Source organism: Vigna angularis, chromosome 11 (assembly GCF_016808095.1).
Source record: "Vigna angularis cultivar LongXiaoDou No.4 chromosome 11, ASM1680809v1, whole genome shotgun sequence".
Lineage (NCBI taxonomy): Eukaryota > Viridiplantae > Streptophyta > Magnoliopsida > Fabales > Fabaceae > Vigna > Vigna angularis.
Window position 1 is genome coordinate 27,039,837 of NC_068980.1, and position 102,140 is coordinate 27,141,976.

General features: G+C 35.4%; 6 protein-coding genes, 2 long non-coding RNA genes and 1 other non-coding gene across 11 annotated transcripts; 5 read left to right on the forward strand and 4 right to left on the reverse strand.

Moving 5' to 3' along the window:
* Positions 1 to 5,856: 5,856 nt before the first annotated feature.
* Positions 5,857 to 9,475, reverse strand: LOC108333748 (G-type lectin S-receptor-like serine/threonine-protein kinase At4g27290). The gene is made up of 7 exons (XM_017569222.1): positions 8,224 to 9,475; positions 7,704 to 7,814; positions 7,342 to 7,490; positions 7,051 to 7,261; positions 6,720 to 6,957; positions 6,482 to 6,635; positions 5,857 to 6,165 (listed from the first exon to the last, which is right to left on the reverse strand). The coding sequence occupies exons 1-7, from the start codon at positions 9,473 to 9,475 to the stop codon at positions 5,857 to 5,859; spliced, it is 2,424 nt and encodes an 807-aa protein (XP_017424711.1).
* A 22,076-nt stretch (positions 9,476 to 31,551) lies between these two features.
* Positions 31,552 to 35,119, forward strand: LOC108333540 (G-type lectin S-receptor-like serine/threonine-protein kinase At4g27290). Its single transcript, XM_017569004.2, has 6 exons — positions 31,552 to 32,832; positions 33,226 to 33,473; positions 33,554 to 33,764; positions 33,855 to 34,092; positions 34,171 to 34,324; positions 34,637 to 35,119. Exons 1-6 carry the CDS (start codon positions 31,566 to 31,568, stop codon positions 34,943 to 34,945), a joined length of 2,427 nt encoding a protein of 808 aa, XP_017424493.1. The 5' UTR covers positions 31,552 to 31,565; the 3' UTR covers positions 34,946 to 35,119.
* Positions 35,120 to 45,986: 10,867 nt separating this feature from the next.
* Positions 45,987 to 50,524, forward strand: LOC108333368 (putative disease resistance protein RGA4). Its single transcript, XM_017568791.2, has 3 exons — positions 45,987 to 46,148; positions 46,379 to 46,579; positions 46,670 to 50,524. The coding sequence occupies exon 3, from the start codon at positions 46,734 to 46,736 to the stop codon at positions 50,238 to 50,240; it is 3,507 nt and encodes a 1,168-aa protein (XP_017424280.1). The 5' UTR covers positions 45,987 to 46,148; positions 46,379 to 46,579; positions 46,670 to 46,733; the 3' UTR covers positions 50,241 to 50,524.
* Positions 50,525 to 51,542: 1,018 nt separating this feature from the next.
* LOC108333102 (nascent polypeptide-associated complex subunit beta) lies at positions 51,543 to 54,120 on the forward strand. Of its 2 annotated transcripts, none has more exons than XM_017568438.2 (6): positions 51,543 to 51,729; positions 52,594 to 52,661; positions 52,874 to 53,022; positions 53,141 to 53,197; positions 53,581 to 53,619; positions 53,718 to 54,120. In XM_017568438.2, the coding sequence occupies exons 2-6, from the start codon at positions 52,594 to 52,596 to the stop codon at positions 53,885 to 53,887; spliced, it is 483 nt and encodes a 160-aa protein (XP_017423927.2). In that variant the 5' UTR covers positions 51,543 to 51,729; the 3' UTR covers positions 53,888 to 54,120. The 2 variants fall into 2 exon arrangements, with proteins under 2 accessions (XP_017423927.2, XP_017423926.2); XM_017568437.2 differs by having other exon boundaries at positions 51,547 to 51,703.
* A 2,874-nt stretch (positions 54,121 to 56,994) lies between these two features.
* On the reverse strand, positions 56,995 to 60,253 carry LOC108334354 (nucleolar protein 56). The gene is made up of 8 exons (XM_017570145.2): positions 59,953 to 60,253; positions 59,498 to 59,712; positions 59,250 to 59,407; positions 58,969 to 59,156; positions 58,272 to 58,524; positions 57,913 to 58,061; positions 57,695 to 57,829; positions 56,995 to 57,507 (listed from the first exon to the last, which is right to left on the reverse strand). Exons 1-8 carry the CDS (start codon positions 60,155 to 60,157, stop codon positions 57,152 to 57,154), a joined length of 1,659 nt encoding a protein of 552 aa, XP_017425634.1. The 5' UTR covers positions 60,158 to 60,253; the 3' UTR covers positions 56,995 to 57,151.
* Positions 60,254 to 64,405: 4,152 nt separating this feature from the next.
* Positions 64,406 to 64,477, reverse strand: TRNAM-CAU (transfer RNA methionine (anticodon CAU)). Its single transcript has one exon. It is a non-coding gene; the product is annotated as a tRNA-Met (tRNA).
* Positions 64,478 to 64,527: 50 nt separating this feature from the next.
* LOC128194730 (uncharacterized) lies at positions 64,528 to 67,749 on the forward strand. The gene is made up of 2 exons (XR_008246071.1): positions 64,528 to 64,959; positions 66,045 to 67,749. It is a non-coding gene; the product is annotated as an uncharacterized LOC128194730 (long non-coding RNA).
* A 963-nt stretch (positions 67,750 to 68,712) lies between these two features.
* LOC108332526 (uncharacterized) lies at positions 68,713 to 75,312 on the reverse strand. Of its 2 annotated transcripts, none has more exons than XR_001832509.2 (4): positions 75,047 to 75,312; positions 74,519 to 74,633; positions 74,347 to 74,426; positions 68,713 to 69,037 (listed from the first exon to the last, which is right to left on the reverse strand). It is a non-coding gene; the product is annotated as an uncharacterized LOC108332526 (long non-coding RNA). The 2 variants fall into 2 exon arrangements; XR_001832511.2 differs by having other exon boundaries at positions 75,095 to 75,310.
* A 37-nt stretch (positions 75,313 to 75,349) lies between these two features.
* LOC108333779 (uncharacterized) lies at positions 75,350 to 78,349 on the forward strand. The gene is made up of 2 exons (XM_017569252.2): positions 75,350 to 77,768; positions 77,856 to 78,349. The coding sequence occupies exon 1, from the start codon at positions 76,384 to 76,386 to the stop codon at positions 77,161 to 77,163; it is 780 nt and encodes a 259-aa protein (XP_017424741.2). The 5' UTR covers positions 75,350 to 76,383; the 3' UTR covers positions 77,164 to 77,768; positions 77,856 to 78,349.
* Positions 78,350 to 102,140: the final 23,791 nt, after the last annotated feature.

The following is a 102,140-nucleotide window of genomic DNA, read 5'->3' on the forward strand; positions in this document are numbered from 1 at the left end:
CCATTGTACGTACTACAAGAGGTTTGAGGATAATGATTTCATCATTTTGCTATTGTACGTGGATGATATGTTGGTGGTAGGCTCCAACAAAGTTCGAGTCCAAGAATTGAAGGCACAATTGGCTAGGGAATTTGATATGAAGGACTTGGGACCTGCAAACAAGATTTTAGGGATGCAAATTCACCGAGACAGAAAAACCAGGAAGATTTGGCTTTCACAAAAGAATTATTTTCGAAAGGTCTTGCGGCGCTTCAACATGCAAGATTGCAAGCCAACTTCTACCCCACTTCCTGTTAATTATAAATTATCCTCAAGTATTTGTCCTAGCAATGAAGCAAAGAGGATGGAAATGTCTCGAGTTCCGTATGCATCAGCAGTGGGAAGCCTAATGTATGCCATGATTTGTACAAGACCAGACATTGCACATGCAGTGGGAGCGGGTAGTAGATTTATGGCAAATCCTGGTGAAGAGCATTGGAATGCTGTTAAGAGGGTCCTTAGATACATCAAAGGAACCTCAGATGTTGCGTTATGTTTTGGAGGATCAGAATTTATTGTCAGAGGTTATGTCGACTCAGATTATGCAGGTGATCTTGATAAAAGAAAATCTACTACAGGCTATGTGTTTAAACTTGCAGGAAGGGTGGTAAGCTGGTTATCTAAACTACAAACTGTTGTAGCTCTATCCACCACAAAAGCTGAATACATGGCAGCTACTCAAGCATGCAAAGAAGCAATCTGGATTCAAAGGTTATTGGAAGAACTCGGGCACAAGCAAAACAAAATTACTGTATATTGTGACAGTCAGAGTGCTTTGCACATTGCAAGAAATCCGGCCTTTCATTCCAGGACAAAGCATATAGGGGTTCAATATCATTTTGTCCGAGAAGTAGTAGAGAAAGGAGATGTAGATTTGGAAAAGATCTGTACCAAAGATAACCTAGCAGATGTTATGACAAAGCCGGTCAATACTGACAAGTTTGTATGGAGTAGATCCTCTTATGGTCTATCAGCAACGTAGCATGAAACTGACAAGGAAGACAAAGTATTGTGAAGACATGATTGATTCAATCAAATCTTCAAGTGGGAGAATTGTTAGAAGTTTGTCTTAGAAGTCCCACATCTAAAGTGGACAAAGACTTCCCTCCCTCATTTGCATATAAATAGAGGTGTAAGGGAAGGTGTAAGATACACCAAATTACTTGTATCCTCCTTGCTCTAAAGAGAAGGTGTTGTAATCTCTTCTATCTAGTAAATATTTTTCTTGACCTTGCCCTTAGTCTTGTGTTAGTTATAAATTTTCTCATCTTTATTTTAGTTGTGTGTGCTTGTGCTGTATGACTGATACCCAACAATTAGAACAGGTGTGTCGCAACCGGAATCGCGACGGGACGACGATCCGAAAAAATATAAATAATGTTACAAAGTTTTGAAAAAAGAGATTTGGAGTCGCCACCATAGTTTATTCTGGAAAACTACGGAAAAACCATAAAATGATAAGGCAATGGTCTACGAACATGAGATTCGAAGTTCGGGAGTCGGTTACGTGTAGGGAAGGTATTAGCACCCTACAACGCCTGCCTGAAGGCAGTACCTTTAATTAAACGTGCAAAGTCAATGTGGTTTTTAAAATGATTATTATTCCCCGAAAATAAAATTACAAGACAATGCAAAGAAAAAAAATATTTTTTATTTTTTAGGAAGCCCGACAAGGATTGACCTTGTTCCTACGTATTCTCATGTGAGAAATCAGGGGTACGTAGTTCTTTTAAAAAAAACTGCTTGAGAAAATTGTTTGAGAGATTTGTTTTGAAATTGTTTGAAAATTTGTTTAATTGATTATGGATAAATTTGGATTTTTGGGAGAGTGAGCCTGACAAGGTCTGGCCTTGCTCCTACGTATCTCCACTTTTGATGGAGAATCAAGGATCACGTAGTTCTGGCTAGCAATATTGATTGTTGTTTGAAAATGTGGATGTTTTTAGTTTTCGAAGATTTTTATATTTTTTGGTATTTTTTGATGTAATATTTAGATTTTTTTTGCGTAATGAGCACTAGGCTGATGCGTACGATCGCACGAGCACTCGCACGGCTTTTTCTTTGTTTTTTATTGTTTTGCGTAATGAGTACTAGGCTGATGCGTACGATCGCACGAGCATTCATACGACTTTTTTTTTATTTTTTATTGTTTTGCGTAATGAGTACTAGGCTGATGCGTATGATCGCACGAGCACTCATACGGCTTTTTTTTATTTTTTATTGTTTTGCGTAATGAGTACTAGGCTGATGCGTACGATCGCACGAGCACTCATACGGCTTTTTTTTGTTTTTTTTTATATTTTGGGTAACGAGTACTAGGCTGATGCGTACGATCGCACGAGTACTCATACCGATATTTATTATTACATGTTTTTTAAAGTTTTATATTTTTTTATTTTTTTATTAAGAAAGAGAGGTGAGTTGAAATATCTATGACGTAAAAATATCAAAAAGCATAGGATAAAATTGTGGTAGAAAATAGGATAAATTTATAAACTAAAAAATGATCAAAATGAATATAAGTAGAATGAAAAGAAAATGTGTACCTTGTTAAAGATTTGAAAGATGAAGTAAGACTTTGCTTGTAATAAGTTGTGAAAAGAGGTAGATTGATGGTGAAGAAGATGAATTTGTAGTAGAAATGTGGTATGAGATTTTATATGTATAGAGAGATAGTAAAATGTGAGAGAAAAATGAAGTAGAGTTTTAGGATGAAGAGGTTTGGTGTGTGAGAGAAAGAAGATGGATATTATGTAACTTTTTTTTTTTGTGTGAAGTGAAGAGAATGTAGGTATTTATAGAGTTAAGGATGAAGAAAGTTGATGAATAAAAATAATATAATAAGTTGTTGGAAAATTTAGATGAAATAAAATATAATAAAAAAAGATGAATAGAAAAAGTTAATGTGGAAAATAAGTGAAAGAAATAATATAAAAAGTTTGTGGAAAAATTAGGTGAAATAAAATATAGTGAATAGTAAAAGTTAATGTGGAAAATAAGTGAAAGAAATAATATAAAAAGTTGGTGGAGAAATTAGGTATGGAAATTAAGTGAAAGAAATAATATAAAAAGGTGGTGGAGAAATTAGGTATGGAAATTAAGTGAAAGAAATAATATAAAAAGTTGGTGGAGAAAGTAGGTAAAATAAAATATAGTGAATAGTAAAAGTTAATGTGGAAAATAAGTGAAAGAAATAATATAAAAAGTTGGTGGAGAAATTAGGTATGGAAATTAAGTGAAAGAAATAATATAAAAAGGTGGTGGAGAAATTAGGTATGAAAATTAAGTGAAAGAAATAATATAAAAAGTTGGTGGAGAAAGTAGGTAAAATAAAATATAGTGAATAGTAAAAGTTAATGTGGAAAATAAGTGAAAGAAATAATATAAAAAGTGGGTGGAAAAATAAGGTGGAGAAAAATGGATAATAAAAAATGTTGATGGAGAAGATATAATTAAAAAATGTAAGTGGAATAATTAGAAAAGTTGATATATAAAATTAATATGGAAATGATGTGGAAAAAGTAAATGAAAAAGGTAGATGATGTGGAGGGTGAGGTGGATGGTGATGTGGAGAATGGGGTGTGATAAGAAAAGATGGGTGGTGAGGAAGTAAAAAAAGTGATATTATTTTGGGCCATTGGATTAAGTGTTTAAAAGAAAATTTAGGGGTGCAAAAAGTAAAATAAATAGTTTTTTCATTTTGGTTTATTTTTGATTATTTTTTTTGATTATTTTTTTTTTGTGATAAATTATATTTATCCGGACGAAATTGGGTGTTGACAAGGTGGGAAGCTCATATTATGTTTCTGTCGGAAAGTTTCAAGAAGTTCTTGTAGAGTTGGATCGGGAACACCAAGCGCGCGTTGCCGCAGAAAAGAAAATGTCAAAATTGCAGGTGTTGTTGAACAAATTGAAGACACTGGATCACGAGGATATAAAATGAGTTTGATTGCTTGCAAGATGATACCGTTCGTGAGAAGAATGAGACTGTGAAGGAGATGAAAGAAACAACGGAGGAGCGCGACATGTTGAGATCAGAAATAGGAATTCAAGCTATATACTCATCATCGAAATGGAGAAGATCTCGACGACGAAAGGAAAATATGAAGATTAAGAGTTTGTTCTTTTGAGTGGATTTGAGGGAGTGGATTTGAGAGAATTTGAAGATAATTTTTTTTTTCGTTTATTTGAGTGAATTTGAAGGTAAATGAGAGTGGATTTGGAAATAAAATTTGTGAAAATTAATATAGAATTGTATTGACGTGACAAATTAAAAAAAATTATTTCCAAATTCACTTTCATTTACCTCCAAATTCACTCAAATAAATGATAAAAAAATTTATCTTCAAGTCCCCTCAAATCCACTCAAAAGAACAAGCCCTAAGAGATGAATCCAGTTAGTAAGAAGTCGACCAAGATCAAGAAGTGGATTATGGTTACTTTAAAGACAGTCGAAGCAAAGGAGATGGTCATGAAGAAAGTAAAGATTCTGACTCTTAATGAAAAGAGAAAGTTCGATGGGGGATGATACATATTGAAAAGTTGGGATGTAAGGATGAAGGGCAAGAAGATCCATTTAAAGTTTATGGGGATGTTTTGTTAAGTAAACTTTAAATAGGTCCATGCAAATTGAATGGAGACAAACCACCGAAAGTTGCCACAAAGTAGTGTGTTTGAAAGTGAAAATAAGTGCACCACAAAACCAACTAGTAAGGAGAAGTTTGTACCCACTTATATATTATAAATTGGTCTTATCTATAGTCTATGCCTCATGCCGAGGTATAAAAATAACAGGTAGAACATCATGCCCAACAAACAACAAATATCACTAAGATAGACTTTAATCATGACTTTAATACCATGTTAAGAAGTGAACTTTAAGTCTAAGTCAACCACACAAAACTAGCTAGTAAGGTGGGGATTGCACCCACTTATATATTATAAATTGGCCTTATTTCTAGTCGATGTGGGACTTCCAACACATACCGTAAAGTGGAGAAAAATTATAGAGTGAGTGAGAAAAGAAGAAGGAAGCCACGGTTGTGAGAGTGTGAGCACGGTATAAAATAGGGGTTGTGTGTTTTACAGTGTTGTGAGGTTTAGAGCTTGAGTATTGTGTTTGTATACTCTGCATTTTCCAGAAAAATTGTTTGTTTTTCAACAAAGAATATTTTCAGATACTACATTCTTCACATGCTTCTTTTGTATACCAGTAAATAAGAAAAATGTCAAATTGTTAATGCATTATTTAAGCTTACAGACAGTTCATCTATATATTGCAAAGTGAATATATTTTGTCCGATTTCATCTATATCTGGCTGGCTCTCTCCAATTAGTCTTTCTCCCACAAATATGAAAAATGTCACACGTTTCAAGTAAGTGCCACTCTGTTTTAGAGAATGTAAGGAGAAAGAGAAAATGCTTTAGAGAATGATATGGAAAGAGAAAATGTTGCTTCGAGACAGATTTTGAACCTTTACAATTTCGTATTGGTGACATTAAGGGATGGATTTTGCAAGCAGACACTGTATTCTACATCTAGAATATTGGCACGCAAGGGCTGGTCTCCTTGTGGTGTACTTTCCTCAAGGTCACAGTTAACGGGAAAGTAATATTTAATGGCCCATTCCATTCAATGAAAATACACAGAATTACAGTGCAGATATCTGTGTATGTTGTATATTTTACAACAGAGTAATAAGTTTTGCGCTTTAAAATTTAACTAAAAAAATTTAAAAACAAATGTAACATATAGTTAAGTTTCAGCATATTTGAACAGTATTTAATTTATGTGTATATCATTACTTGAAAAATGTTCTATCGGGACTCTAAGGATGAAATTGAAACTTCATTTACTGAACACTTTTCATATTGCTTTGAAGATTCAGTGTCAGCTATATTATCTTTTCCTATATAGAAGCCAGGTTCGCTTGGTTTTGGTAACAACTTCTCACCATTTAACATCAAAACAACAGATGACATATTAGGCCTATTTTCTGGATTCTGTTGTACACACAACAGACCCACATGAATGCACCGCAGTATTTCTAAACATAAGTCTCCACCATCATCTAATATCTCATCCATTAACTCCAGTGGCCTTTCTTCATTCCATAATCTCCACGCCTGAAAAGACAAATAGGAATATCAAGAGTGAGTTCATTCCCTACTCAAAATTTCTATTCAAACATATGGGAGTTTCAATGGATGATAAAACTTAAAAAGCAAACTTTCATGTTTCTATGATGCGTTCAAAACCTTTTACATGATTATTTGGGAGGGTATGAGTGTTGGTGTGGAGTTTACTTTCAACTATAGTTCAATTACATTGAGTATATGCACGAATTAGTTTTCATTTTAAGTTTCATAATTCTTCAGGTTTGACTTGGACAAATAAATTATATAAGGAAGCTATGGTATCAAGAAACCACTTCAAGCATACATGGCCAAGAAGGTTGAGAAGATGATGATGAGGGTCATGAAATCCACGATTCTTCCTTCCACTAATTATCTCAATAACAATTACACCAAAACTGAAAACATCAGATTTGGTTGAGAAAGAACCATGCACTGCATATTCTGGAGGCATATAGCCACTGCAAAACAGTATCAAAGTAAGAAAGGTGGTTGTGTAGCAGGATAGGCATATAGCTTTGTAAAATAAAAATTAAGTTTCTTACTACGTTCCCATCACTCTGTTTGTATTTGCTTCAGCTTGATCTACTCCAAATATTCTTGCTAATCCAAAATCTGAAACCTTTGGAGTCATATTGTCATCAAGAAGAATATTACTTGTTTTGATGTCTCTATGTATTATTCTAAGTCTAGAATCTTGATGAAGATACATAAGACCTCGAGCAATTCCCTCGATAATTTTCAACCGCTTAGCCCAATCTAGTAATTTACCTCGCATTGTATCTGGCAACATTCATTTTGTAAGTTAGCAAGGAAATAACACGAAGGCAAGAGAAAAATCAAAGCAAAAAATTTGATGGGAGTGAAAGAAGAAACCAAAAATAAAGTAATCCAAGCTTCTGTTGGGCATGAATTCATAGATCAACAACTTCTCATCTTGTTGAACAGAACAACCAAGAAGTTTTACAAGATTACGGTGTTGAAGTGTTGCCATCAACTTTACTTCATTTTTGAACTCCTCAGTTCCCTGTCTCGAAGTTTTTGAAAGTCTCTTGACTGCAATCTCTTGTCCGTCTATCAACGTTCCCTAGTAATGATTTTGAAAATTTTGGTACTTGACAATCAGTACGAATAACTTGGTAACCAAGAAAAAATTTGACCACCTACCTTGTGTACTGTTCCAAAACCACCTTCTCCTAACTTGTTTGTGTTAGAAAAATGATTTGTGGCAATATAAATGGTTGAAAAATCAAACATTGTCGGCAAGCTGTTGTTTTCCTTCTCCATCATGTGCTTCCAGGGAATAGCTTTTTTCACTACTTCCAATGTAATAGGGGAGACATGAATTAACATTATATTTGTGCTTATAATGTAAACCAGATAAATAGACATTAGGTCAACCAGAAAACAAACTTGAGAACCGAAAAATAATCTTTCATTTCAATGTTATTCTTCTTTCATTGAAATGTAAAATACTTCATAAATTATAAATTCTTCACGTGGCTTGGGTTGCTTCATCCCTTTCATACGCTTTGAAGTCGCCCACACAAGAATTGTTAGTCCAACTATGAATGTAACAAGTCCTACCACAATCCCTGCAAGTCTCTTCGGATATAGGTACCTCTTATGCCTTCTTTGATCTGAGGAATGAAATTAGTGTCAATACACAAGTAGTTCTAAGCTTACAATTCGGGGAAAAATAAAAAAGGAGAAAGGCATGTTATACAGAACAACTTCAACTTTGAAGCTGATTTGTAACCGCTAGTTCCAACTTTTGACAGATGACTATTGGCCGTATATGTTTGTTGATGATAAGCAGAATCTAGTATTATTATAATTTCATTCTGTTAGTTGTCTAATAGAATTTATAAATATGATGGAATGCAATGGAGGAAAGGTTTTAAATGCAATGGAATAGAATGCATTCTTTGGTGGAACCAAGTAGTATTCCATTTCATTCCTGTTTTTTCTATTAATTCCAACTTATTATAACTTATATTTCCTCTAAATCTGATAAAAAGGCATAAGAGGGAATTGGAATGAAATTACCACGTTCAGAGAATGACAGTCGTATATGAATTTCTTGCCCTCGATCAGTGTGAGTTCTCATGTCCACAATGTCATGAAACCAAAGCAAACAACCACTCCCACCATCTCTAATATCTGAATTTGTATACGCAGTACAAGAGCAATTTCTCAAACACAATGTCTCACATTCCTGAAGGCTCAAGCTCCTGTCAAACCAGGAAGAAGACGTTTCTGGAAGCTTTATTCCTGTGTACTCCTTAAACCAATCTCCATTATCACAACTTAACTTTGTTCTTCTGACACAACCACCAGACCAATCATGAGAATCCCATTTTGCTTGAAACTTTGGTGTGAAACCTTCCAAGCATTCACATATTGAATCATTGCAGATAGAGTTGACACCACAAGTTGCAAAATATTCACACTGACCTAGTGGATGACTGTTTACAATATCCCAACTTTGTCTTTGGTTTGACCATAGAGAACGCTCTGTACCCCCTCTTGGATTGAGCTTGAGCCTTGTTATACTATGTTCTGAACTGTTTAACGTTTCATATCCATAAGAAACACCTTTGTTAGTGAACTCAAAAGAGAAATTCAAGAAGCTGTGGATTCTATCCCAAGAAACACCACTGAAAAGATAGCCATTCCAAGGCCCCATGCTGTACAAAATTGTACTTCCGTTTGTAGTAACTAGTTGAGGAAAGCCCGTCGTATCTATCTTATAAAAAAAATCATCTTCAGACGGATCGTCATACCCCCTCCAAGAAGTGAGATACTTATATGAACCATTAACAAAATCGCTTTCCAGTTTCATTCCTGGAAGGAAAGTGTCTCCAGGATAATCAAAGCTTTGCCACAAGAAGTTGTCTGAGCTCTCTCCATCTTTGACAACAAGGTTTCCTGATTCTAAAAGCAGCAGGACTGGTTTCACTGCAACTTTTGATGAGTTGGAGGACCACACTCTTCCTCCGGAGCCATCAAGAATGACAAGATCTCCTTGATGAGTAAGTTTCAGAACTGCTGTTGAGTTTTGTGCTGGGACATTCCTGTTGGCAACCCACACAATAGTCCTAGGTGATATGCTCCTGTACCATATACCAAAATATTGTCTTTTTTCAAAGTCAAAAAATCCTGCTTCAAAGGTTCCTGCAGAAGAAACAAGTGTCTTATTATATTGTAGGGACTGATTTGGGGTGATAGTAGAGGAAGTGGGCTTGAAACAAAAGAAAGTAGTGTAAATGATTAGCATGAGAATTTGTTGGCTCTCCATTTTGTTTCAGTATGTTTGTTATGGTTACTGCTACCATCATTCTCGTAATCAAATATTCTATATTACATTCAAACTGGTTAGTCAGTCCTACCATTTTTTCCATTTCAAAATTTCCTTTTGAAAGTGATTCTAAATGCATTGCCAGGTTAACATTTTCCACTCAGTTTGGTGTATTGCGTACGTTAACTCACTAAGGTCTTGATCAAAAAAATAGAAGTTTTGGCACTAACGTCAAAGTTTTTTACTCCTATTTCATATCTATGTGAGTTAACTATAGTTGACTTGCACATTTTTCCTGCAACTTCCCCACGTTAAGAATATTTATTTAATATTTTTTTTTATTTAAATTAGTTTTTAGGAAATATTCCAATTTTAAAAATATCTTTCAGTTTTAGAAATTAGTTATTATTTTAGATTTAGAAAATCAAGATTAAGATCGTGTAAATATTTGATATTTGATATTTTATTCTATACTCTATATATAGGCTATATGAATAAAATAAAATATCAAGTTCCTCCATACAACATATCTCTTGTATCTCTCATATATATCCCCATCTCTCATACTTTTATAAGACCGAAAAATTCTCAATATTGGTAGAATGAAAGGAAATTTCTTACCATTATTCCACTTTTGATGGTGAAAGTTATGATATATCGACGGTAAGAATGTAAATTTATCTAGAGAAACTATATTTATGAGAAATCGTGGAAGAAGATGATATTTCCTTACCTGAAATCACACTGCGAATAAAATCAAAATGCACAATAAAAAAAGACGAGAAAAAAAAAGGCAAAGTCATGCTTGTTTGCAGGTGTTTTACAAATGATCCTTACCAGGATCATGACCTTAAAGTCATCCAAAGAAATTTAAGATTACTTGAAAGAAGAATATGCTTGAAACGAGAAGATTCAAGGCATGAAAATTTTTAACTCTGGAGATTCAAAGGATGAAATAGTACGAGACAATTAAGGAATAATCAAACAAATTGTTGAGTATTGTTAACAAGATAAAATATTTAGGAAAAGAGTTTCTACATTCCAAACTCGTTAAAAAAGTTCCAGTGATGGTATTAGAGAGATATGAAATATTTATTGCTTCATTAGAAAACTCAAAATAGATCTATCCACAATTATTACTTTGAGCAAATAAGATTAATGAAAGAAGATCGTGCGGATTAAAGTCATGTGGATAACGTGGTAGAGGATTCCGAAAAGCGAAGAAACGGTTAGAAGAAATACATGTTAGCCCAAGAAGAACGTGTATTTGGAAGATTAAGTTTGATAATGGAGGCATAGTGTGGTATGAACCTGCGTCCTGAATTCTCTTTTTCTTTGTTAATTCTTCCAATTCCTCTATTCATTTTGGGTTAGATTCAGGTTGAATCGTAAGCTTGTCATGAGTGAATTGCTTTAATCACAACTGCCAAGATTATTGCACATTGCTATCCATTACTTGTTTTGTTTGTTGTTTCTGATAAAAAGAACAAATTCCTAGTATTTGGACTCAGTGCAGTGCCATGATTTTATCAGCTTTTGAAATAAAATTCGTTTGTTTCAATGTTTTACTTCATACTAAAGATAATCCTTTCATAGTCAAGAACAAAGGAAAAAATACAAGACACATGTTTTAAGATTCAAGAAAAAAAAATACAAAAAGTATCACATATGGTGTGACAAATTATGCAAAGAATTAACATATAGCTTGAACAATCTCTCTTTATGATTATTGGAAAAAATTAAAATATTTTTTTTAAATATTCTCTTAGATCTTTTTCACTTTAACAATGATGAGACTTTTTTCTTAACCAACATGTTTTTAATTGAAAACAATAAATATCATTATGAACATGTGAAGTTACGATTTTATATTAATCATAACTTCACATTTATTAACATGTGAAGATAAGTAATCAAGATTTTGATGAAAGAGAGATTCTGATGTGAGAAAGGAGAGATCCATCGATAAACTCAAGCTTTCTTTAAGCTCGTTATAGTTGTGGCTTCTTGGTATTTTAAGTGCAACTTACACAATTTTATACCTTGATAACAGACTAACTATTAGGATCGAACAGTACCTTCTGCAAGTATTATCCGAACCGTTTGAAAAAAACGGTTACAAGAAGATTTGGAATAGAAAATAACTTTTAAAGTCTTAAAAGATGATTTTTTGAATATTGTACATTAACAGAGAGAAAAAGAAAAAGGATATGAGACAAGGAAACATGCTTATATAATTATTAATGAAGAAAACAAAAAAGAAGAAATGTTCTATTCTTTGCAGCAACAATTGTTTTTAATGCAGTAGCCACCACCAGGATAGGGAACACTCAAGCAAAATTTGTTGCAGGCATTGTTGTCTGGGCAATGCCCTTCATCGTTCGAGCAAATCAACAAATCTCCATCGCTTTTTCCATTCTTCTCAATTTCCCTAGCTGATGAACACACAACCAAACCAATACATATCATTCCCAACAAAACTATGTTCATCTTTAAACTCATTCTCATATTGTCTTTTCTTCTTTTCTTCTCTTCCTCTCAAAACAAAGAAGAAATGATAGACTTCTTACCACCACCCTTTCACCCTATTTAAACACCACATAGCCAATTCACATTTTTCCATTTCGCTCTTTTAATAAATCTACTTACTGCTAATTTTATTATAATCAATTCTATTTAATGCTAACATTAGTACAGAAGACAACAGTTATTTTTATTTATTCATACTGATTCCACAATCGAGCTATATACCAATTAGGCAAAAATGAATAAATTTTTTGTCTTGATTGAAAACCAAAGAAAAAAAAGATAGTTTTTGTCTCGATTTCTTTCAAACCAAGACAGTAGATGGTTTTCTGGTTAGACTTTATACTTCGGTTGCCTTTGTAATAAATTATTTTCTTTTTCTTTCTTTTTATTTTACTTTATTTTTGTGGTATATTCTTTTTATTTAATTAAATATAAAAATTATGATTTAATCTATAATATTTTTTTGTCCACACTATTTTCTTGTAGTGAATCAGCAATTTTGAAATTTGGATAATAATTAACACTATCACAAAATTAGATATAAAAAATTAATAAATTATAGTAATATTACTATCTATAATTTCTTTTAAATGAATTATTAGAATTAGTATAAATTGTAAAACACATCATGACTAAGAAAACAATGAAGGACTCCATTGATTACTAAAGGAAAATTTTATAATTTTAAAAAAAGGAAAAACTTTTTCTCAAATTTTTGTTAATGTAAAAAAGAGTTTAATGCAATTATTAATTATGGAGTACTTCAAGAATATCATAAATCTATGATATTAATTCGATTCCTTTTAATCAATATCTAGTTAATCCACATAAGTTGAACTATATATTTTACTCTCAATTACCTACACTGGTGGACAAATCTACTAAACCTAAGGTGTGACAAATTATCCAAAGAATTAACCTATAGCTTGAACAATCGTCCTTGATGATTCTTGGAAAAAATTGAAATGATTTTTTTTAAATATTCTCTTAAATTTTTTTTTCACATGTTAACAATGATGAGACTATTTTTTCAAATCAACATATCTTAAATAAAATAAAAGTTATTTATTTTATGGCATTAGTTACAATATCCATAACTTCACATTTATTAATAATATGTGAAGATAAATAATCAAGCTGACGCATCAATTTAATCAAAGATAAATCATACTACATAGCTAAGCGATCATAATTAATGAAAAATATTAATTTCTTTTAATAACAATTAATGAAAATATTAATTTTTTTTAATAACAATTAATTAAAAACAATTAATGAAAAATGATTAAGGAATAATAGTAATGATTTCTTATTAATTTAATGTAAATATTTTTTTTCATATCACAATAGTGTATTTTTTTATAACTATCTAAAAATCCAGAAAATGATATTCTAGAAGTGGTAGTAGTAGTTCAAAAGTAAATGGTTTTAATATAAATAGTTTTATAGTGAACTAGTTGCATTATTTTAAAACACATTATCTCTCTATAAACCATTTTTCTAGAGTTCTCTTACTTTTGTGTAAGGGTTCTTGCTCTCTAATTGTCTGTTTGAACATTAGAGACGAGTTGAGTGATCATCACAGCGAGATCTTCAAATCTAACTGATTAGTTTCTTAAATAGAGTAAGTTGGTTTTCTACTTATTTCTTTGGTTAGTTTTGGTTTTCTTGCATGCTAGCTCTCTTTATGTTTGCATGTAAAGTTTAAGTCTTCTATAAGACTCTTTGTTGATCAATGATGCTAATGATGTACTTTGATCATGTTTATGTGGTCAGATAGGAATTCTTGTATGTTGGAGCTGTTTTAGACTTTCTAGAGCGGTTTGGTCATTTGTCAGCTAAGGGAAGCTAACTAATACTTTTAATTTAAATGATATTTATAATCTATGTTAGATACATGAAATGTTATGAAATTTGGTGGTTAGATCACTACAAGAAATGTCTTATTTACCGAAGGACTAATACCGAAGGTCTCTTGGGCCGCTGATAAAGATGAATTACCGAAGGATTTACCGAAGGTCAATGAAGATGGTTATTACGGATGGCCTATGCCCGTCGATAATGGGCAACTAATTTACCGAAGGTGTTTGGCCATCGGTATAGGCATGGACATATTGAAATCAGGAATTGGGATTTCCCTCTTCCATTTTCCCAAAATCCGTATTCGCGAAAGCAACCTGCCCTCCATTTCTGAGTTCACTGCTCCACCCTCTCCCCTCTCCCCCACTGTAATCTCTGTCTCCTTCTCTCGTTTAGAGTTTGAAAGCACCATTGGCATTGTTTCCCACTCGTCTATTACGGTTCCGCCATCGCCATTGGACGTTCTCGAGCTTCTCTCCATTCTCCAAAAGTGTGTGGGATTGAAGGACGGAGGCATTGACGTGACGGCTTCCATTGTGGACGGTGCTTCTCTTAAGGTTTGTTCACGACGGTCCTTTAGCGGCGTGAGGAGGTGTTGTCGCTGCGTCAGGGATGGTGTCGTGACGTGAAGAGGTTGGGGGAAGAAAGTGTTACTGATCTGGGGTTTCGTTTGGTTTGATTTGATTTCAGCGGTTACCTGTTCAAGCTTCTGCTTATCGGCGACTCTTCCATCGGGAAATCATGCTTGCTTCTCTAATTCGCTGTCGGTCTCTCATCACTTCACCATATTTCCCCTTCTCTTTCGCTTTCTCTCATCTTTTCATTTCCTTTCCTTGCAGGATGACTCGTATGTGGACAACTACATAAGTACCATTGGAGTTGATTTCGTAATCATCACTTCTCTTCTTTTATTTTCTGACTCTTTCTCTTTGTCTTTCTATTTATGTCCCGACACTTTTTCTTCTCTTTGTCCAGAAAATCAGAACTGTCGACCTACAAGGAAAAACCATCAAGCTCCAGATTGTGAGTTTTCTTTTCTTATGCTCTATTTTTAGATTTTGATGATAACTATTTATCACGCCTTTTACTATCTATTATCTATTTTGATTATCTTGTGTTGCACCCATTGTAATGTTACAATTTTGGCCTAATTTCTGTATATATGCCTGTTACCCAATGTAGGGTATTGAGAATCAACACATAACACCATCTCTCACATTTATCTTTCTTATCTTCATCCTTGCACATAAACATTTTTGGTACAGCTCATCATCACCGTTGGTTGTAACCTTGTTCAATCACCCTCTACTCTTTAGTTGCCCTATACCAAGCTTCAATTGTTTTATTATGTTTTTTCTGTTTAGTTGGTGCATACTGTGGAATCTGTAGTTAAACACTAACAATTTAATTGGGCTTTACTTCATGGTTCCTTTTTGCATTTTAGCTGTCTTTCACTACCTATGAATATGTTTTCCTATATGTAGATTTTCCAACTTACTGTGTAATATAACCATGCTTTAGTCTAATTTTGAACACAATATAGCAATACTACCACTTCTAAGGACAAAACATAGATGTTGTAGTATAGATGATTTGATGTTGTTCTTCAGTTAAATTTGAAGTTTTCTAGTAACTTGTGCTTTAGAAGTTCATATAAAGGTTGATGCATGTTACTGAGATGAATGTTCTATTTTAATTGAAGAATATAAACAGAAACATTTCTAATATCGCACTTTTCAGTCCCTTAAAATAAGAAAATTTTTGTCTCCAAAAATGTAATATTTTAATATTATAGTCGAAGAAAAAATGGCACATGTATTCACCCAAAAATAAATTAGACTGAGATTAATAAGTTGGGTGATTTAAGTAATATTCTTTAATGTATGTTTGAGAATTGAAGTGGCACAAAATAGTTGAGTTTAGGTATTCATCTGATATTTTAGAGACTTATTTTGACTCTTTTATTTTATTTTAGAGCATGTTTGAATAGTATGTTTAGATTAATTCATGTGTCTTGTAACTGTGATGAAATTCACTCCAATGGGAAAGTTGCCAAAAGACATGTTTAATATAATTTTTTCAATCCTAAAATTGATATTTTTGATATATACGAATTGTATTATTTGAGTGTCATTTTGAGGCTTAGTTTGATTTCTCTCGATTCCATTGATCCGATCGTATACCTCGTATGCAAATAGGTAGTTTCCTCCTCCATTTTTTTTAATCAATACAAATAACGCTAAGTCAGTTTATCCTCCAAAACTATACCTTTTTAAGCAACTAGCTTTTTGCAACACTATCGGGGAAGATGATTTTTGAAATTAATGTGATAACGTTTAACTTCAAAATTTTGACTTGTTATAATCATACAACTCATTTTGTTTGTTTGGGTTGTTGATGTAGATTTGACTGTGACTGGAAAAAGATTGAAGCATTTCTTGGATCAAAGTTAATTTTCCAGGTAATTATAAATGTAAAATTTGTGAAGAGGTCATTGATGGGAGTAGAAAGAGGAATACTACAATAGTTGAAAGGATAATGATGACGTTGATTGGTTTGTGTATTGCAAATTTCCATGAATGTTGTGCTGATAGTTTTACAATGTTTTGATGAACTTTTCATAATTGATCGATGGTGTATATAAGTTATTATGCAGATAAATTATGTGACTGGATTAGTATTATTATGCTCATGCATGACTTTGTGGTATATATTGATTTGAATTATATAATTGAATAAATTTGGATCCGTTGGAGCTGCATTTTTTGTTAATAATTGGTTTTTAAAGTTAAAGATAGGAATTTAATGTGTGTTGTGGTAACCTCTTTAGAGGTGGTTACTTGTAAGAAGTCTCCAAACAGAAAAAACTACTTCATTGTAGTTTAAATTGACTACCTAAGACGTAAAACTAACAACTAAACTAGTAAAACAAAGGTAAAAACTAACCTAAATTCCAAAAACAGTCCTATTTGTTGGATCAAGTAGCTTCATTTCAACTATTGACTACTTGAAACCTAAAAGGTGTACGAAATAGGTGAATTTTTTAGTGTTAGCCCACTTCTGGTAATTGACATTGGAGTTTTCAGTATTGTCAAACCAACCTAAATAGTGATTACCGAAGGCTTCTGCCTCTCGGTAATTACCGAAGAGCAGAAGTCCTCGGTAAATGTTAACGACAAGTGATTTACCAAGGGTTTTTTGGTCGTCGATAAGCCGTCTGTAATTACATTGTATCGACGGTTTTTGGATATTTTCGAGGGCTTTTGGCCTTCGGTAATGGCCTTCTTTTTTGTAGTGGATGGATGAATTTTTGTTATGAATTGTTGGTTGAGTGTTAATGGCCTTAGATGATTTGTGGTGATTAGGAATGATTGTTTAATTGATTTGAATTATGCTAAAATGTTGTTGTGATATGCTATAAGTACTTGGATTATTGGGTTTAAAAGTTTTAGTTTAATATCAGAAAATTACGAGGGATTTGCTTGTCAAATTAAAGGTGTTTACTGATCTGAATTGATGAGATTAAGGAAAGGATTTAGTGGTTTAGCTGTTGGGTATATGTATGGTAAAGGGTTATGATTTTAGGTGAAAAGGGGGGTTTTGACAAGCAAAATTCTAAGGAAGTTGGTTCTTGAGTTAGTTAGGAGTTAGAAATTTTAGTTAGGGTCATTTAAGACTTAGCTAGCTTCTTATCAGATTGAAATAAAATCCGTAAGCATACTAAATTGGTTGTGATGAGTGTGAGATTGATATAATGGATTGAGTCATTACCATTTGAGCAAATTGATATCCAAACCAAGGTTTAAACATGTTTTCCAAATAATTTCAAGTATTAAGATACCAATTTGGTCATTAGGAATTGATTCAATACACAAATATCAAGAATCAAAGTTGTTAGCTTTATGGTATGGCGAAGTCAGAGAGCAACTGGACTCTAGAACGCTAAGTGGCCAGTTTAGACAGTGAACACTGTGAAGATAATGAGCTCTATGTGTTCTTAGCGTTGAGGGAAAACTCTGATATGTTACAAATTAGCATAACTACCAAAATAAAATTATATATGTTAGAAATAATCGATTTAGTCTGATATTCTTTCACATTTGATTTTTAAAATATTAAACATTATTTAGACATTTTAATGTTGTGACATTTGTTTTCAAAGTTTTAAATCTGTATCATGTTATCTAGTAAACCTACCGTCCAAAAGTAGAAATAAATGAATATTCTATTAACAAATGTTAATAAATTTTAAAACCTAAGATAATTTAATTTTTTTAAAATTTTAATACGTCTTTTAAAAGTAAATTCATAATAAAATTTTGAATTTTAAAAGGAATAATATTTCGAATAGATTAATTGATCTAATGATATTACATCATTGAAGACAACTTGTTAATTTGTATAAAATAAGAGGAATATTAATCATAAAACTACAATTAATTAAATATTATCAAATCACTTTTTTTTATCACAGTTAAAAAAAATTGAAGTTCGGTTTATTATAATTATAATTGTTATGTAGTAAGGATATTTATGTAATAACATAAATATCTTAGATATTTTAGACAGTTAAAATATCAGTCAAAGCCACTAACCACACTTTTAGGTAAGGTGGTTATTTTTATTCTTTATAAATACAATGACAGGACCCAAGTCCAGGTACGTTCTCTTTATGCTCTAGAGATCCTGAATAATACTTCAGAGCAGTATCCAATTACTCTCTTTTGAGCTTCAGCTCCATAACTCATATCTGACTTGAACGTCGGAGTATCTTTGCAGGTACCTCCCCCTCCTTTGGTGAATACGAAGGACAACAGTTGAAGAAATGCAAGCATCCCAGACATCCAGGAGCAACAGAGACACAGGAAAATGTACACCGAAACATTTTGGCGCCCACCGTGGGGCCGAGTGCCAACCCAAAGAAGCCACGAGAGGAGCCTCGGCCTTGACGAATCCCTTCTTCAGATAAAGCTACTGCCGCATCACTGCCAGGAATCTCCTCCGCGAGCCATCGACGCCACCACGAGCACCTCTACGAAAACGCTGATCCTACGACAGGGGTGGAGACCACCGAACTGATACATCTCAACAGAAACAACCCACACCAGCACCTCCATTGACGCCACTCCTCAGATCCCAAAGCGCGCAATCAAACCAAACCCAGATCACGAGTTTCACAAGCTCGTTCATCATCTTCTTCGGAGACCTTCATTCATATCTGCAAAGAGGAAACGGTGCAAATCAGAACTCATTCATTTCCGCCTTCACCACGGAAAGATCATCCTTGCTCCCTCACCCTTTAATCATCAGCTATTTTTCCATAACTACTTTGAAATCCCAAATCTGTGAACCCCTCACGCGGGTCTCGTAACAGAAGCCACCAAACTCATCTTCCATCAGCAATCATGCACCTATGCCGTCATCACCATCTCCATGCCTTCATCTTCTTCCTCACCAAACAACACCCACGTCCAACAAGCCGGGCGTTCGTCCTCGCCTTTCCGATGGAGCGCTCGACAATGCCTGTGAACGTGCGTTCAGCCTCGCCCATGGGATTCGAACGCTCGACAATCAATATGTGGACGAGCGTTCGTCAATCCATTTCAACGAGCGCTCGTCAGTTCATTTCAACGAGCGCTCGTCCATCCGTTTCAACGAGCCCTCGCCCAACCACTTCAACAACGTTCGTCCCCTCAATTCTCAACGTTCGTTCACTCCGTCACCACCGCTCGGCCATCCATGGCCTCTCCAGCGGTCATCAACGTTCCTTCACTCCGTCACCAACGTTCGGCCATCCATGGCCTCAACCATTCGGCCATTCGTTTCAATAGCGTTCGGCCAACAATGCTCTCTCGTTGACGTTCGGCCTAGAGCGTTCGGAACTTCTCTCATCATTGACGTTCGGTTCCAAGCGTTCGGCATAAGCTTTGCATAGAGCGTTCGTCCCTTCGCGTGATCATCAAAGTGCGGCCTAGAGGGTTCATCACTTTGCTTATTATCAACGTTCGGCCACTACCACTCGACCATTCGTCAATACGAGCGCTCCCGCATTCGGCCTCAACGTTCAACAGTCCATTACAAACGAGCGTTCAAGAAGCGCCCGCCAAAGCCTGCGTACGAGCGTCCTTGTTGTTTGCCGTTCGCCCTCACCATTTGGATCCGAACGTTCGACAAGCCATGTGACGAGCGTTCGTCCTCGCACTCAGACTTTAACGCTCGACAACGTTCGGATCCCAAGCGTTCGTCCACTCGATTGCACAACGTTCGCTCAATAACGCTCGTCGGATAATGGAGTGTCGGCCACCCGCTCAATATCGTTCGTCCACTCGAATCCGCCAGCGTTCGCTCATTCTACTACAACTGATGTTCGCACATTGGTCCTCAATGACGTTCGGCCATCCATGGCCTCAACCATTCAGCCATTCGCTCATCATTGTGAACGAGCGTCCAAACACTTGGCCTCACACTCGGCCTCTCGACATCTACAGCTCGACCATCTACGGCACGTCCTATTAACGTTCGGCCACCAGGTTTGCAACTTGATCAAAATCCATATGCCTACATGCTTAATATTATTTCTTACAGTGCAGATAAACATATCTTGTACATAAAAGCGGACACTTGAAAGCCGATCATCCTGAAGCACTTCTAAACCCAGCAGATGTTCGCCCAAGAACACCCACGTGCATAAAGGGATACACTCCCGCTGGCCGATGTTCGCCCTAGAACACCCAGCTGCATCGAGCAACACGTGCATAAAGGGATACACTCCCGCTGGCCGATGTTCGCCCTAGAACACCCAGCTGCATCGAGCAACACGTGCATAAAGGGATACACTCCCGCTGGCCGATGTTCGCCCTAGAACACCCAGGTGCATCGAACAAAGGGACACACTCAACGCTCGACATTCAATGGTTAACGAGCGCCCACTCAGTCAGCGTTCGGCCTCAACGCTCGACAAACAATTATCAACGAGCGTCCACTCGGTCAGTCGTTCGGCCTCAACGCTCGACATTCGATTATCAACGAACGTCCACTCAGTCAGTCGTTCGGCTTCAACGCTCGACATTCAATTGTCAGCGAGCGTCTAATCAGTCAGTCGTTCGGCCTCAACGCTCAACATTCAATTGTCAAAGAGCGTCCTCATGATCGGCCTCGCATGCCACTCGGCCTCCACCGCTCGGTCATACGTATCCTCACGTTCGGCCTCACTTGCTCCAGCTTTTTGCCGTTTGGCTTCGCCTCCTTTTGGTCCATCAAATTCAACCACTCGGTCACGATCAATCCACACATGAGCAATGACCAGGAACACGCTCTCTAATTACAGCAAAGACAGCCTCCCTCAAACTCATAAGTCCTATAGTTACCACGTCAACGGTTAACTCGGACTTGGGGGGCATGTTATGTAGTAAGGATATTTATGTAATAACATAAATATCTTAGATATTTTAGACAGTTAAAATATCAGTCAAAGCCACTAACCACACTTTTAGGTAAGGTGGTTATTTTTATTCTTTATAAATACAATGACAGGACCCAAGTCCAGGTACGTTCTCTTTATGCTCTAGAGATCCTGAATAATACTTCAGAGCAGTATCCAATTACTCTCTTTTGAGCTTCAGCTCCATAACTCATATCTGACTTGAACGTCGGAGTATCTTTGCAGGTACCTCCCCCTCCTTTGGTGAATACGAAGGACAACAGTTGAAGAAATGCAAGCATCCCAGACATCCAGGAGCAACAGAGACACAGGAAAATGTACACCGAAACAATAATTATATATATAATTCTTATAACATATATAATAGTATTTAAGATTTATATAAAATATATAGATATAAATAATGTAATATAATTTATTATTTTATTTTGTATTTTAGATATTAAATGATATAAAATTATAAAAAATAAAACATTTCAGATCAATATACCAAATTGTCAAAAAATAATATTAAAAAATAGAACAATAAGAATAATCTCAATAGCTTAATTATTTATTAAATACAAGTAAAGTATTATCAAATCAAAATTAGGATACATGAATAAAATGTTTTATGTACTCTTCAAAATCCCCTTTGCTTTTTATAATTGTTTTATATGAACTTAATTGTTGGAGGAAGATTCCTCATTTAAAATCATAATATTTATAGGTGCAATTTTTATTTTATATACGGATATTGTAAAGTTGAGTTAAATATAAAGTTTTTAAAATTTGTTATTTAGAATATTATTTAGTAAAATTTACTGTTTATTAGACATATAATCTTATTTGTTCAATATATATGTCTGGAGATGATTGTGTTAAAAAATTTTGTATTGATTCCACATGAAGAGATGAATTAACTTATATAAATAATACAAAGTGAGTTGATGACATTGACTTAAAATTTAAATATTATACGTATAAAATAAAATAGAGACAGAAAAAGAAAAAGAAAAGGATAATGAGACAAGGAAACATGCTTGTATGATTATTAATGAAGAAAAGAAGAAAAAAGAAATGTTCTATTCTTTGCAGCAACAAGCGTTTCTAATGCAGTAGCCACCAGCAGGATGTGGAACACTCAAGCAATATTTGTTGCAGGCATTGTTATCTGGACAATGCCCTTCATCGTTCGAGCAAATCAACAACTCTGAATCGCTTTTTCCATTCTTCTCAATTTCTCTAGCTGATGAACACACTACCAAACCAATACATATCATTCCCAACAACACTATGTTCATCTTTAAACCCATTCTCATATTGTCTTTTCTTCTTTTCTTCTCTATCTCTCAAAACAAACAACAAAACTCTATTTAAACACCACATAGCCAATTCACCAAACATTGCTTTTCACTTTTCCATTTTGCTCTTTTAATAAATCTACTTAAGCTAATTTTATTAGAATCAATTCTATTTAATGTTAACTTTATGAGAGTCATATCTTTTATGTTAAAAATGTTTAATTATTGTTATTTATTTAAAGAAAAAAATTAATTAAATTTTAATTATTTATTAATAATATTAATTATTCCTTATTATTTATTAATAAATCAAAATGACGCAACAATTTAATCAAAGATAAGTCATACCACATAAACAATTAATGAAAAATATTAATTTCTTTTAATAACAATAAATTATCAGTTTCTTAGTTTCTTAGAGAGAGTAAGTTGGTTTTCTATTCATTTCTTTGGTCAGTTTTGTTTTTCTTACATGCTAACCCTCTTTGTGTTTGCATATTGTTACTATGGGCTCATAACCAATCGAAAGGTAAAGGTGCAGAAGAGCCTCTACGTCACTTTGGGTTCATATACTACCGATCGGTTAGGGCGACAAACGACCCTAAGAAACTGAACGGTCAGCATGCAGGAAAAGGCTTCTTCGTCGTTCGGTCCCGTTTAAACTCTATTAATAGGGTTTAGGTTTGAGGTAAACTCAAGTTGAACTCATACTCCACTACACCCTACTTACGTGCCTTTTGCAGGTATCTCTCCCCTCTTGCCACCACGAGGGTGACCGAGGGGTCAAGACTTGAATATAAGAATAAATTATTCATATTTTTTATTAATTAATTTTTTCATTAAATAAAGAATAACATTAAACATTTAATGTAAAAGATTTTATTTCCAAAAAGTGAAAATGAGCATCAAGTAATGTGTGGTGTTTAAATAGGGTGTAAGAGTGGTGGTAATCCATCAAAGATTGTAAGATGATGAATGTAAAGATTAACATAGTTTTGTTGGGAATGATGTGCATTGGTTTGGTTGTGTGTTCAAGTAGGGAAATTGAGGAGAATGTGAAAAGCGATGGAGATGCGTGGATTTTTTGCTTCATCGACTTGGGAAATTGTCAGGGTAACGATGTTTGTAACAAAAAGTGTGAGAGTGCTTCCTTTGCTCGTGGTGGCTATTGCAAGGATAAGGATTGTTGCTGCAAAATATAAAACATCTTTCTTTCTCTTCTCCGTTAATAACATAAGCATCTCTTATTATCTATTTATATGTCTCTCTTTTTTTCTTCTCTCCCTCTATTTTATTTTATTAAATACTAAACATAATGTTTAATCTAATTCTTATGCGTTTTGATAAATCCCTTAGTATGTTCTTAAATATTCTTTTATGCGAAATAAACACTTACAATTTATAAAATTCAATCTAAGTTTTCTAAACTTTCACGAGTCGAGGATGTCAAGTTTGATGATATTAATAAAAAATAAATCTTTAAAATATGATTTATTATTAATTAAAAATATCACTTGCATAATTTGCATAATTACTTTTTATCGAAATCAATTATAATAACATATCATTTTAAAATATTAATGATTGTTCAAACTATGATTTGAGTAGATGATCGAATGTTTACTTGAAGTGATCAATTAAATCAAACATTGTCGGAACTGTTGTTTTCCTTTTCCATCATGTGCGTTCAGGGAATGACTTTTTTTCACTGGTAGTAGTAAACATGAATTATTTATTGTTCTTACCCAGTCTAATAGGTACACTAAAGTAGTTTAATAAGGTTCATTAAATCTCCTCAATGTAGAATAACCCAAACTTATGTTTATTTTGTCCATATTCATATATTATAACTAAATCTCGACTTATGATGTATTGGTTATTATTTATTCTTTTGTTATTATTTATTACATTGTTATTGTATTTCTCAAGTAAGTCTTATTTTACAATAGGAACATAGGTTTACGGTTCATATTGATCCTATAAATACAATTAGTATTCTTCAAGAAATAACTATTACTTCATAAACACTTATACACACTATACTTACAAAGATCCAAACTTTCTTATTGACTTGAGCATTTGAAAGTCTATTGGAGGTGAATCTACCCCTCTTAACAACAAGGAAATCATTTCCAAATAGTAGGAGCTTTCAAAACCACCATTAGGATTTTGTCACTTGACCTACGCTTAAGATCTTGGTAAGATCATTTGACACCTACCATTGAACCTCAATAAAACATTTCCCTAGCCTTACCACCCTATGTTCACCTCTTCAAGCGAATTCAAAAATTGATCCCAGTCAAAATTTGAGCGAATTCAATCGAGTCAACCTTTATTTACATTCGGTGAAATCCGGTTAAGTTAGTCTAAATAAAAATTCGGTAAAATTCAAGCGAGACAACTTTGATCAATATTTGACCGAGTCGACTTAACCAAAATTCAACCTAATTTAGTTGAGTCAGTCTTGATCGAAATTTGGTCTAGACAACCTATGTCAAAATTTGGTAAACTATTACCTAATATCAAATATATTAAAATAAATTAATATTGTTTTCATATTTAAAAAAAAAAATCCTTAGATTGACCCATAGAATTTTTGTAGTTATTTTGGGTATGGGAATATTTTAACAATAATAAATTATATTTTAAAAGAATTGATTATCTTATCAAGATTATCAAACTTGAGTTTTGTAAAAGTTTTTATTACTCAGAAAGAAAATTCAACCTTAAACATGTAAGAGTTTATTTCGCATAAAAAAAATATTAAAGAATAATCGAGGGGTTTGTCAGACTGCAGATGAATCAGATCAAACATTGTATTTACTTTTTGATAAAATGAAATAAAGAGAGGGAGAGAGAAAAGAAAAGACACACTATAAGATAATAAGAGATGTTTATGTTATTAATGTAGAAGAAAAAGAGAGATGTTTTATAATCTGCAGCAGCAAGTCTTATTTTTGCAGTAGCCACCACGAGGAAAGACAATACTCAGACACTCTTGGTTACAAACATCGTTACCTTGACAATGTCCCATGTCGATTTTACAAAACAACCATTCTCCTGCATCGCTTTTCGCATTCTCAATATCTCTACCTAAACACACAACGAAACCAATGCACATCATTCCCAACAAAACTATCTTAATCTTTGCATTCATCATCTTCAAACACGTTCTCTAGTATAATCTTGGATGGATTACCAACACTCATCCACCCTATTTAAACCTAATAATCCTACTTAATGTTCCTATATTACATTAATTTTGTGCTATATTCTTATTATTTAATTAAATGTGAAAGTTATGACTAAATATATAATAAAGGGATAACCAAGTCGTTATGTTTTGGTCATGGGACTATCTGGTCAACACCGTTGATGAGATTAATTTTCTTAACCCACATGTTTTTAATAAAAATAATAAAAATTTGATAAATCATTAAAAATTTCCGTAAATTAATAGTTACGACACTATCAATCAACTTATTTGAAATATAAATCCTTTTAAAATTTAAAATTTTATTATGATTTTACTTTTAAAACGCGTCTTAAATTTTTTTTAAAAGATAATATATTTAAATTATCTTGATTATAGGAGTTATTAACATTAGAATATTCATTTATCCTACTTTTAGACGGTAGGCTTACGAGATAACGTGAGACGGATTTAAAATTTTGAAACTTTAAAATGTCTTAATAATGTTTAATATTATAAAAACCAAATATAAAAGAGAATATCCAAACTAAATCGATGATCTGCAAGATGTATAATTTTATTCTGTCCCGAGTGCTGCTCCTTCAGCTGACTTTCATTTGTCATAGTTTTAAGATTTAGCAAAACAAATTTATGATGTGTATTGTATGATTGTCTCATTAGTTAACAACCACATGGTTAATCATTGAATAATAAATTAATCGATTGGGAGTAATTAATTGATAATTTAAACAATAAAAATCATTAATAGATAATTAATAAGAATAATAAAAATCATTAATTGGTAATGAATATAAATAATCAAGGTATTAATTGATAATTAATGGGTCAAACCTAATTGAAAGTCCATTATAAAGTTTATAAATATATTTGATACTGAGGTAAAGGGTTTTACTTTTGACTATTTATCTTTACTATTTATCTTTACTATTGATACAACATCATTTTTGTATTAACCATAACTTGATATTTATAAAAAAATATGTAAAGACAAGTAATCAAGATGATGAAACAATTAAATAGTCATGTGTAGGGATGACAAAAAATTCGTACACCTGCGAACAAAAAAATATATTTCGACTTTTGCGTCAGTTATTGTACCTATACACTTCTTGCTAAGGTGGTCAATCGAGACATCTTTTGAGGGGGAATTCTCTCCACCCGCTTGATTTTCACGTATTTTCAGAGGTCACCCGCTCAGATCAACTCTTCTATATTGTCCCAAAGTTTGGCGTACTCCTCAGTTGTGTGCCAAGATTTTGGTAGTACCGGTAGTGTTTCTTATCGTTAGTATTCCTCGAAGTTGGTTTCTTCTTAGGAAAGAAAATCAACACTCAATGCTTCTTCTAAAATTCTGGCCCTTGGAGCATTTATAAGCGTGTATTGGTTGAACTTGGGTACCCTGGGAAGGTCCTTTGGTTTCGAGGATCTGTCTCCTTGTCCGAATAATCTTATGATCTCAAGCGTGAGTCCCCACATAATCTATGAATCCTTTTGAGTTATTCGATACGTTTGGGAGTTACCTATAGGAAGCACTCTAACGTTCAAGTCAGTAATTTTACTCAATCATTATATGGTAAATATGAGTAGTTAAAAGTAAAATCCTTTACCTTAATGTCAAACATATTTATAAACTTTGTAATGCGCTTTCAATTAGGTCAGATTCATTACCAATTAATGACCTTTATTATTCATATTAATTACAAATTAATGACTTTTATTATTCTTATTAATTACTCATTAATGACTTTTATTGTTCAGATTATCAATTAATTATTGTTATCGGTCAGTCAATTCGTTGTTGAATGATCGGTCGTCCGGTTCTTGGTTGACCGAGCAGTTAGATAATACATGATGCTTTCTTTGTTTTCTTTGGTTAGTTTAACTAGTAAGAAATTCACCATTTGATACTCATATTCAACTCTTTCAAATACAATCAAAACCATAGCATTATGTATTCTTTGTGATTTTTCATTAGTCAAAGTTTTGGACATTATAAACAAGAATTCAGCATAAGGTGAACAAAAGATATAAATTCTCGAATCAATTCATAACTATTTAAATTTATATTATTTTAATTTCACTTTGAATCATTTCCAAATTTATATATATATTTTTTGAATTTTAAGTCTCATCCATTTTATTCAGTTTGGATTAAATCTAGATGAATAACATTTTGAATTTTGAAAATATAAAATTGTTAACTTTCTGGCAAGTGTACCAAATCGTTCTAAGTAATAAACCGGTAAGACCGGATATCGTTTCCCAAGAGACTCGTGTAATACTTTAAAACCGTATAATAAGTTAACTAACTTAGACTAAGAATAACATCATTTTGGTATGATTCAAGTGTAATAAAATTTACATTCATAAATATGTGATAAAATGAACGTCTTAGAGGCTAAAAGATTGAAAATGGTTAATGGATGATGAAATAATATGGATGAGATGTTGGAGAATGATTGTAATTACTACGCTATCATGCAAATGCACATTACTACTTCATCAATTGATTGCGTTTGTCAACCTTCCTACTATACTTAGACCCAATTCCTTGGTAGAAAAAGCCTAGACTCACTTTTGCAGTCCCAATTCCTTGGTAACCTAGAAAGTTCATCTGCATTACAATTAGAGGTTTATGACAACTAAAGGATCAAGCTCCATTCCTAGATACAATCTCCTATAGGTGTTAATTCCAGTTCAAGATCCACACAATACTTTCCAATATCTAGCAAATCTTAGAATCATGCTATGGTTGATCAAGTCACAACAAGCTTTAAGAGAAGGAAATTAAACACTCACAATCAAATGAAAGAAGCTTAAATTCATTAAACTCAAGTGCATTTACATGAAAGTTTCGTAACTACATCATTCCCCAACAAATTGAAATTAGTTCTCCATAGTCATGGAGAACTTGAGCTTACAATGGAGAAAAATGGAAGAATGGAGATCCAAGGAGGAAGGATGGAGAGTTTCCACTGCCCAAAACCAGCTCCCTTAGGTCCGAAAATGGTGTTCCAAGCTTCAGCCGCCAAGATGATGCCACCCTCAGTTACAGAATGCTTTAAATAGATCTAGGGTTCCAGGTCAGCAGAGGTCAGGCCCGGGCGCCCCTCCTCAGTCGCGCCCAGGCGCGAAGCTCTCGCAGAAGGTCGCGCCCGGGCGCCCTCTTGGTCGCGCCCAGGCGCGGAGCTCTCGCAGATTGTCGCGCCCAGGCGCCCTTTTGGTCGCGCCCATGCGCGGAGCTCGCGCAGATGGTCGCGCCCAGGCGCCCTTTTGGTCGCGCCCGGGCGCGAGGCTTGCGCAGAAAATGAATCCTGCCTCCTTCTTCTTGGGCTCTTAGGCGTGAACTTCCTTTCCTGCTCCATCAGATCCTGCTTTTGAATCCTTTTCTTGCTCCCATTCTTGGTAAATACAGTACTTCTCTAACAGCTTGCAATTCTCCTACAAATTTGAGGAATTAATGATGAAAACTTGTATGTAACGCTTAAGCTGGACTTATTCGCAAACTTAGATAAAAAGGGAGGATTAAACATGTTTCAAGCTTAAAAAGGGTAGATTTGGTACAAGAATTGGTTCAAAGATAATGGTAAAAATTACCGTTATCAAAAATCAAGGGATGTTCAGGTCGAATTAAGTTAGTTTGAGTCTAAACTCACACGAGTCAACCAAAGTAGAAGAATGAATTGAGTTAGACTAAGCTCATGTTGAACCGAATTGACTCAGACCCATGTTGAGCGAGTTGATCTAGGTTGAGTCGAGTCAGACTATGATTAGGTTGAACTATGTCTGCTTGGATTGAGTCAAACCTAAGGTTAAGTCCAATCGGGTCGAAGGTTGAACCGAGATGATCCAGGACGAAGGTCAAGATGAATTGCTATAGGTTTAGGATGAGTCAAGTCAGTTTGGGCTCAGGTTGATTTAAGTTAGCTCTGATCGAGGTTAAGGTGAGGCGATCCAAACCCTAGTTGACACAAGTAGTCGAGTCGAAGTTCGGTTGAACCAATCTAAGCATTATAGAACTAATAGTGAATTGTATTAAGTTCACTAAATTGAATCTAATTAACAAAGCGGGTTCAATCTAGATTTAATTAAATTTAAATTAGATTTAAAAAAACAAAATCTAATTGATGTAGTTAACATTGATATAGATTACAGTCCAATTTATTAGATGTGGATTATAGTCCATTTTATTAAATCTAGATTGGATTTTGAAAAATCCAAATCCATGATTACCCTTAACCCTAAAAAAAAGAGTTTAAGAGTTTGTGACGGGCTAAAGATATAGTGCATTTAAACGAACCAGACTTGATGTTTTGTCTAACCTTGTAAGGAACACAATCCTATAGGGTGGGTTCACTTTAGATGATTGATTTGGGAGAGAACGAGTGAATTTGTTGTTCCTTTTAGTAGATTTAAAAGTAGATGGAAGAGGATTTGAAAGTAAAATTTGTGAAAATTAGTATAGAATTTGACCAATGTAACAAATAAAAAATTATTTAATTAATAAAAATTGAAGATTATCAAAATGTCCTTAATTATAAAAGTAATATAAAATGATAATTGTTAATATTATAAATATTTGTAAAAATGTTTATAAGGAGAAAAAAAATAAAAATATTTTTTAAAATTTTAAAAATGATAATTTAATAATTTGAAATAATTATTTTAAAACATAATAATTTTTTAATATAATTGAAGTGTCAAGTGGTTTGATTTTTAATATAAAATGATATTTATTAATAATATATTTATTGATAAAAATATTATATGTAGATAAAAAATTTAAATTAATTATAAAAATAAAATAAATTTATATTTAAGTAAGAGTTTTATATTAATCATATCAAAATGAAATAAATTTGTAAATAAGGGTTTACTTCATATAGATACTATTAAAATACCTATAAATAAAATTACGATTGATTATTTTAATTATATAATAATGCAAAATATTAAACCTTAATAATAAAATATAAGCTGATATAAGACCTAAGTTCTTAAGATAAAATTAAAATAATTAAGAAAAGAGAAATATCTTCAAATAAGATTGAGTTTTAAATTTGATCCAAGCAGAGAGAATAAGAACGATGGTGCAGCTTCAACACATTCACAATCCACAACACTGTTAACAGAAGGCAAACATTATCTTTCTCCACAATTTCCTTTAAATCCACAACATTTTTTTTATGGAGCGGACATTGATACATACCATTTGTGCTTATTTTGACTTATTAAGATTCCTTATCTTATATATGCTAAAAATAAATAGTAAGTTGAATACAATAAATATTTATATTTTATTTTTAATATAATAAGAAAAATAAAAGGACAATAGTACAATACGAAGACTTGAGGTTTTTCGCAACCTTGTAAAGAACTGAATCCTACGATGATGTCAAAGAAATTGGCCGAGAAAAGTTTGGAGAAAATACTAAGGAATGGGTAAGTCAACTGTTGGTAGTTAACTTGCATAAATATGCAATAGACTTTTCAGCTGTTGGTAGTTAACTTGCGTAAATATGAAATAGACTTCTCAACTTTCTATTCCTTTGATCAAACTTAAAATAGTTAACGTGTGGCCCCTTAGGCAATATACACCACAGAGTGGAAAATCTCAACCCGGCAAAGTACTTAGAATTAATTTCAAAAGGAAAGTTTAAAATGGACAAACTGGCAGAGTTGACCAACCAGTTTGAATGTAATATAGATATTTGATTAAGAGGATGATGGTAGCAGTAACCATCACAAACATACCGAAACACAATGGAGAACCAACAAATTTTCATGCTAATCATTTACACTACTTTCTTTTGTTTCATGCCCACTTCCTCTACTATCACCCCAAATCAGTCCCTACAATATCCTGAGACACTTGTTTCTTCTGCAGGAATCTTTGAAGCCGGATTTTTTGATTTTGGAAACTCAAGAGGACAATATTTTGGTATATGGTACAAGAACATATCACCTAGGATTATTGTGTGGGTTGCCAACAGGAATGTCCCAGCACAAAGCACAACACCAGTTCTGAAACTTACTCATGAAGGAAATCTTGTCATTCTTGATGGCTCCGGAGGAAGAGTGTGGTCCTCCAACTCTTCACAAATTGCAGTGAAACCAGTTATGCAGCTTTTAGATTCAGGAAACCTTGTTGTCAAAGATGGAGAGAGCTCAGAGAACTTCTTGTGGGAAAGCTTTGATTATCCTGGAGACACTTTCCTTGCAGGAATGAAACTGAAAAGTGATTTTGTTACTGGTCCATATCGTTATCTCACGTCTTGGAGGGACAGTGATGATCCAGCTGAAGGTGAGTTTTCTTATATGATCGATACAAAGGGCTTTCCTCAGCAAGTTACTACAGACGGAACTACAATTTTGTACAGCACAGGGCCTTGGAATGGCTATCTTTTCAGTGGTGTTTCTTGGGACAGAATGAGCAGATTCTTGAATTTCTCTTTTGAGTTCACTAACAAAGGGGTTTCTTATGGATATGAAACGTTAAACAGTTCAGTGCTTAGCAGAACAATGCTCAAGCTCAATCCAAGAGGGGCTACAGAGCGTTTTCTATGGTCAAACCAAAGACAAAGTTGGGATATTGTAAACAGTCATCCAACAGATCAGTGTGAATATTTTGCCACTTGTGGTGTCAACTCTATCTGCAATGTTAATAATGTTCCAATATGTGAATGCTTGCAAGGATTCACACCAAAGTTTCAAGCAAAGTGGGATTCTCATGATTGGTCTGGTGGTTGTGTCAGAAGAACAAATTTAAGTTGTGATTATGGAGATTGGTTTAAGGAGTACACAGGAATAAAGCTGCCAGAAACGTCTTCTTCCTGGTTTGACAGGAGCTTGAGCCTTAAGGAATGTGAGACATTGTGTTTGAGAAATTGCTCTTGTACTGCATATGCAAATTCAGATATCAGAGATGGTGGGAGTGGTTGTTTGCTTTGGTTCCATGACATTGCGGACATGAGAAAACACCCTGATCGAGGGCAAGAAATTCATATACGACTGCCATTTTCTGAACGTGGTAATTTCATTTCCATTTCCATTTTATGCCTTTTTGTCAGATTTAGTTGAAATATAATTTATGTTAAGTTGGAATCGATAGAAAAGAAAGGAATGAAATGGAACATTACTAGGTTTCATCAAAGAATGCATTCTATTCCATTGCATTTAAAACCTTTCCTCCATTGCATTCCATCAAATTTGTAAATTCTATTAGACAACTAAGAGGATGAAATTATAACCATACTAGATTCAGCTTACCATCAACAAGCATATATGGCCAATAGTCATGTGTCAGAAGTTGGAACTAGCGGTTACAAAGTTGAAGTTGTTCTGTACTCCATTTTTGTTTTTCCCTGAATTGTAAGCTTAGAGCTACTTGTGGATTGACACTAATTTCATTCCTCAAATCAAGGAAGGAATAAGAGGGACCAAAATCCAAAGAGACTTGCAGGGATTGTGGTAGGACTTGTTACATTCATAGTTGGACTAACAATTCTTGTGTGGGCGACTTCAAAACGTATAAAAGGGATGAAGCACGTGATGGAGAAGGAAAACAACAGCTTACCGACAATGTTTGATTTTTCAACCATTGATATTGCCACAAATCATTTTTCTAAGACAAACAAGTTAGGAGAAGGTGGCTTTGGAACAGTACACAAGGTAGGTGTTCAAATTTGTTCTTGGTTACCAAGTTATTCATATTGATTGTCAAGTACCAAGTGTTCCAAAATCATTGCTAGGGAACGTTGATAGATGGACAAGAGATTGCAGTTAAGAGACTTTCGAAAACTTCGAGACAGGGAACTGAGCAGTTCAAAAATGAAGTAAAGTTGATGGCAACACTTCAGCACCGTAATCTTGTGAAACTTCTTGGTTGTTCTGTTCAACAAGATGAGAAGTTGTTGATCTATGAATTCATGCCCAACAGAAGCTTGAATTACTTTATTTTTGGTTTGTTCTTTCACTCCCATCAAATTTTTTGCTTTGATTTTTTGCCTTCGTGTTATTTTCATGCTAACTTGAGAAAATGAATGTTGCCAGATACAATGAGAGGCAAATTACTAGATTGGACTAAGCGGTTGAAAATTATCGAGGGAATTGCTCGGGGTCTTATGTATCTTCATCAAGATTCTAGACTTACGATAATACATAGAGACATCAAAACAAGTAACATTCTTCTTGATGATAATATGACTCCAAAGATATCAGATTTTGGATTAGCAAGAATATTTGGAGTAGATCAAGCTGAAGAAAATACAAACAGAGTGATGGGAACGCAGTAAGAAACTTAATTTTTGTTTAACAAAGCTATAGTGCTACACAACCACTTTTCCTTACTTTCATACTGTTTTTGCAGTGGCTATATGCCTCCAGAATATGTAGTGCATGGTTCTTTCTCAACCAAATCTGATGTTTTCAGTTTTGGTGTAATTGTTATTGAGATAATCAGTGGAAGGAAGATTCGTGGATTTCATGACCCTCACCATCATCTTCTCAACCTTCTTGGCCATGTAAGCTTGAAGTGGTTTCTTGATAACTTGGTTTCCTTATATCATTTGTTTGTCTAAGTCAAACCTGAAGAATTATGAAACTTAAAATGAAAACTAATTCATGCATACTCCATGTAATTGAACTATAGTTGAAAGTAAACTCCACACCAACACTCATAGCCTGCCAAATAATCAAATAACAGGTTTTGAACGCATCATAGAAACATGAAAGTTTGCTTTAAGTTTTATCATCCATTGAAACTCCCAGATGTTTGAATAGAAATTTGGAGTAGGGAATGAAGTCACTCTTGATATTCCTTTTTGTCATTTCAGGCGTGGAGATTATGGAATGAAGAAAGGCCACTGGAGTTAATGGATGAGATATTAGATGATGGTGGAGACTTATGTTTAGAAATACTGCGGTGCATTCATGTGGGTCTGTTGTGTGTACAACAGAATCCAGAAAATAGGCCTAATATGTCATCTGTTGTTTTGATGTTAAATGGTGAGAAGTTGCTACCAAAACCAAGCGAACCTGGCTTCTATATAGGAAAAGATATTATTGCTGACACTGAATCTTCAAAGCAATATGAAAGGTGTTCAATGTATGAAGTTTCAATTTCATCCTTAGATGGGCGATAGAACATGTTTCAAGTAATGATATAGGATGTCACGTTGGTCAACCAAAACTCATTGGGACCACACGGATTTTTCAATTATGTAACTTTGTTTGCGCATGCTTCTTTTTTACCTTCGAAGACTTTGATGTATGTCTCATAGTGATGTGGCACACACTGCATAATTGAACTTTGTAATTATGTGTGTTTTTCATTGATGAATATCATAAAATTTAAATAAACGTAGGAATGGAGATAAATATATATATATATAGTAACCCTAAGTTTTCACAGCATAAAATCACTAATAATGACATACTCAAATTATAATGACAAAATCAATCAAATCAAATTGAGACAATAATTTAAAACCGCAACATTGTAATCATATACCAAATAAATTATGAATCAAATAAAATTACTAATAAACACTATAGATTTAAGTTTATTCAACAAAACTCTTCTACAAACTTAAATCTTTCCATTCTTCATTCCTACACTCCAACTTTCTTTATGCCTTATCCCACATCAGGTTTGTTTCTTCCATTACGAGTTGGATTCTTCGTTTTCTTCATGTTGATCGTATTGTCTTTCACCTTGACTGATTCTCTAATGTTTTTATCGACTTGTTTTTTATTATGGTCTTACCTCTTCTTTGCTCTGACCGACATGTTCTTTGCTCTACCCGACTTCTCAATAATGATGGAGGAGCTCCTTCAACATTGTTGATAAAACTCCTTGATGAAGAGATAACATAGCGAAAGCATGAAGAAGAAGTGTTAAAATGGCTTGATGTTGCAGATTGATGAAGCATCCTTAAAGGAAGTTGGGTCAACCTTGAAGAAAAAGGAAGAAAAAGCCTAGAAAAGATACTACTTCAATGAAAACCTAGATGATACACACTTCCTTTTGACATACAAAAGGATGAATAAACTTAACCTTGCAACAACAAATATGCAGTCACTTAGACACACTAACGAAGACACTTCTTTCAACCAACACAAGAGTTTACAAGTACATGCACCTTTTGCACAAAAAGTTTATTAAAAAAGCTTTTAAACTTTTTAGCAAAAAACTACTTTTTAAATATTCAACAACAAGGTATTTATAAACTTAACTTTAAAAAATAGGTTAGATAGGAAGGATATATTCATAATAATCACAAATAATTGATTATTCTAAGTTGATAATCAGTTATTTCAAAAACATTTAAAATTTCATTTTTCTTTGGATAATTAATTATCTAAAAAAATCAGCAATTATTATTGAGGAATTTTGTCAATTGATTTGATAGTTAGGTCTAGGTATATAATCAATTATTTGATAGTTAAGTCTAGTATTCCAAAATAATCATCAATTATTATCTAATAACATTTATTAGGATAGTTAAGTATGGTATATAACTTGTTGATTGATTTGATACATGTTTCTGGATTCCCATTTTGAGTTGATAAATACTGCAAGAATTTCAGACGCTTCAATATCAAATGCATAACTAAAATTTCATGATAGTCAAATCATCTAATAATTTTGTAAACATTGAATAATTTCACTTGCGTTTATGAACAAAAAAATAGATAAACTTAAAAAATATTCTTTAAAAATTATAAAAATAAATATTTTGTATGATTCTTTAACTTTTGTCTAATTATTTTAATTTCGATTTATGTAATTGTATTTTTTCCTAATACACTTAACATTGAAAAAAAATGTTATTTTTATATTTAATGTTTAATAATATGAACATGCTTTCTTTAATGTTATTTTTATTAGTTTATAAAAATGATTTTAATATATATTGAAATAATAAGAAAGTATTTTCATGTATCTTTATTACTTAATGGTAATGAAAATGAGACAAAATTGTTTATACCTTTCAAGTATTAAGATGAAGATGAATTTGTATTTAGTAAATAAACAAGGATGGTGAAAGGCATCTCGATTCTCTATTTGTTATCCTTGTATTAGGAGATAAACAATAATATATTATCTAAAAAAACATTAAACTATTTTGAAATAAAAAGAAGTTATTAATTATGTATTTTATTAAATTAATAAATAAATAAATTATCTCTTTATTTACTAAAAAGTAAAATTGTCCATTGAAAAAATGGCAAATAAATAAATCATCATATCTTTACATAATGGTATAAATTAGTATTATTACTTTTTTTTATTTATTCAATAAACAATGTAATGAATATTATTATCATGGTTTAAAAAGCAAAATAATATGAGTTGATAGAATGAGAATTAACCCAATCACTTTTTATTTATTTTTATAAATTTAAATCAATTAAAACTATTGTCATATTGAATATACTTCTTACAATTTTTACTATGTATAATTTTCTTATAGCATTATGCAATGAAACATTAGTATTTTAATCAATAATGTTATATTCTTTTTAATTTGAACTATATAAAAAGAAGAAGTAGCCCAACAAAAAATAACATTAAAACATACTTAATCATGAATTAAAAATTGAAGAAATTAATTATTTTATTCAAAATGAGGGAGAGTAATTAAAAGAAGAGACATAATAAGATATGTTTTATTAATTTGTTCAATTTACTTTACAACAACAACTCTTGAACTTGCATAAGCCACCACGAAGATAGTTAGCTTTGTCACACTCTTCGCTACAAAGATGGTTATCTACACAATGCGCTATTTGAAGGAAGCAAAGCAGCACCTCACCATCATCGATTTCCACCTTCTTCTCAATATCCCTAGCTGAACACAAAACCAAACCAAAGCACATAATTCCCAACAAAACTATCTTAACTTTTGCATTCATCATCTTCAAATCTTCTTTCTTCTTCCTTTCTACCTCGCAAAATTAAACAATCTTGGATGGAATATTACCACCACTCTTCCACCCTATTTATACAATCCTATATTTAATGCACACTTTTATTTTCTGAAATCAAATCTTTTACATTAAATGTATGATTTATTGTTTGTTAAAAAAAATTGGTTCATAAAAATATTAATCATGTGTTCCTATGTTATCTTTCTTTTTATGGTGTATAATTGTTAATTAGTTAAATGTGAAAGATCCTAACTAAATCGATTCTTTTACATTAAATGTTTACTGCTTTTGCTTTTTTAAAGGAAAAAAAATAATTAAGAAAAATATTAATAGTTTGTTCCTATATTACCTTATTTATGTGGTATATTCTTCTTAATTAATTAAATATGAAAATTATAATTAAATGCATAATAAAAGTGTAACGAATCACTGTTCTTTTAAATTAATTATAATATCATTTTGTATTAACCATAATTTTGTATTTATTAATATGGAAAGACAAGTAATCAAGATAAATATATAAATAATTGTAGGGTTTTTCTCTTTTTTTTTTTTTTGTCATTGTTTTTATTGTCGTTCCCCAATTTCAAATAATTCAAAAAGGAACGGAGGTAAAAAAAGTTGTTAGATAATAGTTTTTTTAGTAATTCTATCATGATACAAATTTTACATTAACTTGACATAACTAATGTGTCCATTTTAATGTTATTTTAAAATGTGTGGTTCCCAAAACATAAATTAAAAGGAAAGTAATTATGTCAGGTAAGTTTATTTTGGTTTTTCATTGTAACTCTCACTTTCTCCTCTCTTCAACACTCTCAATTTATTAAATTGTTTCTAGAACCTTTGACCTTTTTTACTTATTTTTAATATTTTGATTTGTTATTTATTTTTATTTTGCAAAACATTGTTTCAATAATCTTTTATATAATTATTTTCATTTTTAAACTCGTTCACAAACTTGTAAATAACTTGAATTATTGTAAAACTGGTTGGAAGAGTATAGAGTTTGTAATGAAAGTATTATCTACTATTAAGTGTTTAGACTTGTATATGGTATATAGTTATTTATTATCATGCACTGAATCTGTTTAGAGTTTATTGGACTTTTGGTTTGCTGTTATATTCAAATTATGAAGATATTTTCTACTTTCCATTTTTTAGTGTTTAAGACAACCCAACGGTAATGATTGTGGGTATTACATGTATTAATATATGAAGAACCATTCTAACTAATATAAGTTATTTTTATTGTCATAATTAATTTGTAGTAAAATTTAATTAACTAATTATATATTATTTTTCTTTATTACAGTATTTTTATAGGTATAGATTTTGGTATCACGATACGTAGGCATAATCAGTTATACCTCATTTAAGTTTTTTTAAGGCAAAGTCAATTAAAAGCTGTTACAAACAAAATTGATGTCAGTTATAAAATTAAGGGTAAATTTGTAAAGTGCCTCACTTTTAATTTAAATATGCATGTAGTGGATGAAAACTTGAGCATTAAAAAATTATTTATGTTCATTAAATAGATGCATCAACACTTAATTTATACTTAAAGAAAAAATAAAAATAATAAATTTATAGGTTATATAATGCAATAAAAAACGTGTATAAACAAAATCTCGAACATATTCTTTCTTCAATTCTATTTCGCACAAATCAAAGTAATAATAGTCTTCCCTTTCTATACAAATAGTAACTTTACTCTCAAACAAAACATTAAAAGAAAGGTTTAATGTCTCGGTAGGTCCCTATTTTCGGCGTGAATCTCAAATAGGTCCCTTTTCTTTTCGGCGTCTCAATTGGGTCCCCATTTTTGTAAAATTGTAACAATTAGGGGTCTGCCGTCAAATTGAACAAACGACCGTTTAATTGTTTGTTACGTGGCATGAACAGTTTTCAGTAATCAGACGTGGCATGATTCCCATCTCACACTGACTTTGTATCAAACACCTTCTCTTCAACCTTGCCACGTCAGCCCTATCATCTTCCACCCACTGAAACCCTAACCCTAGCCGCCACTGCCGTTCCGCTTCCGCCGCTCCCGCCAATGCCGCAAGTCGTCGCCACGGCCAGAATATCATCTCCTTCCTTTCTCGCCGGCGCATCAACGGACCACCACGGTGCCTCAACCAAGACCGCCGCCACCTTCCTTCTCCTTCGCGCAAGGGTTCGAAGCCACCACGACCGCCATCTGCGAGTTCGTCTTCGCATCACCAACATCTCGCCGCCGTCGCACAAAGTCACAGTCCTCTTCTCCACCACCATCAACCACGCCAGCCGCCGCGACACCACTCTTCTCACACGCAAATCATCGAACACGCACCAGCCACCGCAACCTTCATCGCGCCTCTCCTCCATTGACGAAAGCTTGGCACAACCATCTTCATCTTCTCCATTCTCGGAACCCAATCGCACCTTCATCTCGGATCATCACCTCGCGATCTTCACCAACCATGCCGCGACCACCACTAACCTCCCTCACCTCGCGAGCTTCCTCGCCGTTGCCCAACCTCCATGGCAGCCATCACACGCCACCGCACCTTCCCGCTCTACAATCGAACCTGCATAAAAACCAGACCTGCAAAGAAGAACCCAACAATCACAAATCGCGCACTGTTAGGCGCAGGACCCATGGCTTCCTCAAGCGGAACATGTTCGGGTTCATCTTCTCTGCTTCAGAACTCCGATTGTGTGTGAGAAGGAGAGGGGAAGATGAAGTGGGAATTACCACTATGCCCTTTCTCTAAAGCTGACCATGCCACGTAATAAACAATTAAACGGCCGTTTGTCCAATTTGACGGTAGGCCTTTAATTGTTACAATTTTACAAAAATGGGGACCCAATTGAGACGCCGAAAAGAAAAGGGACCTATTTAAGATTCACGCCGAAAATAGGGACTTACCGAGACATTAAACCTAAAAGAAACAATAATGATAGAGATAAATCTTAAATAAAAGAGTTATTGTAGAGAAGGTGATGAAATCGAATTTAATGTATGGAAGAATAAAAAATGATCACTAACTATAGCATAAACTAAATAAAAAAAAAAAAACACTTAATTAACATCCAATTCTATATATATGGTAGAGACGGATCAAAAGGGTTCTGAAACAAAATTAAGATGAAGGCCATCGCTTCAATTTTCATGGTGATGCTACTTCTTTCAACCAGCACTGGTAAGTTTTTGTTTCTGTTAGGATTTATGATTTCTATTAGGATACAAACAAAATCTCATATAAAACAAAACATGAGATAATATAAGTTTATATACATATAAAATATCTTTTTTGGTAAGAAATTTTATGGAATAATATCAAAAACATATATGTAAGGGTTTGATTTAAAACGGATAATACTTTATCAGTATTAAAACGAATAATATTTTATCAGTGTAGAGTTTTATTAGTATAGAGATCTATATCTGGATTGAACCTCCTTACCGTTTCTTTGAACAAAATTCTTGATTGAATATCAAATGTGGTTTGTGTTGTGCAGGAAATGAAGGAGCTTTGAAAATGGTAGAGGGAACAAGGGTTGAGAAATCGTTGTTCCAAGCTTGCACAGACAAACTATACGACAACTGTGAAGACAATATCCCGTGTTTGAGACTTTGTCGCAAGAAATATGGCTTCTTAGGAAGTGGTGAATGTAATAACAAAAAAGAATGTATTTGTACTCACCCATGTTAACTCTTTCATCTTCTTCCAATTACAATTTCAATCTTATTTCTTATAAATCAGTATTGAATCCTTCAAATAAAATTACTCTTTTATAGTATATTTATGCTTTAATTTTTTTTTTAATTCCTCATCAAGTATATCAACTTATGAAAGAAGATGAAGATGCAATAAGAGTATCTTATCTCCACTATACGATTCAGTCTCTCAGATTTTAATTTAATTTTTACATGTTTTGAAAATCTTTCTCTGTAATTTTTACATCAATACAAAATAATGATAATGGATTGGTACAAATTTGATAATTTTATCTTTGTTTTTAAATTTTTAAAATAAAAAGTCATCCTTATCACAGTTTTCATAGTTAATGAATATTAATTTTTCCTCTCATTTACTTTTTATTATGAAACCGTTTCAAATATTAATTAAATAATTTTTTTATAAAAATGAAAAAACACAATAAAAAAATATTGTTATTAAATATTTAATATAAAAAAATACATATTTTTTCTCTAAAATAAAAAATAAAATAAAAATTATAATTATATAATTAAAATACAAAACTTAAGACCATTGAAAAATTAATAAAAATTTATTATATTATCTTAAACTTTTAATAAAAGGAACACGTTACTGTTATATTTCTAGAAAAACTCCTAACTTTTTTTAGTAATATTTTTAATCATCCAAACAAAGAAATGTATGATTCCTACAAAAAAATTAAATATTGTCCAACAATACTAATATTTATATAATTTTGTTGGCTTAAATTCATTTTTCCATTCCTATTAGGTAATTTTATTTTATTAATTCATTTGAAAAAACTACAACTAAAATTAAATATTTACATTTTTTTCCAAAATACTGTATTTAACCTGATACTTTTAATTGATTATTTTTAACTACTTTAATTTTTAGGGTTTTTTTTATTTGTCCTTCCCATTTTAGAAAAAAAAAAGGTCAAAAGAAACAGAAAACGCTTTTTGTCCATTTGAAAAAAACAATTGTTCCAGTCTATTTAAGAATGTTTTCTTTAAAAATATTATTTTGAGAAAAAAAAATCCATTTAAATCTTTCTTTTTCAAGGCAAAGTCAATGAAAAAGAATTAAAAATGAAACTGATTTGTGTCAAATACAAAATTAAGGACAGATTTGTGTAAAATTGATTTGAGCATCCTCCTATCTTCATCCCATTTTTAAATAGAAACAAATAAAAATAATTTATACGAATAATAAATTTATTGAAACAAATATATTTATGAATATAAGAAATGAAATTGAAATTAAAGAACGAAGTAAGTAAGTTATTATTTGTGACCGAAATCATAAAATGACATTTGTTATTAATATGCAATCGAAATAGTAATTGATTATTTTTCTAATGATAATAATTTGGTTAATGGTCATAATTATCATACTGTTTTGATCGCCATATGTTTAGATGTGACTAATTTTTACTTACCAATTAAAAGTGGATTGCTAATTGTTTTGTGACTAAGACTTTAGCTATCATATGTTTTTTATCACAATTTTACTTTTTAATTGATTTAAACTTTTTAAGGAATAAGAATGACCTTTAAAATGTATTGTTTTTATAGTGTAATAGGGAAAATATATGTGCTACAACATGTGTTCATATTTTTTTATAATAATAAAATAATAAAATTATTATGATTATTATTTTATAATTACAAAATTAAATATAAATAATTTTTATAATTTTATTTTAAGTAGTTTTTATTTATTTTATAGATAATTTTTAAATAAAAAAATGATTAAACTTATAAAATCGGTTAAACTTAAATAAATGGTTACTTGTAATATTGATAAAATAATAATTTTAATTTAAAAATCTGAAGGATAAAATTAAAAAAAAAATATAAAAACTAAAAAGGGAAATGTTCTTTACATATAAATATAAATATAGGCGTGTTTCCGAATTAACGTAAAAGAGTCAAATAACAATAAATGATAAATATCAAATGAAAATAATGCTATCAAATTAACGTACAGAAGAGTCAAATGGTGACTGATTATATCATAAATTAATAAATAAAAAATAAAAAAGTTACAAGCATTCAATACTATATATATACATATATGCTGTAGCAAATGATGAAATAGTAAAATAGTACATTGCTCTGAAAACAAACTAAGATGAAGGCCATCTCTTCAATTTTCATGGTGATGCTCCTTCTTTCAACCATTGGTATGTTTTCGTTATTTTGACACACATAAATTCATTATTTTTTTTAATATAAAAGTTTATTTTTTATAATAATTTTATGTGTTCAATAAATATAAATAAAATTGTGTTGTTGGAAGTTTTACTTTTACGGGATAAGTCAATTTAGAATATATAGATAAATGTAAATCTCGCCCAGTCAGTTTTATAAAATTGAGATAGACTTAAAAGTTCACTTCTTAACTTCTATATCAAAGTTATAATTAGAGTTTATCCTAACGATATTTGTTGTTTGTTAGATATGTTATTTGACATATTATTGAATCATCTATTAACGTCTAATCTCGATTATGATTTGTTTGAAAAAGGTGGTTTAAATATTGAATATGGTTTATGTTGTGCAGAAAAAGAAGGAGCAATGGTGGAGGGAACAAGGGTTGAGAAAAAGTTGTGGGAGATTTGCATAGAAAAACTATACTGGAAATGTGAAGACAATGACAAGTGTTTCACTGTTTGTCGCGAGAAATATGGTTACTTAGCAAGTGGTGTATGTAATTACGAAGAAGAATGTGTCTGTCGTCACCCTTGTTAAGTCTTTCATCTTCTTTCAATTACACTTTCAATTTTCATCTTCTCTTCCAATTAGCGTTGGATTGGATCCTTCATAATAAAATTAATCTTTTTATATTATATTTATGCTTTCTAATTCTTTCAATTTTATTTTTAATTTCTCTCCATTATACAAAATTTAGATTTTAATTTAATGTTTACTTGTTTCATTGGGTCTTGTTTTTAAAATCTTTTTGGAATTTTTACTCCGATTCAAAGAAATGGTAAAAGGGTAGGTATGATATTCCTTAAAGTAAAAAATTATTACACATTTTGTTTTTTATTTCAAATATTAAAATTAAATTATATTTATATAAATATAAATATTAAATAAAATGAATGAATTTAAAATAATTATAAAAAAAATAAAGATATTGAATACTTATAAATGATTAAGAAAATTATGACAATAAAAAATAATATAAAACTTATCGGATTATCTAAAATTTAAAGTATTTTAATAATTTAAGACGGAAATAAGATTGAGCTAGAAACAAGAAACAATATGAGAACCTGAGTTTATATTTATATATATATATATATATATATATATATATATATATATATATATATACCTGAATATAATTTAAAAAAAATTGAATAACAAGATTATGTTTTATCTAATTGTTTTTATATTTCCAATGCAAAAAAAAATGTATATTTTTATTACCATGGCCAAGAGTTTTTGGATTTTGTTTTTTATATCACGTTAGCATATTCTGAGATTTTATAAGACTTCATGATCCAATATATGTGATTCCTCTTAGAAATATTCTCATCCAATGTTTAATTTTAAGTATAAGTATCTAAAGTAATAATTCAATTTAAATTAAACAGTAAAATATGTTTACAATATCTAAATTTGGATGCGAAAATTGAGTTTGTCTCTATTTTATCATTAAACTTTTCTCAGGTGTAACATTTTAGGTAAAACATTTCTTTGTTTTCCTTGAATCTGAAGTTTTAAAATAGTGTTTATGCAGTTTACCTTTTACATAAAACATTCATTTATGAGACAAAATTTTAAAAAAAAAGTATTGTCATTTTTGAAAATCTAAAATAAAAATTGTACTAAAAAGTTACCATCTTATTCTTATTAAATCATTTTACATAGTAACGAATTAATTTTTTAACAAAAGTAATAACCTGTCGTGATTTGAAAGGCAGGTGTAAATTTAGATTATTAAACAATTGTAGAAAACATTTGAAATTGAAGCTGAAAATTAGAAGTGTTATTGCATTCTGATATATAAAATTACTTCACTTTATTTTTATTATAGATGTTTCTTAGTATTCACTAAAAAAGTTTCACACTGCATGAGTGCTTGGACTGAATGCATTTGTTTTGGATTGTTTACTGGCTAATTGAGTATTAAGAATTGTTTCGGCGGTAGGGGTTGAGTCGTCCAATGCCTCCACGTCTTCTTCTTCTCGTTTTTCGAATGTCCGACTTTTGCTCTTTACTTCTTGATTTCCTTCTCTGCGTGTGGGTGGGAGACCTGCGAAAGTGTCAAAGTCAGTTTGAGAGCAATGGCGTTTTTCGACAGAACAGTAATAAATGTGCAGCAACCTATCTATCACTTACCCTCTGTATTTATAGTTTTTGCTATGGGCTGTGATTAGTGAAAAGTTAATCACGACCCAAATTCACCCCAATAGCTTTTAACCACTACTTATCTTAAACTCTTAAACTTTGTTAATTAGCGATGTGGCCGAATGGTCTCTCATAGTTTGATCTTTCAACCGGCCGACCCACGTAAGCAGTCTGGTCGCCTGCCGGTATGACCGGCCATCCATATAGGCAATTTAATTACTTGGCAGTATGACCGGCCGTCCTCATATGAGTTACTGTTTATCCAGATGGCAAGCCGCAAGATTGCGTAATCATCGACCTACGGACGTCCGGCCTTCCCGATGACAAGCGGAAAGGTACTATGGTTGGACTATTGTGGTTATGCAGACGTTCGGTCTGTTTGATGCCCGGTCCCAACTTGTACAAGAATATATCAACTCATTTAACATATTTTTTTTTTGTAATGGAAAAGTGAAAAGTAATTTGTTAAACGAGCGTAAAAGTGTCTTATGAATTTTTTCCTAAGTTTGATATCTCTCCGAAATGGTTAACCTTCAAAGTCAAAGTCGTGCATTTTGTGTTGTAGTGGCTAGAAATATCCTCTTAGAAAAGAAAGGTCATTTCAATGGACTCCATTACCTGCTTGACACGTATAAGTGAGAAGGCATGATTGTGAAAATAGTACTTCACATTATACAAACAGACCCTTAGGACTGGGTGATTGAAAGGTTCAAAGAACGTTGAAAATTGAGCAGTGGATACTTCATTAATTTCTCTCTAGTTAAAGGTAAGGTTTGCTTGTGTAACTTTTTTCTTGTTTTGAATTGTATGATTTTGATTGTGAGATTGTGCTTATGTTATTAAGGGTTACGTTTAGTTCTTGCAGAAGGTGTTGATGGGGGTGAAGTAGGTGATTGTGAAGTGACTCGATCAAAGTACTCATGGCAGTAGAGTGTATAAGTGGGGCATTTCTGGCAGCTGCCTTTCAAGTGACTTTAGACAAGTTGGCTTCAAGGGATATCCAAGACTACTTCCATGGAAGTAAACTCAAGGATAAGATGCTCAAAAAGCTAGATATTGTGCTGAACTCCATCAACCAAGTGCTGGAGGATGCAGAGGAAAGGCAGTACAAAACCTCAAACGTGATGAACTGGCTTGATCAGCTGAAAGAGGCTATATATGAAGCAGAATTGCTATTAGATGAGGTTGCCAATGAGGCATCAAGACAGAAGCTGGAAGCTGAACTTCAGCCTGCAACTAGCAAGGTGAGAGGCTTCTTCAAGGCTTTTGTTAATCCATTTGACATGGAAATTGCATCTAGGGTTGAAGAACTACTAGAGAACATACAATTTCTTGCAAGCCAAAAGGATATGCTAGGATTAAGAAAGGGGATTTTTTCTGGCAATGAAGTTGGAGTCAGTTGGAAACAATCCAAGCAATTGCCAACTACATCCTTGGTGGATGAATCTAGCATTTGTGGTAGAGAGGAAGATAAAGAGGAAATCATAAAACTTTTACTTTCAGACAATGTCACATGCAATCAGGTGCCCATAATTAGTATAGTTGGAATGGGAGGGATGGGTAAGACCACCCTTAGTCAGCTTGTGTATAATGACCAAAGGGTACTAGATCAATTTGAGCTTAAAGCTTGGGTCTATGTTTCACAAGATTTTGATGTTGTTGCTGTCACAAGAGCAATTCTTAAGGCATTTGGGTCCAAAGGAGCAGAAGAAAAAGACTTAAACCTACTTCAACTTGAATTGAAGCAGAGACTGATGAGAAAGAGATATTTCCTTGTTCTAGATGATGTTTGGAACGAAGACTATTCAAGTTGGGGGGTACTGCAGATCCCCTTCATTTATGGACCTTCAGGAAGTAGGATTCTTATTACCACTCGTAATGAGAAGGTAGCATTGGTCATGAACTCCTCCCATCTATATCATTTGAAGCCATTGGAGAAAGAAGATTGTTGGAAGCTATTTTCAGATGTTGCATTTCATGACAAGGATGCCACCAAATATCCATATCTTGTATCAGTTGGCAGTAAAATTGTTGACAAGTGTGGAGGATTGCCTTTAGCTTTGAAAGCATTGGGAAATATCTTGCGAGTGAAATTCTCCCAGCATGAATGGGTTAAGATATTGGAGAGTGATATGTGGCACCTATCTGACAACGATGCCAACATTAACCCTGCTCTTAGATTGAGTTACCATAATCTCCCCTCTTATTTGAAACGCTGTTTTGCTCATTGCTCCATATTTCCAAAGGGTTATGAGTTTGACAGAGATCAGCTAATCCAACTGTGGATGGCAGAAGGTTTGTTGAATTGCTGCCAAATAAATAAGAGTGAAGAAGAGTTAGGCATTGAGTTCTTCAATGATCTAGTAGCAAGGTCATTTTTTCAACAATCAAGACGCCGTGCTTCGTGCTTCACTATGCATGATCTTCTTAATGATTTAGCAAAATCTGTCTCAGGAGAATTTTGTTCACAGATAAGTGGCAGTTTGGAGAAAATTATAACCAAAAGAGCACGCCACATTTCATGGTCTAGCAAAATTAACATTGATGATAAATTCTTGGAGCATATTAGTAAGTGTAACAGATTACGTTGTTTTGTGGCATTCAAATGGGAATTTGGCAGAGGAGGCTTGATCTACACTGATAAACAACGTATTCTGTTGTCTACATTGAAATATTTACGCGTGCTATCCTTCCATGATTGTCTTCTCACTGAATTAGTTGATGATATAGGCAATTTAAAGCTTTTGCGTTATTTAGACCTTTCGTACACTAAGATTAAAAGATTGCCTGACTCCATTTGTAGGCTGCATAATCTGCAGACACTGCTACTATTATGGTGCTATGATTTGGATGAGCTTCCCATAGATTTGCACAAACTTGTCAACTTGCGTCATCTTGATTTGCGTATGAGCGGGATAAACAAGATGCCAAACCACATAGGAAGGCTGAAACATCTTCGCACACTGACTAGTTTTTTTATCAGGAAGCATGATGTTAAGGAATTGGGAAATCTCAGCAATCTTCAAGGAACACTTTCAATTTTCCGGTTAGAAAATGTCACCGATCCTGCGGATGCCATGGAAGCTAATCTGAAAGGTAAAAAGCATTTAGATGGATTAGTGTTGAATTGGGGTAACAAATTTGGAAGGTGCAATGAAAATGAGGACTCAATAATAGAAAGACAGGTGTTGGAGGCTCTTCAACCAAATGGGAACTTGAAAAAGCTTTCTGTTTTACGTTATGATGGAACCAGCTTTCCAAGATGGTTTGGGGGATCTCATTTGCCCAATTTAGTGTCCATTGCACTGACTGAAAGCAAATTCTGCTTTGTGTTACCACCATTTGGGCAGCTTCCCTCTCTGAAGGAGCTTTCCATATCATGCTTTTATGGAATAGAGGTCATTGGTCCTGAGTTCTGTGGTAATGATTCCTCAAATACTCCTTTCAGATCTCTTGAAATATTGAAATTTGAGGAAATGAATGCATGGAAAGAATGGTGCAGTTTTGAAGATCACAATGAAGAAGGCCAAGGTTTGTCTTGTCTTAAAGAGCTTTCTGTGAGGCGTTGTCCATGGTTGAGAAGGGCCCTTCCTCAACACCTTCCTTCTCTGCAGAAATTGGAAATTTGTGAATGCCCACACTTGGAGGATTCAGTTCCCAAGGCTGTAAGTATTCATGAGATGAAGTTGCGTTTGTGTGAAAAACTTTTCCTGAAAGATTTTCCATCCAGCTTGAAAAAGGCCACAATTCATGGAACTTGCATCATTGAGGCATGCCTCCACCAAATTCTTGTCAACAATCCCTTCCTTGAAGAGCTGAAAATCCACAACTTTCATGGTCTAAATAAAAAATGGTCCTCTTTGGATTTGCACAGACATGATTCTCTTGTCACTCTCTCTATAACAAGCTGGTACTCTTCCTCTTTGCCCTTTGCACTACACTTGTTTTCCAATCTTCATTCTCTACTTTTTCATGATTGTCCTTTTCTTGAGTCATTTCCCGAGGGGGGTTTGCCTTCAAGCTTACGCAAACTCGAAATTGAGGATTGTCCCAAGCTGGTTGCTTCTAGGGAGAAGTGGGGATTGTTCAAACTCCATTCTCTCACAGAGTTAAGAGTTAGTGATGACTTTGAAAATGTGAAGTCTTTCCCAGAGGATGGATTGCTACCACCTACTCTCAGTGTGCTCTACTTAATTGCATGTTCAAAGCTAACACACACAAACTATAAGGGTTTGCTCCATCTGAAATCTCTCAACTCCTTCTATATTTTATGTTGCCCTCTTCTTCAATCTTTGCCAGAAGCAGCTTTATCCAACTCTCTTTCTGTTCTCTACATTCATGATTGCCCTTTACTGAAGCAGCGTTACCAAAGGGATGGAGAGCATTGGCGTAAAATTCACCACATCCCTTCTGTGATTATATCATAGCAGCAGTTGAAACACAAGCCAAATTCATCCATATTTTAATACCCAGTCTAAGCTTTCACAGGGAGAAAAGGGGAAAAGATATCTATTCTACCACAGCTCATGACGTGATTTCTTAGAATAATGATACTTTTCACATCACATTTTACAACTTTTTACAACACTAATAATGCTCCATGTTTATAATAAGTTGTTAAAATATTATTATATTTCTTAGTTGACCTACATCTACGAATGCATATATAAAGTACTTATTACATCAATCATTGTGAAGTTATAAAGAATCACTCCTCCAACTAACATGGTTCATTTGGTAAAGATATTGTTAATGTATTTTATTATAATTTTATTAGTCTTTATTAGATTATTTTTTACCTAGATTGATGTCAGGATTTATCATTAACTAGTGTAAATAGGAAATCTTCTATAATCTCTCCCTTTGCATATCTTTTGTAATTTCTCATATAAAAATATTGTGTTGCCTATTTAAGAAAATAGAGTCTTTTGCAAAATATTTATCACTGATTACTAAATATTATTTTGTAAACTTCTATACTTTCAATTTCTTTCATAACCTAACAACACATATATATTCCTTTGCATATCAAGAATTTCATTCATATAAGTCAACATGTAATTTGATATTTTACTATAAAATTGATCATTCTTTTCTATCAAGCATAATTATAATTATCATTACAATTTTCATTACATAATCACTTCTATCATCATATAATATTTTTTTACAAACTAGTAGTATCCTTACGGAACTTAAAAATTTATATTTTGGATTACACATTTTAAAATATAATTTCAAGATATGAATTGACCAATTTATAGGTAATAATTAATGTCCATAATTAAGTTATATATTATGTATTTCATGATAGTCTTATAAGTTAAAGAAAATGTAACTACAATTTTCAATAATAGATCATTCAATCTAGAAAAATTTTCAAACTGCATAATCTAAAAATAATTTAAAAATCATGATAGGCTCACTGTTATTTAAAGACGTTTAAGAAAAACACCAAATACTTATCAAATGAACTATTTAACTTTAACCTCTACTAAGCCTTGACCTCCATGAGTAATTTTTTGCCAAAAACAACATTCAAAGCAGGAGTTGAAGTGCATGAATGAAGGGCAACACAAAAAGAGAGTTTTTGAAGCTTCAAAGAGATATAGATCAGAAAAGATGAAAGAGATATTTAAATAATAAGGTGAAGAAAAAAAATGTGAGGGTGCAAGAATTAATAGTCTGGGTCTTAAATACCAAGCCCACCGGCCCAAAACGTGTGGGTTGGGGGAGGAGGGATTGCTGATTGGATTAAAAAGAAAAATTCGAAAGAAGTGACTTAGGGTTTTTGCAGAGTCTCTTACATATAAAACGAAGTCCTTATCTAGTAGTATCGGTTAGCTCTTACACTTCACAATCTGTTCCAAACCACGTAAGCTTCAAGAAGGTATATCGTGCTTCTCACCTTACAAGGTCTTCGTTACCTTAATCGGTTTGGGTATTTTCGATACGGTTTTTGATCTTTACCTGTGGTTGATGTAATGATTTCAGTTTGTATTCGAGAATCCAATTCATGGGGTAGATTTGGTGTATCTTTTGATTCTAAAGTTTGTGGGAATTTTTTCGATTTTTTGTTTTACAAGTATTAATTGTTACTATTAATTATTATTATTATTTAGATTCGGGTACTCTTATTAATATCAATTATTTATATTACATAATGAGAAAGACTGGAGATAGATGTGTGCTGATTTCTTTTGTTTCTTTTTTATTGCTTGTGCAAGAAAGAAAGGACAAATTTAGGGATGCGATGGTTTTCGGAGTTACTTGATTGGACGTTTGTATGTGGCATTTGGAATTTGTATTTTGAGGATGCTTGAATTGCATCTGGGAATGAGTTGAATAAAAGGGTTTGGTTCTTTTGGGTTGTTCAGTGGGGAATAATACTGGGGATCTGAACTGTGGTTACTGTGTTCACTACCGGTTTTATTTGCTGTATGTATGGGGGAACTGAACGTGGGTGTGTGTCTTTCAATGTATTTGGATACCCGTGCTTCATATTTTTATTTCTTTGATTATAAGCTTATGTTATATAAATGTGATATTATTTTGTCTTTTTTATATGCTAATTATTTGATTTCTTTTATATTTTAGGTGATTTCTGGCTATGTTTTAACCAGTTGAGAATTACGTTTTAAATTATTTATAATTGTATGCCTTTTGTATATAACCAATTCCCCTTGATATTGTTACCGGCAGTTTATCCCCCTTTGTCAAAGCTGTAGTGATTTACTTTCTTTCCGTGAAACTTATTTTTGTTTCTTTGCTTGTATACAGATGGATGTAGAAAGGTTGAAGAAGATGGCCAGTTCTGTTCGAACTGGTGGAAAGGGTACCATGAGAAGGTATATTTGTATGTCAAAATCTGATTTTATTCCATATCAATTTATGTTTTCTAATATCATTATATACTCCTATATGTTTCCCAAAATAATTTGATGCAACAATTAAAATCTTCATAGATTTTTACTAGCCATGCATTGACATTTTCTTATTGCACTTATATTAGAAATGTTGACATTATCATTTTAAATTATGTATTTGCCCTCTCTTGTAGGAAGAAGAAGGCTGTCCACAAGACTACTACTACAGATGACAAGAGGCTTCAAAGCACCCTGAAGAGAATAGGGGTGAATGCTATCCCTGCAATTGAGGAAGTCAACATCTTTAAGGATGATGTAGTTATCCAGTTTTTAAACCCTAAAGGTAAATATTGATGGGTGATATTTTTAGTGTACATTTGTTTCGACATAGTAAGGATTGATGTAGTTATCCAGTTATCCAGTTTTTAAACCCTAATTGTTAAACATGGAATCTATTGCAGTGCAAGCATCTATTGCTGCCAATACTTGGGTTGTTAGTGGTTCTCCTCAAACAAAGAGTAAGTTTATATATACATCTCGTTCTTCATTTCTGTTTGCTGTTGTAACATCTGACTTGGTTTATGCTGTCTGCGTTGGTGTGTTGCTAAGTCTTAACTTCTTTAGAGATCATTCCTCAGTATCTTATGCAAATGTGTGTGTTCAGTCCGGCTAAGTCAATCTTCAGGCATTGCAGGTGTCAATTGCCTTATGGGCATGGACATCTTAATTGAATGTTTATCACATGAAATGTCCAGACTTGTTATTTTAAATTGGAGCATACATAACATAATTTTCCTCCATTTCTAGCATTAGACTTAACTACAGAATTCCATTTTATTTTTAACTGATCTCGATCTCCTTCTAGATTACATTTTACTTAACACAATTTTCTGTTTCGCAGAACTGCAGGATATTCTCCCTAACATCATCCACCAATTAGGTGTGTGATATGTATCTTCTTAAAGCTTAAGCTTTAGATTCATTTTTTTCTTTCTCTGTCTTGCTAATCTGTAGCTGTTTATTCTAAAAAAAATGCAGGGCCAGATAACCTGGAAAACCTAAAGAAACTAGCTGAACAATTTCAGAAGCAGGCACCTGAAGCAGGAGCTGCTGCAACCACAGCACAGGATGATGATGATGATGAGGCTGTCCCGGATCTTGTCCCAGGAGAGACTTTTGAGGCAGTTGCTGAGGAGACTAAGTCTTAGAATTTTTTTACTGTGTCGTCTTTTATATATTTTGGATGTTTCTTAAGCTTTTTGCTTTCATTTTTGCCCTTTTAAAATTGAAAGTTTTTCAGGTGTTGTTTATACTTTAAATTGTTAAAACACTCTTAATTGTGGGCCCCATCATCTAACTGGAAAGTGTTACTATCTGACTGCACCTGAGTTTGTGTATTGTATGTTCATTTTTCGAGGTAAAAATCAATTTTGTTAATTTACACTTTTTGTTACCTCATGCAAGCAGCCAATTCTGAAGTTTGTGGGGTTATGTTGTAATGCCAGTGAATAAGAATCCATCATTAATATTTTGAGGAAGAGATTTATGCAGACACAGCTGACATGAAATTAGTGGTGATGAAACTGGGTTTGTCCTCAAACTTCTACAAACCCGGAAGTGTTTGAGATATATTTGGATGTTTTTATTGTTACGATTGAAATTTTGTTAAAGTCTCGAACTGAAGATTGCTTTATGCCGAGTTATCTGTTTAACATCTAAACCATTCGATCGTATGAATATGTATATAATTGTTAGATGCTAGATTACAATTAAGAATGTATAAACTAAAAGACAAGCACGTAGCAGAATTAAGAACTACATAATGCCTGCGAGAGTACTCTAAATGTTCTATATTAATATAGGTTACTCATCACAGCTCCAGTTGATTGAAAGAATTTTGATTTTGATAAATTTTCAAATTGAGCTAATCATGACTGTAAATATTATCTCACAACGAAGACTTCATAATTTAAATCAATTATTCAAAACCCAAGAACGTGGTGAGAATGCTAATACATGGATTAACTATTCAAACATAAACAAGTATTTTGGTTTTATTCTTATATCTTTTTACTATTACTTGATGTGTTGTTTAAAACCCTAAGTGCATAATATAAATTCTTTTAAAATCTTATGTCTTGCTATTACTTTTCCATTTCTTAAAATCTTTATAGTATAAATTCACTAAAATTTTAACTACAAAATCTTAATCACAAAAGGCTTTTAAAAAAAATCACGACAATCCTATGTAATCTTGTAAAATTATCAATATTTATTTTGTCAAGCACGTACATCTTTGTTTGAATTATATTTGAAGATTATTTTTTTTTCTTGGATAATTGATAAATATTATATGTATTTGTCTCCTAAAGTTTTCAGATAAGACAGATAATAAATGAAAGAAAAATATGGAGTGTTTAATAATAAAAAAGAAAAGAAAAAAATTTATTTTTAGATTTTTATATTATATTTGAAATTGGATTCGTGCCTTTCAAGGTGTTTGATAATAAAAAAGAGAAAATAATTTTGATTAAGTATGTTTTTAGTTTTTAAATTTATATTCAAAATTGAAATTTATTCTTCTAAAACTTCATGTAAAAGTTATTGACATATTCAAAATGTGTGAAATGATGCTAATTTTTGAAGTACAAGGAAAACACTAATAACAGGGGACTTGCATAGCATTTGTAAAAATCTTTCGTAAAATAATGCTTGTCAACTATAGTAGAGATTAAACAATTTGCTATAAAAGTTACACTATTTGTTATAGCTGTTAGACAATAGTATTTTCAATAAAGTTTTTAAGAAAATATTTCAAATAAATAGATAATAACATAGGTGTTTTATACTTGTTTACTCAATCTAAGTTATATTCAACATTTTTCAATAACTCTTAGAGAGGTTTCCCTAATCATATCCAAGATTATAATTGAATTTAATTCGCTCTTGGTTGTTAGTATTATCACTACTCTTGGTTTCCTAGTCAATTCTTACTAGTCCGAGTATTCTAAAATATTCTTGATTTTCCTAGTCAATCTTGAATAGTCCAAGTATTTTAAACACTCTTGGTATCAACCCTAGTCAATTCTAATTAGTCCGAGTTTATCCACTCCTAGTTTTCAAGTATTATAATCACTCTTAGTCTATACTGAGTATTGTCAACCACTCATGGTTTCCTAGTTAATTCTGACTAGTACAAATAGTTCAATACAAGTGTTTCAATACAAACAAATTCAATGTTTGATTACAAAAACAGATCAAAATAACTCTTTAAGGGAGGATCAATTCAATACATCCATGATGATGCCTCAATAGTCTTTTTGAGATGTGTAACGACAATGATGATGTGAACATGTTATACTTTACATGCATGATAATATAGTTCACTTATTGAAACTTATTTTTGGCATATTATAAGACATATCCCAAGACACGTATTATACATAAACCAAATCAATGAAAAGTATAAAAAAGTAAGATAAATTACATAAATGAAAAGAAAGCGTAAGAAAATTACTATTCCGTTAAAGTGAACTACTCATGGAATAGAATGTTGTGACACAAATCCAATACCATCTAGACATATAACATTTACAATAAAAACATAATCTTTCTAACCTCACATGCTTATTACATGTCCATATCTGCATTGTCATTACACACCTAAAAGAATTAACGACGTTCAAAATGAAAGATATATTCTACTCATTTTAAAAGTATAAAAATGACTTTTATAAGAAGGATGAGAGAGGAATCAATTTCAAAATGCACATGAAAGTTCTAAAAGCATACTTAACCTAAATGATTTAATAAGTAAAGAATTATAAATTTTTACAAAGGTGAAGATAGTGTAATAAGATTATTAGAGAACATGGACGACAAAAAGGGAGCATTTTATAGGGTTGTATATGCACTCAGGCATGTCAAAAACAAAGGTCAGGGATGGAGATGCATGTGGTATACTTAGGGCACACATTAAAAACAATTTTCAATAACGCTTAACCAATGTTCAGTCTTAAATAATATAACATATGAATATGATTGTAGTGTGTGAATTGAATATACATCTAATCAAACCATTGCTAAATTCAAAACTTTAAAATATAAAATTGATAAATTCTGCTAATAATATCTCGTATTATATATAATAAAATAAACGAAAAAAACATTTTAAAAAATTATTAGAAAGTACAATATCAAAATACAAAAGCAATGACTAATGATAAAAAAAAACTCCTTTCTAATAAAGAGTTTATAATAGAGAAAAACAATTGTGCATGAACTACTCTAACAATGAAATCATGCAAAAACTTGCTAGGACAAAATTTGTATACCAAACGACAAGTTAAAACAATAGTTATAGTCAAGTTCAGCAAAATGGTAAAAAATTCAAACAAATAAAACTAAACATTCCCCAAAACTACAACATGACAAATTCGATTTTGACAGCTAAACTGCAATTACATCATTGTTTACTCGGTTTCCTTTTTTGATTTCTTTTTCTTCTTCTTAGACTCTTCACCAGTCTCCACTACATTATTGACCTTCTTATTCTTCTTTTTAGCTGTTCCATCCTGCTCACTCACGACCCCATTGGCACCATCGTCTTCAGCCTGATCCTCATGTTCAGTCTCCTGTTCCAACTTCCTCTTTTCTTTCTTTTTCTTTTTCTTCTCTGATTTATGATCCTCCACAGCATCACCATTTGTAACTTTTGTAGGCTTATCTAGAATCATGTCACCACCTTCGTCAGCAGCAGCTTTTTGTTTCTTCTTTTTGGATTTCTTGCCTGAAACTTCAGCGGGCGCTTCTGTTTCCATCTCAGTATCTGCACAGTTAGTACACATTAGCATCCACCCCATGACATGAAACTTACTACGACCTGCAACTTTTATGTTTCATAACTATCCACCATTTTACGAACAATATATATGCGCCCAAGTCGAGTTGAGATACAATTAAAACCAAAATTAATTTGGTGAAAATTACAACAGAAAATCAGGTGACTGTATAACCTTTATTTTCAGCACTTTCAATAGCAGACTGCATGACATCTATGTTCTTGCGAGGGGCAACTCCCTTGTCATAAAAGTCGAGTCGTTCCTCAACTTGCTCACGGAGTTTCTCCCCAAACACAGTAGTACCCCTTTCTGCATTGAGGTACAACAAAATCATGACAAAGGTGACACGTAAAGCCATGAATATTTCTAAATTAAATATGTAAGAAACAAACCAGAAAAGCAGTCAATCCGTGATGCAATTGAGCACTTGTTTGCAAGGTAACGAGCCATTCTGCCCTTATTTTTGGCAGATGCCCGACCAATAAAAGAAGAGTGGAATATCAAACCATATTTGGGAGTGTTTCCTCTGGTTTTCAATGCCCTGAATAAAGAAAGCAAAACAATATAAAGCTGAAGACGGCGCACAAGGAAAAGTAATGTCTGTATTTTAGCCATCTAAACAATGGAATTACCAAATTCCTGCAGTTTCACTTTTACAAATGATGCCATGTTTGTTTTAGTTCAAACTTCCAATAAACAAATTCACAGTTCAAAACTAAAGAAACTTCAAAACAAAAGGCGTAGTTTAAACCTGAACAAAGCCTTCTCTGCACCAAGAATTTGAAGAGTTGATGAGGGGCACTTGGCTAAATTTGTGAGACTACCAGCATGCGAAATCAAACGAGCACCAACAACTTCACCAATTAAAGAGGCCAAATTTGGCGCAATATCATTCATTTTAGCAACCAGGTAGTCATAAAGGTTCTTCCTGTACTCAGACAGATCCATTACCCTCTGTGCAAATTGTTGGACATTGATCAAGTCAACTGGAGACAGATCCTGTCCTGAAAAAAATCAACAGAAAGAAGACTTGAATACAGAATGAAGCAAAAGTTAAAACCACCAGATACACTTGTTTCACAATTTTTTTTTTTGCATTTCAGGGTATATGAAAGAGGGAATATTCATCCTTATGTCTGTTAGAAAGATATAAAATTATTTCCAGATATCTTCTCTTCACATGTCTATACAGTTTTTATTGTCAAGTGCAAGAAAACTACATTCTCATGGGAATGTTGAACTTAATTTTCAAACCCCATTAAAGCTTTCACTTCACCTTATTATAACCATTTCCAAAGTTTAAAAAGGATTCCTAGGGAAATCAAAATTAAGCCAAACACAAGTTCAAATGTCTTAGAATCAAATTCAATTGATAATATTCCTGGATAATGATTCATAGGGAAACATTATATAATGAAACAAAGCCCCTAATAGGATGAGAATTCTACCCATGGAGGCCTTGGCAGCTTCCACAATCTCCTTTGCTTTATCCTCATCTCCAACTATTTCAGTTAAGCTAGGAATCTTGTCTTCAGTCAACTTGGCCTTATCCTCAATATATTTTGAAACTTTGGCATACAGGTAATTATCATTTACAATTTTCACCAGCTCAGGAAAATGCCATGAATACCACTCTCTGCACATAATTACGAATCAAATAGAGAAATGAAGTCTTCACGTTAACAAAACTGTCAAAGAAAGTGAATTATTTAATGATATACAATACTACCTCACTCTCATGGAGAACGAATTGATATCCTTATCAAGTGTATCAAGAAGGAAGATAGCTTGAATAACCATGTTGTCCACTCTATTGACATTAAATTTCACCTTCGCTCTGCTGTAACTATGCCCCAGACCAAGTTGGGCCTTTTCCAAATCTCCAGCCTATGAAATCCAAAACAGGACAAATATTAAATATAAACTCGGTATCCTGCACAAACAGAAACACAACAATGGGCCGGAGGAAACACTAACCTTGAGATCACCAACAAAGGTATCAAAATGCAATCGCACCCCGCGAAGAAGTTCGCTCACAAACTCATTACTCTGGCAAGGAAGCTTTGTCACTTCAGATATTTGTGAACCAATCTTAGGATCAGACACACCTAAACTGAACTTGGCCTTTTTACCTTCCTTTACTTTAGGCAAGTTAGTCTCCAAAACAGTCCTTAGCTCATCAGTCAATATGCCTGAAAACCCCGAAATATAATAGTCAACATACTAGACAATAAGAATCACTAAACAGAATAAAAATCACGTAATAAGGAAAAATTAAAGAAGCAAAGCACGTAACCTAAATAGAAAATTCAACCAACCTGAATAGAAATCACGATTACACTAATAAACTTGGTACCAGTTGATTTTCTACAATATGGATTCTGAAAAATGCAAGTTTATCTAAATAACAGCGTGAGAGACTGGTTGGTTACCTTCAGAGACGGCGTTGCACTGCTTGAGGGCATCAAGAGCGGAAGTGAAAGGATTGAAGGAACGAAGCTGAACGACTTTCCCAAACCTGTTGAGGTCGGAAACGGAGTTGCGAACTGCTTCGGTGTTCTGACCAATTTCATCGAGGCCATGAGCCTCGAACAGTGCATAGCCCGAAGCGGATTCGTATAGAAGGAATAGTGCCATTGGATGCCAAAAACTGAAACCCTAGAAGTGGTGAAGAGAAAAATAAAATGGCATTTGAAGGAAGCTGCTTTGGCGCAACGAGGTTTAGGGTTTTAGAGAGAAAAAATTATGCTGCTTCTTTTAATAATGGACCGGGTTGGATCCGATGGGTCGGGTTTTAGGCTATAAATGTAAGTGGGTGTTTATTTCTGCCCTATATAATTTTCTTCTGTGCACCTCCGTATAATTTAAAATTTCAATTTTATCTTTTTTATTTTGAGTTTCCCAATACTCGATCCGAAAAAGAATACAAAAGTAAAAAATATATTTAGGATTTTCAAAATTTCGTTCAGAGTGAAATCCATTGTTTTTTCACATTTTACAAGACCTTAGGTAAAACAAGAAATCCGAGTTCTTCTAAGAGTGGATTCACTTCAGAAATAGAGTTTAAAGGAGAAGAGAATAAATTTAAGAGAATTTGAAAGTAAATTATATATTATTGTTTTGAAGGGATTTAGAAGTAATTGAGAATAGATTTGGAAATAAAATTTGTAAAAGTTTGTGTATGATTTGACTGATATGATAGATTAAAAAATATTTAATTGATAGAAAATGAAGATTATCAAATTATTCTTAAATGTAATAGTAATATAAAATGATATTTATGAGTAACAAATTTTTTTGGTAAATATTATTTGAAATAGTAGAATAAAAAATTAATAAATAATTAAAACAATATTTATATTAATAAAATATAATTAAAGTTCATGTAATATAACGAGAATGATGATAGATGTATACAATTATAAAACCTCTTAATCCTCTAATTCATGAAAAATTAAGCTCACATTGAAATTCACTATTGTTATTTGTTGGTTGATGTCTAGAGTTAAGTTGGAAAAATTATTTTCAATTCTCTCAACACGTCATTGTATATGTTCCACACCTTACATTATGTTTTGTAAGTCTTAAACTAATCCCACATTTGAGTCATCATGTCAGAATTTGAAGGATAGAGAGGATGTTGAAAATGACCACGAAGGTGTTGGTTTCATACAATATTTCCTCATGCTCAAGACTTTGTTCTCGTGATTGTCCTATGTTTTCATACAACATTGACGTTAACAATATTGAACTTCTTCAAAGAATTGGTGAAAAAATGTTGTCTCAACCCAATTTGAGTGATGCGTCAACATAAAGATATATTCCACTGTATTTGGGTGATCAATACATCATATGGGAGAGGTGTGTCAATTGTCTTGCATTTAAGCATACGTTGCATGATATGATTAATCCAATTAATGGATATGTTATTTTTAAGCACACATATCATAAAAATATCTTCTTGTAACAATTTTGCAAAATTTATAGCTCATGGAGTCAATATATGCACGAAAACATAATGAAGAAGTATGTCATTTATGTTCAGACAACCAACAGTTTTCAGACGTTAACCCTACATGTCTGGTCTCACCATAGATATCAATGTCATGTCAGAGTCAAAGGGAATGTCTTCTGGTAAAGCGACGAAGGACAATTTTCAACCCTCATATTTTTTATGGGCAACATTAAACCAATCATATGGTCTTAGCTTAATTCTTTTTTTTGTTCACCTTACTCTGTAGGTATCTATTGGCATAGATCCTTAGATTTGAATAGAAAACTTTTATCAAATTCGGATAGAATGAACGATCCAATGAAATAAAGTTTGTTAGGCCTTGAAATACTCAATGGTGATGAAAATAAAGACTGGATGTGGCAAAGGAATCAAAATTATAATATTTGACACCACAAGAGTTCTTACATAAAAATCATTTGTGTGGTGCTCCATCTAATGATGATCGCTAAAGAAACGTCATTGATCGAATACAACTTCGACGTATGGTTTTCTCATTGCAAGAATGTCTTTCGTAATGGCCAATTTTTTTCCCTTTCGACTTTTATGACTCTATTGTGATGATGATGACACCATTGAAGATTAACTTCAAAAACAATGAAATAAGAACAACGATGATATAATAACAAACAATAATAAGAAAATACCAACTTCATATACTTAAAATTTATCCATAATTAACATAGTTCAAAATAATATAGTACATGATAAAAGAGTGAAAATGACCGAATAAAGAAAACATATCCACTCGTTCTATACAACAACTCAACTAACACCCATCATCATGTTAAGTAACTTATTAAATTGTCGATGAGTGGACATAACCATTAACCTTTTCATGTAAACGTGGTTTGCACATAGAAAATCATACTGCTCCATAAGGCCATCTTCTTGTATATTCACGACAGATAACATTTCTCATACGTCGTTCTCAATGTATTGGAATGTTGCGTTGTGGCACATCATCCCTACTTGATCACTGAGAATTTAATTGTTTCTCAATGACAACCACTTCCCGTTCGACTATGAAGTCATCCAACTTTGTAGTCAACTTTTCAAATTGCGAGTCCATTAAGTCCACCACAAAAGCTTTGCATTTCGAACCACGTGAAGAAGTCGTGCCTCCGGATGGGACGGATGACACAAATTGAGTAGTCCCTAGACTGTATTCATCCACATGTGGAGGTGATGGTGGAGTGGGGTCATTGTGCACTAAAAACATAGGTTCTTCGAAGATGTACTCCATTTGGTTGTTAAGATCAACAGTTAAACGATTTTCATGTCAAAGATGACATGCTTGACGTGTTATTCGCACTCCACTCCAGTAGCTCGATAAATGGCCCAAAGCTCCACCATAGAGACCCATGATTCACTTCTAAGCTTTGAAAAAATCTACATGAAGATTTGGAAACCAATTTAAAATTGAGTTTCGCTTATCATCCTCAAACAGATATTCAATTGGATTGGAAAAAATTATATAGTCCCTTGAATATTTGTTGTAGGCTTGCATACTTGACTGTTGGTAAAATTTACTAATAATAACATTTTCTATACATGTATAAGAATATGACACCTTTTCAAGTTCTATATGGTAGAAAATGTAAAACTCCATGGTATCAAGATGAAAAAAAGCATGTTACTAGTACGAAAATTCCTACAACAAACTAATGAAAGGTTAAACATATTTAAGAGAAGATGAAAGCATTTTTTAGCATGCAAAAATCATATGTTAAAAAGAGAAGACGCGTGTTAGAATCTTTTAAGAAAACAACTTTGGACATTAAGACGAGATATTAAATGTAAATAAAAAAAAATAGGCATTGATAATGGAAATAAAGTAAGAGAAGGATTTTATGAAATTTATTATTATAGCATGAAGTGTTCATATATTTTGTAAGTTATAATCATATTATTAATTTTAATTGTTTATATTATTGTTTGAATTAGAGAAAAAGATTTGAGAATCTTGAGAAAAGAAGAGTATCTTAAGAGGATATGATGAGTATTTTAAGATTGATACCAAGGGAAGATTGATTTATTATGATTATATTGAAGTTGTGGTTAGAATTATATAAAAGAAATTATTGTTATTTTTTAAACAAAAATTATATTTTGACAATGATAGTATATATGAAATATAAGAAAATATTTAGTTAATGAACGATAAATTTTTGGATTGAGGTTTTGTCGCATCCAAACAAAAATATGATTCACAATATTAGAAGAAGAAATTAGAATGATGTTGGATAAACTAATAGAGGAAATGAAATTTTGATAAAAATAAATGTATATAGTTATTCAAGTTGATAGTTAGTTAACAATGATTTTCTTAAAATTATTCCTATGGTTGTTTGATTGTATGGTGTAGAAATTCTTAGAATGGAGTGAATATATTATGATTTTGATACATTAAATAGATTATGTCAGGGTTTGGTATAGAAAAATATAGAGTAAGAAATGGAAAAACATTATGTTAGTCATGTAGTTTTAGAAGAAAATTATCTGGAATGGAAATATTTGTAAAATATCCAATAAATTTTATTATTATGTATTTAAGTTATCATTGCAAAAATATTTTTATATATTAAAATTTTTATGTTGAATTTTGAATTAAGAAATTATCTTTATTGATTTTATGATAAGTTTAATTTTGTGGTTATATTTCTTAAGCTAATAAAATTGTCTTATAAGGAGAAGTTATTTTATTTGAATAAATTCTTGATTGTATGAATTTATGGTTGCTCTTTATATGAAATTATGATTGTTGTTAATGTGAAATTAATGTTCCGGTTAATACAAATTATTACTGGGTCTAAAATATACTAAATTGAAAAAATTATATAATAATTAAAAAATAAAAAAATTTTGATTGATATCAGAGCCAGGTTTCGATCCTGGGACCTGTGGGTTATGGGCCCACCACGCTTCCGCTGCGCCACTCTGATATCTATGTTTATGAATCCTAACATTATTATATGTGTTTTCACTCCGTACTTCTATTATTTGGTGCAGATCGAATTGATATAGGTGGTATACTACCAATTGAAGACATTGCTATGGAGTTGAGGATCACTTGTCTGATGCGGAGGTTTCAAACGATTTTTTTAAACCACTTGTTGGATCCTCTCAAAAGGAGAGAAGTCATCCCCTTTGAAAGAAGGTAATTCTGAAGACCCTGAAGAATGCAATTCTGTAAATACATCAAATTCTGAACCTAAATCTTCAAAATCAGCAAAGAGAAATAAATAGAAACATGATGAAGTTAAGAAGTTGATTGGTATGTGTGAGGAACTGAATGACTGATTTCAAGTTGGAAAGGAAGGATGCCCCCTGAGAAGAAATATCTCAGAATTTGTTGTCTGATGAGATCAGCAGAAGTCCTGGGCAGTGTAAATCTCTGTGGACATCTTTGTTACAGAAATACGAGGTTTGTTTCTTCAAATGAATGTTAATCTTATAAAGAAAATAATTCAGTTCCTAGATATAATCCTCCATAATTGTTGGTTGTTTATGTTTAAGGAAGCCTCTAATTCGATGGTGTGGAAAGGGAACAAAATCCTTATTGTGATTGGTGCTGACATTTTTAACTTTTACAAATTTTGTTCATATTCAACAACTCACTGAGTGGGCAACAATTACTGGTGCCTTGGAACTGCATTTTTGCCCTTCGACTTATGCCAACCATCAGAAGAACTATTTCATCTTGGCTCCATAACATATCAAGAAGCTTTTGCAAAACTGTGACTGTCACGAGCCTCACCCTAGAAATGATTTTAAATCGTTTCATTTCAGGACTCTTTCTTGATATTAGAAGAGAATTACATGTTCTCTTACCTACTTCCATTTCTTAGGCTGTAGGGCTGGCTGGACTGTTGAATCCAAAATATAGGATTCAAAAACAAAATACTGTTACCCATCTCCCTTTTTGCCACAACCTTCAAATCATTTTCTTCTCACATCCAAAACCAACCCATCATCCACCTCTAGAGTTATCTCAGTCAACCCCATACCCATCAAGAGCCTACCTGCAACTTAACTACCAGAAAGGCGAGCAATTTATTTGCGTTGAAACTGTGATGAAAAAATACTACTCTGGCCACAAGTGCTCATTCAGTCATTTTCTGCTGTTAGGGGATGAGTTTCTTCTTTTTCCATCCTTCCTCCACGGATGGCCCCATTATAACTGAACCAAATGATCATACACGATCCCTTTCTAACCACATCTTCAAATTTGGAGGATTTCTTGAAGGTTTACCTGTCATTGTCTTTGTGGACACTTGTAGTTCTCACAATATTTTGTAACCACGTTTGGCCACACACCTCCATTCGTGTACTGTTCCAACCCTCAGATTCTGTAATGATTGGCGATGGGTAATGAAAGACAAGTATATCTTAACAAGTTTCCTTTGAGCCTGCAGCTTGCTTAAATTCTCGCTTTTATCTTAATTTTGTGAATAAGTTAGTTGAGGTTATACTTAATGATTTTCATCACTAATTCCCTCAATTTTGTAGATTATTGGTATGTTTGGAAGAGGATCAAATTATCAAGGAGTTGGAACCCGGTGAAGAACAACAAAAGCACCAAACTAGAAGGCTAAAGAAGGCACAACGCCTGGGCGCCCACTCAAGGGGCGCTGTTAAACATAATGAAAATTATATATGAGATTAATCTTCCTTGTGTTAAACACACATAGGGTTCTCTATTTATAATAGAAAAAAATATGGGATAAGCCCAAAATACAAATAATAAATAATAACAAACTAACTGAAAGATAAACTGAAAGATAAAAGATATAATATTTCTAACACTCCCCCTCAAGCTGGAGCATACAAATTGTATGAACCAAGCTTGAAATAACTAAACTAGGTTTTGAACTAGATGATTTTTCTTCAAGAGTGAGACAATAAACACTTCAACTTCAACTTCAAAAGTGTGAACCAAGCTTGTGAAACTTCAACTTCAAAAGTGTACGAAGGAGAGCAGCAGAGAAGGAGAGCAGCAGAGAAGGAGAGCAGCAGAGAAGGAGAGCAGCAGAGAAGGAGGCAATAAACACTTTAACTTCAAAAGTGGATGAAGGAGAGCAGCGGAGAAGGAGGCAATAAACACTTTAACTTCAAAAGTGGATGAAGGAGAGCAATAAGCGCAACAATCTGTGCGGCAAATACAATAAGAAAGGAAGAACAAGGCAAGACAACAATACAGAGGCGAAACCCTCTACGGCAAATTACGCAGAAAGAAGAAGGAGGTTCGAAGATACAGAAGCATGCGGCGAGAAGAAGACAGATTTCGATGGCAGCAATGGCTGGAAGGTCTAAACAGAGAGAGGGAGGTCCGGTGATTCAGAGGAGGCAGTGGTTCCCAGGAGACTTGTCTCTGATTCTGGGTGCTGAGATTTAAGAAGAAGAGAAAATGAATCTTACAAAATTTTTAGGGGCTGCCGGCGGCCATGACGGCCGGCCACCGGCAGACAGTAAAGACCACCGGAAGAGATCAGAAAACCTGCTCTGATACCATGTTAAACATAATGAAAATTATATATGAGATTAATCTTCCTTGTGTTAAACACACATAGGGTTCTCTATTTATAATAGAAAAAAATATGGGATAAGCCCAAAATACAAATAATAAATAATAACAAACTAATTGAAAGATAAACTGAAAGATAAAAGATATAATATTTCTAACAGGCGCTGAGGGGCAATTGTCACGTAAGGACCCCTGGGCGCCCTCTTATGGGGCGCTGAGCACCACTCACCACGTATGGACGCCTGAGCGCCACCTCTAGGGGCGTTGAGCGCCATTCACCACACAAGGACACCTGAGCGCCACCTCTAGGGGCGTTGAGCGCCATTCATCACGCAACCACGCCTGGGCGCCCCAGTTAGGGCGATGAGTGTCAGTCACTTTTGCCGACATGGAACTCTTGACCTATTTAAAGGCTTTTACGTGATAAGGTGGATCTCTTTTAACGGCTGAAGCACATAAACCCTAATTTCGACCTCTTGGAGCAAGATTGGGCGTGTGGGAACTCTCCCTTTCTTTTCCTTGGGTTTTCATTTCTTCCACATTCTTCCATTGTAAGCCAAGGTTTTCCATGACAATGGAGAGCTAAATTCATTTGTTGTTGGGGAAAGATGTAACCTCTTAACTTCATGTATTTGAACATGTTTTGAATATATTAAGCTTCTTTTATTGAATGTTAGTAATTTTCTCTTATTTTTAATGCTTGTTATGTTTTTGGCCATTTATAACTTTGATGTTTGGATTTATTAGTTATTGGAAAATAGCTTATGAATCGTGATTTGGAGTAATTACCTAAAAGAAATATTATCTAGAAATAGAGATATGACCTTTAGTTGTCATAAACTTCTTCTCTTAATGCAGAATTGATGCAGAATTGATTATTAGGGTTTTTCAATAGATTGATGTCTAATAATCAAATCTAGGTTTTTTACATCAAGGAATTGGGTTTGAAGTAATCTAGAAAGTTGGCATTAGCATTTCAATGAAGAAGATGAATTCTAATATGCACGAAAGTGAAGTAGACGAAATCTAACCCCAACATCATCATCTCATATCATATTAATTTCATTCATTCAATTTTGTTTTAGCTACAAAAGATCAATTTACATTTAAAGTATCATGTTTAATTTCATTGCATTTAAAGTTCATTCAATGGGATTATTCTTTAGTCTTAATTAGTTAAGTTATTATACGACTGTTTAGTATTACACGAGTCTCTTAGGAAACGATACTTGATTTTACCATTTTATATTACTTGAACGATTTGGTGCACTTGCCAATAAAACACTAGTACCAAAATTCCTACAAGAAACTAGTGAAAGGTTAAACATATTGAAGAGAAGATGAAAGCCTTTTTAGCATGCAAAAATCATATGTTGAAAAGAGAAGATGCGTGTTAGAATCTCCTAAGGAAACAACTTTGGACATTAAGACGAGATATTAAATGTAAATAGAAAAAAAAAATAGGCATTGATAATGCAAATAAAGTAAGAGAAGGATTTTATGAAATTTTTTATTATAGCAAGAAGTGTTCATATATTTTGTAAGTTATAATCATATTATTATTTTTAATTGTTTATATTATTGTTTGAATTAGACAAAAAGATTTGAGAATCTTGAGAAAAGAAGAGTATTTTAAGAGGATATGATGAGTATTTTTGTAACATCCCAAAATACGGTAATAACCATAATCAGAATTTAATTACAATTTAACGGTTAACCAATGCAGTCTTAATTACTAAAACAGAGGTTCTGGCCGAACAGCCTTAAAATGCTAAAATACAAAACAGCGGAAGTAATAAGAGTCAAGGACGAACGGTTTTACAACACCAAATAACCGAACGTTCAAAAAGCTAAACAGAAATACTAAAGACTAAAACTTAACGAGCGCTCTAGGGCTCGGCTTTAACCTCTACATCAACCAGATTGGCGTCTCCCAAAATTTCTTCTTCCAGCGTTTCTTCAAGCAACGCCTCACCGTCTGCTCACATCCACACGGATGATCATTGCATAGACATGACGGAAGTACAGGTACGAACGACAACACAAGGAAAGAACACAGGGTAAGCTTATTGAATTTAATTCACAAGTCATTCATGCAATTCAACATATCATAAATTATAAAATATCTCAACACATAAAATCATTATGAAACTCTCATAAGACAGACCGTCCGGACTGTATGAATCTGTGTATCTACAGGCGTTCGTGCACCCGGGGGATTAAATAGCTGGGTAATACCCATCAGCTGCCACCCGAGGTTAGCCCTATCAGTCCAAAGTACTCAAAAGGACTAGGACCTCCTGCCGTTCCCACACATGACCTACTCCCCTCTACTTGAGGACGAGCACTCACGGAACATCAGGATGAACAGCCATCAGCAGCTTTACCACAATCATACTATACAACTTTCCATATTCAATACAAGAGTCTTTCCTCCACGGAACGCTCGTTCAAATTCCACAACCATAGATTCATCTCATATACTGTTCATTATCACTAACTTTCCAACGTAACATCATTTTCACACTCCAATTTAGTTTCACAAAAAGACGAGCGTTCAGCCCCCTTCATAATGAGGACGAACGTTACCATGATACAGAGAAGTTCTCGTTTCTGAACGGAAGGAAACGAACGTCTTTCCAAGGACGGACGTTATGACCACTTGAATCAGTTAAATGAACTGATTCTAGGACGCTTCAAATGATACTTAGAATAATTTAAGTTCAATAACTATAGATCGAATCCAAATGGATAAAGACACCGCAAGGCGTTTAGGTACTGATACCGAGTACGATTTAATAAAAGAGACTAACTGCCAGTCAATGACCGAACGCGGTAATATGTATTTATCGAAGTTTTGGACGAACGTTACTGAAACTTTTGGACGAACGCTATTTCTACCCATTTAGTAATTAAGGATAAAGAACGAATGTTCGATATAAGACCGAGCGCTACTTATAACGTACGCTTTTGGGACGAGCGTTCGGTATAAGAGCGAGCGCCACTTAGGACGTACGCTTTGAGTCGAGACCCATTGCTGATGCGAAATATTAATAGAAATAGAAATTTATAAGATAACAATAGGGAGGTGAAATATTCCAGAATGACTGAGTATAGAATTTATATTTTTCAAGCTTCTCAATTTCTCACATAACACTCAGAGCACTTACGTTTGGCCGAACGCTCAAACGCAAGACTAATATAAGAGGGCGTTCGTCCTAAATAAGTATTCTTTCCAGATGAAAGAATTCTGCTTTTCAAGGGAATTATACAAATACCGAACGGTCAAGGACCGTTTGATAACGAACGTTCATTATCATAGCATTTCATATTCAAGATCTCAATTACAGTAAACTCATTTTTCAGTATAAACTTTCATACATTTAACTACTCATATCGTAGCACATTTCATGAATTCCATATAACATTTCATCATCCAGATCATATACCAAAGATCAATTAACACAGATTTCATGCTTCACAACTCATATAATATCATACAGCACAACACATACACATGAATTAAACTTAATAAGCTTCCCTTACCTGGATTCGTGAACGAACGTCCTAACGTGAAAATTCGGGATTTGCCCAACTACCACTTCTATCCTCAGATCACTCAACTCTTGCGAACTAAAACCATTTACAGAATCAAAATTTGATTCAGACAAGAACATGCAGGTAACCAGGTTTGGTTTTGTATGAAACCTAATAATGAACGACTAAGGGACGAACTTACCAGATTCAAAACTTGAACTTGTTCGGTTTGATGGAAAGCTTAGGACGTCTGGATCTCTTCTACGGTCTCTGAAATTGGATCGGAGAAGAAGAAAGTGAGTTATGGTAGAGAGAAGATGGAGGTTTCTAGAGAGAAGGTAGAGAATTTGGAAATCAGAAGTTTGGGGAAGAAGACGAAACATGTAGAAGAGTGGAAAGAGAGTTTTTCAGAAAATCATTTTCCCTTCCCATGCAGGACGAGCGTCCATTCTCCTGCTGCCACATGGATTCCACTAACGATTTCGAATGTTCCAAAGTGACACTTGGCAGTTACATGCAGAATGGATGTGAGTGCGTTTTAATGGCACTGCACGTGTGGCACGTGCAATTAATGGTGGTCAGAGTGTGGGGTTGGGTGCGTTTCCAAATACAAAATTTGAACAGGGTTTTCTGACATTAATAACTTGATTTGACAGGTGGAGGTTGGTTAAATTTTCAAGACCTTACAATTTTAAAGATTGATTTATTATGATTATATTGAAGTTGTGGTTAGAATTATATAAAAGAAATTATTGTTATTTTTTAAACAAAAATTATAATTTGACAATATGATAGTTTATATGAATTATAAGAAAATATTTAGTTAATGAACGATAAAATTTTGGATTGAGGTTTTGTCGCATCCAAAATTTTCTTAAAATTATTCCAATGGTTGTTTGATTGTATGGTGTAGAAATTCTTAAAATGGAGTGAATATATTATGATTTTGATACATTAAATAGATTATTTTAAGGTTTGGTATAGAAAAACATAGAGTAAGAAATGGAAAAACATTATGTTAGTCGTGTAGTTTTAGAAGAAAATTATCTGGAATGGAAATATGTGTAAAATATCCAACAAATTTTATTATTATGTATTTAAGTTATCATTGCAAAGATATTTTTTATATATTAAAATTTTTATGTTGACTTTTGAATTAAGAAATTATCTTTATTGATTTTAAATTGATTTTATGATAAGTTTAATTTTGTGGTTATTTTTCTTAAGCTAATAAAATTGTCTTCTGAGGAGAAGTCATTTTATTTTATTTGAATAATTTGTTGATTGTATGAATTTATGGTTGTTGTTAATGTGAAATTAGTGTTGCGGTTAATACAAATTATTACTGGGTCTAAAAAATACTAAATTGATGTGCTTAGTATATATCATGTACGGAATTTTAGGAGCTGAAATTTTTAAGTATGAAAATTTGTGACTTTGATTTGACAAGATCTCTCAGACTACAAAGAACAAAGAATGTGTGGAAGATCCTTGATCCTATATTATATTTATTGTAATTAATTTAGAAAAAAATATATAATAATTAAAAAATAGACAAATTTTGTTGCATATCAAAACCAGGTTTCGATCCTGGGACCTGTGGGTTATGGGCCCACCACGCTTCCGCTGCGCCACTCTGATACCTGTGTTCATGAATCCTAACATTAATTGCTACAAATTCCAACAGGCTTTTAGTTGTCTCCCTTTGTCCTTTTTACTATATTTGGTGTAACTAATAGTGAATTTTATTTCAATTGATGTTTTTTTCGGCTACACCTTTTGTTGTATCATATCTTTTTTCACTCCGTAGTTCTACTATTTGGTGCAGATCTAATTGATGTAGGTCGAATACTACCTATTGAAGACATTGCTATCTCAAGTGGAATTGAGGATCACTTGTCTGATGCGGAGGTTTCAAACGATTTTTTCAAACCACTTGTTGGATCCTCTCCAGTTGAGAAGTCAATTAAATCTAACAATGGTTATGTACCCCAAAAGGAGAGAAGTCATCCCCTTTGAAAGAAGGAAATTCTGAAGACACTGAAGAATGCAATTCTGTAAATACATCAAATTCTGAACCTTAATCTTCAAAATCAGCAAAGAGAAATAAGTGGAAACATGATGAAGTTAAGAAGCTGATTGGTATGTGTGAGGAACTGAAAGACCGATTTCAAGTTGGAAAGGAAGGATGCCCCCCTGAGAAGAAATATCTCAAAATTTGTTGTCTAATGGGATCAGCAGAAGTCCTGGGCAGTGTAAATCTCTGTGGACATCTTTGTTACAGAAATACGAGGTTTGTTTCTTCAAATGAGTGACTTCATGTTAATCTTATAAAGAAAATATTAAATTTCCCTCAATATTAAATTGACCATCAAATTTCTGTCCTACCCCAAGTTGCCCTTAATATTAAATTGACCATTACCCATATGCCCATGAAGAGACTATAACCTCCCTCATTGCACTATTAATTGAAGGGATTATCAAGCCTAGTAATAGTCATTTTTCATCCCCAGTTGTTTTGATTAAAAGGAAATACAAGTCTGGGTGTTGTGTGGATTATAGAGCTTTAAAAGGCCATTATAATTGAAGGGATAATTATAGAGCTTTAAAAGACAAAAATAATTTGTCTCTGTCTTTTACAATAGAGGATCGTGTGTGTGTGTATATATATATATATATATATATATATATATATATATATATATATATATATATATATATATATATATATATATATATATATATATATATATATATATAAGTGCATCAAAAACAAAGAGATGGCTGAAGGCCCATAACTTCAAGTTGGTACATATAAATAGTATGAACCAAACTGTTTTACAAATATAACTAATTTTAGGACCCTGCTATGATTTAGTGAAGATATCTCCAGATGCAATCTTTTCTTGGATAAATTGATAATCTACGTACCGGTTAGGAAATGGAATATTTATGTAAGAAGGATGAAAATTAAAAATTAGTTACTTGGTTAGGAGGTTAGGAGGGTAGTCTTCCTAAAAGGAAGACTATATATAGGTTGGCTTTTGTTGTTTGGGGTTACGTTTTTAGTTTGATGAGAGTGTAGACAGGATCTTTGGCGTCCTGTTGGAAGGGAAACATTAGCCCTGGACAGTGTATAAATTGTGTGGCTGGTTTGAATCAAATAAACAAGGTATATCCAGTGTTATTGTGAGTGTGGTTTACGTTTTTGTGTGTGTGAAAGCTTTGTAAAATTAGACATAAGTAATAGCAGGCAACATATTTGTCACTTGTAGAAGCTCTTACAAAAACCAGGATATACAGGTACTCGGCTAAATATATCTCAAAATTTTAATCAATATATTAAGATAAAAATGTGTCAAAGAACCACTTAACCTAAGTTCAGCTAGGTAAGCAAGGTACAGCTAGGTTGCAGAGAAAATTAAAACTAACTGCTGGTGCAATTGCTCAAAGGAAGGCCAACTAGGTCCAAGGTCCAAGAGAAAACAATGAAAAATCTATAGCTGGTTATTTGCCTACCTGCAAATTGCAATGATTTCCACTAATAACTTAATCCGGTGGATTTCTCCACCGTCCAGTTTCCATCTACTAATCACTTAAGTCATATCCTTAACATGCTTTATGAAAAATTAAGTATAGAAAGCATGTCCAATTACCAAATACAATGAAAAGAATGAATTAGGCAGAATAACAGATAAAATAGCTGTTTTGCAGATAAAAGAAAAGATAAAACAGCTGAATGTTTATTACCATAGTAGATGGATCAATTGGAGCTTTTCCATCCTTCCAAGCTGCATCTAATATGTTCTTAGCGACATGCCAATAAATACCTGATAGTATAGACACAAAATTATAGTGCTAACACTTGTTTATCGATTATATGAGCTTGTTTGTGAGAACAATGAACATACCAACTTCTTACCAGTTAAATCAGGAGCAGCTTTCACACTTCCAAGCCAATGTATATTTCACACAAACTGGGTCGTTATAACAAATCCTTTAGCAGCTGACATATTCCTCAATTTACAGGTGTTCGCCTATACAAGTGTTTTAAAAAAGACAATTCATAACTTACAAGAAAAACTTATCTTACTGTATTCTCATATTCATCTTCAAGAAGTATTTATAGAAGTATTTATAAAAGAGTTCATCAAAAAGCAGCACAACACATGTTTTAAGTCAACTCAGCAGAGTGATGGCTACAGTGTCACTCATTTAAGAAAAAACCAAATCGTTATCAAAACCACTTTCAAATGTGGTAGTGGTGCCTTGGAAGCTTCATTTCAAACATTAAAAATCCTAGCTAAAATAGAACGATGTGAGGAGGAACAAGAATTCAATTAGAAACACGAAATATCCCACTCAATACGGTGAAACCTTAATTGAAAAAACTCAAAAGAACCGCATCCATTGAATCGAGGTTTCAGTGAAAGGGAAGAAAGAGGCATACCGGGGAGGGAAGAAGAGAAGAGAGAGCAGGAAAGGGAACGGCGCGTACCGTAAGGGCAGTGACGGTAACAGAAGGTGTGAGGACAAAGAGAAAGGGAAGAACAAGAGGCCATTGAGATAAGAGGAAGAAGAAGAAGAAGAGAGTGCAAAATTGATAGCTTAAAACCCTAATAATAATGTAATGTTGAGAGGGTTTTGCAGGGAGCTTGTTTCAGATCTTTCTCTAAGTCCAGAGTTGAAGCGGGAAGGAGATACATACTCACTCTATTACACTAATCGGGTTCGCTGCTGCTTCTTACCTTAGCGACACGAGTTTATTTTAGGACCACACGTGTGACACAGTGGCAAGGTAAAATAAAGTGTCTTCTTTCAACGTTGCTTTTCACACCGTTTGGTCTTGTAGAATAGAAGAAAGAAAGAAATGAATTTGGAAAACAAAATAAACTTTTTTTTCTTTCAACTCTGACACTGTCTTCGTTTTGAATTAAGTTACTCTTAACGTTTATTCGCGAAGACGCTTTACTCCATAATCGGCTTCAAATAATACACTCACCAATATGCTTAATATTCTTTTGGCATAATATCCAATTTTGTCCCCACTTTGGTTCGGAAATCTCAAGTTAGTCCCTTTATAGAAAAGTGAGTTGAATGGATCCTTACTTGTAATTAATTGACTCTAATGAGTCCCTTCCGTTAAATAGAACGAAACGGAGTTAGTGGACTGATGATGTGGCAGTTGTCTTTGGTGAGGTGTCAATACGCAAGCTTACGTGGTGTTAGGGTTCCCCATTTTCAAATTGGGTATTATGCCTATTAAAAATTGGGGATAAAGGATTTGGGGCTCATTTGGTCGAGACTAGGGCATGTCCGAGAAAGAAGACAGAGGCAGGCAGTGTTTCGAGATTACAAGTGATCGCGGGAACTCGTAAGAACTTTTAGACAAAGCATTTGTGAGTGGACGACCATTGGTGGGGTAAATAACGAAAAGCGACTTTCGAAGGTGCGTTTATGGTAGGTTTTGTTCTGTGTTTCGTTGCTTTCGTTGTGGTCCCCCCAGAAGTTTTGATTTATTTTATGGTTTGTCTGTGTTGTGTGCCCCATTGTCAGTGCATTTGCTTTGTTTCTGTTGCGACGTTGTCGTTGTGGTCCCCCTTCATAGTGTGTGGTACTGTGTTGTGGCATTTGCTTTATTTAATGTCATAAATGTGGTTTTGTTTTGTTTGAGTTGTTTATGGTCTGTACAGTAGTATGTTTATGCTTTGTTTTTTGCTTAGATATCATTTGGGTTAAGGGTTAAGCATAGATTAACTAACTGTGACCAATTTTATATTAGATAATATGGCCAACTCACACATTGAAGTCGTGTTTCACCATGGGGGGAAATTTGAGAATAATGGGACATTTGGATATCACTATGGTGAAACCACAACTATAAAAATAGACCCTGATCGATGGAGTTATTTTGAAATATTAAGCATTCTAAAGGAGATGGGTTATAGGAATGTAAAGGACTTATGGTATTCATTGGGTCGTGGTCCTGTATTAGAAGATTGTTTGGAACCTTTATTAGATGACAAGGGTGCTTGTCATCTGATCAATATTGCTATGTTGAATGGTGAAGCTCACCTCTATGTTATACATAGGGTGTGTGAACCTGAGTATCTTCTGCAGTTGGAATGCATATCTGAACCCCAAATTGATAGACCTAGTGATGAAGGAGAAGTTGAGAGAGATAGTGCTGATTTGCAAGTTGATAGACCTAGTGTTGAAGGAGAAGTTGAGAGAGAGAGTGCTGAAAAGGAAGTTCAGATAGAGATTGGTGTAGCAGATGTTGAGGCAGTGGGTGAAGCAGAGGTTCAGACAATAGCACCTGAGGTAGAACCTGAATCAGAAGTTCATCCAGAAATGATAGAAGTTGAGGTTGATGTACTGGCTGATATAGAGGGTATGGTAGAGGATGTTGGTGTGGAGGATGCAGTGGAGGATGTTGGTGTGGAGGATGCAGTGGAGGATGTTGGTGTGGAGGATGCAGTGGAGGATGTTGGTGTGGAGGCACAGGTTGGTGTCCTTGGAATGCATATTGTGCATATAAGGCAGCTGAAAATACATGGCAGCTAAGGAAAATAGTAGACAACCACACTTGCAGTAGAGAATTTAACATCCGTCTAATGACTTCAAAATGCTTGAGTGGGAGGTTAGAGAAGACTATGAAAGACAATCCAAATATTAATCTGTATAACCTCCATAACAAAGTTTCTAAGAAGTGGAACATTGGTGTTTCACGGTCCACAACCTGTAGGGCAAAAGCAATGGCATCCAAACAAATAGAAGGTGATTTTAAAGAACAATATAGAAGAGTGTATGACTATGCCAATGAGTTGCTTCGGTCAAATCCTGGTTCAACTGTGAAAGTTCATGTTGAACCTAATGAGGACACTCCAATTTTCAAGAGACTATATGTGTGTTTGAAGGCCTGTAAGGACAGCTTCGTGTCATGTAGGAAGATTATAGGTTTGGATGGTTGTTTCTTAAAAGGAAAATTTGGAGGTGAGTTGTTAACTGCAGTAGCAAGAGATGGGAATGACCAAATGTGTCCTTTGGCATATGCTGTTGTGGAAGTGGAGAATAAGGACACTTGGAGTTGGTTTCTACATTTTCTCATTGATGATCTTGGTGGTGTGGAGATTTCTTCAACCATCACATTTATGTCAGATCAACAAAAAGTTAGTAACTTATTACCATTGCCATCTTTTTTTATGTTTTAAACCTTCATGTGTTTTATATTAACTTGTATAGCTTCATGTGAATAGGGACTTTTACCAGCCTTACAAGAACTTCTCAATGCGTCAAGTGAGCAACCTGCAACCCAACCTGATCAAAGTCAGCCAACTACTGGACCAAGTCAACTTACTCAATGCGTTTTGGAACATACTCAGCCATCTACAACACAAGTTTAAAACTGATTTAGGACTGACAGTATGTTTAGCTTAAGTGATGGCTATTTTGTAATGACAAACATATATTTTGTAATCACAGACATGTTTTTTGTAATCACAGACATCTGCTTGGTAAACTGTCAGACGTGGATTTGAATTCCACTTTGTAATTTCATTATGATGTAATTATGAATGTGAACGCTCGCCCACCACTTTGTAATTCCACTTTGTTTAATATCTACCAATTTTCGTACCAAATCTACCAAATTGGGCGCTCGCCCACCACGAGAGGACGCTCGTCCAGCACGAGAGGACGCTCGTCCAGAGAAGACTCTCAGCTGACGATCGCCCACTCGCTCAGAACGCTTGCCAGGATAAGTGGACGCTCGTCCAAGAGTAGAAGCACGAGCGGACGCTCGTCCCAGCCACGTACAAATGGACGCTCGTCCAAGAGTACAAGCACGAGCGGACGCTCGTCCCAGCCACGTACAAATGGACGCTCGTCCAAGAGTAGAAGCACGAGCGGACGCTCGTCCCAGCCACGTACAAATGGACGCTTGTCCAAGAGTAGAAGCACGAGCGGACGCTCGTCCCACCCACGTAGAAAATGGACGCTCGTCCAAGAGTACAACCACGAGCGGACGCTCGTCCCAGCCACGTAGAAATGGACGCCCGTCCCAGCCAGGTAGAAGAGAACGCTCGTCCTGTCATAGGACGCTCGTCCTTCAGAAGCGGACGCTCAGAAGTGGATCCAGCAAGGAGAACAGGACGCTCGTTTTATTGGAACTGCATAATTGTATACAGATTTTTCTTTTTGGATTACAGAAGCCACTTCCTCATTTTATTGCCAGTTACACACCACTTCCTCATTTTATGTTGTACATATCAAACTAAATGTAATTTCAAACCATAATTTCAGAAGCTTGAATTCGAATTTGACCTTCATTTCATAACTTCATATTACAATTTGTCCAAAGTGCTCTTCACATAAACTATTTAACAGAACACATCATGGACTTTTAAACAAAAAACATACAACAATGATATTAATCAATCCCAGAAAACATATCATTGTTATTAACATCTTCTCCCTTTTTTGACATTCCCTAACACATTTCTCCAGACTATTAATCTTCCTCCTTTGCCTTGCAATAGTACTAACAGTATCATCTACGCAATCTTCACTAAGCCATTTAAAGAAATTGCATCCTTGAAGTTCTTCATTTCTTGTCCGCTTGTAGTTAGGGCAGCCCCAGAATTGTTTCCCCTCGTTCTTAATTGTTTTTGCCACTCTCAACACAGCAGCCTCCCCACAGTGGCATATTTGGCTTCCAACCAATCCTCTGGATGAACCACCACGACAGCTCCCCCATGAGCAAGACGAACAACCGTGATTCGAAGACATTACCAACCCCAAACAGCGAACCCAAAACAGCAAACCCCAAACAGAGACAACCACTGACAACGAAGAACAACTCGCCAACCGCGAACCACTACTGCTTCGTCTTCCCGCGATCACTGCCTGCCTCTGTCTTCTTTCTCGCACACGGACATGCCCTAATCTCGAACAAATGCACTGACAATGGGGCACACAACACAGACAAACCATAAAATAAATCAAAACTTCTGGGGGGACCACACTGAAAGCAACGAAACACAGAACAAAACCTACCATAAACACACCTTCGAAAGTCGCTTTTTGGTTTTCGTTATTTACCCCACCACTGCTCCGTCTTCCCGCGATCACTGCATCCTCTGTCTTCTTTCTCGCACACGGACGTGCCCTAATCTCGAACAAATGCACTGACAATGGGGCACACAACACAGACAAACCATAAAATAAATCAAAACTTCTGGGGGGACCACACTGAAAGCAACGAAACACAGAACAAAACCTACCATAAACGCACCTTCGAAAGTCGCTTTTTGGTTTTCGTTATTTACCCCACCACTGCTCCGTCTTCCCGCGATCACTGCATCCTCTGTCTTCTTTCTCGCACACGGACGTGCCCTAATCTCGAACAAATCACCCCCAAATCTTTTTATCCCCAATTTTTAATAAAACCCAATTTGAAAATGGGGAACCCTAAAACCACGTAAGCTTGCGTATTGACACCTCACCAAAGACAACTGCCACATCATCAGTCCACTAACTCCGTTTCGTTCTATTTAACGGAAGGGACTCATTAGAGTCAATTAATTACAAGTAAGGATCCATTCAACTCACTTTTCTATAAAGGGACTAACTTGAGATTTCCGAACCAAAGTGGGGACAAAATTGGGTATTATGCCTATTCTTTTATCCTCATCGGTCATGTTATCCTTCGACCACATGTCCTAACATATGTATCAGAACTCCTAGATGATGACATACATTGTGCTATTAAAAAAAATAGATGATTGGTTACTCTTAAAACAAAATATCGCCTAGAGAAAGAAATGCTAACAAATACTTAAATGGTCTAAATGTTCCCACTATTTATTTATAGATCTTTTGGTGATTTTCATTTCCCACTTCTTTAATCTCAATTATTATATCCTCTCAGTTCTAATGGTTATTGTTTCGACATTTTTCGTTAGGATCCTGTTAAAATACAAACTTGCTTGCGAAGACCGAGCGGGCGATCGCGAGCGGTAAAGGCTGGCGGACGAGCAATGAAGCTGCTATGGACCGGGCGGACGGTTTCGAGCTGGCGCGGACGAGCGGCTCTGACATTTGGGGCTAGCGAAAACCGGACAGGCGTCACTGAATCCAACGAGCTGAAGAATACTGGACGGACGACCATCTCTTGATTGGGGGTTGGACACGCTGGGTGGCGTTCTCCTTATGCGCTCCAGGCGGTCATCCTTTGCTTCAAGCCGGGGGGTCAGGTACCTGCCAAAGGCACTCCGACGCTCAAGTCAGTAATATGACAGAGCGATATGCAATGCATGTATATATTGCGTTGTAAGCAATCTCTCTCGAAATCATACCTGAGACCTTTATTTATACTGATTGTAATGGGCTTTTACCTTTTGGGGGCCTGGAAACGGCCCAATAATATCTTATCCTTCATTAAGGGCTTTAATGAGTCATTAGCACTTAACTGTGTAGTTGACCGCGTGATGTCTGGCCAGTAACGGCCGTTCAGGACGATGGTCGGCCAGGATGTCAAGCTATGTCGGAACTAGTCGGTTTTGTCGGTCATACTGAACGCTCGTTCTTGGTTGGCGTCCGGAGCGGTCGATCGGTCCCTAAATGGGGAGGACCGGATGGTAATTGTAAAGGATCGCACGGTCGACGGTGGTGTGCGTTCAATCTCCAAATGGTGATGACTGAACGGGACGTTCGGTCTTATACCGTGGATGACCGAATGGAACGTTCGGTTTTGTCGGTCATACTGAACGCTCGTTCTTGGTTGGCGTCCCGGGTGGGCGTTCGGTCTACAAATGATGATGACCGGACGGTACCTGTTTGGGTGGACGTTCGGCCTTGGTGCTCGGCTCGGGTGGACGCTCGGTCCATGAATGGCTAGACGCTCGGTCCTGATTGCACACTTGGGTGGACGGTCGGTACATCTTAGTCTGGACGCCCGATCTTGATTGACCTTGGTGGGCGACATTGTGTTAACCGCTCGCTCGCTCTATGCCGAGGGGACTTGTCGGTACATTAATTATTCAAGGTTTTGGAATGGATAATTGAATTAAAATAAGATGTGCAGAATGTGTAAGGACCTATTTTTTTTTTTTTTTTAATGGGATGGGGGAAGCAATCAGGGAGTCACGAGTTGCCATAAAAAGGGGAGAACTTTGTTTTATTTGGAAGTGGGGAGCAAAGACGTCCGGATTTTACTTTCCTTGCTGGCACCATTCAACAAGCTGCAAACGTGGAAGATATAAGGGGGTGCTGAGTTCTGAAATGAGAGAGGAAATCCTTGCTGCAAAATTGGTGAAGGAGGTGAAGTTCAGAGTTGCTAGAGTTGCTGGAGAAGCCTTGGTTCTGCAAGTCTTGAGGGAGATAATTTCAAATATTCACAAAGGAAGTCTTCAAGAGGTAAGGGGAGCTAGATTTTTCGTTTTGATTATTGAATTTTACTGTCTTGAAGCAAATCTGGAAATTTTGGGGATGAAAAATGGGTTTCTGCGTTTTCTGGAAAACTTCATGCGATTCTGCAGAATTCTGCAGAACGCGCGTACGTCCAATTTTGACATCAAAATTGGACGTTCGTCCAAGTTGCTCGACCAATTAGTGGTCGGCAGTAATGGGTTGAGCGTTCGGTTATGGTGTTCTAAGGTAACGAGCGTTCACGTTCGTCCTTAAGTAATGTTTGTAATTTAGACGTTCGTCCTTAAATGTTATAGTGAGCGTTCGTCAATAAGTGTTATAGTGAGCGTTCGTCCATAAGTGTTATAGTGAGCGTTCGTCCTGGTGAGTGTAGCGTTCGGTCTTCATATGGATTCTTAAACGGTCGGTTTTGTCGTCCTAGTGAAAATAACGTTCGGTCTTATTAACTTAGTAATTGTATGTTCGCCAAACAGTATGTGTTCGTTCAAACAATGTTTGTCTATATGATCTTGTAGTATTTGAACCATATATACGTTCGTCCAAAAGGTGTTTACGTATTTGTTTTCTTAGAAATTGATCTATGTGCATTCGTCCAAAATGTGTTAGTCTGACTATGTTCACTTTTCTTACTGCTCGTCCAAACAAAAAATTTGTATTTGATCCATATGTGCGTTCGTCCAAAACAGTATTTGTTTCTCGTAAGATTTTATCCATATGTGCGTTCGTCCAAACAGTGTTCGTAGTAATCTGATAGTGAACTGATAGTGTTCGGCTTTTTCTGAGCGTTCGTACAGATAGTATTCCTAGTGATCAGATAGTGTTCTTCTTTTTGAGCGTTCGTCCCTTTGTAGCAGCGAGCATTCGGTCTTGATGTTGCTGGTTCTCACAGGCAACGAGCGTCATAAGTATTAGTGAACGTTCGGTCTTGATGTTGCTGGTTCTCAGTTAGCGAGCGTCCCTACGTAGTAGCGAGCGTCCATATGAATAGCGTTCGGTTCATGACGTTCGTCCAAACTGTACTCGTTCTTACAGCTTGCAATCTGATAGCGTACGTTCTTGTAGCGTTCGTCCTAAGCTTTTAATGTTGGGTTCCAAGGCTAATTGTTGTTGTTTTGGATTGAATTAAGTGTGTGAAATGAATTATTCTAAAAGTATATGAGATATGTTGGATTTGATGTGATATTATGGGGGTATCTAGTTGTTCATGACTTGGGATAAGGTTTAAAGTAACAGTATAATTCATGGACGTAATTCCATGATCCTCAAGGAGAGGATACATGGTGGTGATTTGGGGTGTACAGAATGATTTCATGGTAGCTTAGTTTTGGGGGTTTTCCTGATGCTCCAATGGTCTTTCATTCTCAATTAGAGAGGATTGATCCATGTGGTGAGGAGTAGCAGGAGGTCCTAGTCTTGGAGGCTTCCAGGATGCTCCAGGACGCGGAACGGACTAACCTCGTGAGGGTGGTAGGGTGAAACCCATTGGCAATGGCTTTGCAAAGCAGTAGAGGCCACCACGAGTGCATAACCCGCCATAGCTCGGTAATCATTCTAGTCCGGACGAGTCGGTCTATAAAGCAACAAGTCGGGGTATAAAGTAACAAGTCTTGTGATGTTAGTTTATCATGTTTAGATGACTTTTACCTGTCGTGTGAAATTTTATAACATGCTTTTTATATCTAGCTCACCCTTGCTTGTCTGTATTGCTTGTGTATGTTTCTTTGGCGATGATCATCCACTTGGATGGGAGCAGATGGCGGGGAGGATACCTTGGAAATAGCTCTTGATGGAGATGGAAGTGATGCAGCTTAGATTTTCTAGTTTTATTTCGTGAACTCGTTTTATTTAAAAGAACATTTTGTATCCTAAGATTTAAATTCTCCGTAAGTTTCATGGAGAAATTTTAATACTCTAGTTGTGATTTTCGCACTATTCTAAGGATGACTGTAATTTTGAATTAACTTTTGACTGCTTTCCTATATTATGCATGATGACGTCTTTATTATATATGCATGACGTATATAATCGGATGTTACAGAATGAACATATTCAAAACTTTCCCTCTACAACAATATTGAAAACGAAGATCAGACCGATTATATAATACTATACCAGTTAAATTTGCAAAAAATGTCGTGATATGTAAGAACTGTGTTATGAAGCATTTTCAAATTTATACCATAAAGAAAATTACATAAAAATTTAAACATATTTTTGGATAAATTTTGTTTTTTACACCTATAAATTATTCTTAGTACAATCATCATTATTAATTAAAAGAAACAATTGAAATTTTATCTATAAAAGCAATTTCTGTATAATAAAAACTTATTTCCAAATAAAATTTATCAACTTTCATATTCTTTGAAATTTGACCTATTTCATTGATTTCAAAATAAATTACAGAGATTTGCTAAAGTAAATATAACTATCCAACATAACTAGTCAATCACATTTTTAGTAGTTAAAAAAATATAGTTTGAGCTCAAAATAGACTATTAAAATAATATTCTTGAAATAATTAATCAAAAGAAAAGTACAAAATTATTGAAAATGGTTTTTTAGATGATCAAGAATAGTAATAGTATAATTGGAAATGTGAAACCCTGAATAATTAGTAGTAATAATTCTCTGGCACATCACCACTAATACACACACCACGTCACTGCTATGGGTAATTAAAAACCCACTTCCAAACTCTGATTTTCCTCTCTGTCGTGCACGAAGAATCTCGCCCATCATTCTCTGAAACGTGCGCACGACATACACTCAGTGCATTAAAAACGCACCAAGCGCTGCATGCACGCCTGCCACTTGTCACTTTGGAAGTTCTGAAATCAGAATGAGGGTTGCAGGTGTCCGAAAATGAGACGCTCGCTCGTCTCATTTGGAAGGAACAAAAAAATGATTTTTCGAAAACCTTTCCGCTCACCTGCATCACTCGTCTTCTTCCCCAGAACCAAACCTTCCATTTTCTCTGATCTCTCTCTAAAACCAGTTACCCTTCTCTCTTCTGTAACTCATCTTCTTCTTCTCCGATTCACTTTCCAGAACCATAGAAGCGTTCGTCCAGCGGTGATCTTTCATTTGGACCGAACAGAACTTGGATCGGAACTGGTAAGTTTTCCTTTCTACACGTCGTCCTCTCTGGTTTCATGCGAACCCTAGTTTGGTTGCATGCATGAGTTCTCGGTCTGAAGTACGTTGATTTTGGTGTCTTAGTTTTTACGTGAGAACTGTTGAGCGAAACCTGGGTGTAAGACGTGGTTAGAGGAAACCCAAAAATCTTGCTGTTGGAAGTACACTGCTATCCAGGTAAGGGAAGCTTATATGTTTAATTTATTCTGTAGGTTGTATGCTCTGAGTTGCATGTATGAACTGTGTGAAGTTTGAGCTGTTATGGATTGTTCACTGATATCTGATATGATTCTGGTTTTTGATTGATCTGTCATGAACGAGTACTGCATGTATATATTATATATGTTGTTGTTGAATTTGATTTAAATGTATATTGATATGATGATGTATGAAAGGAGTTTAGTTATTGAATAATAGGAATGTTTAAAATGTTGAGATCTGTATGGTGATGATAATGGGAAATAAATCTAGAATGAAAGTTGTAAAGTTTATAAATTTGAAATCTGGAAATTCTTCTAAGGTTGTCTTTGATAGTGTTCGACCTCATGTCGAGCATTCGTCCTTGATTGACGTTCGACCTCATGTCGAGCGATTTCCTTTAATGGCGTTCGACCTCATGTCGGGTGTTAGTCCTTGATTGGCGTTCGACCTTCTGTCGAGCGGTTGTCTTTGATAGCGTTCGACCTCATGTCGAGCGTTCGTAGTTGATTACGTTCGACCTCATGTCGAGCGATTTCCTTTGATGGCGTTCGACCTCATGTCGAGCGTTCATCCTTGATTGGCGTTCGACCTTCTGTCGAGCGGTTGTCTTTGATAGCGTTCGACCTCATGTCGAGCGTTCGTCTTTGATTTCGTTCGACCTCATGTCGAGCATTCGTTCTTGAATATGTCCGACCTCTTATCAAATGTTCGTTCTAAATCGTGTAAGGTCTCCTATCAAGCGCTCGAACAATTGAGTGATTTTCTGATATCAAATAGCGTTGTCCATACAGTTAATTAACGTTCGTCTTTTTATAAAAGTGGAACATAGAATGAAAATGTGAATTATTGAAAAAGTTAAAGTGTGCGAACTATTTAAGAAATGAAGTTGTGATATTGATATTTGAACGAGCGTTCCAAGGAGGAACGACTCTGGTTTCTATATTGGATATGAAATTTGGTAAAGTATGACTGTGGATAAGTTAAGACTCGCTGTCCATCCTGATGTTCCGTGATACGCCTCTTCAAGTAGAAGGGGGTATTCATGTGTGGGAACGGCAGGAGGTCCTTAGTCCATAAGTTAACATGGGCGACGTAAGAACGGACTTACCTCGAGTGGCAGCTGTTTGGTGTATCCCAGTTACTACATCACTCGGGTGCAAGGACGCTTGTAACTACACAGATTCATACAGTCCGGACGGTCTGTCTTATATAAGTATTTTTATGTTTATCATGTGATGAACTACATGTTGTATGTGCGTTTTGAAATGTAAATGTATGTATGATTGTATAAATTAAATATTATAAGCTTACCCTTGCGTTTCCATTGTGTTGTCTACTGTCCATGTATAATCCGTTTTGTCAAAATGCAATGATCATCCGTTGTGGATGTGAGCAGATGGTGGTGCATCCCTTGAGCAAATGCTGGAAGAAGAAAATTTGGATGAAACAAATCTGGTGGAAGTTGATGTGAAGGCCGAGCCTTAGAGCGCTCGTTAGAATAGATCTGTGAACGTTAGTGTAGTTTAAACGTTCGGCCAAGTATTTTGTAAGGTCGTTCGTCTTAAGCTTCTAATTCTTGTTTTGTCGTACGTTGTTTTATACATTTAAGAACGTTCGTTTCAGATTTTCATGGCCTGCGTTTATACGCCTTCTTTTGTACTGATGTCGTTCGGCTTTTAAATCCTAATTTTAATGCAAAGACTGTTTATGTTATTGTTAATTGTAATTAATTCTGAATTATGGTAATTACTGTATTTTGGGATGTTACATTAGTGGTATCAGAGCAGTTTTGTTCTCTTAAGGACGTTGTAGGGTTATGAGTGCACTGTGTTTTTGCTGTGTGCTTATTGCATGTTTAATGAGTTATTATTATTTAACTCTTGGACATATCTAACGATCGTTTTTCTCTGTATCCAGAGAACGAATGGCACCTAGACTCCCTCCTCCCCCGCAGCCTAACGAACCTGATGCGTCCAACAACGCTAGGTTGTTGGAGACGGTGATAGACCGCTTACAGCAACAAAATACGACCCTCATGGAGCAGAACGCCACTCTGATGCAGCAAAATCAAGCTGCTATGCAGAGCTTGGAGTCCTCTCGTGCAAATTCTGAGACCACGCAGAGGCAATTGATGGAGATACTTGCAGCAACTAGAGGTGCGTCTGGAGCATCCTCTTCAAACGCTGCCCAACCAAATGCTGAATGGAGCTTGGAGAGTTTCCTCCAACACCATCCGGCTAAGTTCAGTGGGAAGGGTCTCCCAGATGAAGCAGATCAATGGTTAAGGGATATAGAGAAAATTTTCAATGCCAAGAGATGCCCAGATGAGAATAGATTAGCGTACGCGGAGTATCTGTTGACGGGAGAAGCAAGTCATTGGTGGACGAGCGCGAGAGCCATTCTCGCAGACGCACGACAGCCGGTCACTTGGGAAGTGTTTAGGGCTAAGTTTTATGAAGAATACTTTCCGGACAGCGTTCGGTTTGCGAAGGAGGTAGAATTTCTACAACTGGTTCAAGGAGGTATGTCTGTTTCCGAATACACCAATAAGTTCAAGCATCTCGTCAGATTCAATACCATGGCCACAAGTGAAGTATGGCAGTGTAGAAAGTTTGAAAACGGATTGCGGAGCGACTTGAAAGTGTTGATATCCAGTTTGTGTATCCGAACGTTCCCTGCTATGGTTGAGAGAGCCAAGGTCTTGGAGAGGAACATGGCAGAAGCGGAACGTCAGAAGAGGTCGCAACAAGTGAGTAGAGGACCAATCGTGTCCAGGGGAGGTGCTGTACAGAGGAGACCTCCTTACGCTCGTCCAAATCAGTCTTCTCAGACGAGCGGATCTCAAGCAGTAGTTCCTGTCGGACAGTCTGGGCAGGGAGGTGTAGTTTGTTTCCGTTGTGGAGGGCCACATTATAGGTCTTCCTGCCCTCAATTGGTGGGAGTAAAGCAATGTAATCGTTGCGGAAGAAACGGGCACTTGGATCACGAGTGCAATATGAGTGGGCGTGCGGTGATGAGGCCACCCAATGCTGGAAGGAATCAGGCGAGAGGAGGACGAGCCCAAGCAAGTGGGCGAGTATATGCTATAACGAGCGCGGAGGCAGCGAGCTCAGGTAACCTTGTAATTGGTGAATGCATGCTGTATGGTAGATCATGCTGTGCTTTGTTTGATTCGGGGGCGACGCACTCCTTCATCTCGAAGGCGTGTGTTGAAAAACTGGGATTAAAAGTGAGTGAGATGTTGTGTGATCTGGTGGTGTCTACCCCAGCAGCTGGTGAGGTTAGGACGTCCATTATGTGCGTCAAGTGTCCTATAGAAGTGGAGGGACGTAAGTTTAAGGTTAGCCTCATCTGCTTACCTCTTCAAGGTTTGGAGGTGATTTTAGGAATGGATTGGTTGGCTGCCAATCGCATTCTTATTGATTGTGGAGCGAAGGAGTTAATTTTTCCTGGTGAAGAAGAAGAAGTATTTTCAGTAACGCTCGGTCAGCTAAAAGAAGATATTATGGAGGGCGCGTCTTGCTTCTTGATCATGACGCATGAAGACCGAGAGAGTGCGGATGAGAATTTTGAGCGTTCGTCCAAGAAGTGTACTGAAGGACGAACGGTGGTGGACGAATTCCAGGATGTCTTTCCAGAAGAGATCCCTGGACTACCTCCGGTGCGTGAGGTTGAATTCACCATTGATCTGGTGACAACAGCAGCCCCTATATCTGTTCAACCGTACCGTATGGCGCCTGCAGAGTTGGTTGAACTCAAAAAGCAGATTGAAGAGCTAATGGAGAAGCAATTCATAAGACCAAGCGTGTCACCATGGGGAGCGCCTGTGCTCTTAGTAAAGAAGAAGGATGGCAGCTCTCGGTTATGCATAGACTACAGGCAATTGAATAAGCTAACCATCAAGAACAAATACCCGTTGCCAAGGATTGACGACTTGTTGGATCAACTGCATGGGGCAACGGTGTTCTCTAAGATTGATTTGCGTTCGGGATATCACCAAATCAGAGTGAAGGAGGACGACATCCAGAAGACCGCTTTCAGATCGCGTTATGGACACTACGAGTACGTAGTGATGCCTTTTGGAGTAACAAATGCTCCTGCAGTGTTCATGGATTATATGAATCGCATTTTCCGGCCATATCTGGATAAGTTCGTGGTCGTTTTTATAGATGATATTCTCATCTACTCTAAGACGCAAGCTGAACATGAAGAACACTTGAGGGCAGTGCTGAGCGTGTTGAGGGAAAAGGAATTGTATGCCAAACTGTCCAAGTGTGAATTCTGGATGAAGGAGGTGCAATTTCTGGGTCATATTGTGTCCGCTGGAGGGATCTCGGTAGATCCAGCAAAGGTACGAGCGGTTAGGGATTGGGAACGTCCGCGTTCAGTCACGGAGGTGAGAAGCTTCGTTGGCCTTGCGGGCTACTATAGACGTTTCATAGAGGGATTCGCCAAGATAGTGGCTCCGCTTACCCAATTGACTAGAAAGGATCAGCCGTTCGCTTGGACTGATTTGTGTGAGGAGCGTTTTCAAGAATTGAAAGTGAAGTTGACGAGTGCTCCTGTACTAATCATTCCGGACACGTCTAAACCGTTTGAAGTCTACTGTGACGCGTCTCATCAAGGATTGGGTTGTGTTTTGATGCAAGAGAGGCGAGCGGTAGCGTATGCGTCTCGGCAGTTGAGGATTCACGAGAGGAATTACCCAACGCACGACCTGGAGTTGGCAGCGGTCGTTTTTGCGCTGAAGATCTGGAGGCATTTCTTGTATGGATCCACGTTCCAAGTGTTCAGTGATCACAAGAGTCTCAAGTATCTCTTTGATCAGAAGGAGTTGAATATGAGACAAAGGAGGTGGCTTGAGTTCTTGAAGGATTATGATTTCGAGCTGCTCTATCATCCAGGAAAAGCAAACGTGGTAGCGGACGCTCTAAGCAGAAAAGTGGTGCATATGTCGTCTATGATGGTACGCGAGCTGAGCTTGGTGGAGAGTTTCAGAGATCTAAGGCTGCATTTTGAGTTAGAACCGAACAGCATCAAGTGCTGTAACCTTAGAATATCTAGCAACGTGTTCGACCAAATCTGGATGAAACAACGGGAGGATGAAAAGCTATTGGAGATTTTAAGCGCGCTCGGTACGGATCAGGCCAAACATTTCAACGCTGGAACGGACGGCATGTTACGTTACATGGGTCGGACGTGCATTCCAAATGATGGCGAGCTGAAGCAGATCATACTGGAGGAAGCGCATCATAGCCGTCTTAGCATACACCCCGGTATGACTAAGATGTATCAAGACCTTCGGAAATCGTTTTGGTGGCCTGGAATGAAGAGTGATATAGCTCGTTTTGTGACATCTTGTTTGACCTGTCAACGTGCAAAGGCTGAACACCTAAGACCAGGTGGATTACTTCAACCATTAGAGATTCCAGAATGGAAGTGGGATAGCATCTCCATGGATTTTGTGACTCATCTACCACGAACGGTTAGGAATCATGACTCAATCTGGGTGATCGTGGACAGACTAACGAAGAGCGCCCATTTCCTGCCCGTGAACTTGAAGATGTCAATGACCAACCTAGCCAAGTTATATATCAAGGAGATCGTTCGTCTTCATGGAGTGCCTTCAAGCATCATTTCTGACCGAGACACAAGATTCACATCTCGGTTTTGGCAATCATTACAAGGCGAGTTGGGGAGCAGGCTGCAGATGAGTTCAGCATATCATCCGCAAACGGACGGCCAATCCGAACGTACTATCCAGACGCTAGAAGATTTATTGAGGACGTGCGTCCTAGACCACTTAGGCGCATGGGATGAGATCTTGCCACTGGTGGAGTTCACGTACAACAACAGTTTCCAGGCGAGCATTGGAATGGCGCCGTTCGAAGCACTCTATGGGAGGAAATGTCGAACGCCACTTTGCTGGTTCCAAGAGGGAGAGAACGTACTAACTGGACCTGAACTCATCCAGCAAACAACCGAGAAGGTTAAGTTGATCCAAGATAGATTGAGGACGTCTTTGAGCAGGCAGAAATCCTATGCGGATAGAAGAAGAAGACCATTGGAGTTCGCTGCAGGAGACCATGTGTTTCTTCGACTCAATCCGATTACTGGTGTAGGACGAGTCGTTCGTCCAAAGAAGCTGTCTCCCAAGTTCATAGGGCCGTACCAGATTTTGAAGAAGATTGGACCCGTAGCCTATGAGCTTGCCTTACCTCCTCAGCTATCAAACCTGCATCCGGTCTTCCATGTGTCTCAACTTAGGAAGTATATAGCCAATCCCTCTCATGTCTTAGAACTGGAAGATATTCAACTTCAACCGAACCGAACGTTGGAGTTACAACCAGTCCGCATTGAAGATGTTCGCACCAAACTATACAAGAGAAAGGACATTCGATTAGTGAAGGTAGTGTGGGATGCCAAGACTGGAGATTCAACGTGGGAAGTGGAGAGTGCAATGAGGGACTTGTATCCGCACTTATTCACGGGTAAGTTCTAAATTTTCGAGGACGAAAATTTTTGTAGTTAGGGAGAATGTGAAACCCTGAATAATTAGTAGTAATAATTCTCTGGCACATCACCACTAATACACACACCACGTCACTGCTATGGGTAATTAAAAACCCACTTCCAAACTCTGATTTTCCTCTCTGTCGTGCACGAAGAATCTCGCCCATCATTCTCTGAAACGTGCGCACGACATACACTCAGTGCATTAAAAACGCACCAAGCGCTGCATGCACGCCTGCCACTTGTCACTTTGGAAGTTCTGAAATCAGAATGAGGGTTGCAGGTGTCCGAAAATGAGACGCTCGCTCGTCTCATTTGGAAGGAACAAAAAAATGATTTTTCGAAAACCTTTCCGCTCACCTGCATCACTCGTCTTCTTCCCCAGAACCAAACCTTCCATTTTCTCTGATCTCTCTCTAAAACCAGTTACCCTTCTCTCTTCTGTAACTCATCTTCTTCTTCTCCGATTCACTTTCCAGAACCATAGAAGCGTTCGTCCAGCGGTGATCTTTCATTTGGACCGAACAGAACTTGGATCGGAACTGGTAAGTTTTCCTTTCTACACGTCGTCCTCTCTGGTTTCATGCGAACCCTAGTTTGGTTGCATGCATGAGTTCTCGGTCTGAAGTACGTTGATTTTGGTGTCTTAGTTTTTACGTGAGAACTGTTGAGCGAAACCTGGGTGTAAGACGTGGTTAGAGGAAACCCAAAAATCTTGCTGTTGGAAGTACACTGCTATCCAGGTAAGGGAAGCTTATATGTTTAATTTATTCTGTAGGTTGTATGCTCTGAGTTGCATGTATGAACTGTGTGAAGTTTGAGCTGTTATGGATTGTTCACTGATATCTGATATGATTCTGGTTTTTGATTGATCTGTCATGAACGAGTACTGCATGTATATATTATATATGTTGTTGTTGAATTTGATTTAAATGTATATTGATATGATGATGTATGAAAGGAGTTTAGTTATTGAATAATAGGAATGTTTAAAATGTTGAGATCTGTATGGTGATGATAATGGGAAATAAATCTAGAATGAAAGTTGTAAAGTTTATAAATTTGAAATCTGGAAATTCTTCTAAGGTTGTCTTTGATAGTGTTCGACCTCATGTCGAGCATTCGTCCTTGATTGACGTTCGACCTCATGTCGAGCGATTTCCTTTAATGGCGTTCGACCTCATGTCGGGTGTTAGTCCTTGATTGGCGTTCGACCTTCTGTCGAGCGGTTGTCTTTGATAGCGTTCGACCTCATGTCGAGCGTTCGTAGTTGATTACGTTCGACCTCATGTCGAGCGATTTCCTTTGATGGCGTTCGACCTCATGTCGAGCGTTCATCCTTGATTGGCGTTCGACCTTCTGTCGAGCGGTTGTCTTTGATAGCGTTCGACCTCATGTCGAGCGTTCGTCTTTGATTTCGTTCGACCTCATGTCGAGCATTCGTTCTTGAATATGTCCGACCTCTTATCAAATGTTCGTTCTAAATCGTGTAAGGTCTCCTATCAAGCGCTCGAACAATTGAGTGATTTTCTGATATCAAATAGCGTTGTCCATACAGTTAATTAACGTTCGTCTTTTTATAAAAGTGGAACATAGAATGAAAATGTGAATTATTGAAAAAGTTAAAGTGTGCGAACTATTTAAGAAATGAAGTTGTGATATTGATATTTGAACGAGCGTTCCAAGGAGGAACGACTCTGGTTTCTATATTGGATATGAAATTTGGTAAAGTATGACTGTGGATAAGTTAAGACTCGCTGTCCATCCTGATGTTCCGTGATACGCCTCTTCAAGTAGAAGGGGGTATTCATGTGTGGGAACGGCAGGAGGTCCTTAGTCCATAAGTTAACATGGGCGACGTAAGAACGGACTTACCTCGAGTGGCAGCTGTTTGGTGTATCCCAGTTACTACATCACTCGGGTGCAAGGACGCTTGTAACTACACAGATTCATACAGTCCGGACGGTCTGTCTTATATAAGTATTTTTATGTTTATCATGTGATGAACTACATGTTGTATGTGCGTTTTGAAATGTAAATGTATGTATGATTGTATAAATTAAATATTATAAGCTTACCCTTGCGTTTCCATTGTGTTGTCTACTGTCCATGTATAATCCGTTTTGTCAAAATGCAATGATCATCCGTTGTGGATGTGAGCAGATGGTGGTGCATCCCTTGAGCAAATGCTGGAAGAAGAAAATTTGGATGAAACAAATCTGGTGGAAGTTGATGTGAAGGCCGAGCCTTAGAGCGCTCGTTAGAATAGATCTGTGAACGTTAGTGTAGTTTAAACGTTCGGCCAAGTATTTTGTAAGGTCGTTCGTCTTAAGCTTCTAATTCTTGTTTTGTCGTACGTTGTTTTATACATTTAAGAACGTTCGTTTCAGATTTTCATGGCCTGCGTTTATGCGCCTTCTTTTGTACTGATGTCGTTCGGCTTTTAAATCCTAATTTTAATGCAAAGACTGTTTATGTTATTGTTAATTGTAATTAATTCTGAATTATGGTAATTACTGTATTTTGGGATGTTACAGGAAATGACTTTCTCAATTTTCCAATCAAGAATGAGTATATTATATATATCTTTTTGAATTCTTAAGACGGAGATTAAACAAATCATCTCATAGAATTTGAGTAAGATCAATCCATTTCACATTAAACCTCGTGATACTATAAAGATTTATCATGACAGAGACACATCCTTATCCTTAGCTTTTAGTTATATAAGCAAAATATTTATAATTAGATTCACAAGATATATAAATATCAAATATTAAATTGTCTTAACTATTTGTATCACTTCACCCGATATCACAGTTTAATTAGACTCTATTAATATTTAGTTTGATATAAAGAGATGTACCAAGGTCTACTGTAAGAACTAACTTTTTCTTTAAAAAGGATATTTTTATCATAAAAATCATATGTTAAAATTAAATTTATTATCTAGTTTTAAAAGATATTCCATACACCACTTAAATATCTTTAACTCTTAGTATATTAGCAAAGGTATTATTTTTTTTTAATTTTTTATATTTTAGATTTGTTTCCATCGTACTTAATAGTTCCACATATTAGGAATTGAAATTAAGTGCAATTTAATTTTTTAAAATATTTAAAAAAAATAAAACTATGACGAAATTATTTAAAACAAATAATACATTTATTTATATGATGATTAATCTTAAGAATAAAATGATCTATAATTACTAAAAATGATAAATGATATATTGTGTGTAGAGTTGATATCATTTCAAGTTCACTGTATTATTATTTATTTCTATCACCATTATGTTAATTTTTATTATTTTTTTAAAATCGTCAACTCTAAAAAAAACTCTATATCACAACCCAAATAATGAATTTTAAATTTAAAATGCAGTTAATACACATTTAAGTAAAATACATATATTTATCATAAAATCTAATGACGTAAAATACACATTTAGGTTCAAGCTTACACTTTCTTAAGGTTTTTTTATTCAGGGGCTTTTTCGCCCTTTTCTTTGAAAAAAGACCCAACAGTTTTGGGCGCGACGTGGTTCACTTGCTTTCTCTCCCTCTCACTCATCTCCCAAGAAGAATGCGACGCGCTTCCCAACGGAAGAGGCAAACCTCAACTTCAGGTATTCAACAACCTTCCTTTCTCTTATATCAAATTCTTCTACTTTTTCCATTCCAACTTGTAATCGGCGTATCAATTGGAAGGTTTGTTTCGTTTTTTAGTTTTTCACTTTTATTTTTTATTTTTATTTTTGTAATTTTTCTTGGTTTTCCCCTAATTTTTCAAGTTTAGAGTTACATGGTTTGTGGTTAACGGAAAGTTTTAAACCTCCATTTTAGTACCTGAAAGTGTATAACTTTGTCAAACTAGTCCTCCAAACTGAGTAAGTTTCAAATAAGTTTCTGAAAAGGCAATCTGTCAATCACATACATTGGTCCAAAATTTAAAAAAAGAAAAATCTGTGACTTGGTGATAATACTAAGGAAAATGATACTCGAACAACCAAATTTGACAACATTTGGACACAGCACACGTGTCAGCGTTTGAGCGACCCACGTTTTGGTTGGAAAAAGCTGCTGCAATCTGAGAATTTCTGATGAAACCTGCTTCAACGCTGACGTGGCGAGGACGGGCACGGGCAGATTGGGGTGTGCGTTTCAAATTTGAATTTTATTTTCTCACTTCGTAGACAGAGAAGCGGCGCGAATAACCAAAACGACTTGTGTGACCTAGACAGAGAGACGAGAGAGTTGGAGAAAGGAGGGATCACGAGCGACAGAGAGAGAGACCGAGTCCGCGCCGGAGTGCCGCCGTCCACTGTTGAAGGCCGTGTCGGAGAGATCGAACGCTTCCAGCTCCGACGTGGAGCGGTCGACGCGAACACGGCAGCCTGTGTCGTCCGTTCCGGCCCTGCGACCAAGGGAGGCGTTGAAGGTATCGCTTCGTCCCAGGTGGTGCCGTCCCTGTCCCGGAGTGCCGCCGTAACTTTTATTTTTAGTGAAAATCCGAAAATAGCCCTTTCTATGTTCCATTGGAAACGAAGGTCCGTTCTCTTGAAAGGTCGAAGGTCACGTTTCGTGCCGCTTCACTTTGTTCTCTGTGCGTGGTGTTGTCTCCGTCCAGTTTCGTCTCCTGTTATCGTGCGGAATGGGAAGTTTCGTTGACCATTGTCCGACGACGAAGGTAAGTGGTTTTCCATTCCATGTCGTAGCTTGGTTATTCGGTTTGGGCATGTCGTAGCATGCTTATTTGGTTTGGGTTAAGGTTTGGGGTTGGTATCCTTGTGTTGTGGTTCTTGGGTTATTGGGTTTCGTTGTTTTGATGATTTTATTTTGGTTTATGCAGTTGAGTGTTCGTCACTCTTTTTCGACAAAGTATATATGTACTTTGAACGAACGCTTGATAGACGAGCATCAGTCATTGATTGCGTGCCTTAGAGGAACAAGAATTTCTAATTGAAGAACTTAAAAGGAGGGTTGGAAGTTTGGAGGCACAATTGGCTGAAGAGAAGGCAAGAAGGCAAAATAAAGATGACGTTCGACAAAGTGTGCCTCGTACAGAACCACCTGTGAACACTGGTTTTGTATCCCCTACTGACATTGACGGAAATGAACAACCTTTGAAGACGTATGTTAGGGTTCGATCACGAAGGCGTTACAAGGGAAGAGCACTTAGGACTCCATACACCGGAACCGTAGTGCTTAGAATAAAAAATGAGTGATTTGTGTATTTAGTTGATGGAAAATGTTATTTGGAAAGTAATGATAATTGTAATCATTGTAAACAAATTAAGAAAACAATGTTTAATGTATCCGATTTAGTTCAATGAAATAAAATTTGAGTTTTGGTTTTGAATTGGTCTCATATTTTATTTATTCAATACCATTGTTATTATGAGTTGTGGGTTTGTGGATTTCAGAATGTGGTCATTTTTTGTGTCTCCTAAGTTGCAGGGTTGTTTGTAAGATGTTCGTGTTTGAGTGGTCTTTCTGGGTAACATGGGTGACGAATGTCAAAACCAGTTTATTTGAAGGACAATTTGAGTGGGGGTGATGTGATGTGAGGCCAAGGAGTGTGGGGTGACCCTCATCAGTTGGAGGAGCAAGGTATGCAAGGGATGAGTGAGGGTGTTGAAAAAAGGGTCTGGTAATCGTTTACAGCATCCCTGTAAACGATTACCCGAGAGGAAATTGGATTTTGTACAGAAAGTCCAACACAGGTACTCAGTCAGGTGAACAAGGGTCACCATTAAAAAAAAAGGTGACTTTTATGCAATTCTGCACCTGTCTGAGGCTGGTCCAGGTGTTTCAGTGGTGGGAGAGGGTGGTTGGTGATGTGATGTGAGGCCAAGGAGTGTGGGGTGACCCATCATCAGTTGGAGGAGCAAGGTGTGCAAGGGATGAATGAGGGTGTTCAAAAAAGGGTCTGGTAATCGTTTACAGCATCCCCGTAAACGATTACCCGAGAGGAAATTGGATTTTGTACAGAAAGTCCAACACAGGTACTCAGTCAGGTGAACAGGGGTCACCACTGGAAAAAAGGTGACTTTTAGGCACTTCTACACCTATCTGAGGCTGGTCCAGGTGTTTGAGTGCTGGGATAGGGTGGTTGGTGATGTGATGTGAGGCCAAGGAGTGTGGGGTGACCCCTCATCAGTTGCAGGAGCAAGGTGTGCAAGGGATGAGTGAGGGTGTTGAGAAAAGGGTCTGGTAATCGTTTACACCATCCTTGTAAACGATTACCCGAGAGGAAATTGGATTTTGTACAGAAAGTCCAACACAGGTACTCAGTCAGGTGAACAGGGGTCACCATTAAAAAAAGGTGACTTTTATGCAATTCTGCACCTGTCTGAGGCTGGTCTAGGTGTTTCAGTGCTGGGATAGGGTGGTTGGTGATGTGATGTGAGGCCAAGGAGTGTGGGGTGACCCCTCATCAGTTGGAGGAGCAAGGTGTGCAAGGGATGAGTGAGGGTGGTGAAAAAAGGGTCTGGTAATCGTTTACACCAACCCGGTAAACGATTACCCGAGAGAAAATTGGAATTTGTACAGAAAGTCCAACACAGGTACTCAGTCAGGTGAACAGGGGTCACCATTGGAAAAAGAAGTGACTTTTAGGCACTTTTGCACTTGTCTTAGGCTATTCCATGTGTTCCAGTGGTGGGAGAGGGAGGTTAGTGATGTGATTATGTCCCAATGATGGAGGAAAGTGATGTTTTGGCACCCCATGATGGAGGAAAGAAACAATGTTTATGAGATGAGCAACTTGGGTGAGATAACATGCTGTCAACTTTGACCTTTGTTGGCTATTTTACTGATAACGTTTCACACCGACCTCCAAATGATGTGATTCTTTTTTTATTAGAAACTAGACTCAAAAATCTTTCCAATGACTACTAATTTGTAATTTTTGGACATCTGAGTTGGTACAGTTTATTCTTTCAAGTTAGCGTTTCATATATTTTTGCCAACTCTGACCTTTGCTTGTTCTTTTGCTCATAACTTTCTCCACCGAACTCCAAATGAGTTCATTCTTGTTTTGTTGGAATCTATACTCAAATACCTTTCAAATTATGCCTTAGAAATCAAGTTTACACCTTCTTTGACACTGTAATCGATTACAAGGACACTGTAAACGATTACCCGAGAGAAAATTGGATTTTGTACAGAAAGTCCAACAGAGATAGTCAGTCAGGTTAACATGGGTGACCATTGTCAAAAAAAGTGAGTTTTAAGCACTTTTGAACTTTTCTTAGGCTGGTCCTGGTGTTTCAGTGGTGGGAAGTGATGTTTTGGCACCCCATGATGGAGGGAAAAAACAATGTTTATGAGATGAGCAACTTGGGTGAGATAACATGCTGTCAACTTTGACCTTTGCTGGCTATTTTACTGATAACTTTTCCCACCGACCTCCAAATGATGTGATTCTTTTTTTATTAGAAACTAGACTCAAAACTCTTTCCAATGACTACTAATTTGTAATTTTTGGACATCTGAGTTGGTACAGTTTATTGTTTCAAGTTAGCGTTTCATATATTTTTGCCAACTCTGACCTTTGCTTGTTCTTTTGCTCATAACTTTCTCCACCGAACTCCAAATGAGTTGATTCTTTTTTTGTTGGAATCTATACTCAAAGACCTTTGAAATTATGCCTTAGAAATCAAGTTTACACCTTCTTTTACACTGTAATCGATTACAAGGACACTGTAAACGATTACCCGAGAGAAAATTGGATTTTGTACAGAAAGTCCAATAGAGGTAGTCAGTCAGGTTAACATGGGTGACCATTGTCAAAATAAGTGAGTTTTAAGCACTTTTGATCTTGTCTTAGGCTGGTCCTGGTGTTTTAGTGGTGGGAAGTGATGAATGAATATTCTTGTACCGTTCGGTCATTAACGTTCGTTTTTGTGTTTGGTTTAGTTTTCAATATCATTTTCCATTGCCTGTTATCTTCATACCGTTCGGTCACCTAATACCGTTCGTCCTGTTCATTAACTGTTTAAGCTACTTTTACCGTTCAGCTTTATTGTGCTCATTTCTGATTTACTGCCTTAACCGATCGACCTTGTTATAAGAACAGTGCAGTTAGGACGCTCGGTATTTAGCGTTCGCTCAAATCCATTATCGGAGACCGCTCGGTCTCAATGTTATTACAGCTCGGTTTTTACTTCTGTGCAATTTATACTTCAACCTTTCGTTCTGTGCTTTGGACCGTTCGGTCTTTTGTCAATTGTTTTTAACTTTCAACTTTTAATTAATTTAATTTTCCTTGCAAAACAATCCAAAAAAAACCCCCCCTTTTTTTCGTGTGTCATCTATGACTGAACCGCAATACTTCCTAGTCTATACTGCATTAATTCAAATCATCAATAACTCGTTAAATGGATTTAGAATCTTAAACAAAAGATGAACATTGGGGCACCTATTGCTGCACCAAATTCAATAAACTGGCCGTAAAAGATTATCATATGACGCTACAAAAGCGTACATTAACATAATAATTACAATTTGCTTCTTAGGAGGACCACGAAAGTCACTATTGACTCGGTGTTCAAGAATCCATATAGCAATTCCAATCACAAAAATTGAGACAGTCGTAGCACACCACATATCTGCTGTAAATGGTTGATAGGACGAGCGTCCTCTGCGCGCTGGACGAGCCTCCTCTGCGCGCTGGACGAGCGTCCCCTCTGGGCGACAAGCGTCTGGACGAGCGTCCTCTGCCAGCTGGGCGAGCGTTCTCCGCTAGCTGGGCGAGCGATCTCCGCTCTCTGGAGGAGCGTCCACTTGCTGAACGAGCGCCCTCTGTGCGCTGGACGAGCGTCCCCTCTGGGCGACAAGCGTCTGGACGAGCGTCCTCTGCCAGCTGGGCGAGCGTTCTCCGATAGCTGGGCGAGCGATCTCCGCTCTCTGGACGAGCGTCCACTTGTTGAACGAGCGCCCTCTGCGAGCTGGACGAGCGTCCCCTCTGGGCCACAAGCGTCTGGACGAGCGTCCTCTGCCTGCTGGGCGAGCGTTCTCCGCTAGCTGGGCGAGCGATCTCCGCTCTCTGGAGGAGCGTCCACTTGTTGAACGAGCGCCCTCTGCGCGCTGGACGAGCGTCCCCTCTGGGCGACAAGCGTCTGGACGAGCGTCCTCTGCCAGCTGGGCGAGCGTTCTCCGCTTGCTGGACGAGCCTCCTCTACGCGCTGGACGAGCGTCCTCTGCGATGCACGCTGGACGAGCGTCCTCGCTTGCTGTTCGATGGGCACTCGTTATCTGGTCAACGAACGCTCAAAACCATTCTGGGCCGAACGCTCAAAACCGAACGCTGAAGAGAAACGTCATGGAGGCCGAGCGTTCAAATGAAGACCGAACGTTCACTAAAACTAAAACACTATGACCGAACGGTTGAAGCTGAGAATTGCCGAACGTCGTAAAGGAATGAATGGACGAACGGTCGAATAATGCAAAGGACGAACGGTGGAGGACGAACGCTCTTTTTTTTATTGTTATGTTTTAATTTTATTTTATTTTATTTTATTTTTTTATTTTACACTCATGAATAAAACAAATCTATTAGTCAATTCGGACGAAATTGGGTGTTGACAATTATCAGTTTAAATAGATTTAAAATATCCTATCTTAAATTGTTTAAAAATTGGATTTGATACAGTGCTGCTTCAACTTTCTATACCTGAAAATATAAAATTAATATTAGAGAACGTTCCAAGGTGGATGCAGTGCTGCTTCAACCTCTCATTCCAAGCTCTCCAAAGACGTTCCAAGCGAAACCATTTGCAGCTGGATGTGTACGTACGCGGTGGCTCGTGAACGTGCGCCTCCAAGTTGGCAGCTGGATGCAGTCCTCCTATCTCCAAAAGCAACGTTCCAAAGACCAAGAGCCAAAGGTGAGAGAGTCCGTCTGAGAAGTATATGGCAGCTGGATGTGTACTGAGGTGTGGGCTGGGTGCAGTTCTCCTCTCTCAAGGCAACGTTCTCCAAGAAACAAAAACAATATGAGAGAGTTCTCCCGTCCCCATCTGCATGCTGAATGTCGTCCCCCTTTCTTCCAGAGCCCCTGGAAAAAAGATGAGAACCTAGAGTTGTTGTTGGAGAATCTCCCTGCTCCTGGCCGTCCACCTTCTCTTGTTCTCCACCTCTCTTACAAAAATAATTTCTCCACTCCTCTTTTCAGAGAATTCCTGAACCAAAGTGGCAGCAAGCGTGCAGCTATTCTTTCTGCATTTCTGGAGGTGGCAGTTATCAGTCCCCGAGCG

What these genes read in the sequence shown, in the direction of transcription:
- LOC108333748 (XM_017569222.1), bottom strand. Translation starts at nt 9,475, where the DNA reads ATGGAGAGCCAACAAATTCTCATGCTAATCATTTACACTACTTTCTTT. An exon ending in TGTGTGGGCGACTTCAAAGC is followed by an intron (nt 7,491 to 7,703) that starts GTATGAAAGGGA and finishes CATTGGAAGTAG; the next exon opens with TGAAAAAAGCTATTCCCTGG. An exon ending in AACAGAGTGATGGGAACGTA is followed by an intron (nt 6,636 to 6,719) that starts GTAAGAAACTTA and finishes ACTGTTTTGCAG; the next exon opens with TGGCTATATGCCTCCAGAAT.
- LOC108333540 (XM_017569004.2), top strand. Translation starts at nt 31,566, where the DNA reads ATGGAGAACCAACAAATTTTCATGCTAATCATTTACACTACTTTCTTT. An exon ending in GCTTTGGAACAGTACACAAG is followed by an intron (nt 33,474 to 33,553) that starts GTAGGTGTTCAA and finishes AATCATTGCTAG; the next exon opens with GGAACGTTGATAGATGGACA. An exon ending in CTTGAATTACTTTATTTTTG is followed by an intron (nt 33,765 to 33,854) that starts GTTTGTTCTTTC and finishes GAATGTTGCCAG; the next exon opens with ATACAATGAGAGGCAAATTA.
- LOC108333368 (XM_017568791.2), top strand. Translation starts at nt 46,734, where the DNA reads ATGGCAGTAGAGTGTATAAGTGGGGCATTTCTGGCAGCTGCCTTTCAA.
- LOC108333102 (XM_017568438.2), top strand. Translation starts at nt 52,594, where the DNA reads ATGGATGTAGAAAGGTTGAAGAAGATGGCCAGTTCTGTTCGAACTGGT. An exon ending in GGAAAGGGTACCATGAGAAG is followed by an intron (nt 52,662 to 52,873) that starts GTATATTTGTAT and finishes CCTCTCTTGTAG; the next exon opens with GAAGAAGAAGGCTGTCCACA. An exon ending in CCAGTTTTTAAACCCTAAAG is followed by an intron (nt 53,023 to 53,140) that starts GTAAATATTGAT and finishes AATCTATTGCAG; the next exon opens with TGCAAGCATCTATTGCTGCC.
- LOC108334354 (XM_017570145.2), bottom strand. Translation starts at nt 60,157, where the DNA reads ATGGCACTATTCCTTCTATACGAATCCGCTTCGGGCTATGCACTGTTC. An exon ending in ACGGATTGACTGCTTTTCTG is followed by an intron (nt 57,830 to 57,912) that starts GTTTGTTTCTTA and finishes ACCTCAATGCAG; the next exon opens with AAAGGGGTACTACTGTGTTT. An exon ending in TGAAAGTGCTGAAAATAAAG is followed by an intron (nt 57,508 to 57,694) that starts GTTATACAGTCA and finishes CTAACTGTGCAG; the next exon opens with ATACTGAGATGGAAACAGAA.
- LOC108333779 (XM_017569252.2), top strand. Translation starts at nt 76,384, where the DNA reads ATGGCCAACTCACACATTGAAGTCGTGTTTCACCATGGGGGGAAATTT.